Source organism: Ptychodera flava, unplaced genomic scaffold (genome assembly GCF_041260155.1).
Source record: "Ptychodera flava strain L36383 unplaced genomic scaffold, AS_Pfla_20210202 Scaffold_29__1_contigs__length_4469600_pilon, whole genome shotgun sequence".
NCBI lineage: Eukaryota > Metazoa > Hemichordata > Enteropneusta > Ptychoderidae > Ptychodera > Ptychodera flava.
In genome coordinates this window covers 3,649,473-3,793,651 of record NW_027248351.1, presented here as the reverse complement: position 1 = coordinate 3,793,651, position 144,179 = coordinate 3,649,473, and the positions used below count along the sequence as shown (strand labels likewise).

The 144,179-nt window shown below is 38.3% G+C and overlaps 3 protein-coding genes across 4 annotated transcripts; all 3 read left to right on the top strand.

Moving 5' to 3' along the window:
- The first annotated feature begins 15,972 nt into the window (after positions 1-15,972).
- On the top strand, positions 15,973-22,178 carry LOC139127147 (uncharacterized). The gene is made up of 3 exons (XM_070693066.1): positions 15,973-16,116; positions 17,505-17,664; positions 18,819-22,178. The coding sequence occupies exon 3, from the start codon at positions 20,700-20,702 to the stop codon at positions 22,176-22,178; it is 1,479 nt and encodes a 492-aa protein (XP_070549167.1). The 5' UTR covers positions 15,973-16,116; positions 17,505-17,664; positions 18,819-20,699.
- An 8,910-nt stretch (positions 22,179-31,088) lies between these two features.
- On the top strand, positions 31,089-117,071 carry LOC139127157 (streptococcal hemagglutinin-like). Of its 2 annotated transcripts, none has more exons than XM_070693077.1 (15): positions 31,089-31,262; positions 35,884-35,932; positions 47,231-47,354; positions 49,457-49,622; positions 49,885-50,077; positions 53,992-54,504; positions 57,682-57,769; positions 59,051-59,128; positions 60,815-60,994; positions 65,071-65,214; positions 66,736-66,864; positions 67,656-70,705; positions 74,138-74,263; positions 79,502-79,564; positions 112,756-117,071. In XM_070693077.1, exons 2-12 carry the CDS (start codon positions 35,909-35,911, stop codon positions 69,101-69,103), a joined length of 3,087 nt encoding a protein of 1,028 aa, XP_070549178.1. In that variant the 5' UTR covers positions 31,089-31,262; positions 35,884-35,908; the 3' UTR covers positions 69,104-70,705; positions 74,138-74,263; positions 79,502-79,564; positions 112,756-117,071. The 2 variants fall into 2 exon arrangements, with proteins under 2 accessions (XP_070549178.1, XP_070549177.1); XM_070693076.1 differs by lacking the exon at positions 31,089-31,262 and adding an exon at positions 33,314-33,643.
- LOC139127145 (uncharacterized) lies at positions 69,148-71,766 on the top strand. Its single transcript, XM_070693065.1, has 2 exons — positions 69,148-70,705; positions 71,750-71,766. The coding sequence occupies exons 1-2, from the start codon at positions 69,148-69,150 to the stop codon at positions 71,764-71,766; spliced, it is 1,575 nt and encodes a 524-aa protein (XP_070549166.1).
- Positions 117,072-144,179: the final 27,108 nt, after the last annotated feature.

Below are 144,179 nucleotides of genomic sequence, written 5' to 3'. Positions count from 1 at the left end.
GGGGCGTGGCCCAATATCTTTTCATACTATGGCGGAAATAACTGTATCGAATTGGAATTAAGGTGTAACATTTATCTCAGTGTGACCAAATGTACGTGGGGCGGGGCTTCGTTACGATAATTGGCACAATATAGTTTTAAAAATTAACGGGAATGAGGGACTGGTCAGTTTCTTCGGCTTTGAGGCCCTAGTATTCATCGGGGTCACCCTGTTCTTCACTTTTGTGATGGGGTCTACTATTTTGAAATTCCCAATAAGGGGGTCAGTGTGTTTAAAATTCGACACGGGCTCATACTTGCCTAAAATGCATCAAATGCATCGTGCTAGGCATGAATTTCATCATTCAGTGTCATTTCTCGGCGCGTAACTTTACTAATATGAGGTTATTACAAAAATACCGCAAAGGATACACGACGACATTGGCGCAGCGTACCGCTCGATGCGGAGCGGAGGGTGATGCACTGCACCAATGTACTAGTGATCATTGCGGTATTTTCGTGATAACCTCATTATTATACATCTTGCATTCTTGACAGGGACATCAAATTGTCTAGCTGTAGAAACGCAGCTATCTGTTGGCGAGTTGGGTGCGTGGCTATGCAGGTCATCAAAAGGTCAACCCCGCCTTTTGATGACCCGCATAGCGGCGCACGATACCCCGCCAACAATAGCTGCGTTTCCACAGCTACAAATTGTCTGAGTAGTGACCGTTTCAGTGCAATGTCGACATTTTTTTTCCGATTTATAGTGCAAATGTAGAACGCAATCTCAGATGGCTTCTGCAAGCTTTAAAGTGTGTGTACTGCACACTACGAACAGAACGCGCGAGGCTGAACAAACTATGACAAGTCCATAACATCGTCTCACGTACTGGAAGACAAAAAAATCTGTTTTACGCGCTATCCATCATTTTTAAGTTATCAGTTCTTAGTTCGTTGCATAATGAGTTTATCTCAATAGGTGTGAGTGCCTTTGATAGCTCGCATGGTGTTCTCACAGGTAGACCCTATGGGGGCGTTGGTATTCTTTGGCGAAAAAATCTCAACGGTATCTCACCTATCCTTTTTGACGGTGAAAGTCGTGTTATCGGTATTCGCATTAAGATGTTAGATAAGCCTGATGTCGTAATTTTTAATGTGTATGTACCAACTGCGAATTCTGATTGTGATGAATATCAGCGAATGTTAGGCTTGTTACAAGTTACAATTAATGAATACGGTACTTGCCACTGTCTTATTTCCGGTGATTTTAATGCAGATCCGAAAAAAAATCAGCATGAATTTGTACTTTTAGATAATTTTGTGCAAGATAACAACTTCATCTTTTCAGACATTGAACGCCTGCATCCTGATACTTTTATATATTTAAGTGATTCATGTTTTGCTCGAAGTTGGCTTGATCATATCATTTGCTCATCTTCATCTGATAACATCGCTGATTCTGTAAAGGTAAACTATGATATCATTTCTTCCGATCAGTTTCCTGTAATGTTCTCTTTGAAGACCGATTTGCTACCTAGGCTCAGTAGTTCGTCACAAACTGAAGCACATACGCCTTGTTGGAACAAAGCGTCATCTTGTCAACTTGGGAACTTTGGAGTGTTTTGTGATCGACTTTTATCTGAAGTTCATATTCCTATTGAGGCTTTGGCTTGTACTGACACAGATAGTCTGTTGTATTCATTCTCATTTGATTGATACATTTTATAGTGACATTATTTCAGCGTTGTTGACTGCCGCAAATAGGACTCTTCCCAAAGCCACAAAGTCAAATAGGCATACAATACCAGGTTGGAATACAGTTGTGAAAGAACACTATGACAAAGCACGTACTGATTTTTTGATCTGGAAGGACAACGGTTCTCCTAAATTTGGCCCTTTCTTTGATCTTATGCGAAGGTCTAGGGCACAGTTTAAAAGGCAGTTTGCACAGTGTAAGAGGGCAGAAAAAGAAATGCGTGCGAATGCCATGGCTGAAAAATTAAAGAGTAACTCTAAGGAGTATTGGAAAGAGGTCAATAAACGTAAAGGTAGAACAATAGCTCCGTCATCTGTTGATGGTCATGCTGGTGACGCTGAAGTAGTAAATATGTGGAAATGCCATTATGAAACTATTTTGACCAAAACTGGTACCGAATCGACACCTGTCTTTTCGAACATTAATTACTGTAATGACATGACTGTGCACCAAGAAGAAATTTGTGAATTAATTAAAAACCTCAAGACAGGTGCATCATCGGGTATTGACGATACATCACCTGAGCATTTGAAGTATGCTCCATATAGAGTCAATGTTCTTTTGTCCCTTTGTTTCTCGGCCATTTTGATTCATGGAACTGTTCCTAGACAACTGATGACCACTTTTTTAGTTCCTATTCCAAAAATCCAGGTGGCAACATTTGTGACAAATCTAACTATCATCCTGTGCTGTTGCAACAACAATTTCCAAACTGTTCGAAAGGGTCTGGTTAAATCGCTGTATGGAATGTTTAACAACCACTGATCACCAATTTGGGTTTAAACCAGACCATGGTACTGACATGTCAATTTTTGTTTTGAAATAAATTTTGAATTACTATAAGCGTTACAATACTCCTGTTTTCATCACCTTTATGGATGCATCCCAAGCATTTGACTATGTTCGTCATGATATTCTGTATGTTAAACTATTGCAAAGGGGTGTTAAGCCTTATCTCATTAAGATTTTGTCATATATGTATAAGTATCAAGACTTTGTTGTGAGATGGAATGGGTTACTATCTGAATCTTTTCATTCAAAGAATGGGGTAAAACAGGGCGGCATTACGTCACCTTTGTTTTTTCACCGTCTATTTGGATGATATCAGTAAGAATCTCTCCACACTTTCCTATGGATGCCTTATTGGTGACTATAAGGTGAATCATTTGATTTATGCTGACGGTTTAGTTATTATTTCTACTGGAGCGTATGGCCAGCAGATGCTTGTTGATATATGTGGTCATTATGGTGGCAATCATTCAATATTTTTCAATGAGCAAAAGACAGTTTGTATGATAATTCAACCAAATATCGTAAGCTTAGAGAAGTTCCGATTTATCTTAATGGTAAAAGCTTAATTATGTTAGTGTTTATAAATACCTCGGTCACTTAATCACTTGTGACCTTAGGGATAATGAGGACATTCAGGCTCAGACTCGGCAATTTTATGTTCGTGGCAATGCTATAATTCGTGATTTTAAATTCGCGTCTCTTTTGTTAAATGTCACTTATTTTCTGTCTTTTGTGATAACCCTTATTGTTCTTACTTGTGGAGTACGTTTTCTTTATGTACGTTTAATGCAGTTAGACGAGCTTACTCCCATGTTTTTCGTAAGTTATCTGGTTTTAAACATTCTTTTATTCAGAGTAACAGTGCAATGTTTGTCAGTCTTTCGATTTTAACTTTTGATGAAATCCTTCGGAAACAATCATTTAGTTTTCTGAGCAGACTCCACCTATCAAGTAACCCGCTTGTGGTGAGTGTTTTATCTTTATCAGTGTTATCACAGAGTGGACAGTGGAGGAATTGGAGTAAGCGTATATTTTAAAACGTATTGTTGTTTTGCTATGGATTTTTATAATCTGAAATAAAGATATAATAATAATAATAATAATAATAATAATAATAATATAATAATAATAACAATAATAATAATAATAATAATAATAATAATAATAATAATAATAATAATAAAGTCGCAAACTTGTACGGTGTAAAAATTGTGACAGCCATCAGCTAATTCAGAATGCAGCATCCACATCTAATTTTTTCTGATTAATTTATCCATGATCATCTGTCAATCTTTGTACGCAATGATGTTCTTCGTACAATGATCTTGGTACCCAGTCATAGTTTTTAAACCGTATGCCGGCCAACTTTATGAATTGCATACACAACCCTATCCAAATCTTGACCTTGAAGGCGATGATATCATGTTTGAGACAGTATCGTCTTACACTTTGTTCCCCAATTAACATAGACAGTAGAGTGGGACTCCCCCTCCACTGTCTAAGATTAAAGTGGTGCAATTTGTGGCGTAATAAGCAACATCGCGCTAACGGAAACAATAATTTTGCAACCTGCAATAGCGCCAAACGGAGTTAGGTGATGCTATGAATGATAGGGTTGGCAGCTTGGCAGTCCATCGCGATTTCTTTCAATTTAGCACAGAATAGCAACCAAATTACTTGTCAGCTTAGAAGAAAAAAGTGTGATTTTGGCTTAGTGTGAAATACATTCAAATTATGAATAGAAATTAAGTTTTGTCGGTCTGCTTGGTGGTCTCTGTTTTTAAAGTGCACCATTCTTAGTCTGCCTTGCGTTCAGTGATACCGAGAGGCGGCATCGGACCTGTGCCCCTACAATTTTCAGTGACCTTTCAAGAGTAAACCCCTCACAAAACAAAGTCTATCGCTCTACATACATGGTTATCATTGTACATTGTACCATATAACGAGAAGAATAATTCGGGCATGACATTTGTGATTTAATTTCAAACTCCAAACTTATACGCATGGAAAGAACGGTAAAATTTCGCACTTGGTTGCAAACGTCCTCATGTCATGAACTGCACGCAAGGCACTGGCAAGGTTTGCACTGGTTGCGACCATTTAAACGTTTTGAATTAGAGTAGCTGGATCTCCTCGGCCATCGAAATACATTGGGTGCAGTCAATTTTGAATAAATGGTCATGACTGGCCACAATATGTAATTTCTGGACACATTTCAGGAGAACTTCTTACTTTCCCGTTTTACTAAGCTTTCCTATCTTTCACGATGTTGACCAGCCATTAAAATCCCTGATAAATCCATGGGTTAGCTTAATTAGTTGTGTTGACTAATTAATTACAAGATGTGTGTATATGAGATAAACGTCCTTGTAATGGGGTGTAAAATAAATAAAGAGTCAAGAGGCGAGGTTAGGCTATATAGTCATTTATTTTATTTTTTTTACTACGATCAGTCAGAGCATGAAGAAAAGGAGAGGAACTGATAGAGAAAACTGGGAAAAAACTCTATAATAAGATTATTAATTGTGATTGGGCCGCCAGTGTATGTACGAAATTACAATTGAAAAAACTCTTTGCATTGTTCAGTACACAAACAAAGCAAAGATTAAACATGCTTCATTTTACAGGGTCGATTTCTTTTATGTAACTAGGCAACACAAGCTAACTTTCTATAATAATGAAAACAGTATTCACCCAAAATTGAATAAGTCAACAGTCTCTGAATACAATGCCAGGAAGTATTTCAATGATATTTACAGTCATGTAGGCCAAACTTTTGTTTAACTCATGCGATTGTAGAGCTCTCTGATTTGCTTCCATATGGGAACTTGGTAGTTGACAGTATGCATAAATGGTATAACCCTACTTTCAAAATGACAAAAGTGCAGTGCATCAAAGGTAATGCTTGTAGAATCCAAGCATGCATCAGCTAGATGAAACAACACATGCAAACATGAATTTTACATTGTATTTATGTTGGAATAAGGCTTGTCTAACTAGAGAGGCTTGGTACAATTACTACTATGCATGTTGATAGAATGTTTTGCTTCAAGAGACTTGGTATTCAACACCTGGGATGCTTTTGTACCTGTCCCTCCCTTTGCTTGATATATGCTGTGTGATGACCTGATGTTAATTATAAGCACCAATCTGAATGTGTGCTCTAATTTTGCCAGATATACATGTTATTATGTAACTGGGTTTCACTTTGTGATAACAACAGGATTGTGAGTAAGCTCCCTCACTTTGCCAGGTAAACACATCCTGGTGTATGACCTGATTTCACTTTGTATCATCAATCAGAGTGTGTATGGTCCCTCACTTTGCCAGGTAAACACATCATGGTTGTGACTTGATGTCACTTTGTATCGTCAATCAGAATGTGTATGGTCCCTCACTTTGCCAGGTAAACACATTATTGTGTGTGACTTGATGTCACTTTGTATCATCACTCAAAGTGTGTACGGTCCCTCACTTTGCTAGGTAAACATATCATGGTGTGTGACCTGATGTCACTTTGTATCATAAATCAGAGTGTAATAGAATCCCATATCACAACGGGTTGGGATGGATGTCTCACGCGAGTTGGGGAATTCTGAGACAGAATTCCCCAACGGGTGTGAGACATTCCCTACCAACCCATTGGGGTGTGGATTATTTTTCTCACGTCCCTCCAATATCTTTAGAAAATTGCATTTTATTGTGGTAGGTTTATACTATCAAAAACCAGCACGTTTTTGCTCTTGTTTCATTTGTATCATTCCACACAGAAAAATGAAGTTCCTTTCATTGATGTGCAAATCAAACACGTTCACATGTATATTACAGATATGGCAATTTTGTTTTGTTGGTAGGCCACAAAATTCTCCAGGTCACCTTAGGAAAATGTTGCAAAACAGCTCTGGTGGCCATCTGTTGAAGACATTGCATGGACGCTGTCGTCTGCTACAGCCTCGTGTGCAGATGTCTCGCTCATCGAAGTCTTTCGCTAACTGTATCGCTGTCAAGTCAGTTCTTCTCCAGAAAGTATGACGACGAGCGTAAACAGCCGATAGGTTTGTACTGGCCTGAATTCTGCCATTACAACAAAAAAGCGGTCATCCTCCGTGTATTTGTTGCCGACACCGACCCTACTCAAATCTAGAACAACCTGTTCACTCTGCAGTTCAGTCGTCTGTCTGCTATAGGCAGTATTCTCGGACCCCTTTTATTTATTTTATTTATGAACGATTTACCATTATCCATCGAATCAAATATAGACATGTTCGCCGATGATGCCATTATTAGTGAATCAGATAATAATATGTCGGAATTAGAAACCAAATTAAGAGTTGCTATGAACGGGATCAAGTTATGGTGTGAACAAAACAAAATGGTTGTAAACGTAGGAAAAACCAAAGCAATGCTCATCACAACGAAGCAAAAACTTTCTAGGCTCTCAAAATCCAATCTTGACATCTATTTTGACAATAGTTTACTGACATCAGTTACATCTGATCAACTTCTTGGTATCATTATCGACCAACACTTGACCTGGAAAGACCACATTCGAAAAATTGCTGGCACTGTTGGTAGAAATCTAGCACTGTTGCGTAGATTACGTTGTTTTCTGCCAACCGAAACACGTGTTCTTTTTTATAAAGCTTTTATACAACCCCACTTTGATTACTGTAGTACAATTTGGGGTGGCACGAGTCATATTAAACGCCTTCAGATTCTTCAAAATATGGCTCTCAGATTAATTACGAATGCCCCTAGAGCAACTCCATCTGCACCACTTTATGAAATATGTAAAATAATGCCGATAAAAAATCGTGTCGAATACAGAACAAGTTGTTCGTGTATAAAGCCGTCAATAATATGTTGCCCCAATATATTACAAATTTGTTCACTAAAATAACCAGTGTATCATCTCGCAGTACGAGATTCAGCAATCAAACCGATATTCTGTATGTCCCTAGGGCGAGACTTGTCGTAACGTCACAATCTCTTAGACACCATGGTGCCGTCACTTTCAATTCACTGTCAGAGAGTGTTCGATCATCACCTTCGTTGAACACCTTCAAAACAAATTACATCAGGACATATTTGACGTCAAGTAATGTTTAAATGTTTTCGTCTTTAAGCTTTTAAGAACATTGCATTGTTTGTACTGATCATTTTACTGCCCTTTGTTTGATGTTTTTAGTGTATGTTTTTGTGCTTTGTAATTTTATTTCTTTATGTACTTTGTATGTCATAGAGGGCCCTGGGGAAGATTAGCATTTACGCTAACCAGGTTTCCTGTTAAGGATGTTTACCCTCTTTAAATAAAGTTTAAATAAAAAAAATAAATAAAAATAGTGCCAGTTGTACATTACGCGCTGTTCTATTCGTCAAATAATTCGTACAGAGAACTAGGCGCTGAGCAGAATTCACCAATCAACATATGATTTATCCCCCAGAATTGGAGATTAAAGAAACTACTGAAACGGCCTCTTCTGCTTCATATCTGGACATTTTACTTAAATTTGACTCTAATGGTCACCTTTATACTAGGCTATATGACAATAGAGATGATTTCAACTTTAGTATAATCAATTTTCCACACGTTATCAGTAATATTTCACTCTCACCTGCTTATTTGTGATTTCTGTGACAAGTTCAAATGGACAATATGGCATAAACTGGTCCAATAATCATTTCAATTCAAGGTTATACATTACCAGACATTTGTGATCTACAAATATAAGTAGGACCATCCTAAACAAGCGTATTCAAGGTACTTTTGTATTTCATAGAATTGTAACGTTTTGATGAGTAGAATCTTGTGTTTCATTTGATGGTGAAAGTATGCATGGCTAGAAATTCAAACAGGTTGGGACTAAGAATGATGCCTACATCCTTCACATTCTGTATTGGAGTAAGGTTAATTCAGACAATATTTCTCAAGGTTTACATCTTTGTAGATATTTTTCATCGAGTTATTTTCCCTTCATAAATGTTACGATTTCAATTCATGGTGTGGATGGCATCAATAAAATGTAGGCACTTACCCTGGCTCTTTATTTGCATATTACTTAAACTTTCATGATAAGTGACATTTGTCCAAATTTACAGTGCTTAACAAGTCATCGTTAATGACACAGTCCCCGCTTGTCCATTTTGTTATAATCTTTGGTGTCTAGGTAGCTGTGGTCTAGGTAGCTGTGGAATGACGTTGATGCGGGTGCATCAGGCCATGTGACTTGCATAATAAAGTAATCTGAGGAACGTTCAATAAATGACTCATCTCCCGGTAATGACCACTGAAGGAACTTTTGATTACATCACACATAACGATGCCCTCACTGCCTCTAGTGTCATGATGGCACATACTATACACATGGTTTGGTGGAATTTTCGAAATGGTATGGGATCGGGTATGTTGTTGTAATCAGCCATTTCGGACCATATAGTGAATGAAACAAATTAATGTGCACAGGAGTGCAGCCATAGTATTTTATCTTCGTATTGTAATCAGTCCATCGAGGGACAGTGACCTATGTTTATGTTTCAAAGACATAAAAAATCACACCGAAATTGAAATCAAATGGCTGTCTATTGACCATATGGATCATAGCACAAAATTAGTAGACATGCATATGTATGCCATAGTACTTTATCTTTGTACCAAGTCTCAACAACATTGGTTAAGGAATATTTGCATATGATTAAGCCTCAAAGACATGAAAAAATCCCAAAATGACCATCTGGCAGCGATATTGGAAAAAAATGACAATCTGGCAGCAATATTGGAACATGTCACGAAGTAAATTGACATGTATATGTATGCCATAGTGCTTGATCTTTGTGCCAAGTTTGGACAAAATGGGTGTATAATGACCTTTGAATTACGCTTCAAAGACATGCAAAATTCCAACAAAATGGCAGTTCTGCAGCCATATTGGATCCTATAACAAGGTTAATTGATACATGCATATGTATGCCATAGTGCTTTGCCTTTGTGCCAAGTTTGAACAAAATCAGTTCAAGGATGTTTGAGTTATGGTTCAAAGACATGAAAAAATCGCAAAAAAATGGCCGCCTCATGCCCATATTGGATCGTATCGCAATATAATTTGACATGCATATGTAGGCCATAGTGTTATGCCTTTGTGCCAAGTTTGAACAGAATCGGTTCAAGGATGTTTGAGTTATGGTTCAAAGACATGAAAAAATCGCAAACAAAATGGCTGCCTCGCGGCCATTTTGGATCGTATCGCAAAATAATTTGACATGCATATGTAGGCCATAGTGTTATGCCTTTGTGCCAAGTTTGAACAGAATCTGTTCAAGGATGTCTGAGTTATGGTCCAAAGACATGAAAAATCGCAACAAAATGGCCGCCTCGCGCCCGTATTGGATCGTATCGCCAAATAATTTGACAGGGATATGAAAGCTATAGTGCTTTGCCTTTGTGCCAAGTTTGAACAGAATCTGTTCAAGGAGTCTGAGTTATGGTCCAAAGACATGAAAAATCGCAACAAAATGGTCGCCTCGCGCCCATATTGGATCGTATCACAAAATAAATCGACGTGCATCTGTAGGTCATAGTGCTATGCCTTTGTGCCAAGTTTGAACGAAATTGGTTTAGCAGTGTCTGAGAAACTGTTGATGACGGACGGACGGACGGATGGACGGACGGACGGACGGACGCACAGACGGGACCCAATCTTTAAGTCCCCGCCGGACTTCGTCCGCGGGGACTAATTAGAAGAAACCTACTGCAGATACTGATCTAACAATGATATGATTATAGCATGACACTCTTAACATTATCGGTTTTAAATGCTTGCTAAATTAAAAACTAGCAAAGTGGTGTTATCATTCGCGTTTTAAATCCATTGACTGCATCACATAAACTGCCTAGATATACTAATTTTGCCAATGCAACTGTCTTTATAGATATTTTAGAATGTCTTGTCGAAATATATCAATTTAAGTACAATGAATATTTTTGTCGAAATATATCAATTTAAGTACAATGAATATTTATATTTAGCAATACTGATGCACAAGTACACGTAACATTGCAATCACAGTGGCGTATTCAGCTCGCATCGTGGGTGGTCCCTCCTCATTTTGACAGGTAAACCTGTGCGTGTGTAAAATGATATTACTATGTAGTGTATACGTGAATGTGTGTAAGATGTTTCACTTTGATGCGTAAACCTGCCTCTACATCACTTTGTACGTACCAAGTGGGAACCTTGAAAAAGCCGTTTTCAAGGGAAAAAAGTAGCCCACGTTGTTCAGCAACCTCTTTTATGTCAGATTCTGCAATTTTTATTTAGAAATAACCATTCCTTACACCATGGTTTCACTTGTACTTTTGTATTTTCACTTTGTACAATATGAACAAGCGTGTCGGACTTTGACACATAGACTTGCTGTGGTGTCTATGTGTGTGTGTTCTCAGAGTGTTAAATGTAAACTATTTAAAGCTATATAAAGCTATATTGCTATCACTCTTGTGGTGGTAACTTATGGATCAGCTATAATAAAAGCGCCCTGCAACAATTGAAAGTTGCTTACAATAACGCTGGTCGCATACTTCTATGATATGATAGACGCAGCAGTGCTAGTACTATGTTTGTATATAATAGAATTGACACTTTTGATGCTTTGCTTATAAAGCAAATCAACAGTTTGATGAAAAGGATTTTATGAGTGAGAACTTAATTATACTTAAGGTGTATGATGTTGTGTACTTCACTTCTGACTTGAGGAGAAGATGGATAAATTCAGTCTTCTTATTTTTGTACAGAAATATGTCTTCATGGTCTAACCAATTAATGAATATTTCTCGATGTCATCTTTTTGTATCAATCTTTTCTCCTGATCCTGTAACCATTTATATGTATGGACATGCTCATTGTCCGAAATAAAGAATTAATAATATATATATATATATATATATATATATAGTTACGCGAGAGAAAATAAAAAAAGGCTGAGCTCAGCGATTTGCTTTTGTAACGAAATGTATTACGAAAATATTAAACAAATCACTAGGTCAAGGGATAGAATACAATCTGTAAAAGAATTACAGGCTATTTATATATGTAGGGACGCCATAGAACTCGTCTCTCAGAGTTGTGTCAGTCAGTCGGATGAATGAACAGTCCTTTGATCTGCAGGCTTGAAGTTGCATAATATCCACACCATAAATTCAGCGTTGCAGTAAAGATGTTGCAAAGTCTTGAAATTAATACTACTGGAGTTTAAAAAGTATTGAAGTAACACGCAAGAGACACGATCCCAAAAATGCCTGGTGTCTCAGCATTTATACTTTCATGGTTATATGAGAGAATGTATGAACAATCTAGAAGTTCTATTGAAATACTAATAACTGTTCCAAAGATATTTCCACTTGTGACATATTGAATTCCAAAAGGTTCAAAGTGAGACTATTTGAATTCAAGATCATGTGGTAGTGAAGGGCCGTGGCCTTGGGATTGCTATAGATAAAATCATCTCAGATAGTATATATATATATATATATATATATATATATATATATATATATATATATATATAATATATATATATATATATATATATATATATATATATATCAGAAATCAGAATATCAAAACGTTCTCACACAGTAGACAGAACTCATAGATCTGGTCGGAATCAACGACGTCGATTTAACAAATATGTAAGAAAACACAAGAGAAACGTGAGATTTCATATCGCCAGAAAATCTGCGGACTTATCATACACTAATACTATAAGATATATCAGTGGAAACAAACTCACACTAGCTGCTACAACATTGCTTAACAGAGGCTTGGGATTTATACCCACACCAAAATCCTGGGACAAATGGAAATTCCTCGAGGACACTCACTCATACCATCGACGATTACGATTAAACGAGTTCTTTCACGACACTGTAAATGACTGTGAAAACAACGCTGGTGATCTCCCAAAAGAACTGAGAATGCCAAGTAAATGGACTCAACGAACAGGTAGGGATCAAATGCTTGATAAATACTGTGAAACACAAATAAAACAGAATTGCAATGCGAGTCAGGTACGTCGTCCCGTCGACACAATGTCACTAAAGAACAGAGACAAGACATCGGAAATTTTGAGGGACGAAAAGTCGATTTATATCAGCTCAGTCGATAAAGGTTGCTCTGTTATCATTTTTAATAGACAAAGACATATAGAAGTAGTGAAAGAACGTTTTCTGACACTAAATACTATCAACAGATTTTTGAAGATTTGACACCTACAGTACATGCAAAAATCGTGGAGTAAGCAAATAAAATGGAAAATAACTCAATAATCTCAGCCACAGGAGCAGCAACTATTTGCTACAAACACAACATAACTACTCCTTATATGCATGGTTTGGCAAATGGCATAGGTCCAGAATCCTGATACCAGCCTCCATAGTAAACCCCCAATCAGGGCTATTATCTCTCAAATCAATAGCCCTACGCAGAGAGCATCCATATGGCTTCATCACAACCTGATGGAAATCGTACCACAGTATTAAAGTGAATTAGTTAGAGATTCTACAGACTTCTTATATCAACTTCATCAAGCAAATTCATCACAAATTTCAACGTTACCGCCGGACTCTCTTCTGTTCAGTTTGGATGTAATTAGTTTATATCCCAATATCCCGATTGATGAAGGCCTGGAAGCACTTTCATTCGAAACATGCACCAATCTCATCGCTACCAATATTGATGACATCATTGAGTTAGCCAATATTGTCTTACGTAACAATTGTTTCGAATTTGTGAAGAAGATTATATTCTTACCCATGGGACATCTATGTACGCCAACATTTTTATGAGCTGGTTCTCGAGAAAAATCGACATTAACGACCAACCCGATCTGCTCAAAGGAATTATTGATGATCTTCACGGTTTATGGACACTCGGCGAAGACAGATTGCTCCGATATCAAAAGATATTTTAACAGTAAACACCCATCCATCAAGTTCTCTTTGGAGTATAGTAAAACAAGCAACATTTCCTCGATATATCTACAAGTATAGTAAACGGGAAAGTGGAGACGGATTTGTACACCAAACCTACTGACAGTGGAAGATATTTGTCTCCCTCGTCACACCATCTAAAATACATATTCAACAGCATTATATATAGTGGAGTAGCATTATATATAGTGGAGTTATCCGATTACGTAGAATGTGCTCGCTCGATATGTGGTTTGATCAATGGGCCAGTGAATTCAAGGACAGACTGATTAATTCTGGTTATCAGGCCAACAAAATACAAACCATTATGAATAAAGTTCGTAAGAAACCAAAATTATCCTTTCTCCATTACATAAAAGCAATCCATTGGTAGAGTGGTTCGGTCAACGACTTCAATCCTATGCGACCAGACGTCAGACAACTAACAAAAAGACACCATAAAATCCTGCAGCTACCTGAAAGAATGTCTATGGTTTCCCCTACACCTCCCCTCATTTCGGACAGAGTTTTTGCTAATCTTGGCCAGTTGATTGTAAGACACAGGCTACAACAACAACATCAACAACTACAACAACAAAAAAGTTAATGGAGCTCACGGCTACGTAACTATACAAGATGCAGAGTAATGTGTTAACAGATGGTCACAACGGACAGCATAACAAAGTCATAGCAGCGGTAAAACCTTCAAAATAGAGGGACAGTACAAATGTAATACTGAAAATGCAATTTATTGTGTATTTAAGCAATAACCCCCGCCGCAGGAGGTATACACGAGATTTTGGTACAATGCACGACATATAGCACGAGCCTATATATAATATATATATATATATATATATATATATATATAATCTCCAAGTATTTCGAACGAGTGTTACGTCATCGAAGACGAGGGTTTGCCCCAACATAGCGGCAGTACCACTCCTAGCCGGTCGGCGTGGAGGGATACAGCTTTGTTGGGAAAACACGAGTCTTCGATGACGTCACACGAGTGAGGAATACTGGGAGATTATATAATGATCACATACATAGACCCACTCATTATTGTTCATGATAAAATTACTTTTCCGCACGATGTAATTTGGACTTTGTTGTGTCAGGATAGGTGAAAGGGAGATGATTATTATCGTAAGGTGCGGCATTTATGTGAAGGTAAAGCCATACTGTCAAAAACGGCTTCGAAATGTATAGTGGCCGTGTCGTACACAGCGGCGTTTTGCTTTCCCCAGTTATACTGCATCGTACCTAGGGACTGAGGACAATTGACATCAGGGGGGGCAGAAGAGACAATGGGGGGGCCACGAAAAAAATGATTGTTCTTGGGCTGGGCCATGAAATTCCAGGGAAGGTAAGGGTTGGGCCACCAAAATTTTTTACACCATGACAGACAGAGAATATTTTTCAGCATTTTTGTTCCTTGTTGAAGCTGGAGTTCCTTGTTAAACTTCTTGTAGCATGATGAAATACCAAGTCTTAAACCTCACAATGCAGTTATGTGTAAAATTAGCAATATTATTATTGAAAATTGACTTCATTTGTCAACAGTAATAATGGTTAGTAATGATACAGAGGCTAGGTGGAAACTGGTTATTATTGAAACTGATTATAACAGCACTGAATGAACTTGTAAATTGTTTATAAGGTATTTGGTAATTTCATCATTCTTTGAGATTAAAATAGCACAACACAATACTGAAAAGTAGCTGTAGGTGTTACAAGTAGTAAAGCTTGAACATGTTATTTTGTTTGTTTATTATTTATATATTTATGTTTATTATTTATTTCAAGAAGGCAAGAATGTTGTTTTCACTAAAGCATATATCAAAAATTATAAGGATTACATATATATATATATATATATATATATATAGTGTGTGTGTGTGTGTGTGTGTGTGTGTGTGAGTTTGTAAATTGTGTGAACTGTGGACATTCATTTGAATACACATCCTCTGACTGTGGACACACCTCCAATAGAGGACGTCCACGGTTGTCAAATTTTTTAAGTCACTTAAAAATATATTTCTGTGTATTTGTGCATAACTTATGGGTTGGAAAATTGATTAATATTGTATAACAATGGTATGCTATGAATCTGTTGTCAACAGTTACAATATTATAGAAGAAATAGTGACTTGTTCTGGACCATGTAAACTCTATGTAAAAAGTTTTTTTATCTTCGTATTAAAAATCCATCAACATTTTCCTTATTGTTTTGTTCTTAAAGTTATTGCTTAATTAATATATTGCGATACATAGTATTAGAAATTATAATGATAAAGCAACTCTCGAGAAAATGGCACAAATGTTCGCACGTTCTCGCCCCCTGCTCAAATTAGCCTGTTGACTAAATGTTGAATAGCGCCACCAAACTTGCTATTATACACACGGAATCCATATGTCCACTATCGTGAGGTGAGAAACCAAGTCACATGATTTCAGCATGGATAGTAAGGAAGGCATGCGCATGCGCAAGATTTAGAGTGAATGACCTTTCAAAATGGCCGTGTCCACGGAGTTGTCCAGAGCGGGAAAACGGCGATTTTTGCCGCATTTCGAGGGTCCCTTGAGTTATTTTTAGTAAAATAAGGGCATCTATCGATTTCGTAAGTATGCTCCTTGCTGAGTGTGAAGTTTGAAACTCTGAAAATGCCAACGACCCCTTTATTTCATCGATTTTCGAAAATTCTTGACCGCGGACATCCGGGAACTTGCGGATTTTTACGTCATTTTTGCGTCACACTGCCGTGAGAACAAAATATGAAGTGTGGATTTTTCAACATTTACAACAGTATTCAAGTTTCAACATTATGTCAATGATAAACACTAACTTCTGTACTTAGTCACACAATTTCTGCATTGTTCACTGTCCTGTATAGTCAAATCCCATTTCACCTCACTCGCGTGCGTGAGGTGAAAGTGACGTCAATCCGCGGTCAAGAATTGAGCCGTGAAGAGTTTCCAACTTTCCCTTTTTTGTTGTGACCGGGGTGCGATATTGCAAGGCCCGGACATCGTTACGGCTGCCTGTGGTACACAGTACTACACAACTACAATTTCACGAGCTTTTTCGTTTTGTGTAATTTCAACACAAAATATGATGAAAAAATGTGGTGGAGAGCTTTATAGTCATTTTTTTCATGGGACTCTTTTCATAGCCATCCGCCATACACGATACAGTCTCCTGCATGCTAACGTCTTGCTGCAGTTTCGTAGCCCGCAACTCCCCTAGACGATTTTTGTGTTGTACGGGGAGGTGCTCCCCGTACAACACAAAAATCGTCTAGGGGAGTTGTGGGGCTACGAAACTGCAGCAAGCTAACGTCATGACAGTCGACTATGCCCCTCCAAATTTTTGGCTTGAATTTTGCCATTTCTGTATCCATGGACCTAAAAAAAATGTATTGTTTTTGGTCCATGCTCGATCTTAATTTTTTTTGCTGAATAATTGTCATATATGTTTCTCATCTGTTTCAAGGGGCAAAGTCTCTCTGTTTTTACTTTTTCTTCATGAATTTTGTGTGATATCAAGAGCTGCTATACATGTAGTTGTTTGACTACTTGAAACATGTCGATCTACCGGCGAACTGTACACAATCTCTGCTCATTGACAGACATCTGAACATGCATAGAAAAATAAAAGGTCTCTACCAGATATTCAGTGTTGACTGAACGTTAGCAGACCATATAACCAATGTTGCATAACGTTTAGACCACAGAGGGTTTGTAATGGGGTCTCAGAGTGTGGATTCCTTTGTTATGTAGATATTGTTTTATTACAATGATTGTCAATAGAGAACTTGGTGCAGTCAACAGCAGGTTGTATGGTTTCTTCATGGTACAGGACAAAATTCCGAGTGAGAGAACAAATTTCAGTGATAATGCTATTAATTGATGTTTGTTTTTTATACTGATTACACATTTTGTAACATTATGTACACATTTCTTAATTCCTGTACAAACTAAGACAAATAGTGTATATGTTTTCTTACAGAAGAGAGAGTACTTACTGAAGTGGACAGATTGTCCCATTTGGAGGTCAACTTGGGAGCCAGAGGAAAATCTGAACACTCCTCTAATACAAAGTTATGAAAATCCTGAAATTTCATCTTATGTACTTGAAGAAAACTTGGCAAACTTTTATTTGAATATTGGTAAGAAATCACCTTAATGGAGTTTTAGTGCATAACTATTTACAGTAAATGTTTTCCTCGTTCATGTATTAAATTGTTAAAAAAAATGAAGCAAATATAGAAAGAATGAACTTACTGCAATCAATTGAATGTGATACTATTTGACTGTGTTTGAATTAGCAAAAAAGTTTAACATGTAAGATTATATGAAACTTCTTCAACTACAAAATGTGTTTGTGTGCAATCTCACATAAATGAAAACCAGTCATTTGTTAAACATTTAGGGCAATGTCACTCAAACTTACATATGAGAAATGTAATGATCTGATTAATCATTGCTTAGAATAGAGCTTGTTAATTTTCTGATTTATTGTCATTGCATATCATGATTATTTGGCTTCGCTGTCAGCGATGTAGAGCTTTTCAGATAGGCTGATTGTCTGTCATCATCAGTTGTCTGTCCGTCGTTCAGCAATTGTCTTCGTCACAGAAACTGCTGGATCGATTGCTTTCAAATTTGATATGCAAGTCCCAGGGGGTGACCTTACTTGTATTTTTATATCATTTTGGTTGGTTTTTGTCAAATATGGTCTTCTCTAGGATAGCCTATTTGACTGCTGTAAAAATTACTATGGAGGTCTCCATGAGTGAAGTGAGTCAAATCAAGTCAAAGTATGGTAAAATTTACATATTTATATTTCAGGACATTTGTTTCCTATGTCAATGAAATTCACTGCCACAGCCCCTACCCCATTTTGTCCAAAATTGCCTATGCAGCTCCTCTGCAGTTGCTATGTATGCTTCTGAGGTTGACTCTGGTATGATTTGTTAGAATGGCATGTTTCTGATTTGAGGGCAATGTAAAATAATAATCTCATGAAAAAAATGGTCAAACAAGTCATTTGGTATTTTTGTACAAATGTATCCTTAATAGCTACCTTGTATCAGTATGCCAATATCACAACGGAGCTCTGCAAGTCACTAGGTTGCTTGTTTTTTAATAGCAAGCGCAGTATTGGAAAGGTATGGAATGAATCTATATGGACACCTCTATACCCTACTGTTGCTGGTATATTATATCATGAATCAGTGCTGCTTGTTCGACTATTAGTATAGATTCTTCATTTGGTTTAGGTATGCTAATTAGAATTTTTTTCTTTCTTATTTCTTTATAGTACGAAAACTGAAGGGAGCCAGTAGGAATCCTGTCACATTCCCTTTTCGCCATGATGTGTACAGACTTCTCTTTCCTTTTAAAGATGTTGAAACAGGTTCAGATGGTACACAGTTTCTTCACTTAGAAGATTTCTGTCATTGTCAACCACTCCCCCCTCATTGGTATCAATGGTTAGATAAGCATGGTGAAGGCTACAAGATATCCTTTCCTATGAAATTAAAACCTATCCTTGGATGGTCACCATCGTCTTACACTGTAGTCGATGGACAATTCCAACAATTAAGATCCCCAGTTGAAAGCTTAAAAATTGATTTCATCAAGGTTGTAGTTAAGATGTAAAGACACATATCAGAGTTATACTTAAATCTCATGTAGACTCTTGATGAGGTAAAATTCCAGTCTTGACATTTGGTGAGTAACATTCAGATAAAATTCCAATCTTGACATTTGGTGAGTTAACATTCTGGTAAAATTCTAGTCTTGACATTTGGTGAGTTAACATATTTAATTGTCTTATTAAAAATTAAGATTTGAACCAAAAATACCCTGTCACCTTGTGTTAGGCGAAATTATAATTTTGACATTTGGTGAGTTAACATTCTGGTAAAATTCTAGTCTTGACATTTGGTGAGTTAACAATATGGTAAAATTCTAGTCTTGACATTTGGTGAGTTACCATTCTGGTAAAATTCTAGTCTTGACATTTGGTGAGTTACCATTCTGGTAAAGTTCCAGTCTTGACATTTGGTGAGTTAACATTCTGGTAAAATTCTAGTCTTGACATTTAGTGAGTTAACATTCAGGTAAATTCTAGTCTTGACATTTGTGAGTTAACATTCTGGTAAAATTCTAGTCTTGACATTTTGTGAGTTAACATTCAGGTAAAATTCTAGTCTTGACATTTTGTGAGTTAACATTCAGGTAAAATTCTAGTCTTGACATTTGGTGAGTTACCATTCTGGTAAAGTTCCAGTCTTGACATTTGGTGAGTTACCATTCTGGTAAAATTCTAGTCTTGACATTTGTGAGTTAACATTCTGGTAAAATTCTAGTCTTGACATTTGGTGAGTTAACAATATGGTAAAATTCTAGTCTTGACATTTGGTGAGTTACCATTCTGGTAAAGTTCCAGTCTTGACATTTGGTGAGTTAACATTCTGGTAAAATTCTAGTCTTGACATTTAGTGAGTTAACATTCAGTAAAATTCTAGTCTTGACATTTGGTGAGTTAACATTCTGGTAAAATTCTAGTCTTGACATTTTGTGAGTTAACATTCAGGTAAAATTCTAGTCTTGACATTTTGTGAGTTAACATTCAGGTAAAATTCTAGTCTTGACATTTGGTGAGTTACCATTCTGGTAAAGTTCCAGTCTTGACATTTGGTGAGTTACCATTCTGGTAAAATTCTAGTCTTGACATTTTGTGAGTTAACATTCTGGTAAAATTCTAGTCTTGACATTTGGTGAGTTAACAATATGGTAAAATTCTAGTCTTGACATTTGGTGAGTTACCATTCTGGTAAAGTTCCAGTCTTGACATTTGGTGAGTTAACATTCTGGTAAAATTCTAGTCTTGACATTTAGTGAGTTAACATTCAGGCAAAATTCTAGTCTTGACATTTTGAGTTAACATTCAGGTAAAATTCTAGTCTTGACATTTGTGAGTTACCAATTCTGGTAAAGTTCCAGTCTTGACATTTGGTGAGTTAACATTCTGGTAAAATTCTAGTCTTGACATTTAGTGAGTTAACATTAAGGTAAAATTCTAGTTTTTGACATTTGGTGAGTTAACATAGTAACTGAATGATAAAAAAGTAAGACTTCTTAAACCAAAAAATTTTTGACATTTGATGAGTTGACATTCTGGTTCTCATAATTTATGGCCCTAATGGAAGAAATTCTGAAAGAGAAAGTTTTAGTAAATACAGCAGTTGATAAGAGATTGACAAACAAATACTCTGATATCTGTCTCTCATTAGAGATACCTTTCACTCTAGTAAAAGTGTATGTTGAGCTGAAAACCAAGAACAAAGAGCTGTCATATCTTAGTCTGTTAAATTCTTCGTTACCAAGTTTTGTTCAAGTCAAAGCTGACTGCAAAAGAATAGAAAAGAAACTGAAAAAATTATGTTATGACATTCCGGCTTTGTTCAGGAGGAGTAGAGGTGGTACTGAAACTAAAAAACTCAATGAAAGAGTTTTTAGACTTGCAGTCTACAGATATGAGGTTGTTGATGTCGCTCATGTTTTGAAAGAAATCACAGAACTGAGGGCAGAAAATGAACATTTGGAAAAAAGATGTTCAGATCTTTATTCAGACTTGTTGAAAGCAAAAACAGAACGAGAAAAGGTAGAGTTCCAGTTTGAAAGTTTAAAATCTCAAAACCAGAATTTGTTTAACACTATTAAATTTATTGAGGAAAAAGATCTTCACAACGCTAACAAATGTTCACTTATTTGCAATCCCAGAAAAAAAGATGTTGGTCAGCGTCAGAGGAACAGACAAATTAAACAATTGAAATCCAATGTGGACAAGGCCTTGTGGTTTGCAAAGTCTTTTGGCCTTCAGCTTGATTCTGTGAAACTTCATGAACAATATGGACAGACAGTTAAACTTGATTACACAGAAACAAATGGTAATGGTGGCACTTATGATAAATTATCTGAGCAAGAAAAAGAGAAAATTAGAAGTATTCTGTACATTATGGATAGGTTTTGCATAGGTGATGCATCTTATCATGAGTTCACCTACATATCTGATGACCTACCTAAAAGTTACCTCATCAAACAGTGTCGACAAAAAATGAACGAGTGTTATTTTATTGAAAGAACACCTGGCTGGGAAGAGGGTGTCCAATTGAGTTTCAAAGCAGAACTTGAATCGCAAATTGCTTTCCATAATCTTGCTACAAAATCTAAGCAACCCATTAGAGTCAAAATTTCTGGTGATGGTGCTAAAATGTCGAGGATCACTAATTTTCTCATTATTTCATTTTCATTTCTTGACTCTGAAAACAATGTTGATGGTGAAATTTTTCCAATTGCCATTATAAAGGCTTCTGAGTCGTATGAAGTTTTCAGACGATGTTTGCGTGACTTAATTTGTGAAATTAATGAAGTAATTGAAAATGGGAGTATTTTAGTAGGTGGCAATTCTGTGGCTGTTTACCTGTTCTTAGGTGCTGATTATAAATTTATTCTCTTAATTATGGGTTTTGCTGGAGCCACATCAAATCATTCATGCATTTGGTGCAAGATAGAAAAAGATCAGCGTTGGGATACAACAAAACCCCTTGACTTCTATTCTTCATCTAATATGATAAGATCATTAGATGATATTGTGAGAATGCTAGAGTAAACAATATGGCTGTTTGCATCCTCCTCTGTTAAAAATACCACTGAACAAAATTGTTGTTGATGAGCTTCATTTGATGCTAAGAATTACTGATGTACTTACCAAATATAATTCAATACATGATAGATCTTGATAAAAAGAAAACATTTATGGGATGTGGCAAAAAGGAACATCTTTCCAAGTTATGTGATGTGATAAGGTCTTTTGGAATTTCATTTAATGTTTGGGAGAAAAAAATGCTGATGGAACTGGTTCTGGAACTTATGACAGTACAAGTTTGATGGGTAATGATAAAAAGAAACTACTTAATCTACTTCCTGACAAATTTATTGAAATTATACCAGATGAAGGCTTGGCAAGACATTTGTCTTCACTTTGGAGAGAATTCAAATACCTGTATGACATTCTGTCAGAAATGTCACCAAAAGAAAATGATATACACAACTTTTTCATGAAAAGTAAACAGTGGCTTGAACACTTCCTGTTTTTTACAGATAAGTTGCCAGGGTTTGCAAAGAGAAATGTTACACCTTATATGCATATACTTATGTATCACGTGCCAAACCAGTTGAAAATGTATAAAAGTATTAAAAGTTTGTTTACTGGTCAACATGTAGAAAAAGAGAATGATCTTGTGCGCAGTGTCCACATATTAAAGTCAAACAAACATGATTCATGCTATGAGGCTTTGGCTGCAACAAAGAGAATGCATGATTTAAGGAGGTGTAATCGAGTCAAACGTCAGTATATTCTTACACAAGAAAGAAGGGTGAGACCTAGAAAGACAGTAGGTAAAGATATTAGAGATGACAGTAAAAAAGAATTGGAAACTTTGAAAGAATTGGAAATGCTCTCAGTGTCAGAATTGAAAAGGAAACTAAAACAAAATGGTGTCTCTACTAGACTAAGGAAACCAGAGAAACTTATTCAAATGTTACTTGATCTTTCCTGTTGATTTTCCTGTTGGATTTCTTGTTGGTTGATTGAAGGGACAGTCCTGCTTCCATGCAGAGTCTAGGGTTATGCTAAGTATTTTCACCCTCTGTATCAACAAAAGTGTTTTATTCTACAGAAGCATTTTTAATGTAATATGCAAAATAACAAACTGTGGCTTGTATAGAATGCCACAACAAAATTTTATTGTTGACAAATGTATTTTTAAGGATTCAAATCCACTTTTCAACAATAAAAATGCATTCAACAAATTTGGCTGTGTTGATAAGCTAAGCTAGAGAAGTACCCATAGCCAAGCAGGGTTATTTTATTCCAGGTGCCATTATTTTATTTGTTCTGAACTGTTTTCATTCTGGCCTTGCCACCTCTTCCTGTTTCAGATAGATAATTGCAGAAATTTCAGCAAGTCATACGAGAAGGACAAAGTGATTCAAACAGTCAAGCAGAAACAGACTCAGTCAAACCCAGTTCAAAATTAAATAATAAAACCTGAAGTAGAATAACCTTGCTTGGCTATGGGTAGTTCTCTAGTTTAGCTCACCAACACAGTCATTGCCTGCATTTCAAATACAGGTATAGGTAGGAGAAAAACTGATTTAATTATTACAAATGTATATTTATGTATGTATTTATTTATTTATTTATAATATTCATATTCCACTCAATTATATAATGTAAACGGCAAAATGTGTAAATTCTAGTGCCTTAAATAGAGAATTTTAAAATTTGTAACCCAAAAAAATTTTAGAATTGAAAAGCCATACAATCCAGAGTGTGGAATATCACTTTTATATACTAGTAGTTTCTTATGGAAGATATGCAATGATGAAAATTTTTAATATAGTATTATTAATGGCACAGATCCTTTGTGTATAAATTGTCTGAATTCCAAATGGTGCTATAATTCTACAAGTAATTTTGCAAATGTATATTTTTATTCTGTATGGCTGATGTTAACTGTAGCCAGGTTAAATAAATCATTTGAATATCATTTTAATGTCATACAGATGTTTGTGTAATCTTTTGCATGGGAGTTGTTGATAATAGACTCAAATATTTTCAAATGACTGAAAAGACACTCCTGACAATTTCGCTTACACATCATAGCTTTCATGACACACTAACACATGCACACACACAGGGAAAGAGTGAAAATAAAATAATGACATGGACTGTTCAATGCAGCTGTCATTTTGGGCTACAAATCAGTTCATCCATTTCAATTGTGCTCTAGTGTAACATTTATTTTCATAATTTCTCGACAATGTATGTGAAGAGAATGGCAATCAGAATATTCAGGCTGGTAATATGGGAGATGACTAAATCTAGTAAAATAATGACATCATGAGAAAAAACCTTCTGCACAAGCTCTGTGGTATTCTTGATTAACATGACAAAATGGGATGGTACCTCATATTTGCTTTCAAATAACAACCTGCATATTTGTATACAGTGCGCATTCAGTTTGTGACTAAGTCATCCTCATCCCTGGTTGTAATCCGGTAAAACAGCATTTTTTTTTTCAGCGGGGATTATAAACCTACAATGTTTGTTTCGGCCTAGATTTGCATGATGAATTGTTTGTAAAAACATTTCAAAGAATGTAACAAAGAAATAAATATTTCTGTTAGGTGTATTTTAGATAAAACTCCATTCTTTGATCTACTGCTTTGGTCCATGACAACAACACCAATTAGAGTTATTGTCATTTCTATGAATGAGAGTTATAACAGAAAACAATAGGTTATGACAGCTTTGTGACCTTTGACCTCGCCAAACCGGATCGGAAATCTATGTTGCGATCGAAGCAAATTAATAAAATGGCCTGATATGAACACTTTTTCTGTAAAGCAGTTCCCAAATGAGAACGTCACTACTGATTATGTTCACACGTGCAAGGCAAACCGTACAGCCCGACGAACAATTCTAGCGCAACCGGCATGTCCGTCAACATCCTTCACAACAGGACTTCGCTGGTAAGAAAAAAACCGTTGAACTTTGACCTATATGCACATGACTGGAGTCACCTGACGCCCTGCGTCCCACGAATGCCGTTCTTATCTTTTGACATGGTGCGTTGAATTTTGGGGCGTTTCTTTCAAGTAACGAAATGTCGGGAAATTTTCCTATCTTCTATCGATCTTTATCATTAAAAATGACATCTTACATGTAACTTAACTGAAAGACAGTTCATATTACTAACGTACGAGGCGAAAAATGATTCAATCGTATCAAAGTCAAATCGACGTCTTGCTACGCACATGACTTTGTTACTTACTTTAAAATGTCGCCCAAACCCGATATCTTTGAGGTGTATTTGCAATAAAAGAAAGAGACACACCAAGGACAAGTATCAAGCCTGTACATGCATAGGGTTTGAGTAAATATGGGACGGCTTTACTCCAAAACATGAAAATACCACGGTCTTCACGCTAAAACACGTACACACTCAAACTGAGTCCAGCTACGTTTCCAGCGCATGCGCAGTTATGTAAGTCGAATATTTATCGCGATGCTCTACGGTCAAATTCTGCAGCTACCCAGGTATTTAAGAGTGCCGAAAATGGAAGAGTGAGGGGCCAAAGTGCGGGACACGCAGAGTGTAATAAATTGGACTCTGCGGGAATTCCCGCACACTGTAAGATATGGGAATGTGCGGGACTTTATTGTACGGGTGAAGTACATAGTAGCGGGGGTTGGCAATGTTTGTGACCACGGACGGGTGTTGAAAATAAATGATCGGGCGATAGCAGCACTCGTTAATTTGAATGACTGATCCCGAGTCTGAGCATAGACCCTCGTTTCTCGATGGTCTATGGTCTGACCGAGACTCGGGAAGTTATAACTTTATTGTACGATGAAACGGAATATTAAAATTATTAATCGTAAACACGGAGATAATTTATGTAAACAACGTGTACCAGGTGAATGCCAAGATACTCAGCGTGAATCTTGTCAGAATTTACCCCAAAATATGCTATTGCGTTTGTTTATTCTTGCCTTTATTATAACTTCTCGTGCGGGGTACCGTCAATTGTAGGGTTAGCGATAGTGCACGGGATTTTACGAGAGATTTTCAAAAATCGTAATTTTTATCAAAAGTATGGATTTTTATGAGCATACTTCTATACCACCGTGTTCCTGAATGAAAAGAGAACGTGTGGCCAGAAAACAGCGTCTCTTTGCGATCTGTGTTCGAGAACGGGGCGATACAAAATTTGAGCGTAAATGGCAACCTGAATTGTTTTTACTATATAGTAGTAACTAGAAAGTAAGTTCGCGTTGACCTTGACGCGTCCCCAAACTGAAATTTTGACCCTAAAATTTACATTTGAAAATAAAGGTCGTGATTTTCATAACAATGGGCGGGAAAATGCGCAAATCAGAACGTCATTGGCTGGAAGGCGTTCCACATATTAATGAGATGCAAATTTTTATGCTAATGAACACCTCCTCAAAATGTCTTCTGATTGATCCTCATTGGCACACCCTTTCTGGATAATAAAGAAATGCTGTGTTTTTATCAAGACTTACTTGCTCTGGTATGACTACCAGATATCATCTAGAAAATAAAAGTGAAATAAATCATCTGCACCTCTTTGATTCATCAAAACCACTGTAAAAAGTAGCCAAAGTTGTGACTATCTTCATGGGAAATTAACTGTACCTTCATCCCACTCCATGTAGTTGATACACAGAATAGAATACTGAAATATTTGTCAATCCCAGCTGATCAAGCTTTAACTCTTATCTCAATTTTTGATCGTTTATTTACTTTTCAGTGTCCATACTGCCATAGAGATAAGATGCATCTGCAGGATTGTGTGGGTGAAAGAGGATTTTGCCTCATACGTGGAGAGAATGATGAGATGAAGCTTGACAGAGGACATGGTTACTATTTTCAGGTTCAGGCACAGATTCACATAATGGAAGCTGAATATTGTGATTTCATTGTGTGGAATGAAAATGATATCTTCATAGAGAGAATAATTCCAGATAATGATTTTTGGTCTCACTCAGTACCAAAGGCTGAATATTTTTATCGAGGCTGCATACTGCCCGAGGTTTTGGGACGTTATTTTACAAAATCAATAATTTAAATCAGTATAATAAGCCCAACAATTGCAATAAGAGAGTTTTCCACATTATTTATATTTACTGTTCACTAAAGGAAATTAAAATATAGTTCCTATTGCTATCATTTTTGTGACCTGATATTTTTCAAAGTTCTTTATATCCATGTTCATGAACAATATTGAAATAAATAACATTTGATACCACTCATACTTAGCATTCATTGAATGGTTTATTAGAATTGAAACTGTCCTGGTAAGGATAATAAAATAACATGAAATTTACAGTACAATCTGCTCATTTTTCTCATTACTTATGAGCACAGTGACAATTATATCACATATGAATATATATATATATTATATATATATATATATATATATATATATATATATATATATATATATATATATAAATTTTATCACAAATATACTTATGCTATAATAAATAATGTATAAATAATTTGATTAAAATTTAGCAATAAAAATCTCACATATATTTATGAAACCATCCATCATTTGTACATGTTTCACTTTTTAAAATGAGTGTATAAGTCTTGAAACCTAAATCTACACGCAAAATATTGTTCTCCTAGGCATTTTTTTTTAATCATAAACTTTCCTTACTTCCACAAACAGTCCATGAAACTATGGCAATGCTACTCTGAGGGAACTATTGACTCTGATAAGTTTGTTAAAGCACAACATATAACCCCAATTTTATCAATAATACTCAGTGACTGCCCTGGTTTTCTTAACATGTATTGTATTGGAAGTGCTTTACTCTGCATCACTTGATATTTTCTTCGAACTAACCCAATTACTCTTTCAACATGAATACGTACATTTGCAATTTTTCTAGTTTTTTCAACTTCATATGGAGACAACTGCTGTTTCCCCCTTGTGAAGGCAGGGATTTGTAATGAAGCACAATAAAATCCAACACTTTCTTCAATACTGAACCCACGGTCAGCCAGGATAATGTCACCAGGCAAAAGATTTCTCAATATTCCACATTGCTCAGTAATTTCCTTATCAGTAGCCCTACCACCCCATGCCTTAGAAATAAATGTAACCAATCCATTTGGTGCTATGCCAATGAGAAATTTTACAGTATTGTGGTGTTTGTAATTTGACCATGTTTGAGCTCGAGCTAATAAGTTTGATGGTCTTTCAATAAATACTTCAAAACAATCAATTATAACAGACACCTTGTGTCCAAAGGCCTTCCTGAAGTCCATAGGCATTGTATTCCTAAGGATTTCCCTGTCTGGCCACTCAATTAGTAATCTCAACCTGATATAAAACACATCAATCCATTTATGCCATATTCTTGATGCAGTCATCAATGAGATGCCAAATCTATATGCTAAATCCTGCAAGGAAAGATTTAACCGAAGTCTCATAAACACCAATATCATTTGTTCAAATTTTCCCAATACAGAACGATGTGTATGATTTATATAAGATTCACATAAATTAAATATTTGCATTAGAACTAAAAAATTAGGAAGGCCAGTATAGAATTTAGTTTTTTCATTATTTGCCTGGACGCTTTTTGATCTAGTTTAGTGTCCGATACTTTGTCTCTCAAATTATATAATTCAGCATTTACTTTCATAAAATCTTCTCTCATCATATCAAGTTGACAGCCGGTAAGTTCAGTCTGACAGCCGACACTGACACATTTGGGAGTACCATTTCCTGTAATAAAACAAAACAGAAAATACAAAGTTCATATAAAATAGGCTTTCAGCAAAACTTTGATTCTATATTTACTTTCAAAATTCAGCCATTATCATGGTAGTTAATAAGGTACCAAGATATTCTACCAAGATATTCATATATTTATGACACCACCTGTCAGAGGCTATCTTCATCCCATGCCATGCGAGCAATCATATCTACTGTGTAATGATATATTTTTCATTGATCCTAGTTTTTGAAAAATACCAGCCCTCAGGTCCCCCCCCCCATTCATTCATGATTCTGTCAATACCACAATGTACCCACATAGACAAAGAATATATATGACCGTTGTAAAACATTCATTTATCAGACATTTTTACAACAAACATGTTTAATGCTTTTATAATCATACTGGATTTGTATTTTACAAAAAAAACTACAATTTTAAACGAGATCAATGAAGGTACCTTTTTGAGATATTGATGTACCACCAGTTATGTTGTTTGTTATGTTCTGAAGACTATTCTCCAATCTCAACCTCTTATGAAATTCGAGTAGTGTCTTGGCTCCTTCTACATGTCGTCTCTTCATATCACGATGTTTCAGTCTACATTCTCTCTCTCTACCATTTCTCTGTGGAGTACTCTCCGTTTCTCGACCAAGTGTGAGATTGACAGTTGGTGCCAATCGACGTCATTTTCCTCAAATAGTTTACTAGGAAAACCTACAATAAAGTAATCATTTACTTGTCAGACACTGCTGAAGGACTGAAATACAAATGTAGAAATTACTACTAAGATGGGTTCGAACGTGCTACAACTAGTAGCATGCATTTATCAAGTAAATAAATCAGAGTGACCTTGACATTTGTAAAGCTCGCGCTACATTGTTTCAAATGTAAACATAACAAACTTCAGGTGCAGCCAACGGAGCTATTCATCGAAAAAGCTATTCCGGAAGCAATTTTTGAGGGCAGGGGAAATTTTAATTTTGCTAGGGCAGGGGACATATTTTTAGGTGGCAGGGGAGCAAATTTTAGTTTTTTTGTCGGGCAGGGCAGATATTGGTTGATTGTCTTGGGGACAGGGCTTGGCGAAAAACGAGGAGAGGGGAAGCTACTTTTAAAACGGGGACAGGGGAATTTCAGCCATGGTGTTTCCGGGAATGGGGACACAGTGCAAGTACTTATACCTTTTAAAGGTAACTTAGCCTATCGATTGACCCCACATCTCACTCTATGTACTGCGAGATAAACCAAATACAAGGCCACTGCAGTATGTGTTTGCATGGGAATGTTAATTTTCAGGGGATTTTTTCTCAGGGCAGGGGAAAATCGACAGTTTTTTTTCATCACAGGGTAGGGTAGCTTCATGTCTGCAGGGGAAATGGAATGACAAAATTTTGAGGGGAATTTTTTCCACGGCAGGGGAAATCGGCAAGTTTTTTTCGCCACGGGGCAGGGGAGCTTCAAACATTCACAGTGGGGAGGGGAAACAGGCAAAAATATGTGGGGAGCGGGTAAAAATGAAGTTTGAGTGCGGCAGGGTAAGTCTAAAAATGTTCAGTGGGAGGGCAAATTATGAACAGCTAATCAATTACCCTCATGACTTAAAATTAGTCAGTTCACATTACTTGTCATGCACAATATATCTTATCATAGTAAGGACCCCTTTAAAAGTGCATTGTTCGTTGGCTGCACCTGAAACTTGTGCGAAGTGCACGCGTACTGGTTAAAATCAACAATCTGGTCTAAAATATGTATTATGTGAAATTTACCGAAAAGATAAAAAACATGACTGTGAGTAAAATCAAAGAACATGGTGTCATTCACATACCTTTTACGAAGTGGTCACTACAAACACGAGCGTGAGGAGAAACAACTTCTTTACTGTGCAAATGTAACGGTAATGACAGATTTCCTAACCATCTCTCACGGCGTCGTTTACTTATCTCCTTGACTTTCGAGCCCTTGTGCACAACTTCCTTTGGTATCCTAAAGAATCTCTTACTAACATCCCTATTTGATCGATTTTTGCACCCGTGAACATAACAAGTGTCAGGCATTTTGCGTGGTTACTGAGTACGTACATGGCGTACCGCAGAGGCCTGCGTACGTACGTCGTCTGCATTTGCCCGTCAGCTGGGTAGCCGTTATACCATGTGACCGGATGTGACGTCATTTGATATCAAAGTATATGGGCTGTCGAGACTGACTATGTACTATTTAATGATATTTCCTGAGCCTCTCAGAAGATCGCCAAATAAACTAACTGGGGTATTCATGGTTTGTTTGCCCGTCCGAAGAGTGGAACAAAGAAAAATCGCTGGTTTCCAGACCGGTGTGTGTAGCGACCGTGTTGACATCTAGGAGGTAAGTACCCTCTTTAATATTTCGTGTTTTTTTGTATGAATTGTGTAATATAGTGATAGCTTCCGACCCCTGGCCCCAAGACCTAAACCACAGTGCCTAAACCCAGTACAGTAGTCAGCAAGGATTAAACTCGTTGCAGTTTTTACTCACATTTTCGTCATGCAGCTGACCTGCATGTACAATTTCTGGCTCTCTCCAATCTCAATTCGAACGTGAAATTCATTTAGGTGACACAACCTTCATTGAAATCTTAGGTCTTTGACATTCGGATCCGATAGTGATGCGAGTATCTGGAGTTCCCTTCGTGTGGCCACCTCTCCGCCCACACACAAAAATCGTCGAGGAGAGTTGCGGGCTACAGAACTGCAGCAACTGTCTATCAATATATGTACGAAATTAAAAGTCTAACTTGTCGGGTTTTTTTGCGGATTTCACAACATAAACTGTATATTTGGGGATCATCTGAAGTGTGTGTTTTTTCCATAGTTGATGTTGAAACATCAAGGATCAGGTTAGCCCTGCGTACGATGCTGTGTGTTCCGCTACAGCTAATAGCCCCGCTCACCGTGAGCGGGGCTATTAGCTGTAGCGGAACACACAGCATCGTACGCAGGGCTAGGATCAGGTATGATGCGATGATGTCCACGGTTATTACATGATGTGTATGCGATAGTATACACACAACACGCCGGTCATTTTGAAGCGGCAAATTTACGATCGCTACCAATTTGAATCGTTTGTGTTACGAAATTTAATTATAGAGTTCTTTCTTGGATATTTTGCAATCAATGTGATTTCATAATTTGGTGCTCCGGACTCGCAGCGCTGGGTTTGGCATGGCGGGAAAGTCAGCGCGCTGTGAACAATATGCCCCGGTACACGATGTCAAAGTCATGGTGCGAAATGTACGTGTGTCATATCTGGTAATAAGAGAAAACGGCCCCACGATCGATCGTCGGACATCGAGCATGTCGAGCGCACCGACACGTAAATAGTCTCGATGGGAAGCCAGCTTGTACCCGGAAGAGAAAAGGAACGTAATCAATCCAACGCTCGCGAAGGCAGGATGTGTTCGGTGATAAGAAATTAATTCGTCGAGGGGAAATGTGCGCCAAAAATGCGGTCCTACTAAATATACTGCCCAGCGCTGCCCGGCACGAAATACGAGAGTCGGTTATCATAGGAAGACCAAATCTACATACCACAGACCACTTACTCTTATCAAAAACCTAAAAAGCGAAAACTGAAGCCCCAAAATGTCGATTTACTGGTCAATAGTTTCGTCGTTCGTAAGCTCAGGCTGCCCGGCACTGTCAGTCGCTAACCGGCAACACTAGAGCACTGCCCGGCACGAAATAAGCGCGTCGGTTATCATACGAAGTCTATATCACAGCCCTATATGTACCACAGACTACTTAAAAATGTGAGCGTCTTCATCTCATTGACGGTATTTTTGCTAAATGGGTTGAAGGGGCCTTGAAATTTTTTTATCCTCCACGGGAGGGGGGGGTCTGATATTTTTGCTGGTTAGTGAGGGGGGATTTGAAAAAAAAAATGACTAAAATCCAAATTCCTCTAGTCCCCCCCCCCCCCCAATCACTTTTTTTTTGTGAATGCAGCCTTAATAACCCTTGTTTAGTAAAAAACCCATAGTACCCAAATCATGAAAAGTTATTTTGGGTGTCGCTTTCTATCAAAGTATATTTCATATTCTTGACCGCGGACATCCGGGAACTTGCGGATTTTTACGTCATTTTTGCGTCACACTGCCGTGAGAACAAATATTGAAGTGTGGATTTTCAACATTTACAACAGTATTCAAAGTTTCAACATTATGTCAATGATAAACACTAAGTTCTGTACTTTGTCACATAATTTCTGCATTGTTCACTGTCCTGTACAGTCAAATCCCATTTCACCTCACTCGCGTGTGTGAGGTGAAAGTGACGTCACTCCGCGGTCAAGAATACACATTACTCCAAATCCTCCCCGTCCGCAAAAATCAGAGTTCATATTTGCCGCATTTTGGTCATGTGACATGAAGTCACGTGAGGCCTTCACATCCAGTCAATGTTGAGTCTCCCAACTCCTCCACATGTGCAGTGACCCGAAAGTGTCTCCAGCTATGGTTTAACATTGCGTTGCCGGTAGCTGCAAAATCACAAGTCCGAGTGGATTAACCCAAACAAAGTCGGGACGGATTGTACTTACGGGAAAATGTCTTGCATGGTACAGCCCAGTTACGTTTGTCATGCCGAATACGATTACGAGTGTGAGGAGAAACTGTGTACGAGACAAGTCGGGCCCCCGGCCTGCAACGAACCTGCCCCCACTTTCCCGGCCCAACAACTCGACTCGGCTCTCGCGGTTGATGACTTAAGGTAAATAATTAGTTAAACATACTTCTGTCCTACACGTATGTTTTACTTCGACGGTTTACAGGTTCTGTGTGCCATGCAAAGACGCTCGATTGATTTTGCAAGCGTACACACGTACGCTTTCTGCAGCCAAACTCTGACGTCTGCATGTAAACAAAAGATGGCAGCAGCAGCACAACAGTGCTCGGTGGCAGGTGACGTGCAGCTAGTAAATTCCGATCCGATTCTGCTAACTGGAACGACTTCTGGTGAAGATAAACCGAAAAAGAATGATATCTACGACAGTTAGATTTTCACTTGGTGAAATTTTGAGACTGCGGCCATGGTCACCGGGGTTCAGCTGGGGGCGGAAGGTAAACAGGGTCATGTCAACGGGCAAACTACAGAAACTACCGTCACATATTTTTCATCTTGCATGTAGAAAGTTACAGAAATAGAAAAGACAAGGTTTGCAATCTTGATTGTCAAAAAAAATAAAATAAAAGCGATCATTATGACGTTTTGACTATTGAAAGCGGGGCCGTTTTGACCATTACAGGTGGTGCCGTTTTGACTGAGGAACCGTTTTACTGGTGTAACCTGACCGGGAAATGCGGGGTCGCGTTCGTGTTGGGATTTGTTTTGTTCGTAGCTTCTGTCGTTTGCTGTGAACTTCTCCCGTCCGTGTTTGTCACAGCTGGGTTTGTTCGTTCACGCCGCGCCATGCCAACACTCTCACACAGGTTTACGTGTTTCTGTACACACACTATTTCAACACGGGACGATATTTGTTGCTGTGTATTCGATTTAAAGGGGAACGATACCCAAAAATTTGGTGTTCATCAATGAAAATGGAAAACTGGTGCGAAATCCGTATTTGTTATTCACTTTCACCCAATATTAGAGAGTTCAAGCAGGGCTTACGAGAACGAGACGAGAACGACAACGCTCATGTGACGTCATCATTCCATGCTGCGCGTCATCAAAACTTGTGGAACGCTACACCCTGTTTCTCGTCACTGAGTCGTTTTTTACGTGAAATAGGCAAGTTTCTCGTTATCAATTACGAGAGCATTTTTAGGCATGATTTTGACAACGTTATTCATTAATACTTTTCTGAATTATTCTGTGATATAAAATCATTCAATTCCTGTAAAAAGAAGCCAATTCGATGTAAAGAAAAGGCGTACGAAGTGTTTCAAGGGGAGTGATGAACGGCAGGAAGTCGATCGATGACGATAGCAGACGACTCACTCGTATGTGAACACATCGCTAACGTTAAAACTGTGTTTTTGTCCGATTTTCTTGAACTACGCTTATCAAAGATTGTAATTTTATTGCTGGATAAACTATTCGAAATTTTCAGTGTCAGGTTGTACTGAAATGTTTAACCCTTTATTTGCCGTGTTCTGCTTAATCGCTTATTGCACACCCGTGAACGAGTCGCTGACGAGAGGACGCGTTCGAACGCCACTCGTTCTCGTCTCGTTCTCGTAAGCCCTGCTTAAACTCTCTATTAGCGCGATGGCGACGCTTTAAAAACCTTTGTTTTTAGGCTATAGTGACGTCAGCGACTAGGGAAGCCCTACAAGTGCCAGTGCAGTGCACAAGCATGTTGCTGAAAAGATCAGCCTAAATTTTCTGTTTCTCTAAACTGTCAAGGCTGACTCTGCATTGAATTCAATGGGTGCTTCCACCCACTGAATTTTACACCATTACAAACGAAATGCGCACTTTCTTTCTGCGCTTTGAGTAAATTTTTGAGGACACCACCCAGCTTAAAATGCGCAATTTGCGTAATCTCGCAGTCGAGAGAAAACACTGAACATATCACAGACTGTACCGCTGCTGGAGTTGAAACTGCACTGATTGACTTTTGATTAGAAAGAGAATAAACTATACGGACACATAAAAATACTCCATGTTGCTGTCATGAATACCAGTAATAAAAAATGACCACTTTATCATTACCTTGGTGTTATGTTTTGCAGTTACAAAATGAGGTAGTGTTCCTTAAAAAATCAACAAAAGGGTAGAACGACAAATTTTTACAATTCTTTTCTCAAAACAAGGAATGAGAAAATACTAGTATTCTTGTGATATAAATTGGACCCCCATATTTTGATACAGGACCCCCATTTTCTAAAACCAGGAGTCCCAGGGACTCCCAAAAGTGAAAGTGATGTAAAACCCTGTGAATGAGTCATTTAAAGTTACAAACTTCCTAAGGCAATTGATACCATTGATTTTATTGTTTTTAATAGGTTTGGAAATCAGCTTAAGATTGAAATGTCTTGCAAGCCACGTGTAATGGTAAGTATATTAACTTTCTATAATGGAAATTTTGTTCATAAAATATGGCAAACATATTTGCAGTTTTTAGCTCACATTTGGCACGCCATTGTGAGTCTGTCTGTCAGGATATAAAACTTGAGAACCACAACACCTACACCTACATTTGGTTTTCAGTCTGTAACTGATGCATGACAAACAATTTCTTTCGGGGGAGAGGGGGCAAGAGAGGGGAAAGAGGAATGATACTTTGTGGTCTACACAGATAAAACATCATTGCAGACATTAGTGGTTATTTTAGACAAAGCAATGTCGAGTCCAACACTGCAGTTTACAGTATCTTCACAGGTCTTTTGAAGTAAGGTATTAAAATAAAATACTTTTCAAACAAACCAAGGTTTAACTTATTATAAATGCACGTTTTCTTTTTTTAAATAAATGTCCCAATCAAGTTATTTCTCCTGAGTGCTACATTTGTATACTTGATTTCTCGATGAAACATAACCCGGGATGACTACATTTTTTACCTCCACTAGCACAGATAATGATCAACAGCATAAATCCCACAATGACATGTACACTGTAAAATATAGCCTGAATTTGACAGGGTTATGATTGAAAAACTGTTTGTAACCACTGTTTCTCGACTTACATTAAGAATGCAGGACAAGAAACAGACCTATTCAAACTAAGAATTCTCTGACAAATACTGAAATGTGTACCCCTATAAACTATATACTGTTGGAAAGCCTTAAGGTATGTGGCAACTCGGCTATGCTCACATAACCGTCATTGTTTACATAAGAATCAGGTGACAGGGAATTTAAATACCCTTTCAAAACTCAGTTTTCCCCACTTTTTAGCTCCGCTGTCAGCGACGCGGAGCTTATGAGATAGGTGGACTGTCCGGCGTCTGTCCGTCCGTCCGTCGTCTGTCAACATTTTTTTCAAAAATCTTCAAATTGTGCTGATATATGCAGGATAGGATTTTTGGGGCAAATTTTGCCATTTTTGGTAAAAAATATTTCAAAAATCTTCTTTTCTGAAACCACTGGTCTAATTGCTTTAAAATTTTGTACGCAGGTTCCTGGGGGTGACCTCTGTCAAGTTTGTCCATTTTGTGGTGAAATATGCATATTTGTATTTTTGGTGCAATTTTTTCGCATTTTTGGTCAAAAATCATTTTCACTGAAACCACTTGTCAGATTTCTTTCAAATTTGGTGTGCAGGTTCCTAGGAATGACATAAGTAACATATAGTCAAATTGTGCTGGTATACAAATGTATGGAGGATTTGATTTTTCGGGCAAATTTTGCCATTTTTTGTCAAAATTATTTCAAAAATCTTCTTCTTTGAAACCACAGGTCCAATGACTGAAATTTTATGTACATGTTCCTAGGGATGACCTTAGCCAAGTTTTGTTTAAATATTGGTGAAATTTGCATTACTGTAGTTTTGGGGCAATTTTTCTGTTTTTTTTTTTGTCAAAAATCTTTTTTTCTGATTTCTTTCAAATTTGGTGTGCAGGTTCCTAAGGATGATATAAATAACATGTAGTCATATTGTTCTGATATATGGAGGATTGGATATTTTTGGGAAAATTTTGCCATTTTGGTCAGTTTTTTACCAAAAAACATCTCTGGAACACTGGTCCAATTGCTTTAAATTTTGTATGCAGGTTCCTACAGATAACCTTAGCCAAGTTTGTTCAAATTGCAGTGAAATTTGCATATTTCTTTTGGGGGCAATTTTTCCTGTTTTGGTCAAAAATCATTTTTTCGGAAACTGCTTGTCAGATTTCTTTCAAATCTGGTGTGCAGGTTTCTACTGATTTAATTAGTAATATGTAATCAAATTGTTCCAATATAAAACATGTCAAGATCTCCAAACATCTAAAAGTTGCTTGAAATACATCTCAGTCAGGTGGCAAACATTCAGATTGTCATCTCAACCTGCATATAGTTCCTGCTAGCCAGTTCATTTCTGCAACTGATTACAGCGGTATGATTGGGTATGATTCAATTTTCCTGATTGAAAATTGATCAGAGGCTTGCATCAGAGATCCGAGATACACTTTTTGAAGCATATGTCAACATTTATCACATAAATTTCTGTCAGAAATCTTACAGCATTACCACAGGAAGAGGGGAAAACTGCTTGTTGGTAGAGGTTTTGAATTTTTTGTCACGTGATCCTTATGCAAATAATGATGACGAAATGTGCGCAGCTAAGGTGCCATGTATCTAAGCTTTCCAACAGTATACAGTTTATATGGGTTCCTATCTCAGTATTTGTCAGAGAATTTATAGTTGGAAAGGGTCTGTTTCTTGTCGTGGAACCTTAAATATTTCCAAGATTTTTGCGAGAAACAACAATCGCTTGTTTACATATTACTACGTGTGCAATGCGGAAACACAGAATTGCCAAGGATTCAGATTCAGAGCATGTATTGAGCAGTTTTTGTCATGAATGGGCAATTTTTGGCTCACATTTGGTATGCCAATGTGAGCTTATCATATAAGGTGAATGATGGCGTCTGTATCATATGTATGTGTGTAAATTGTGTGTGCGTGCGTGCGTATGTATGTCCGTCAACATCAAAAACTCCAGAACCGCAGCATGTCTCAGCTTGATATTTGGTGTGTACATGCATCCTGGGCTGTAGATGGGATTTTGTACAAATGAAGGTGATTTTGCCCAAATTATGCAAATGAGCTTCAAAAATGTGAAAATGGTAAAAAATTAATAACTCAAGAACCACTGTTCAGATTGCTTTGAAAATTAATATGCAAGTACCTTACATGTAGGTGGCCCTCAAACAGACTAATGTATTTTGTGAAGACATCTTGAATTTTCTATTTTTGCTGAATTTTGTGGTTATTTTCATTATTTTTGGTAAAAATTCATCTTCTCTGAAATGGCTGGCCCAATTTCTCTCAAATTTTGGTTTGATGTTTGTAAGGGTGTTACCCTTCACATGTGTAAATATCACAACAAAATTGGCAAAATTAATCTTTTGGGGAAATTTTTATCATTTACAGTGTTTTTTCTTCAAAGCGCTTAACCGACAGCTTTGCTATTTGATATGAAAGTACCCTGGGATGTTATTAGATAAATTTTATGCTTGAAATGTTGGGAAACCCCAAAATTTGTATTTTTTGGCAATTTTCCAGTTTGTGACTTTAAATGATCTATTCTAACCTAGGGTATGATGCGAGACAATAATGAAGACTGAGAACACAATTTTGTCATATTTGGTGTCAATTTGTAGTGAAATTTGATCAAGAAAACAAATCTGAGGGTAATTTTTTGGTTGCAGACCAATTTTTACAATTTTCCCATGTAAGGCACAAAAGATCTGATGAATGTTTACATTCAGCATAGTTTCAGATGTCACAGTGACTTCCTGCTGTGCATGGGGGAATTTCTTGTCTCTGGCACTCCATGAACAATGACTTTGAAATTGGTTTGTTGTACACAGTGTTGGGACAACATCAAAAGTTCAATTTTTCATATGAAAACTTAATCCTTTTGCACCCAGAAAAGCTTTCATTGTAAAATTGCCAGTATTTATATTTTGAAGCAAGTGGATGTGTTGTGTGTGACTTCCTTTGTTCTCTAAATTGGCCCATACATTGTTTGTTTACTTTGAATTCACTGGACTAAGAAAGATCATGGAGCATAGCTCAGTTTAAGTTGGTTAATTTTATAGAGGGAATGATGGGTCAGGAGGAAAACTAAGGGGATAAAGTTTTTCATCTTGTATTGAACTTTTGATGTTGTCCCTAAGTTATTGAACTCATGACAAAAGGAACATTATATTTTGGGGGTAACTTTTTCTTTTTGTCTCTTTTCTTTGGAATCACCCATTATAAATCTCAAAAACAAAACTGTAAATATAAATCTGGTATTTTGGGAGGTCATTGGTTGTTTTGAGTCAAATATTACTCCCAGAATAAATTGCCTAGGTTAATTTAAACTTGACTTGTAAACAGCTTGTATTTTTGTAATTAAAACCAAATATTATGTCTTGTTCAATATCTTGCTGAAAATATGACAAAATTTACATTCAGTATATTTTCTATAAATATTTTTTCACTTTTGATAAAAATTTTGAAACATGTCTATTCTAAAATTCAGAATTAAGAGTTACAAATGTCACTGCAATGGATTTTTGGCACTGCTGTAGGTATTTACATGTATATTACAGGTACTGATCAAATTTGTCACATACAAGTATCTGGATTTTGTATCTACAAGTTGTTTTCTGATATATATAAGTATTAAAACCCATTCTGCAAAAATGTGAGCGTCACCTTCTCATTGACTGTATTTTTATAAACTGTATTTGATCACTTTTTGAAGCTGCTCTTGTCCTCCTTAAAGAAGACCCCTCTAGGTTTATATGAGATGAATGACCATGTAATCAGTTAGGCAGTGTGTCGCTATAGATCACCATGTGCTTATCACAGAGGAGATATTTATTCAGAATTTTGTAACCGACTGAACACTGTCTTTGAAAACATATCTACAACAAGAACAAAAGCACATTTTTTCATTTTTTCACAAATTATGGGTTGTTTTGATTGTAGCCAATACTTTGCGGTCACAACCATTTTGACGCCACTTTAATAAATTTGCAATGTTTGGTATATTGTGTGACTGCCAATGTTTGGTTGTCAAATACTATAAGATTGCATGTAACTTGTAAGGACACTAGAAACCACTGAGCAATTATTCTGATTATCTTGGAATATTCAGGAATTATTGTTAAGAAACCAAGTGAAATAATGTAAAATAAATAGAATGTCATAATGTTTGAGTTTTGCAAAATATTAATGCCATAAACGTCCACGACTAGAGAAAGGGTTTTCATCCACAATCTACTCTCTTGTATGTCATTATATTGGACCTCCCTCAAAAACAAGGATGTCATAGGAAGTCAAACAGCATCGGTCACCTGATTTAAAGGAAAGGGTGGGCAAGCATGATTTTAACACCCAAGTCTCCAAAGCATGGTTATAAAATACATGTCATTTTTGCCAACCACAAGTTATGCCTTTTAACAAAAATCCAGGGGGAAAAAGCTACTTCCTTAGGGCTTCATAGTCAGTGGGGGAAAGCTACATGAACAAACCATTTTTGCTGCGGTTACATCCTGCTCTATTGACCCTATAACACATATACTGTTGACTGTATATCTGCATATCTATTGATTACATACATATCTGCAACAACAACGGTTTACTCTACAAGGGCTCCGGAGCTCTCGCCCATACACTATGAAGCCCTATGGAAGTAGCTTTTTAGTCCCCACAGACAAAGTCCTGGGGGACTTACCGTTTGGGTCATGTCTGTGTGTGCGTGCGTCCCTCAATCCGTGTGTCTGTCCGTCCGTCCGTTCACGCAGATATCTCAGACATGCCTTGGTCAATTTCTTTCAAACTTTGCACAAGGATAGTACTTACCCTATGGCATACAGATGCACGTCGTTGGTTTCATGTTACAATCAAAGATAGCCGCCTGGCAGCCATTTTTTTTTACGATTTTTTCACGTTTAGCGCTATAACACAGACATGTCTTAACCAATTCTTTCAAATTTGGTACAGGGCATTGATCTATGTCATACATATTCATGTTAGGTTTGTTGTGATATGATCCAAAATAGGTGCCTGGCGGCCATTTTGTTACAATTTTTTTGTGTTTTAAGCCATACATGTTCATTGTAACACAGATGCGTCTCAACCAATTTTTTTCAAATTTAATACAGGGGCATTGATCTTATGTCATACATATGTGTGCTGATTTTTGTGATGTGATCCAATATATGGCGGCATTGCGCCCATTTTGTTATGATTCTTCATGTTATAAGCCATAAGTCAGTCTGGTCTCAAAAGATTTCTTTCAAATTTGATAAGGGGCATTGATTTATGCCATACATGGCCATAGCCATTTTGATGCAATTTTTTTTCACGTTTTGAGCCATAACTCAACTGATTTCTTTTAAAATTGTTACAAAAACAGAGACCTTTGTCATACATATGCTTGTGGATTTGATAATTCAAATGGACATTGTCTTCTGCATACGTACAAAGATCTGTGTTATACATATGCACATGATTAATTTTATGCAATTCGATCACACTGTCCTGTTCAAAAGCAGCTCACCAAGCCTTTGTCATGTTGCAGCCTATCAAGTTGTGTGTCCACAGTTGACTGAGACTATAGCAATGTGTGCCCCCCCCCCATAGCAACCCAACAAGATGTGTGTTCACATTTGTATAGCAGCCCACCAAGTTGTGCACATGTCCACAGTTGTATAGCAGCCTATCAAGTTGTGTGTCCACAGTTGTATAGCAGCCTACCAAGTTGTGTGTCCACAGTTGTATAGCGCAGCCCACCAAGTTGTGTGTCCACAGTTGTATAGCAGCCCACCAAGTTGTGTGCCCCAGTTGTATAGCAGACCACCAACATTGTGTGTGTCCACAGTTGTATAGCAGTCCACCAAGTTGTGTCTACAGTTGTATAGTAGCCCACCAAGTTGTGTGTCCACAGTTGTATAGCAGCCTACCAAGTTGTGTGTCCACAGTTGTATAGCGCAGCCCACCAAGTTGTGTGTCCACAGTTGTATAGCAGCCCACCAAGTTGTGTGCCCCAGTTGTATAGCAGACCACCAACATTGTGTGTGTCCACAGTTGTATAGTAGCCCACCAAGTTGTGTGTCCACAGTTGTATAGCAGCTTATCAAGTTGTGTGTCCACAGTTGTATAGCAGCTAGCCTATCAAGTTGTGTGTCCAAAGTTGACTGAGACTATATAGCGATGTGTGTCCCCGAAATAGCAATTCCAACAAGATGTGTGTTGACCGTTGTATAGCAGCCTATCAAGTTGTATGTCAACAGTTGAAAAGCAGCTCACCAAGCTTTTGTTATGTTGCAGCCTATCAAGTTGTGTGTCCACAGTTGACTGAGACTATAGCAATGTGTGCCCCCCATAGCAACCTAACATTGTGTGTCCACAGTTAATATAGCAACCCAACAAGATGTGTGTTCACAGTTGTATAGCAACCTATCAAGTTGTGTGTCCACAGTTGACTGAGACTATAGCAATGTGTGCCCCAGTCAGCAATCTTTGTAATCTGTTGAATTTATGACAAAATTAGTTCAGATACCTTTTTTGGGCAATTTCTGTCAGTTTTGGTCAAAAATAGGTTTCTCCGAAAGTACAAGTACAAACGCTTGGAATTCAATTTTTAGGATGTCAGAGTTATCCTTATTGTAACTAACCAATATCATGTCGAAAATACTAATGATGTATCTTTGAGGCAATTTTTCTCATTTTTTTTGGTTTTAAATATTTGATTACAAAATACACCAATCCAATTACTTTTAATTTTGGTTTTACTTTTGAATTAGTTTGTGGGTTTCTGAGAGTATTCTCATAATATATGAAAAGTAAATATTAAAAGTGTAGTTTTTGGACGATATTATCCTTGATTATTTTTAATTTAAATTTTATGCAGCTTAAAACAATATTTGCCATTTAATTAGGTGGCAGCTGTGAGTAATGTTTACACAGAAATTCCTGGCTATAAATAGACTGGTGTTCTGGTCATGTAAACATAGGTATAGATAGTCCAGAAAAAGTTTCAAATGAAGAAAATCTTGGGGAAAATTTCTTGATTGCTCTACTTTAAAAGTAATTTATGTTGTAAGTTTAGTGAAATATGCAATCATAGCTGAACCAACTCAACTCACACAGAGCAAAATTTAGCATATCTTAGGAATACCTTACAGTAGATATTTTAATCCAAACTTTAAATTTACAAGGAGTTTTCAAATTACAGATTATAAGTACATGTATTTACTCTTTAGTGATTCAAATGTGAACTAACGCCGTATCATTGGCGGTATTTTTTTGTGTTTAGCGCTGTTACACCAGGGCTCGAAATTCCTGGTAGCCCCGCGTCCACAGACTACCAGTTCTTGCCTGGAGGCTACCAAGTGTCACAGCTGGTAGCCCATTTGGGCTACTGGAAGTCTTTGGCTTTTTACATTGACTGAACACCAAGGTGGCCCGCTTGTATATATATTGATACATTTTGAGAAAAAAGAACAATAACACCATCAGCAATAGTTATTTACTACATACAATGTATCAAAATGATGAAAGGATAGTTTTGAAAAGCCAGTGATCTTGATAGTGTGTACCGCAGTGCGCGCGTACTCATGTCTGTATTTTGACTACACATGGACGTCTCTGGGCCTCACCATTATTTTAGGAGGGCCCGTAGCATACAGCTGAGCTGAGTGGCATGGCACGATCAAGTCGCCCTTTGAATATTGACCCTAACCTCTCTAAAAAATATGGATTTAGCTTTCATTTTAGCAAAAATCATATTCAATCACAAATACTTTAAACTTTTGGGATTTTCAAACCTGTAAGCTGGTGATCAGTGATGGACTTTGCAGCAGGAAGGACTTGACCCCTCATTTGCATGTTATAATCAGACATGACCTCAAAGTAGTTATCTACATGTATTGATCCCTTGGTTTTATCTTATTTGAAATTTAATAAATTAATTGGAAGATGATTACAGTATTCTTATTGAAATCATGAGGCAAAATAAAATTCCAAAATAATGAGAAACAATGAACTGAAGTGGTCCCAGCTTTGATGTTAGTACTTATCATGTAATTTTGTAATCCTAGACAATCAACAGTGGATAGATCGAATGGGAAATTTGTATATGACTTTGTGATAGCCAAACACTGAAATAATTGTAACTAATTGTGAATTACCAGTTCATGCATGGAATTGAATTATTTATCCAAAGAATAACTGGCCTGGGTTAGGTTTTTGTTTAAAAAAACATGTATAGTAATATTGTATTTACCTTAAAATATTAAAGCAAGGTCTTTGGACAGGCCTCACCTAAGAAGTTTTGATTCATAGAATAGAGCTTCTCTAAATACCTGTCTTTGTACTTCTGTAGTTTTGTCTGTCAACTCATTCAAACCAAATGATAAGAGGGAAACATTTTTGTGATTAACTTAGGTTTGATACATTCTTGATAAATATACTGCAGCTACAATATGAATACATTTATCTACAGGAATTGTTTTCCAATGTTATTATTTAATAGTAATTGTTTGCTTTTAATTGATTTTGTTTATTTGTAAGTGTTGCAAATGCAAAAAAACAGTGTCTATGTTATCGATGCAAAAAGATTCAAAACAAAAATATGATTGCAAAAAAAAAATGAAAAAGAAAAATATGGGCTACCAGTTATTTTTGCTGGGCTACCAGTGTCAAAATTTGGTAGCCCACCTGGACTACCAAGTAAAAAAACGAATTTCGAGCCCTGAACACAGACATGTGTCAACCAATTTCTTTCAAATTGGGTACAAGGGCATTGAATAATGTCATTCATATGCATGTTGATTTTTGTTGTGATACCATCCAATATGGCCGCCTGGCAGCCATTTTGTTATGATTGTTTGTGTTTTAAGCAAGAACTCAGTCATGTCTCAACCGATATCTTTCAAATTTTATAAAGGGGCATTGATTTATGCCATACATATGCATGTTGGCCATAGCCATTTCGATACAATTTTTTCATGTCTTGAGCCATAACTGATTTCTTTCAAAATTGGTACAATGAATAGACCTTTATCATACATATGCATGTCTATTTGATAATTCGAATGGACATTTTCTTCTGCATACGTACAAAGACATTGACCTATGTTATACATATGCACATGATTTATTTTTATGATTCAATTCATTGAATCACACTGTCCTATTCATTGATACATCAACATGTTTACAGTCACAGTAGACTACTACCACACACGTTCATTTCCCTGTCCCATTATAACTGATATCCCAAGTACAAGTGGGGACTACGTCATTGACAACGACTTGTAAAAAAACACCTTACCCCGAAAAAATTGCAACAAAAGGTGTCTCAATGTTTTTTTCTAGAGTTAAATCTGCTTAATAACATTAAAGGTCTACCAAAATCTGACCACTGGAAAGGTTTTATTTTCGAGCTGGTGTCCAAGATGGCCGCCATAACTGGAGAATACTTTGTTTTCACTGGAATTAATTTTTCCTCACAACAAAAACTGTGGACATAACTTTGATTTAATGTTCACTCTTTCTTGATGCTGTATGTGTACAGAATAGAAAATAAAAATTTTCACTTGGATTTTATTTTAGCGGAAGAATGAGTCTACATGTAGTGAAAATAGTGAAATAAGTTCTTAGTGAAATAGTCATGTACAAGTTACGACAATGGCTAATAATTTTAGTTCTAAATTAAAACTTGTACATCTACCTGTACCTTAATTTTGTGGAATTATCTTACCATCTTCTATTTTAATTAATATTTGGCTTTAGATGACCTTAAGTGACCTACCAGTATACCAAATTGAAACATGCAATAATAATCTTTACGGCCCTGATACAGGTTTTGCGGACCGAGGTCGTGCGGCGGAAGGGCCCGAGCGTGCGAGGGCCCGTAAGCCGTACGACCGAGGTCCGCAAAACCCGTTTCAGGGCCGTAAAGGTTTTATCATATACTTTATAGAATATTTTTAAAATGTTGAAAGAATATTTTAGGGATAGTTTACGCAGGTGGGACTTAAAAATTAAATATTTATTCCCAATTTTTTAAAATGATCGGAAGCCTTAGCACTCTCGTCTTCTGCGGATCGATATGTCATTTGTTTATGTATCAATGTTCTAGACGCGTGCGTGCTTACAGGGATTGGCTGCATGAACGTCACTCTACTTCAACTCTGAATTTTTTGAATGACGTTGATTGGGATAATTTGTGGATAATCACCGCTCTACTTACGATAACCCTCAAAGAAACATTAACTGGATAAAGTCGGCATTATAATTCCGAAAACAGCTCTAAAACATTTCTTAAAATAGGGTTTCCGACAAAATTCTGCGATGCGGTTCCCCACATGCACGCGCTGTCGCGTTTTGAAATAGATTCGGCTGCACGCGCTTTGGCGTTCTTAAATAGATTCGAAGTACGACGCGCACATCCAAATATGGGGACGCCGGGCCGGGGCGTGATAAGTAAAAAAACTGCACGGTTGTGAGGGCGCTTTTTCCCATAGGTTAACACGGGCGCGCAAAATCAGGTATATGATAAGACTGAACAGAAACACAGACAATATACTCCTCATTTTCAGTACCATGCTAATGATTAAAAATTCCTGTTAAATGTGAGGGACACTGCATTTTTGGCTGTATTTTTTTATTTTTCTTTGTTTTTTTTTGACAAAAATATTTGCAGACAAGGCGTCAGAGGGCATCTCCAGAAATCACTCCATATGACCAAGCGCAGAGTTGTGTCACGAGAGGTGCTGACCTGCCAAAGGAGGGGCGGTTCGAAGTACGTTTTATAAACACTGTTAAAGGTGAGACACCAATACGACATCGTTAACAAACTTGTTTTAAAAGATTTGATGAACCTGAAAGTATATGAATTCAAATAAGCAAAATTTCCAGAAACCAATAGTTTGACTGCTTTTAAAGTTTGTTTGCAAGGTCCTTTGGGAATTCTTATTGTGAAAATATAGAATATTTTCTGCAGTTGTCATCATTTTCTAACATATTTCTATCACATACTATTTATGCAGTGGAAAACAAGTTGGTATTTAACCAGTTTAACTGCTGTGGATATGAATGTTTACACACAGTTCTACATTTGCCTGACAGTTGTGTAAACATTGATAAATGTTTTTGTGTGATTGGTTTAGTTTTTATTGAAAAATGTCATTAGCTGCCACAGCTTACACCAACCCAATTCCCAGTTTCTTGTTCAACTCCTTAAAACGTGTTTAAGGTAGTGACTCAGGTTCCTGGACACATATATTTTCAATAAAAAAATTCACATGAAAAGCGGGACCTCACACCCAACATGTGGTACATTTTCTGTTTGGTCTATATTTGAAGTAGGTAAAAATTGTGTTTAATTGTCAAAACATGCATTTGTATGTTTGTTTAAGGCAAAAACGTGTGAATTTGAGTTTTTCACTTAAAAAAGTATAAGTAAGAATTGGCAGCACCCCTGAGTGGTCTGTTTACGGCACTAGACATCTGGGTATACTGGGGAAAAAAACGTGTTTTGGATTTTTGAAATTCGCTTTTGTTTCTGCACAGTGAGCCTTTGAAGTGTGAACTGTCAGATTTTCACATAAATTATCGGCTTTTGTTCACGTTTGTCAATTTATCATCACTTTTGGGGTGTTTATCAAAATCTAAAACACGTTTTTCAGGTCTATTCATGAAATGTTTACATGCAAAGAATTTGGGGAATCCGCCCACGCGTCGCTGACTTATACCCATTTGAAGGGGTGCATACATAGCAAAAAACGGAACTGATGAGATGACCAACCCTCGATGCTCTAAAAATTTTGTAGGCCTAGTCGGCCTATAACTAACTTTCTGTTGTGACGGGACAAAGTCTCTAGCATCGGCTGCGTCCCTACCCAACACTGCGTCCTCGTCTTCCGATAAAATCTGACTCATCAGAATTTTCTTGGCAGTTTCGCTTACGTCCATCAGCTCTGTATTTTGCTTCTTTGGCCCCCCGTTTACGTTTTGTACACTGCTTATACTCAACCATGTTAACGTTGGAATAGCGTAACACACATGCGCAACAAAGTGCGCAGAAATTTACATAAACTCCTTGAAGGTATTACAATAACGCTGGAAGTAATCCGGACTGTTAAAACAAAAAGAAAATAATGACTCCCGCAGTGGTTAGAAGGCCGTGTTTTCACTAAAATTACAGACATTTCATAGTAAACTGTTACCTCACAGTTTTCTCTTATATGAAGATCATATTTCAGGAGTTCAGAATGTAAAATAATCACAAATGAACTCCTGAAATATGATCTTTATATTAGAGAAAACTGTGAGGTAACAGTTTACTATGAAATGTCTGTAATTTTAGTGAAAACATGGCCTTCTGTTGACATTTGAATTTTAGTCCAGACTAAAAGACATTTGTCAACAATTACAATGTTCATTGTACATGGCTGTGTTGATAAGCTGGAAACTTGACATTTCCACATGTTTTGAGGAGTTGAACAAGAAATTGAACAAGAACTGAAATATATACCTAGACAGTGTTCTGCCGAGGCCGCGCCCTTGAGGGATTCCCCCCCCCCCAACTGAAATGTTACAAAAACAACATCGACAGGTCGCAAGACACAGTCTTCATATGCCCCAGCCAATCTGCAATAGAAGCATTTGTCCATGCCTTATCTTTCTCTTCCCAGTATCAGCTTATGGAGCTGACCTGAGATGTGATGTAACCATAGCAACGTCTTATTTGCATGCTTTGAAAGACCTGTTTTCATTGGCTTGATAAGTTTGGCCCAATCACTATCTTTGTTTCATTTCGCACTCATCTCAACATGTGAGAAACAAGTGAAGGGAAAATGGCTTCGTGCATGTGATGATCTGAAGTGCAGTGTCTGAGCAACACAAAATTTTTCTTTTTTCCCTACAGGCAAGGGTGTGTTTGCAGTCCGAAATTTCAAAAAGGGGGATTATTTGATGTGGTATGATGGAGAGAGGTTGACTGGAAAAGAGGCTGCTGAAAGAGAGGATGTTTATGACCGAACAGGCGATGGATCATACATGTATTTTTTCAAGGAAAAGGGCAAACAGGTGGTGTAAGTAGAATTTTTTAATTCTTACCTGTGTTTTGTTTCTAAATTACTTGCATTTAGCTTCTCAACGTACATTTGCCTTTTGGTAAAGTATCTCAAACTTACACATGTGAAGTAAGTGAATTTAGGTCATTTACTTCGTTTCTCATATTGCTAGGAATCACTAGTTTTACTACAAATTCTCAAGCAGCCAATATTTCTTCATAGGTAAAAGATGGAGTTTAACACTACAACTGTATTTTTGTATGTATCATTTCAATTTAAGTATTGATGCCACAAGAACAGATACTATTGCCAGATACATCAATGATGAACACAAAAAGCCAAATTGTACAGTGAAGAAGATTGCTGATATGACAGGAACTGAACACCTTTGCCTGTTTGCCATCAGAGACATACATGTAAATGACGAGATTCACTATAATTACGGAGAAGGTTTAGACCTGCCATGGAGAAAGGTATTTTGCTTTATTATAGGAATCACACAATATTGCTTTCTGGTACACAGGAGAAAAAAATCCCCCTCCCTGTAACAGACCCTGAACAGGCCCTAGCACTTTGTGTCGGCAAGGACAGCATGTCATGGTTGTAACAGAGTCTGCTATACAGGTCTGTATAAAGTGCTGTGAGAACATGGCTGTGTAGCTGTGATGTGGACTCTGTGCTGTGACAGGGTCTGCAATTTCTGCCTGTTCCAGCACCTGCATTACAGGACTGTACCAGGGCTCGAAATTAACGGTAGTCTCGAGGCAATTGACTACCAACTTTTCCGTCCTGACTACCAAATTTGAAAAATGGTAGTCAGGTTGACTACTGGTGGAACTCTGGATGCACTTACACAGAACATAGTATTACCTGCATATTGCGTATCATTAACCATATCTATATGGGCCCTAGTTGTATTGATATTGCTAAATTCACGATTCCAGAGTGGTAATCCAATTTCTTTAGCATGGTCTTTTTTTTTTCCAAAATTTACGCGAAAATCTACGTCTTCAAACTGCATCAACACTGGGAGTCATATGGGTATAATCGCTGACTCGGTGTCAACCGGTACCCTTGCCTGCGATTTAGACTTTAGGCGGGCAGTGAACAAAACCGTCCTAAATTTCGCAACATTCTAGAGGTTGATTTTGTTTCAGTGCAAAACATCCTGACTACCAAGTTTCTCCTGTTGACTACCAACTTCTGAAAATGGTAGTCAGCTTGACTACTATCACGAAAAGTTAATTTCGGGCCCTGTGTACACATGCAATTATAAGAACCATTAGCAAATAAAATGGCCAATTTTACTGAAAATGTACACCCTGAAATCTTGATAAAAATTGTCAGAAGCTGTATCTCAGGCCCTGTAAAATCAATACTGACACACCACAATCCATACACCTGTGTTTTCAGTCCTGTGGCCACAGCACTGGATCATACAGTCAGAAAGTACACCACACACTGACCAATCAGACTAACTGTAATCTGCCTGTGGTTTTCTTGTTGTGTATGTTTGTAATGCAAGTTTAATCTACAATTACTTCAGTGTCAATAGTCATGGAGAAAAATAATTACCTACTTTCCAGTTCTACCCACCATTTTGAATTGTTTTTCTATTATTGTTAGGGACCACATCAAAGATTGATGTCTGATAAAAAATTTAATACTCTAAGTTTGGGGGTGGGGGGTTTTTGACCCCTAGAAGTTTTCCATCAGACAAAATCAAAATTCTTTAAATTACATATTTTTATACCATTTGTGGAAAAATCCAGAAAACTCAGAAATGAACAGAAATAAATGTTTTTTTTTTTATAATATTTGGGTATATATCATATATCAATACCATATATGTGTGATAGTGTAGTTTTCTATCCTGGTTATGGTTTAATTATGAATGGAGTTGTCACAATAAGGAAATAATGGGAATATATTCTCAATTAAGTTAGGGGGGGGAGGGTTTGGAGCAAAACTTAAAGAATTAAGTTTTTTATCAGACATCAATCTTTTGACGTGGTCCCTTAGGTAGGGTCAACAGGTAAACTTGGTTAAATTTAGCTATAGACCTCTTGACCTCAATTCAAGACATATGAACGCTGACATATGACGCTGCTTGTCCTAATCAGATAACTGACTATTTCTCATCACCCCAGAATCATAAGCTAATAAAATGGCTTTCTTTATAATAACTGATGTATACATCACTCAACTGACACATTTATGCGGCATTTAATCTTACCTGTAATGAAACAGTATGTGCTAACAGGGATTACCCTGGCTCAAGAACTGCATGAGATAAAATCCTTTATGAAAAAAACGGTGAGAGAATTTTAAACTCGTAGGGATCTCGTGACGGTAAGTGACCGGGAGTTAAATATGGCAGTGTTCTGTACTTCACAAGCACAAGATGAGCGACATAAAAATATTCACAAAACAAAAATATGACTAGTACAAAAAATTATTACAACATAAACACACCAAAATATCAAAGAATTTCATGATGAAACAACATAAACACCAAATAGATTCCTGGGGTATAACATTATGAAACACAGTTGAGCAATACACTGGACATTCTAGACATTGTAAAAATAAAAAGATATAAAAATATACAAATAGAATCTATAATCACATATTAAAAACATTTCACTAAATAATTCAGAGTGGATACAACTTTGATATTTGATCATATATTTCATTGACAAAAAAACTCACAGATTAACACAAAACCAAGAGAGACACCTAGAAAATACCCTGGTTACTTTATAGAAAATCACCAACTGAAAAAACTAGCATTCAAAGGTCAATTGAGAATTGAATTTAAAAGTTCAAAACACACAAACAAGCACTCGTTTTTAGAAATTTGATGGTTGATGCTGTATCTCAAATCATGTCACTATGGATCAATACTGCCTTTGTCTACTATTACTAATTACTGCCCCCGTCCGTCACAGTATATGCACTGCCCATAGAGAAATAACTAAGCTCCAAAAAGGCGATCAAAACATGGTCCACCTTCCAATCTCTCATTAGCGGCCACCAAAATTGATTCTGATCACAACAGTTGAAAAAACTGGTAATGGTCGCGGTCAAAATGTCAAAATTAAAGAATCAGAGTTTGTTTTTCACGCTATTTTTCAAAAATTGCCAAAACTTGAGTCCACTGAAGGCATACACACTGCATATAAAATTGTGAAGCACACGAATCTCGTATTATAACGTAGCCTACACTCGGAATGTATGCAATGGTGTGGCGAGCAAGGCACTTCGATGTATCAAATACCTGTTTCTACAGATTAAAACTGCAATTTATCATGGGCAGCCAAATGCCATGACATTATTTGATACTAAGACATCGACTGACTATGAAACCGATCAGTTAATTTAATGACGGTGCTTATGATGGCGTTATCGGAAGGTAGGACCATCTCAGGGAATCCGTCTAATCTCACCAAGGCTAAAGAGTACAAAACAACACAACCCCGTGCAACACCAATATAATGTAAAATAGGAAAAGTTAGCCTGTGGAATGCTTTCCATGTATACCTATAAAATGCACCATCGTCGAGGAACGTTTTGGGCTAGTAGTAGTAGTGTAGTATGGGTATCGCAAGCCCACAAGTTTGAGTCCAGTACACAGCAGCCGACTTTACTGAACAGAAATTTGAAGTTGGTCTGAACATCACCAATACTCGTCAATTTTCTGTCCTTACTAGCGGAGGTGGTTCTAGTGAAGGAGTAACTGAAGTACGATAATCTAGATAGTGCATTTCGTTCGCACTACAACTCGTATGGGAAATGAGTTCCTCAAAAGCGCCATTTTGCAGCAGTGACAACACACTGTACATCAGCAACAACCCTTGCTGTCTTGACTCCATTGATTTGTCAATGAGCGTATAACTTCCCCATTGACAACCAATCACATACGCTGTTTGAAATAGGTAACTCTTGGCATGTTTTAGGTACAGAACCACACCGAATCTTGCGTTAAACTTATGGTTCAAGCCTGTACCGGTATAGCGCTCTTTACGGCGACAGAATATACATGGTTCTGTACTGAATACTGGTAAAATATTACTGATAAATTTAGATCGCGTATATGTATCCCTGGCTAATATGTCTTTAAGTCAATTTTATGGTTACCATCCAATAATAGATTTTATCACAAATTTACTAATAATGTAGTATTTGAAATATGTTTTTGAAGCCCCCCCCCCTCCCCCAACTAAAATATTTGAAGGGATAACAGCGTGTAGAAAACAATGAATCATTGGATATCTCTCCAGCTACTGCGTTACATCTGGATCCAAGCTTTACATGACTTAACATTACAACAAACAAAATCAAATTACAGTTGAATGAAACTAATGAAATTGTTGTCTTTCCACAGGAGAAAACTGTGCTGGACCCGTTATCTGCTGTTTCTCAAGGTTCAGACGCTGTATCTGGAGCCAAAGATGCTGCTGTTTATCAAGGGTCAGACGCTGTATCTGGTGTCAAAGGTGCTGCTGTTTCTCAAGTGTCAGACGCTGTATCTGGAGCCAAAGATGCTGCTGTTTCTCAAGGGTCAGACGCTGTATCTGGAGCCAAAGATGCTGCTGTTTCTCAAGGGTCAGACGCTGTATCTGGAGCCAAAGATGCTGCTGTTTCTCAAGGGTCAGACGCTGTATCTGGAGCCAAAGATGCTGCTGTTTCTCAAGGGTCAGACGCTGTATCTGGAGCCAAAGATGCTGCTGTTTCTCAAGGGTCAGACGCTGTATCTGGAGCCAAAGATGCTGCTGTTTCTCAAGTGTCAGACGCTGTATCTGGTGTAAAAGGTGCTGCTGTTTCTCAAGGGTCAGGCGCTGTATCTGGAGCCAAAGATGCTATGCTTGTTGGTACAAATTTGACCAGTCAGGAAATGGTGAGTAAATGATAGTTTCTGATGCAAGACACACATGTTTCTTGTCATTTAAATAGAATGCTGGTATGTATGGCATTTGCTATGTTTCTCTGTCAGAACTGATTTATTTGTCAAATAAGGTGCCAAAACATGCAAACTAGACTAGGTTTTATTTTTGTTGATAAAATGTAACAATTATTCATAAGAGGTCGTATTATACATGAATCCTGCATATTTGACACAAAAAGGAACACTCAGGTGTAACTGGCGAGTTAGGGAGTCCTGTGACGTAATCACAGGAGGATTAAAGGGGAAGTAAAGCTCTATATCTTGCAGTTAAGGAGCCTGTGGAAAGGATATCCCGATAGTCACTGGATAAGTATTCTGATAACAGAAATTAATTTACATATAATTTAATTTTATTTTCATTTAAATTTATGTTGATCATTGGCGATTTAATTTGACCTGAGTATGAACTGGTCAAAAGCTTGTGGTGTACCATCTCTGGAGGTGCTTTATTAGTCCCTGCGGACAACGTCTGGCAGGAACTTATAGATTGGGCCTTACTGTCCGTCCGTCAGTGGCCATTTCTCAGACACCCCTGAACCGATTTATTTCAAACCTAGCACAAGGATAGAGCCCTTCACCATACAGATGCAAGTCGATTAGTTTCGTGCTACGATCCAATATGGCCGCCGGGCGGCCATTTTGTTGCCATTTTTTCATGTTTTTGAACAATATCTCAACTGTCCTTGAACTGATTTCGTTCAGTGTTGGTACATAGATAAAGTACAATGGTATATATATATACATGTCAATTTTTTTTCACGATATGATCCAATCTGGCAGCCATTTTGTTGCGATTTTTTCAAGTTTTTGGACCATAACTCAACTGTCCCTAGAATGATTTTGTTCAGTGTTAGTACATAAATGAAGTACTATGGAATTTTTGTCACCCTATGATTCAATATGGTCTCTGGGTGGCCATTTTGTTGAGATATTTTCATGTTTTTGAACTATATTTCAGCTGTCCCTGACCAGAGTTCATTCAGACTTGGTACACAGGCATTGTATTTTAGTGTCCATGTGCATATCAATTTGTTTTGTAATAATATCCAAGATTGCAAAATTTTGTCTTTTAGCCATAAATGAATTATCCCTGAACTCAATTCAAAGTTGGTACATGGAGATGTATTATAGTGTGCATGTGTAAAAGTTTATAGTCCAATGAGATCCAATATAGTTAGTGTGATGTGATTCAGTATGTGCTCCAGATGGCCATTTAGTTGTTTTTGCTATGTAATACATATATATCACTATAGGGAAAAAGTGCGTGACTAGAGCGAGAAACTGACGCTTTCTCGCAATCGGTGAGAATCTCTTCTTATTATGCTGTCGGTGAGAAAATTTTAATCTCCACTGGAAATTGGTGAGAAATGCACTCCTTGGCGAGAATCAAGTGTGACATCAAATTCTCACCGGTGAGAATGGAAATTCTCACTAAGTACAGCGAGAATTGAAATTCACTGGCGAGAATCATCAAGACTCGCCGGTCGGAGTCTTTATGATTCTTGCCAATGAACTGCGAGTCTTGATGATTCTCGCCAGTGAATTTCAATTCTCGCTGTACTTAGTGAGAATTTCCATTCTCACCGGTGAGAATTTATTCTCTCACTTGATTCTCGCCAAGGTGTGCATTTCTCACCAATCTCCAGTGGAGATTAAAATTTCTCACCGACAGCGGTGAGAATAAGAAGAGATTCTCACCGATTGCGAGAAAGTGTCAGTTTCTCGCTCTAGTCACGCACTTTTTCCCTATAGTGTATATATGTCTCTTATGCTACCTGTAGAACTATGAAAGAAAATGCATAAGTCCAGAGAGCACACTGGAACCAAATGACTGTTGTTTGCACAGGATAAACAACCAGTGATAGTGCAGGCACAATTGACTGCTCTAGTGTTTATCCTGTACAAACAATTCAGTCACTGGGTTCCTTCCTGTTAATGATATGAAGACAATTAAAGGCGGAGCCTCCCTTTAAAAGGGCGCCAACCTATGGCGGCGTTCATTGTGTAAGTGGACACCAAACAGGCAACATGAGGGCAGACGCTCCAGAAAATGCCACTTTTTAGTTTTTTCCGACCGCAAAAACGCTGACAGACTGCCAAGCGGTCAGCACGAAGCTGCTGCCAATCGAACTCTGTGGTTATATTCAAATTCTAACGTGACTGGAAGACGTTTTTTAAGGAAATTCGAGTGTGGTGCTGGGGAATAAATGACCATTGGCAATTTGAACCGACCGTCAATCAAACGGTTATATAAGCTCAATTTGCAGGATTAGCAAAAGGTGACAAAAGATTGAAATCAGTTTGTGTAATTAATGTAATAGAAATCAAACATCGTACTGGCCATGTGTTTGACTGGGAGGAGAACTCCACTAATGCGAGAACCAGGGATTGAAAAGTGCGGCTTTAAGTGTGTGTAAGAAAAAACACTTCGAAATATCTCCTGCAGTTGCTTTTGATCAATACATGTGACTGTTTTGCTACCTATAGAAATATGAAAGAAAATGCGTGATCTACCAGGTCAGAGAGTATCTGTAATGTGCAAATGTGGCATGCATATATCACATATACTATAAGTGCATCCAGCCAAATGAATAAGAATATTCAAGAAATAATATCCAGTGACTAATGAATCATGACATATATGCATGCGTGAATTTTTTTAGTCACGGTACAGTTTTAAGAAAAGGGCCACCTTTTCCTTCATTTTGAGCACTAACCCAACATGTCACAGCCACTTTGGTTCAAACTTACTATAGGGCTGTATAATGTGCAAATGAATTCTCATTGAAGTATGGTTCAAAATGCTGCCTGGTAGCCATTTTATTCAGAAGTATGGAGCCCCAATTCAGACGTGCCTCAGCCAATTTGGTTCAAACTTGGCACAGCGTTAATGACCATGACATGCATGTTCTAGGAAGTTTTGTCGTGATATAATAGAAAATGACTGCCAGGTTGAAGGCCCTCAGTATATGTCGAAAATCATATCAAAGTTCCAAAGATTTAAGCAACATATATTGAACCAGCGGGGACTGTGTCATCGACTGATGACTTGTTGCGTAAATAATGCATTCTCCTATGACAGATGCATGCCATTTTGAAATGAAATCTGTATGTATGCTTTGTTGACAGGAACTGCTAGAGTATTTTGCAAATGAAATTGGATCAAAGCTGCAATCATCGTTCACAAATGAGACAACACATGTGATTGTCAAAACAGGTAAAGTGCTCAAAAGAAGAAAATATCACCTTTTTAGTTAACAAGAGGAGTCTTTGAATGATAGAATGCTGTTTAGCCTGGTGATTGGATGGTATCTGTAGCCCTAATCTGTGCTTTCGCTGGTGCTCATAACGCTCGTAAATTATGAAAAATGAAAATTTAACAAGATGTGATTGGTCATTTACCGACAATTTTGCCATTTTAAGCCCAGATTTTCAGTAGAGAATATTGATCTTTGCATGAAAACCACCCTCACTGGCGCCCAAAAACACACGCATGGGTCAATGATCAACATCACATGACTACATAACCATTGCTACAATAAGCATGCATGAAAAAGTTTCAAGCTCTTCCTATCATTTTATTGTAGTATCAATGCATGGTCTATCAGGTATAGTTTCGAGACACCCAAATATTGTCACATGCTAGCTGTCAACTTACTTATCAGCATACAAATGTCAGATAGGAGAGAAAAGGAAACGGGTCGGGGAGATCGAAGAGGAATGTTATGAATACTTTCAGTGTTAAAATAATCGGTGGCAATGGTGGCAAGTTTTTTACCCATTTACCACCAAAAATTCTTGATGGTGGTATTTTTTTTGCCACTTGTTTCTGCCACTGAGAAATTTGACGAGACTACATCCAGGCTGTTTTGTCGTATTGTCACGAAATACGAACATGCGATCCAACCATATTATCACTTTAGACTTGCAAAACATTTTATATGGGAGCGCCAGTACCCGTTCTGGTTTCTGTACAAAAAAATAAGGTTGCAACATTTTGCACCCCATAAGAAAACATTGCATGAATCAACACATCTTATTGGTTCATTGTGAATTCGTTGCTAGCATGACATCTGGCTTTTTTGCATAGTCTGTAGATCACATCAGACAGTTTATTGAAGAATTGCAATGTAGGATTATTTGACATTTTTTTCTTTTCAGTTTTTGGTCAAATCAGCCAAGGTTTCTCAGCACAATATGTCTTGACAAGATTCCTCCTCACGCGAATAATAGGGAGCCCATTGATATTTTTTCAATTGTATTCACTATGTAATTACCCTAGCATTATGAGCACTGAGAAATGTACATTTATTACATTATTGATGAGGTCTGTTAATCAAAGTTCAATAGATCCTGGAGGAAAGATTTGGCAAAAATAGAAACTGAAATGTATACTGTAGTACTAAGGACATTTTCAAATGTGGGGGAAAAAAACTTTCGCTAAATTATGTTACAGATAACAATACAGTGTGTTTATTCCGTATACTTCTTTTCACAGATTCTAATCTTGTTTGTGAAAGGACGCTTAAATACTTCTTTGGAATTGCAGCACGCAAATGGGTCGTCAGCTTCAATTGTAAGTCTCTTATTAAACATTAACATACCAGTTATTTATCCTTACCATGAGGCGACATATGCAGTTATCTGAATGCACATGCTAAATTCTTCTGTGTATATATATGCCCTGCCTGGTAATCTACTGGAATACCTCCACAGGGAAGGAAAATGTACATGCAAACTTCAAGGAAGCGTGTATGAAGTTACTTAATTATTATCAGTGATGTGTTTTAAGCTTATAGTCACTATAACAAATGACCCCAAACTTGTTATCTGTAAAATGATACATCTTTTGGGATACAGGCATGCTTACTAGATACATTTATAACACACCATGCTGTTCTGTGATTAACTACATGTCACATGACCATGAAATAGATCATCAAAGTACCTTTGAAGCCACTAGCTCAAAAATGGTGTCATTAAGTGAATACCATCAATAACAAAGTTAAACTAATGAAGGCATTTCATATGCTAAAGGGGTAGGCCGGCTTGCATAGTCTCGCTTGCCAGACCTCGTCACTTCGCCACTATAAAGTGCACCACTGCGGTAGGACATGTGTGGGCTGATGCAATTCGATGGGGTCTGTGCTACAATTGATTTCCTTATTCCAAGATTTTTATACCACAATGTAATAGTGTTTTCTCTAGGACAGGCGATTGCGTGAATCCCCCTATCTAATCAAAATCCCCCATAAAATAATCACTAATGGGCGACTTGTTGCCCTTCTTCAATGAGGTTTTATCTCATGATATACAAAGAGTGTTTGTAGTAAGCATTCCCCTGCATGTTTACTGTCTATGATGTAATATCATACAGTTGATGTAATCTACTATCTGTAGCTATAGTGAAGGGATACAAGCTTGCTTTATTGGATAATTGGTAAGTGCTATAACCTTAAATTTGGTAATACCTTGTACAAAAGCTTAATTTGCATAATTTATTATAGTCCCCCTTCATTTACAACCAAATCCCCATATATTTGAAGCCAATGGGGGACATTCCCCCTTTTCTCAAAATCCTGAGAAAACACTCCAATTACATAACTCAATCGGCATTTAAGAAAACAGGTGAACTTATCATATATATTCAATAGGAGGGGCTTGTAAAAATAACTGCCAAAAACTAAATGCGACTTGTGTAACTCACCATGCCAATCAGCTCATCACAAGTGATACACACATGACATGATGTATCACTAATACTAAGAGGGATTCCTCCTAGTTCAAGGGTCATTTGTAATATGTATTTGGTGCTTCATATGCCCAGCCCACATCATTACAGTGGGATGAAGTGATTATCGCCACACCCTCACCTCTTGTGACCCAACTCAGGGCTTCGCAACTCGCCCTGTCCTACCACCAGCAATGCACTTTTTACTGGCAAAGCGACAAGGTCTGTAGTGAGACTAGTGCTTGCACGCTTTGTCAAGAAATTTGCACAATTACTGTAGTGGAGAATTACTGATGTGCAAGTCAAAATAATATCAGTATGAGCATGTGGTTTGTTATAATGCTTGTTTATTACCCAACATGAGGGTTAACAAAATAGTATGACTCTATTTCCTTTATCGTACAGCCTCAGAGCAATGCTATATTTCTTGTCACCTGACAGACCTTCAGAGTAATTAACAGGCAATTATAGCCCAAACGACAAGTCAAAAAGTGGTAATTACTCTGGTATGACACTCACTATCATTTACAGGGATTCTAGCATGTGTAGAGGAAGGTCGTGTTATCCCCGAAGAACAGTATGAGGTTTGTGGTGATGTTGTTAATGGACATAACCATAAAGGGCCTCTGAAAGCCAGACTGACTACAAACAAATTACTGTTTCAAGACTATGAAATATGCTGTGTGGGCTCAGTGCTGGGAATAAGTAAAGGTATGTTTCTCCTATCACCTTTGAAACCTCTGCTGGTATATATGCTGGTATTTGTGGGTAATATTCAGTGTTTATCAACAAAATGCTGCACATCCTTTCACCACCATGGTTTGGCCCAAGTCCATTGTTATCAATGGTGATTATGGACCTGTTTACAGGGAATTGGGGGTGAACAGGTTAAGATAGTCATGTTGCATACAGGTCAAATACGTTTTTGAAGGACATTTTGCATTAGAGATGAACTGTGCATTGAAGGGAGAATCTTTGAATTTTATGAAATATTATTCTATTCCTGCGTGTAATAAAATAATTCATGTTTTTCAGCAAAACCTGGGCATGGGCATATGATAAATTGGTTATTACCCGATATCACCTGTTCCTTGTCTCATATCAGCATGTGGGTTTTACCAGACACTAGACGAAGTCTAGTGTCTGGTACAACCCAAATGACAATCTCAGATATGACACAGGAACAGGTGATATTGGGTAATAACCTCATAGTATCAGCTGTGCATGAAGTTTACAGGCAGTGCCAAACAAAGCATTTGAAAAATATTGAGTTTGAACAGCTAATAGCTATGCATTCTTGCTAACTTAAAATAAAGGATTTTCAGTGGGATCACTTTCACTCCAGCTTTTGGCCATACAAATTTTGACGTGGCCACAAATCGGTATAGGCCCTGAGAACGGAATACTGGCCATGTCTATGAATATTTGGCGTGAACCAGAGGGATAAAAATTCAAAGAGAAAGCTGGTCAGACTGCGAGTAACGCAGGGCTCGAAATTAACGGTAGTCCCACATCCCGGACTACCAATTCCTGTTTCGGGGCTACCATTTACCTAATTTGGTAGTCCACTTGGGCTACCGTGAGTACACGCGTCGTGCAAAACATGCAAAACATCACGGTCACTCAACCATGAAAATACACTGGATAATTGCCCCACACGTATAGTTAACTACACGTGCTGTGTAGAATACATTTTGAACAATCCAATTTGATACACAAATGTAACAATATTTTTATCAGTAACTGTCAAACTAAATCACTCACGTCCAATCAAGATGTCGGGAAAAAAAGGAACATGCGCAAACATGACGGGATGCTCGCATCTAAAACACAGTACACTTTTTTGGGCTCTTTCTGCACTGATAATATGCAATCTAACGTAGTTATATCAGATATAATCAGACATTACATAACGCTTAGTCAACAACTTCAGATACCAATAGCTTGGCCGGTACTACTTTATGCCAAGGTATTGTACAGTGAAGCGGCACAAACTCAATCTCGTGTAAACCTTGACAACAGTATTATCATTTCAGGACATCGGAATTTGTTCCTACTTTTATTAATTTGAACTAACATATGGCTTGTAGTATATTTATAGGTCCTAATCTGTGAAAATTAGGGTACAATGTTCAAAGAAGTTCAAGGCGAACGATTATCTGTATGAGTGAAGTGTGTAAGGCAAAATCTCTTCCCGCACACTGGCTTTAATCGCTATCTCTAATCACTTTTGCAAACAGCTTACGAGATGGCAAATAACTTTAATTAGAAGCTCCATACCCGTTGAAAAGCCCATTTGCCGGGGTGAATATGCCTTGAAAGTGCACTGTTATTTAGATGGGAACGTCCCGTCATGTTTTGTTTTAGGGCTTGCCGCGGCAGCATGTTGCTCTGTGTGAAGTGTGGAGAATTCAATCATTTTTGAAACATCGCAATTTGTACACATATAAACGTGATCGTGCTAAAATGTTGCTCATTCCAGACATTCGCAGATTTTTGGAGTGAACATATCGTCATTCTGCACTGCTGTCGAACTTTTACCATCAAAATGAGTCTGTTGAATTATTTTTGTGTATCAGAACAACCTCGCAGTTTGAGTTCGAATATAGTCGCGTCGTCTAACAGCGAACAGGGAGAAACTGCCCCCAAAAGAGCTAAAGTCGGAAGAGTTAGGAAATTTCAGCAGTCAATGAGTCGTTGAATAGAACTGAAAGCTCCAGCTAGACGGGTCCATGCCATGCCGACGTCGACGTAAATGCCAGCAAGACTGCTTTGATAACCTTGTGTGTGAGGGAAATAAACAATCGCTTCAGGTCTTTCGACGAAGACCCCGTGCTCAGAGCCGCGAATGTTTTCAATCCGACTAATTGGCCCCAAGATAATAATGAGCTACGTAATTATGGCCGTGATGATATCATGACCCTGACGCGACATTTTCGCGACTTGTTAGATAGACGTACCGACTTTCGCGAAGATGAGGCATTAGCTGAATGGACTGGTCTAAAAGCTACCGTCAACATGATGTTGCGGCAAATGCAGGTTTGCGGTTTTTAGACGTCTGGCAGCGCATACTTCGCCAAGATCGGGTTGAGTTTTATAGAAATATCGTGTGGCTTGTGAAAATAGTTCTGCTGATACCTATACATACCAGCGAGTGTGAGAGAGGATTTTCCTTAATTGGTCGAATCAAATCAGACTGGCGTGCGGCACTGAACACGGGAACTATGTGTGCGTTGATTAGAATCGCGCTTCATGGGCCAGCTGTCAATGAATTTAATCCGAGCCACGCGATTGACCTTTGGTATCGAGCGGGTCAGCGACTATGTCGTCCTGACTAGCCGACTGCGCACCATACAAATTTGACAATTTAAACTCCATATCTTGCCTGATTCACTGACATGTTTAATTAAAGTGTTTCCCAAATAACAATAAAAATACACTGCACTGCTTCATGATTATGTAGTACAAAGCATGGTGTATTTTATTAAAAATAATGGCTGACAGATGGCGGGCTACCAGTCCTTGGCTTTGGACTACCAAATTCTGAAAATGGTAGCCCAAGTGGACTACCCAAAAAAAAGTTAATTTCGAGCCCTGTAACGCAAACAAATTATCTCCAATGTAATCCCAAATTCTACACTCGGCTATCCCTCTGGTCAGTCCACAACCACTGCACTGGATAGTTTGATGACCATTGCCCACTGAGGGGCAATCGGCACTGAACAATAGCTGTGTCCGCGGGACTTATAGATTGGGTCCTGTCCGTCCGCAGCCGTTTCTCAGACACTGGTGAACCGATTTCGGTCAAACTTGGCACAAAGACAATACACTCCGGCATACAGATGCATATTATTTTTATTTCACGATACGATTCAATATGGCCATGTGGCAGCCCTTTTTGTTGCGATTTTTTTTATGTCTTTGAAGCACAACTCCTGTAAACTCAAACATCCCTGAACTGATTTTGTTCAAACTTGTACAAACGGCAAAATGTGCATTTTTCTTCGAAGTAAACCTGTTTACGGCACAAAAAATCTCCCCAAGTTGGTTTATAACAAGCGAGGGACGCCGTAGTGATGCTAATTTATATGCTTTCAATCACGGAATGATGCGTTAAAGATGTGAACGGAAGTTTTGCTGTGTATTCAGTCACGCAAGGAGTACCCATGATAATGACTTGTTGACCAGGTACATAATCATATGCATAGCCACACCAGTAGCATCCCGTTTATGGTGGGCTTATTTCTCTCCGGGCTGCAAGATTCCAGCCTTTAACTACCCCCACCCCAACCCCCACTGTAAATAACAGCAGGCCAACTGGATGTTGACTACAGTGTTAACATTATCAATGAGTTTGATCTGATAACTCGTTCCCAACTTCCTGTAATTGTAATTAGCCACTTTATGGGCTTGGACTGGCAAACATAATTTAAACCTATCATGGTAAAGGCCACATTCATGTATTCAAAATGCAGTGAGTTCAAGAAACCCTAAATATAAAATATTGCTCTGATTGCTTTGCATTTTGATAGTAGCCTTCTTTTGGTATTATTCCTTGTGTGAAGTACTACTTGTCATACAAAAAATTTTGCCCGTTATGTACTGAACCATAGACCCTAAAGGGTCTATGACTGAACAGACAGACAATTTTTTTTCAGTACCATGCTAGCAATGTTTCCTATCAAATGTGGGCGACACAACATTATTGGCAGTATTTATTTTTGTTTATTCTAATTATTTGCAAAGTTCAACCCATATCTGATTCAAAGTGACTCTGTTGGTTTCAGATCAATTAAATTGGATACTACAATTGAGTGGTGCTGATATAATCACCAACCCATCTTTGTTTAGCAATGATCAAAGCAAAAAACATGTCATTATCATGGACCCTGATGCTGATGATGATATGCCCGATACCATCGATTGCAATAGTAAGTAGTTTTTACAAATGTTTACGTAATTTGTACTGGAGAATGTAAATGAAAGTATGTATAGATTGTTTTTAGTTCTTTGGACCAATGATCCAAAGGACATACATGATCACTGTGTATGCGCCATATGCAATGTGGTGCATGCTGTATTACCAAGAGCCGTTGACACCCACTGTTTGAAAATGCTTCTGTAACTTTTGCTTAAATTTGGCAAGATGGACACTTTGGTCAGTGCCTCCAGCATGCTATTTCGATTTTTTGACCGAATCATTGCAAGTGCTATTTTTTGTCATATTTTGAGGTAACTGTTGCTGTTTCAAATGAACGTGTCATGCATATCAACTGGACTACTTTCAGAAGGTACACGAAATACTTTGATCTCGTAATTATTTGTAAATGCAGACAGCAATAATATGACCAATGTCTATGATTTTTGAGGTGATTGTTAAAATATATTAATAATGTTTAATATTATATTCATAGACCAAGTAATTACAAGGGTGTGACGTCACACTATAGTAATATGAAATCGATACATTTCATAATACTATAGTGTGACGTCACTACTACCGGAACTACTTTCAGTATGTAAACAAACAAAAACGAAGCAAAAATATGATGTCGACAGAGTTTGGGAAACATTGGGTAAGAAATAATAGAACACAATCTTGTGAAAATATGGTTCTGAAGTGTTTTCTCATTTTTTGTGGGCATCTTGCTATGGCGATTGTCGTCTGCTCTGCGCAATCATTCAAAGATTTAGACACTGATAAGCTACTTGGACGGCATCTACACCCGTCCGACAGATTCAGTCAAATGTAAACAACCCCCCTTTCACCAAGCCACATCTGTCTCAGTGTCTCCCTTCCAGTCATCAGACTAGCGGCTGCACCTGTGGGAATGTTTTCCGGACCCACCGGTGTCGCCGGTGCAGTGGGTTGCGCAGCGATAGCGAGCATTGAAGCGTTGTGCCGACGTTATTTATGATACAAGTGACAGTTCACAGGATTGAAATGTTGAATTTTACTTCAGGGACTTTTGTGACTATTGAATTTTTTGTAAAATGTTGAATCTTTGAACTGTTCGACTAGCGTTTTCTCAGAATTCGACGTTGTACATGTCCACTTCACTTCGAATGACCATGTTTGATCGTTTTATGAATGAACGCTATTCGCCTGAGAACTTTTCTCTGTATCAAATTAATGCGCAAAAAAAAATGAAGTCTAAACGGTTTTAAAATGGATTTTTTTTGCAAAAGTAAACATTGTAATGGGTCTATGAATATAATAAATACATAATTTCCCAATATTTGTCACTTGTATAACGTCATCAAGGACTCGTGATTCCACCCATAGCTGTATCCCTCCTCGCCTGTCGGCTCGGAGGGATACAGCCGAATCACTCGTCCTCGATGACGTAATACTCGTGTGAAATACTGTGAGATTATATGTAATAGATTTCTCCCAGGATTTTTATTTCTGTAAGTTGCATGTTGACACAATTTTACACATGTTTTGGTAGGTAAATCTGTGTTGGTGGCCAGTATACCATGGATATTTGATAGTGTATCTCAGTACAGTCTTCAGCTCATCTCGCCGTATCTATTGTTTGATATCAAAGATACCCATGTAGATGACAGCAATAAATCAGGTATCTTGCTTTCTTTTCTTTTTATTGCTCTGGGGTGAACACTGGTTTATTAGTCCCCGCGGACGAAGTCAGGCAGGGACATATAGATTGGTGTCTGTCCGTCTGTCCGTCCACAGCCATTGCTCAGACTGCTGAACCATTTTTGTTCAAACTTGGAACAAAGACATTTAACTCAGGCATACAGTTATTTTTATTTTGCGATAGGATCTAATATGGCCATTTTGTTGCAATTATGCAGTTCTTTGAAGCATGACTCAGGGTTTTACACCATTGTTGCCAGCGAAATAAAACTGGTATTTTCACCACCTATATGCAAATGATATGAAATAGTCCTGCCTTTCTGTAAGAATATTGTGATGAGGAGTATTCTGTACTTTTACTCGCTGCACTTGTGAAAGTACTGCCGCAGAATACACTGCATCACTCGTGAAAATAACTTCTATACGACACGACACGACGACACGACACAGGTGGCGTGTAGAGGTCATGAGGTTCTGTCATAATACACGTAATACACGTATGTGCATGATATTTTTGACTGCAACGTAATGCACATCAAGCTAGCTCAATGTACTACCTATACATGTATGCCTGCATGTCTCGATTCAGAAAATCATGTAAGTAAAATGAGCCCCACCAATCTGATCGAGTAACCGAACTATTTGCATATTCAAACAAAATCTGTCAATGTTTTGCTGTACATGTGAAATAAGGAGTTGTCCTTGGATTGGATGTTATTATTTGTGAGTTTAACAGAAGTGGTTAAATGATGAATTTGTTCATTATTATAGGTTCCCCCTCACTCGAATCTGAATCATTCGAAGAGTGGTCTGATGATGATAGTGATTGGCTACCAGCAAAAGATGGTTATGTTTCCACTTCTGATGACAATGACAACAGTGAATCTTCATCTGGCAAAGTTCCGAAACGGAAGTTCTTGTTCCCAGCACTTTCTTGTATTAATGAAAATAATAAAGATATGACTGCTCCCCCTCAGAAGAAAATTATTTTGGATTCTAAATCTGCTACAGAAACTGCTGATCGTCAAACTTTAGATTCTGTATCTCATGCCAAAGTTGCTTCTGTTCCTCAAGATTCAGACTCTGTATCTATGTCTGAGGTTGCTGCTGTCCCTCAAGATTCAGACTCTGTATCTATGTCTGAGGTTGCTGCTGTCCCTCAAGATTCAGACTCTGTATCTATGTCTGAAGTTGCTGCTGTCCCTCAAGGTTCAGACTCTGTATCTATGTCTGAAGTTGCTGCTGTCCCTCAAGGCCTTCAAGTGTCAGACACTGTATCCAGTAAAAACTTTGCCGATCCGCAAATTTTAAATTCTGTATCTCATGCCAAAGTTGCTGCTGTTTCTCAAGATTCAGGCTCTGCATCTGTTTCCGAAGTTAATGCTGTTTCTCAAGATTCAGGCTCTGCATCTGTTTCCAAAGTTGCTGCTGTTTCTCAAGATTCAGGCTCTGCATCTGTTTCCAAAGTTGGTGCTGTTTCTCAAGATTCAGGCTCTGCATCTGTTTCCAAAGTTGGTGCTGTTTCTCAAGATTCAGGCTCTGCATCTGTTTCCAAAGTTGGTGCTGTTTCTCAAGATTCAGGCTCTGCATCTGTTTCCAAAGTTGCTGCTGTTTCTCAAGATTCAGGCTCTGCATCTGTTTCCAAAGTTGCTGCTGTTTCTCAAGATTCAGGCTCTGCATCTGTTTCCAAAGTTGGTGCTGTTTCTCAAGATTCAGGCTCTGCATCTGTTTCCAAAGTTGCTGCTGTTTCTCAAGATTCAGGCTCTGCATCTGTTTCCAAAGTTGCTGCTGTTTCTCAAGATTCAGGCTCTGCATCTGTTTCCAAAGTTGCTGCTGTTTCTCAAGATTCAGGCTCTGCATCTGTTTCCAAAGTTGCTGCTGTTTCTCAAGATTCAGGCTCTGCATCTGTTTCCAAAGTTGCTGCTGTTTCTCAAGATTCAGGCTCTGCATCTGTTTCCAAAGTTGCTGGTGTTTCTCAAGGCTTCAAGTGTCAGACTCTGTATCTGGTATTGAAGTATCTGGTGTTTCACAAGAGAAAACGGCCCTCAATTCCACATTTGCTGATAACAGTTTGCCTCAACCTTGTGACCCAACAACTGTTCCACAAGATAAAATTTTTGTTTCTACAACAAATAATACTGATGGAAAACGTGTGTGGGATAAAAGGTATTACTGTTTATATTGTGAGAAGGTGCAAGCGAAACTCCCAAGACACTTGAAGACAATGCATGGGAACGAAGTGGAGGTTGCTAAGTTGGCGAACATGGATGTCAGAAGTCTCGATTACAAATTGGCCTTAACAAAATTGAGGAATTTAGGTAATCACAAACACAATTGCCGTGTTTTTAGACAGGGTTACGGAACATTATTAGTGAACTACAGGCCCAGTAGGAGTGACAGACCAGCTAAAGCAGAGGATTATGGGCCCTGTGAATTCTGCTATGCCACAATGGTAAGGGCTGATTTATACAAGCATAAGTGTCTACTAAAACCAAAATCAGACGGAAAGATGAAGCGACCAAATATTGCAGCAAACAGTAAACTACTTCTGCCCCCTCCTAAAGGTGCAAGTGCACAGTTGAATACTGTGTTGTGTGGTCTTGTAGAAGATCAGATATCAAGAGTTGTAAAAAGTGATCATCTTATCTTATGTCTTGGAGAGAAATTGTACAACAAAATGGGACACAACAAAGAACGACACCAAGAGATCAGAACAAAACTGCGAGAGATGGGAAGATTGTTGATCCAGTTGCGTATTTCCAGTGGCAACCCCTCTGCAGGACTTGATGTGTTCATTAATAATGTACACTTCCAGCTTGTTGTTGCTGCAGCAAAGATTGTTGCTGGTTTCAATGAAGACACCCACCAATATGCAATCCCTTCTCTCGCGCTGAAATTGGGACACAGTCTTGGTAAATGCGCTGTAATACTCAAGGGCAAAGCTTTGGAAAAGGGTGACGAGGTGAAAACTAAACAGGCAGACCGCTTTTCCCAACTATGTGAAATGAACTGGTCTGACGAGGTGTCAGTGCATGCCAGAAGAACACTGCATGACAAGAAGTTGAATTCTGTCAAGGTAATTCCTCTCACTGAAGATGCAATGAGACTTGACAAATATCTAAAGATTGTTGAAGCAAGAGAAGTGGCCAGGCTGACCAAGGATAATAGAGCAGTTAATTCATGGGTGATGTTAAATGAAGCTGTCCTTGCGCAGATCATTCTATTCAATCGTAGACGTCAAGGAGAAGCGTCACGTTTAAGTACTGTTGACTTCGACAAAAGGAGCAACAATCAACCAGACAAAGTTGTGTTGAACAGCCTCAGCCCATTGGAACAGAGATTGTGCAGAGCCTTTTATCGTGTTGAGGTTATTGGTAAACGGGGGCGTATTGTGCCCATTCTGTTAACAGAAAAGTTGACTCAGTCGGTACTGCTGCTCAACAAAACTCGTGAGTCTGTTGGAGTAAACCCACAAAATATGTATGTGTTTGCTCGTGCTTACTATGCTTCTCTTGGTCATATCAGAGGATCAGATTGCATCCGCAAGTTTGCCAATGAATGCGGTGCCTTGTGTCCAGAACTCTTAACATCTACTGGTTTGCGGAAGAATATGGCCACCATATCGCAGATTGTGAATTTGAAGGAAAATGAAATGGACATCTTGGCCTCTTTCCTAGGACACGATATCCGAGTCCACCGAGAGTATTACAGATTGCCCCAGGATACCATGCAGGTGGCAAAGGTCTCCAAGCTGCTGCTTGCTGTGGAAAATGGTTTATTGAAAGCAGGGACTAGCCTGGATGATATTGACCTGGAGGAAGGTAAGTTTGTTAGTCCCCGTGGGGACTTACAGATTGGGTCCCGTCCGTCCGTCCGTCCATGTGCACTGGGGTATATGCTTGCATAAATTTTTTAGTCATGATACAATTAAAAAAGGCCACCCATATTTGTGTATTTTCTATATTTTGAGCACTAACCCCAACAGAGGTCAGAAACTTTATACTGTAGTCATGCATTCCACACAAGGGTGGGAAATGCTTTTGTTTTTATGTGTAAAACACTTGGATGGACCCTAATGCAGACCTCACCGCCAGAGATTATGTATGATATGTCACATATAATGTAATGACCTATGACATTGTACAGTGTACCCTGTGACATTGTACGGTGTACCCTGTGACATTGTACAGTAGTGGAACTACTTCCAGGCTCAACATGTGAATATGGGACTGTTTATAATGTCAATAAGCTACACATTGTATTGACAAAAGGTTTAAATTCTCGAAACTGACCTCTTATTAAGTTCCAACGCTTTCCAGAGGAAAGCGTTGGAACTAAAGATTTCGCTGCATTTCTTTCGATGTCATAATGATATACCTCTTTTTCCTCAACACAGGCCAGACATCTATACCTCCTTTTATCACTGAATATTCAAATTTTGTCCAGGTGTTAAACCGCCAACAATACTGCATATCTGCCGTTAACACGTCAGTACAACTTCAGCACTCACGAAGTTCACACGTATCTGTCCTGCTGTCCAGAACTGTGGTTTAGTCTTGCGTTTAATCAGCCTCCTCTTCTCCTGTACACTTGAGAGTATTTGCCCGTTCGAGGTTTTATCTACGGACCGTAGCTAAGTAGTTATTTTGTTGCTCCTTTCGAATTTTCGTCCTGTCTGAAAAATTTTCAGCACAAGTTTTCCACTATGCGGTGTGGGTGGTTGGTGTAAGTCGCCATCTTTGTTTTTGAGTTCAGTCTATTTCTCGGCAAATTTTTCTCTGTGCTTTTGTGGTTGTAGTTATTGGTGTATTTTCTACCGAAATATGAGTCAGAAGAGTGATTTTCAATCTGTTTCTTCTTCACAGAGTGTTGTGAATGGTAATGTGTGGCAATGTTCGGTTTCGCGTACGCGGGCTGCTTCGGATGCAGCGTACGAGACTGGTATTCTTTCCGAGATGGCTAGGGAGTTCGGCCAAGATGGCGGCGATGCGTCGTTTTCAGCTGTTAATGCTAAGCGTCGTCGTGTTTCTCAGGATTTAGGGGATTTTCCTGGTCCTTCATCATCTGTGTTATCGTCTTCGACAGCCGTTTTTGATGTTTTGTATCACCTGGCCATGGATAGGGCTGCAGATGAGCCAGGATTACCTTTGACTTATGGGTGGGCAGGTATGTCATATGTAATGGCCACAGCTGCGTCTCGCGACACGGTGGCGGTTTCAGTTTTGTGTGATTTTGGTCATCCTTCGGGATTTCCTACACACATGTCCCCCACGCCGGCTTTTCCCTCGTACACTGCCATGGTTTCTTTAGGTTTTGAGTCACCTTGGCATCGAAATTGGGGTCTTCCTAGCAGCTAAGCTGATTCTATTGCCGATTTTCAGCCGGTTTCTAGGCCGGTATCGCCGACAAGGGAGCCTGTTTTAGGGGTACGTACGACCCCATTACAGGCAGGCAGTGTGGTTTCCGCTCCTTTAGTTATTCCCGAACTCGAATTCGTCGGACTCTGAGGGACAGGGAATCGAGGACGGTATTACCCATTCTCAGATCTGGGTGGAGGCTAAGCAACTAGTGTTCAACACTGTGCCTCCTGAGGAATGTCCGGTTCCTGCACAATTGGCTGATGACAGGCAAGAGCCGTCATTTGTGTGCAGTGTAGAGAAAGCCAGACTGTCTCAGCGCATGTCATTTACCATTCATTCTGGCAGTCCATGCCATGTTCAGATCTATCAGGGAGGAAATCTCTGGTACTAGGGTTTTTCGTTATACCACAAATTCGCGGCCCAAATGTTACCCTCAGGGTATGCGTAAGCATACTTATCCCCTGGTTTCTAGACCCCCAGGGGCTAAATAGTTTGATATGGCTGATGATGTTCTTTGCTCTCAGTCAGGTCTAGATATTGACGATGAGGCCAAAGTACTGGTCAAAGACAAGCAAGGGTTGAAACATTGCACTTTTCGTTATGGGGATTTTTGCCGATTGGATTCTACCAATCGGCTTGCCAATAGAAAGGCTAATTCCTCTTTTTTAATGCTTTCTGCCCTTGACAGAGAGATTAAGCCATTCCAACAGTTTACTGAGGGCTCTGGGGAGTTGTCTCAGCATTGGGAAAATGTTGCGCTTTTGATCAGCCAGGCTGGCAGAGCTCTTATTTCCCAAATGGAATTGCTTTCACGCATTGCGGCTACACATACCCTTATGCTAAGAGATCATGTCATTGATCAATTGTCTTTAGTGGAGCAGGCTGCTTCTGCTGCTCGGCTTTTGCCTGTTTTTGGGCCATTGTTGTTTGATGGCCGTTTCAATAAAATTATCCTCATGAACGATAATTTGCTGTGTCATATGGTCAATAAGAAGCAGTTGGCAGCAGCTTGAGCTCAAACCTTGGCCTTTAACAATGGGCTTTCTCGCATGTCTCAAGACTTTCGACCATCTGGCAAAGGTAAACAGGGTCACAGATTTCGCAGCAAGTCCACTAGGGGCTCCGGCAGGGGCCGTGGCAAAGCGAAGTGACTGACTGTCAAAAAAGGGAATGGTGGGAGCAATAGTTCCACCACTTCCCTATCCTCAGATATCGGTCGGGGGTCGTCTGAGGTTTTTTGTCAGCTGCTGGCAAGAATTCACACACAACCGCATATCGCTGGTATTGCATTCCTTATCGCCAGCCCCTTACGAACCTTTGCAATCAGCTGAGTTGAAGTATGTTACCTTCAAAGCTGTATTTTGTTGGCTCTAGCGACCACGGGTCCACGGAGCAAGTTACATGCTTTGTCTATGGCACCATCGCATTGTCGGTGGTCAGCAGATAATGTTACTTTGCTGACGGATCCCTCCTTTCTGGCTAGGGTGGCCAGTCACCCACCGTTATCCTTGGTTGTTCCTAAGTTGACTAAGCTGGTGTCAATGGCGGGTATGCGGTATTGTTGGCAGTTAACACCTGGACAAAATTTAAATATTCAGCGATCAGAGGAGGAGTAGAGGTCTGGCACATGTTGATGAAAAAGAGGTAAGAATTATTAATAGAAACTAAAATACCTGGGGGGGTTATTGTTTCAACAATAATAATGCTAATTTCTTCAAAAAGGCAACATTAAGAACCAAATATTGAGAATTTCATAATGATTAATTGAGCATGAGTGGAACAAAAAAAGAGACTTGATAACAAAAACAAATGACAATTATGAGGCTTTAGTGTGGAATTTCTTCAGTAGAACATAGAACTCTTCTAAATGCAAAATGTAACCATGTTTTGCAGAGATACTTCAGGAGATCAATTGTGGAGAATCAGATGATGATGATGTTGAATCAGATGCCAATAATTCTCAAACTTACGATGATGTTGAATCAGATGCCAAGAATTCTCAAACTGAGGGAAATGAAGGTAAATGATATGACAGAACATCTTAACCTCTGCGTGCGACCCATGTCGCACTGCATGCCTGATATTTGTGACTACTGTAAACCAGGGCTGTTTACTTTCAGACATGGTAAAGGATATTTGCCAATGTTAGTATATTCATAGCAAATCGTAATGGATGGGTCGCAGACCTGGGGCCACCAAAAGTAGAGAAAATGTGATCAGTATGATGTGGAACTTGATTTTATGCCCTGTGGCTGCCGTTTCGTTGCCGGATTTTGCTCCAGTGCTAAGATCAAGGTTGGACACTTTCTGTGGCCAGACAAACATGACCTTGAGGTGATTGCATGGATAGATATTTTCTCAAATGTTCTTTAATGTACTCATTTACTTCACCAGAAGAAATAGAGCAATATCAGCAGAGTGATTCTGTGTAATATACAGTCATATTTTTGTTGTCACATATTGCTAGGCTGATGTCATTTTCCCAGTGAAACCATGAAATGTGTAACAATTGTGCATGAAACATTCAAGAATATCTCTCTACTATTTATCAGATGCATGACAACGGTGTACAGATGACTGTATCAAACTTGTGACATACTTTGTCCACATTTTACAGCTACCCTACTAAAATCAAACTTGTGTGTGACAAGTTTGCACTAACTTAGTGCATATATTCCAGATTCATTTCAAATTTGAATTGTATACCCGGTATGTTCCAGTATAAACCAAGTTAGTCTCTCATACGTGCTATCATTTGGATATTAGTGCAGTGAATTGCTCTCTACTATGCCTTTGGCAATGCAATATGCTAGCGTTATACACATGCTTTCCATATTTTTTGTCCCCGCGGACAACTTCCAGCGGGGACTTGTAGATAGGGTCCTGAATGTCTGTCCGTCTGCGTCCATCCGTCTGTCTGTAAGTGGCCGTTTCTCAGACAACCCTGAACCAAATTTTTTCTAACCTTGCACAATGATAGAGCCCTGCACCATACAGATGCACGTTGATTAGTTTCGCAATAAGATCCAATATGGCCGCCAGGTGGCCATTTTGTTGTGATTTTTTACAAAATGTATGTTTTTGAACCATAAAGCAACTGACCCTGAACTAATTTTGTTCATTGTTAGTACACAGATAAAGAACTATGGAATATATATGCTTGTCAATTTTTGCCATGATGCGATCAAATATGGCAGCTGGGCGGCCATTTTGTTGCGACTTTTTGGAAGTTTTTGGACCATAACTCAACTGTCCCTGGACTGATTATATTCATTGTTAGTAAACAGATATAGTACTATGGTATATATATATATAGTTTCTACTTGAAACGATTTATATTATGCTATATATATATATATATATATACATATATATATATATATATATATATATATATATATATATATATATATATATATATATATATATATATATATATTTATATATAATCCCATGATATTTTTCTTTGTTTGACGTCATCGTATACGAGTGGTTTTCGCGGAGCCGTGCAACTTCGAGCCGTAGGCGAGAAGTTGTACGGCTCCGCGAAAACCACGAGTATACGATGACGTCAAACAAAGAAAAATATCATGGGATTATATATTTATCACATGAACAGTCTTCTTATTTTGTGGAGAATGTAGTTAGACGAAAAAAGTTCTCTTTATTGCCGAAATATTCCAGTGTTAGCATTTGATACCGCGGGATTCTTTCTTTCCAGTCGGCGCATTAGCTGGCAAAGCGTCGGTAGTCAGACAGGCTGATATGCAAATTACTTTCATTGATAAATCGGAACCAGAAAAGGTCGATCCCATTAACTGTGACAGCAACCAATCAGACAATTGCACTCAGTGACGTGACGAAACTTTTTGCTACATCGTACCCATGGTACCTGTCAATCATTATTGTTTTGTCGTCGGTCAGGTCAAATTTCAAGAACGCATCAGCGTCTCGGTTGAGCGAACTCCTGCTTGTCGGTCACTGAGAACTCGATGTAGCGACGTTTGAACTTAATGATTTTGTAAAACGTTGGAAGAAGAAAGTGGCCACGATTTTTCATGGGTATATTTTAGGAAATAGACGGAATAACTTGCGAATGCTTTCATCGAGTCGTTTTCGTGTTTTCCGTCAGCACGTCAGCACGGCCATCTTACCGTCACTAGTTTTATTTTGCGGCGATCGTACTTACCGTCACTGTGTTTTATTTTGCGGCGATCGTACCGTAGCCAAGTGAATTGATCCCTATATTTTACTAAATTTATTTAATAATATTTCGTGAACTGCAGTCACTTTGTATGCTTTGTGAACGGAAGTTGACTTGTGTTTACGGCAAAGATACGACAGAGCGTATACAGTGAAATAGTTCAAAAGTTGAACTATATATATATATATATATATATATATATATATATATATATATATATATATATATATATATATATATATATATATATATATATATATATATATATATATATGTCCATGTACATGTCAGTTTATTTTGTGTTAGATCAAGATGGCTGCCAGGTGGCCATTACAAAATTTTATCTTTGAGCCATAACTCAACTATCCCTGAACATGTTTTGTTCAAAGTTGGTACATGGTCATGAGCATGATAGTGTGAATTTGAGTGACAGTTTATAGTCCCATGTGATTCAATATGCACTCCAGGCAGCCATATGCAGGAGACTTTTGGAAGTTTTGACACTTTGATGCCCGCTATGCATGTTTTCTTGCACACTGGAATCTATTGACTAGATTGTTTGTACAGGATAAACAACAGAGACACCCAGGGGATAGTGTCTCTCTGGTTACATGCCAGGCACACTTGTACTACGTTCACATCTGGGGCCCATGGCCGGCCACAACTAATCCCTTGATAGTGAGAAGATTAAAGATAATCCTTAGTCTGCGTTCACATTGTGTTTTGCGCAGTCCTGGCCTACGTCGATATGCAGTGTCTCGCCAACTTTTGACCTTATACAGGTCAAGATGGCTGCGTTGGAAAACAGAACCATGTTCATCCTCTTCTAATTGGTTGTACGATGTTTTGCAAATTTAACCCATCTATTCCTTTTAAATGAAAAGGTGGTATAAGAGACGTAACTGGTGAGCCCCAAGGCGAAACCGATGGCGTGGTTGTCAGCAGAATGAGTACAAAAACGGACAGAAATATAAATATTTTGGCCTCCCAACTGGATGAAGAAAACACTGACAACATTACATCACGAACAGTGAAACAGAAAACCAAGTTAGGAAAACGATAAATAACGACCGAGATAATAACCACAAACTAGTTAGAAACGCGGTGTCAAAGTATGTCGACAAAGGAAAGGGAACAGCATTCATGAACATTTAGATAACATAAAAAGTGTGAATATCTCAACGACCAAATTACTACACAAAATTAACAGCCGACGACACAAAACAAACGATTGAAAAAGTACCACACAAGCAACAAATTGTATAATCAGTACAATGAGCAAACACTAATCAACAAGAAACTACGCATATCGAACAAAAATGAAAATACAACAAAAACATAAACAAATATGAATATTCTAGCCGCCGCAGAAATTCAAGTTTGGAAAAAAAATGAAAAGCGCCTGAGTAAGAGACCAAAAACCGGTTTGAAAACGCGGTTCCAAGTAAATAAGTGAAATTCAATTCCGACACACACACAAAACACGATTGAGGCCGAATGCATAGCAATCAGAACGTTATCCAAAATCACTATTGCACCATTCGACAAGGAAAGGAACGACATTCTTGAACATAATATGTTAGACAGAAAGTGTGAATGACATCTCAACAACCTAAATTACGACACAAAATTAACAGCAGACGAAACAAAAGAATACAATCACAGTACAGTGAGCAAACACAAATCATTGTGAATCCCCAGAAACTACGCATACCGAACAAAAATGAAATACAACAAAAAACATAAACAAATATAAATATTCTAACCTCAGCAGAAATCCAAGTTAGGGAAAAAATTAAAAGCGACTGAGTAAGAGACCATGAACTGGTGTCTAAACGCGGTGCCGAGTAAATAAGTCAAATTCCATTTTGCGACACACACACAAAAGACATGACTAAGGCCGAACGCATAGCAATCAAAATGCTATCCAAAATATCAACTATTTAACCATTCGGTAAAGGAAAGGAAAGGAAGGGAACAACATTCAGAAACATAATTGATTACATAAAAAGTGTGAACAACATTTCAACGACCACTACACAAGCTTGAAATTAACAGCAGACGGCACAAAAGAAACCATATTGAAAAAAGTACACCAGCTAACAACAAATTTACAGTGAAAAAGGGACACAAATATAAATATTCTAGCCTCCTGACTGGATGAACAAAACACTAACAATATTTGAATACGGACAAAGCGTCTCTTTCTATTGTCTATGGTCAAAGACTACACTGTATAATGTCAACTGTAGAGGGCGACAACTGGGACCTGGCTTGGACAAAACGTGTCCACACATACCCAGACTGAGACCAGGGTCGGCCACAGACCCCCCTTCTTGACTGGGACACAAATTGTCTGGACAGTGGTCGGCCACGCCCCTTCACACCTGTTTTGTGGCTGGCCACAATACCTGGCTAGGACAATGGCCTAGTCTCTTGTGATAGATGTGAACGGGGTATTGGTGTCAGTTGTTTATCCTGTACAAACAATCCAGTAATTGGATTCCTTCCTGTTAATGATATAAAGCCGTTAAGTGTGTGTAGGAAAACAGCTTCCCCAAATCTCCTGCAGTTGCTTTTGATCAATACACGTCTGTTTTGCTACTTATACAACTATGAATGAAAATTCATGATCTACCACGCCAGAGGGTTTCTGTAATTGTCAAATGTGACATGCATATTTTGGAAGTTGTATCCAGTGGCTAATGTATCATGACATATATGTGAGCATGAATTTTTTGAACATGATACAATAAAAAAGGCCATCCAGCAGTCATTTTTATGTGTATTTTTCATAATTTGAGCACTAACCCTAACATGCCTCAGCCAATTTGGTTCAAACTTGGTACAGCATCATGATATAGTCGAGGATGATCATCAGGATGAAAGCCCTGAATATATGTCAAAATAATATCAAAGTTCCAAGGATTTAAACAACATTGAACCAGGGTTGACTGGTCATCGACTGATGACTTGTTTTTCAATAACTTTATAATGTATTTGAACTGCTAGTTAATCACGAAGCTTATGAAGTGTTCTTGCTTAATCTTCAGGTACAAAGGATAGCACTGATGCTGTGATGCATGGTACAGATGGCTCTGATGTCATGATGCATGGTAAGTCCATGGTTACAAGTTTGGCTCACTACTAGTGACAGAAGTGGGATTGTTGGGGATGTTCTGGCATTTTGCTTTTCCATTTAAAGCCTTCATATGTTTCAAGGTAGTGTTGGTGGTTTGTGGATAGTTCCTATCTGTGTGTGTTTCCTTAGCTATCGATCTCTGCTGGTGCCATTTTCTTCACTGCAAGAGTAAAACTAAAGAATTGTGGATGGATGCATGCACATCTTGGGTCACAGGTGCAAAGTCAGGGGTTCAAATCTCCTTAAGCATGCAATTAAGGGAGAGTTTATGAAATATTCCTAAAAGTAAACAAGGTTAGTGTTTGAACCTAATAGAAATTCATTTAGATTAACATTTCAATTTTTATTCAGTCAATACCTACCTGCTGACTTCTAGGAACTTTCTACTAACTGCCTCCAATTTTCAAGTTAAATCGAGAATTGACCCATTCACCAACTCTATGTCCCTCATAGCACACCCCCAGTGGTATAACCAAGTTTCCTCACTTGCATGGAATCAGCGAGATGTGTTTTCACACTCCTCTAAAATCTGCTGCTAGACTCCTCGAGAGCCCATTTAGCTGAAGTTTTTGACACGTGACAGCTTGAGTGGTTACATTTTGGCTCACATTTGGTATACATACCAATGTGAGTTTATAGCATAAGTCGGCGTCAGTCATCTGTATGTATGTATGTACATGTATGTATGTATGTACATGTATATCTGTATGTACGGTATGTATGTCCGTCCACTGAACTACTTGAGAACCGCTGCATGTGATAAATACTTAACTACGACGTGTGAAGAGCCTAAAATTATGAACAATCCAGCGTTATACGCACTGGGTCTAATCATGGAGCAACCATGGTCTAATTTTGCAAGTCAGACCAAAAAATCTGTCATTTTGGTAAGGGCTGTTAAACTAATGGCTTGGGCATGTGTTTGCTGGAGTTACTTACTATCAATGATATCAAGTCATGCGGATGACAGTGGAGAGGTTTTTTCAGTGTTTTAATACAAACCAGATATCACTGCATCAAGGGTCAGCTTATTCTAGGTCAAACCTTTATGATGAAAATCTCAGTTTTCATCTGGGTCCTCTCCCTTTTTTCTACCGCGTAGTAATCACCATTTTGAAATTTGCATATGGCATCTCATTATGGGGGCATTTCCCGTACAGCTGTTTTGTGAATTTGAAAACAAGGCATTTGGACTACTTCTTTATTATTACCAAAAAGAGAAGTGAAAAAAATATATATAAAAAAGGTGCATTTGCTTTTTGACACAATCAAGCTGATATAAAAATGGAACAATCTACTGCTGAATGGGGTCACAGGTCAAATCACATTGATAGAGGGCATTACCGTGGCAGTTGCATGGCTATAGTACAGCTACAGGTACCATACCGGAGGATAGATCATTTTTAACTCCCATTTGTCATGTAAATGAATGACAAATGAGAGTTATACTTATAGAGTGGAAAGGGTGTCTGTATGTATGTATGTATGTATGTATGTATGTATGTATGTATGTCTGTCCGTCCACTCAAAATCTTCAGAACCCTGCATGTATCACATTGGTATTTGGTGTGCAGATGTATTATGGCTTAAGGATGGGGAATTTGTTTAGTTTAGTGTGCCTGCTTCAAAAATATGCAAATGAGCTTAAAAACAGTGAATTTGGTAAAAAATTAATAACTCAGAAACTACTGATCAGATTTCTTTGATATTTTACATACAGGTACTTTGTAGTGGTTTAAGTCAAAGGTTGCGATATTGTGATGAAATCTGCAATTTTGAATTTTTATGAATTTTTTTGTTATTTTTTGTGATATTTTTAGACTGAAGTCTTTCTCTCCAAAACTGCTCATCCAAATATAGGTCTGTTAGGATCATACAAATCAATTATTTTTTTCAAATGATGAAATTGACAAAATTGTAATTTTAGGCCAATTTTGAGCATTTTCGATAACAACATCCTTTACTTGTGAATTCCGTATCTGCTGTCTATTTCAGTCAACAGGTCCCCAAATATGATCTGAGTAAGATTTTACCAATATTATCTTCTAAAAGGCACATTTTATTTTTCAGAAAATACTCAAAACTGAATATTTCATATTTTCTGGACTCACATCGAAATGTTTGAATTTGGCATGTTTTGGACTTGATGCTGAATGTCTGTTTACTTTGGCCAAAGTTTGATTGAGTAATTAGGTAACAGGAGGAAGTCCTGGAGTGTGTACATAAGCAAGATTATGGCATCCTGGAGAGAGAGGTCAACAAATGATAGTAATTACTAGTGGTCAGATACCATCTCTTCCATTGTTAAATATTTTGGTAGAAATTTTGTGCATCTGATCAATTCTTTGTCAGGTAGCTTTTAAATTCTGTGGACAGACTGGCAAAAGGAAAAATATTGATCCTGAGATTTCTTTGTAATGGGGTAGTCAGTTTCCTAGAATGATTGGATAAATTTTGAAACATTCATAGTTTGATAAAACCTGTTCCTTTTTGTGGTGCGCCTTTATCAATCATATTCTTCTTGAAAAGTGTGACAAAAATGTGGTAGTACTAGGAGTATTTAAGTCGGACAGCTGTTTCAGAATTATCTTTCATAGGTGACCTCACATGACCTCTATGACAGTGACCATACCAACATTAAGTTTGAGGATGATAGACACTGTTTTTCTGTTTAAAATATAGTAATAATAATGAACACCAAATTTGTATGAAATTAACTCTTCAGGAGTATCTGTGTGTTAGATCCCCATCAAATCGTCCAATCTGTAAAAAGGGAGTACAATAATAGAACAAGTACGGCATTTATAGCACTTTGCTATTGACATGGTGACTGTTACAATCGTCAGTGCTATGGCAAGCACCAAGTACTAAAATGTGTATATCTACACACAATTTACCTCAAATGGGAGTGTGTCTGTGTCAAATTGACACTATTTTTATTTTTCCTCCATGAATTTGACCTTTTGCAAATCGTTATTATTTTTTCCTGGTCAAATTTTAGAGCGATTACGGTAATCTAGATAATTTGAAATTTACAGACAACAGTTTCTCAAACATACTTTGATGTGTGTGTTGCATCATTGTAAAGACAAAAAAAATTTATAATCATGAAAACTTTTGAAAAATACACATTCAAAAGTGAATGTTGTTAACTTGCATATATGATAATACTCTCACTGAAATTTGGAGGCAAATAATGATTTAGTGAAATCTGAAGGTAATGCTGATGTTGTATTTTGAGGCATTTATTCGCAATGTCAAAAACCTTGATTACAGAATGCATTCATCTGATTACTTTGAAATTTTGTCTGAATTTCTTAGAGTATTCTCATAATGCATCAAGGGCTGTAGATTAGGTTTAGTTAGAATGAAATGACACTGCCGAATTTATGTAAATAAGTTTAAAAATGTGAACATGGTCAAAATTAATCACTCAAGATCTACTGTTCTGATTGCTTTGAAAATTAGTATGCAAATACCTTCAGTGGACCTCATGATACAGTGTTATGTATTTTGTGGAGATATCTTGAATTTTCTACTGTTGCTGAATTTTTCAATGATTTCCTCATTTTTGGTTAAAGGGTAATTCTTATGCATTAGAGTCACCTTATTCTAACCATTATGTCAAAATACTAATATTGTATTTTGAGGCATTTTTTTTTCATTTTTGGTTTAAAAAATTGATTACACAATACATGACTGATCCAATTACTTTTCAATTTAGTTTGGGACTTCTTAGAGTATTCACGTAATGTGTGAAAGCTATTTGAAAATATCAAAAGTGTAGTTTTTGAGTGATTTTTATCCTTGATTATTTTAAACTTATTAACTTTCTTGATTGCTGTACTGGAACAGTACTTCATGTTTATGTTAGTGAAATATGCAGTCATTACCTGAAATTTAGCATCATTAGGAATACCGTACAGTTCATATTGTAAGGTTATCCAGACTTTGAATTTACAAGAAAATTTCAAATTATAGAATAAGTATTTACTCTTTGTTATTCAAATGTGAGTCACGCCGTATCATTGGCGGTATTTTAAGTCCCCGCCCAGACAAAGTCTGGGGGACTTATGGTTTGGGCTCCGTCCATCCGTCTGTCCGTCCGTCCATCTGTCCGGAGTCATTTCTCAGAAGTGCCTGGACCGAATTCGTTCAAACTTGGCACAAGGATAATGTACCCCAACGTACATATGCACGTCATGTTATTTCGCGATACGATCCAAGATGGCCGGCAGGGGCATATTATATAATTTTCATATATCAGGCCACAACTCAGACATGCCTTGGTCAATTTGGTGCAAAGTTGGCACAAGGCTAGTATATCACAAGGCTAGTATATCATGACATACATGAATTTTTGTCATGATGCAAGTGAAAGTGGCTGTCTGGCACCCATTTTGTTATGTAATTGACATGTTTGAGCCCCAACTTGGACATGCCTCAGCTGATTTGATTCAAACTTGGCAAAGGGCTGATATATCACAGTGTTTTCTCTGGGATATTCTTGAAAAGGGCAATTTGTGCCCCACTCATCAAAATTAGGGGGCAGTTTTAGATTTCAGGGGGCGTTTTTTTTTAATTTTGACAATCAATGACATTAGGGACGGTTTGGGGATTTCAGGGAGCAGTATTAATAGTTTACAACCAATGACATTAAAAAATCTGCAACTCAGTCTTTTTTATTTCTTTCCAACAGGAAGTATATTCAGTTACAGGGTATAAATTAGATATTACTGTGTCAATTCGTGTTGCTGAAAAGATCAGCCTAGATTTTCATTTTCTCCAAACTGTCCAGGCTGACTCTGCATTGAATTCAATGAGTGCTTCCATCCGCTGTATTTTACTCCATTACGTACGCAAAGCGCACTTATTGCGCTTTGAGTAAATTGAGGGCATCACACAGCTTAAAATGCGCAATTTGCGCAATCGCGCAGTCGAGAGAAAAACACTGTATATCATGACATGTATGTACACCAAAATTTTAATTGCAATACAATTCAAAATGGCCGCTCGGCAGTTTTTATTATGTAATTATCATATTTGGAGCCCCAACTCACACATGCTTCAGCCTATTTGGTTCAAACTTGGTACATGCCTAATATATTATGACATGTATGTACACAAAAATTTCCATCACAATACAATTCAAAATGGCCACCCAGCAGCCATTTTATTATGTAATTATCATATTTGGAGCCCCAACTCCCACATGCTTCAGCCTATTTGGTTCAAACTTGGTACAGGGCTAATATATTATGACATGTATGTATACAAAAATTTTCATGCTTCAGTCAATTTAATTCAAACTTGGTACAAGGCTTATCTGTTATATGATATATATGTACACTATTGCTAAGTAATTTTGTATATTTTGAGCCCTAATTCAGCCACAACAACCAGTTTGATTCAAATTTGGCACAGGGCATGACATTTATCTACACATGAATTTACGTTCCAATATGACAAAAAATTGCTGTCTGTTAGCCATATTAGTATGTACATTTCATATTTTGAGCATTAACTCAGACATGCTTCAGCGCATCTGGTTCAAACTCGGCACAGAGCTATGTTTACATGAAATTTTGTTGTAATACAGTAGATAATGACCACCAGGTTAAAAATTGTCAAATTTATATCAAAAATAATAATGTCAAAGTTCCAAAGATTTCAACAACATTGAACTGGCAGGGACTGTGTTTGTCATCATCTATATGTTCCTTGGACCTGGTAAATTTCATAGTTTACCTTGAATGATAACGATTATTGGACCTGATTTGATGTCTATTGCCACGCCCAGGTGGATATGTCTGCTGGTGGACTTTAGTCCCCGAGCATATCAGTAGCCTGGTTATCAATAATCTATTCATGAATTTAAGTACTATAAGGAAGACCGGTTTGGGTCGAGACCGGAAAAACAAAACTACCTCTGATGGATTGTATAGGGCAAACAATTCATCAGTTGGACTGAGCCCTAGGCTAAATCTACATGACATTCTTAAGGAAAATATGGAATGTGATTGTTCTGTGTCACAGTGTCTGACTAGAAATTGCAAGACATGTGATATTCTGATCACTGACACTGTGACACGGAGTAATCTGTCCAAAAAGTCGTACCACACAAAGGCATTTGAACCCCTTTCATGCCAATCTAAGAACATCATTTATGGCATAGAGTGCACTTTGTGTGGTCTTATATATGTTGGAGAGACCGGGGAAAAACTTTCTAAGAGGATGTGTGGGCATAGGTCAGGCATTAACAACAATCTGCCAACCTGCCTTTACACTCACTTCAATGGTCCTCTTCACTCAGTATTGAACATGAAAGTAAGAATATTAGAAAAAATTTACCACCCTTCTAATAGTTCAATACTGAGTAGGAGTTATCGCAAACAACGTGAACACCACTGGATCACTGAACTTGGCACAGCTATGCCTTATGGCTGTAATGATAACATACTAGGTGTGGGTAACCTATCTAGCCCCAGAGGAAAGACTGTCAATGTCATGGGTTTGTTTAATTCTCATCAGAGAAGACGACGAAGCCATGGCCATCGACACAGCAATAACACCTGCAGTAATCCTCAGTTCAGTGATCTACTACCCATGTTAAATCAACCTTTGGGTGTTCACAAGGTAAGAACTGCATTGTTTGCATGCTCCTTGCAGAAGTTAAGATCACTTCTCCTGACTGTTGAAGCTATGAATGTATACGACCCTCTGCTGCCCGAATACCGGTTAATCGCCATTATTATGGATATAGGCAATATCGCCTATTCAAACCTGTTCGGACAGAAAGCATCAACAGTCAGCAGAGATTGTTTTTCCCCTTGAGGTTTGTTAACAAAGGGATTGACATGATTAACATCAGCAATATCTTACACAACAAGGACGTTATGGACAAAGTACCACCTTATTTTACATTTCAAGACCCTCCTATAGTGTCCTATACCTATTCTAAGACCATAGGTAGGAAATTGTTCAATTACAATAGGGTCTTGAAAGAAATTGATATTAGGAACAATGTTTATGATGGTACTTGTGATTGTATGTCATCTCCCTTTTGTTACAAACTCACGGTCATATAATAACAGGTGACATGAAAATAGTTCCACATCCTAAGCTTCGGCAACTGTTCCAGTTTGGCCCAAAATATCGCGAGCCACCCAAAGTAAACTGGAACTTTAACTTTAAGTTAATCATGGATGCTGCTGAGGCTTATGCTAAGAAGTGGGCTGCCCTTGAAGACGAAGACGTTGGATGTCTTTCGGACTGGCTTCGCACAGTCCGTGACAAGGTAAAATCTCGCATTTCACGTCTCCGTTCTTTACACACTGTCATCAACACTACATCTGCCTTCGATGACCCTTCTGTACGGGAATGTCTAGATGCTTTACACGATAAATATGTTGTTGTGCCTGCAGACAAAGCATCAAACAACATCATTTTTGTCTGCAAGCAATATTACATTCAATGTTTAAAGAACGAACTTCAGATTAACTCAGATGATGAGAGTAGCACAACATACTCTCTTTCAACCTTATCTGAAGAGGAAATATTGCAGAACCATTCAACAGTTTTGAGTGAGTTTGGCATCGAGTTAGCACAAGATGACAAGGTATTACCTAATCTATATTGGATTCCTAAGATCCATAAGAATCCCTATAAACAACGTTTCATAGCTGGTTCCAGTAAGTGTACAACAAAACGCTTGTCACAACTTTTAACCATCATTTTATCAACCATTAAATCTGGTTTGGTACGGTATTGTGACAAAATTTATGAAACTAGTGGGGTCAATCAAATGTGGATATTAAGAACTCCAAAGAATTGTTACATATTTTACAAAATAACAAAAACATGTACAATTCAATCCACACATTTGATTTTCAACGTTGTACACAACCATCCCACATAACAAACTTAAAGACAGGCTATCATCTCTCGTGAAGAAAGCCTTCTTTACAAGAATGGTAGTCGTAGGTATGAATACATTGCCATCAAGCGCAACTTAGGCTATTTCACCAACAACAGTGATGCCAAACTCAAATACAATGATGTTGAGGTGATTCAAATGCTTTATTTCCTTATTGACAACATATTTATCAAGTTTGCTGGCATGACATTCAGGCAAACCATAGGCATTCCCATGGGCACAAACTGCGCCCCACTTCTTGCAGACTTATTTTCGTATGAAGCAGAGTTCATGCAATCACTTCAGAAATCTGGGTGTAAAAGGATTGCCAAGCGATTTAACAACACCCACAGATATATTGATGATCTCATCAGTTTAAACAATCCTGGTATATCCAATTATCTACACCACATCTACCCAGATGATTTAGAAATAAAAGAAACAACTGAAAGTGTGGACTCGGCATCATACCTAGATGTATTGTTTGAAATTAGACATAATACTCTATATACTAAGCTGTATGACAAAAGAGACGATTTCAATTTTGAAATCATAAACTTTCCCTTTTTGTCGAGCAATATACCATCATCTCCAGCTTATGGTGTGTATATTTCACAACTCCTCAGATACAGTAGAGCATGCCATTCATATGAAGACTTTCGAGTTAGACACAGCCTATTAGCTCAAAAGTTAGTAAGGCAAGGATTCTCAGAAAGTAGATTAGTGAAATCATTTAAGAAGTTCTACGGTAGATACGGAGATGTTGTATCCAAATATGACCTGTCTGTTTCTCAAATGATGAGTGACAGCATACCAATTTTGACTCACAAAAGTAATTTGGTGAATTCACCAAATAACAATGAATTTGTCGCTTTTGGTCAATCTTGACGGGTGCGGCTAGCTGGCAGGGTACGCTTACCCATTCCGGACACCTGGTACCACCACTATTTCGTGGTTAAAGATGGCCCCATTGCCTTTGTCATCATCTATATGTTCCTTGGACCTGGTAAATTTCATAGTTTACCTTGAATGATAACGATTATTGGACCTGATTTGATGTCTATTACTTGATTGTTGATTTTTCGCGTTTTCGACCTCTCCCTTTCTTTTATCGTCAATCTGTGTTAGCTTGGAACGCTGAGTATTGTGTTTTTTGACCTGAGCATTGGCCAACTCATGTTTCATCCATTACCTTTCCCCACAACTATATGCCTAAAGTCCAAAGCCCGATCTTATTGGCTGGGATAAAATTTACATACGGTGTGTGCAAGATTTATAAGGCCCCAATCTGCCGATAATAGGCAGTTAAGTCTCAGCCCTCGTCAGTAATAGTTGTCTGGTAAACTGTTAGCTCTTGCAACACAGTTTGTGAAAATTTGCTTACCGACTGTAGCATTCAGCCCACTTATTCATTTCTCATGCCGAGTGTGAGAGTATCCTTTACTAGCCTTTTTCCAACTTTGTCATTGATTAGTGCTTTCTCTTGTTTTTCGGTTTGTTCGGATTGCGGATTTACCATGCTTTCCACACATGCATATTGTTGATGGGGCAGCCATCTTGCTTGCTGTCCTATGCCCCTAGTTACATTGTTTTGTACTTCAGGGTATGTTGCTGGGCGTTTTTCATAGTTTGCATTTCCGCACTGGCACAAATAGTTTCTATGTCATAATAACATACCTCTTTTTCCTCAACATAATATTGTCCAGGTGTTAACCGCCAACAATACCGTATACCCGCCGTTGACACGTCAGTATGACTTCAGCGCTCACAAAGTTCACATGTATCTGTCCTGCTGTCCAGATCTGTGGTTTCGTCTGCATTTTTAGTTCACATTTGGTATATACTACCAATGTGAACTTATAGCATAACATCGGTGTCCGTCGTCTGTATGCATGTATGTCTGTATGTCTGTATGTCTGTATGTATGTATGTATGTATGTATGTATGTACCGGTATGTATGTTGTATGTATGTATGTATGTCCGTCCACTGCGAAAACTTGAGAACCGCTGCACATTTTGACTCGGTATTTGGTGTGTAGATGGATCCAAGGCTGTAGATGGGATTTTTTCAAATGAAGTTGACTTTGCCAAAATTATGCAAATGAGCCTAAAAATTGTGAAAATAGTCAAAAATTAATAAATCAAGAACCGCTGTTCGGATTGCTTTGAAAATTAATATGCAAGTACCTTAGGTGAACCTCATACAGTACTATGAATTTTGTGAAGATATCTTGAATTTTCTATTTTTGCTGAATTTTTGGGTGATTTTCCTCATTTTTGGTAAAAATTCTTTTTCTCTGAAACCGCATGCCTAATTGCTTGCAAATTTGGGTTGGATATTTGCAAGGATGTTACCTTTGTAATCTGTTGAATTTATGACAAAATTAGTTCAGATACCTTTTTGGAGCAATTTTTGTCAGTTTTGGTCAAAAATGTTTTTTTTTCCAAAAGTACAAGTACAAATGCTTTGGAATTTAATTTTAAGGTTGTCAGAGTTATTCTTATTGTAACTAACCAATGTCATGTCATGTCAAATACGAATGTTGTCTCTTTAAGGATATTTTTCTAATTTTAGTTTTAAAAATTGATTACAAAATACACCAATCCAATTACTTTCAATTCTGGTTTTACTTTGAAATTAGTTTTTGGATTTCTTAGTGTGTGAAAACTAAATATCAAAAGTGTAGCTTTTGAGTGTTTTTATCCTTGATTATTTTAATTTCAATTTATGCAGCTTAAAACAATATGTTGTATTTATTTAGGTTGCAGCTGTAAGTAATGTTTACACAGAAATTCCCTGGCTAAAATAGACTGCTGTTCGGTTTATGTTAACATAGGTTTAGATAGTCCAGAAAAAGTTTCAAATGAAGAAAATCTTGGGAAAATTTCTTGATTATTATACTTTAAAAGTAATTTATGTTGTAAGTTTAGTGAAATATGCAATCATAGCTGAACCAACTCAACTCACACAGAGCAAAATTTAGCATATCTTAGGAATACCTTAAGTACATGTAGATATTTTAATCCAAGCTTGAAATTTACAAGAAGTTTTCAAATTGCAGATTAAGTATTTACTCTTGAATGATTCAAATGTGAACTAACTCTGTATCATTGGCAGTATTTTTCAGCCTCCTTTTTTCCTGTTACACTGTGAGAGCATTGCCCGTTCGAGATTTTATCTATGGACCGTAGCTAAGTAGCTACAGTCTCTCTTTTGTCTACGGTCTCTCTCTTGTCTCTCTTTTCGATTTTTGTCCTGTCTGAAAACTTTTCAGCGCCGGTTCTTCAACATGCTACTATACACGTAGTGTCGGTAGTGTAGGCCTCCATCTTTGGTTTTGATGTCAGTCTTTTTCTCAGCTCTCGCCCATACACTATGAAGCCCTATGGAAGTAGCTTTTAGTCCCCACAGACGAAGTCCTGGGGGACTTACCGTTTGGGTCATGTCGGTGTGTGCGTGCGTCCCTCAATCCGTGTGTCTGTCCGTCTGTCCGTTCACGCAGATATCTCAGACATGCCTTGGTCAATTTCTTTCAAACTTTGCACAAGGATAGTACTTACCCTATGGCATACAGATGCACGTCGTTGGTTTCATGTTACAATCAAAGATAGCTGCCTGGCGGCCATTTTGTTACGATTTTTTCACGTTTAGCGCTATAACACAGACATGTCTTAACCAATTCTTTCAAATTTGTACAAGGGCATTGATCTATGTCATACATATTCATGTTAGGTTTTATTGTGATATGATCCAAATAGGTGCCTGGCGGCCATTTTGTTACAATTTTTTGTGTTTTAAGCCATTCATGTACATTGTAACACAGATGCATCTCAACCAATTTTTTTCAAATTTAATACAGGGGCATTGATCTATGTCATACATATGTGTGCTGATTTTTGTGATGTGATCCAATATATGGCGGCATTGCGCCCATTTTGTTATGATTCTTCATGTTATAAGCCATAAGTCAGTCTGGTCTCAAAAGATTTCTTTCAAATTTGATAAAGGGGCATTGATTTATGCCATACATGGCCATAGCCATTTTGATGCAATTTTTTCACGTTTTGAGCCATAACTCAACTGATTTCTTTCAAAATTGTTACAAAAACAGAGACCTTTGTCATACATATGCTTGTGGATTTGATAATTCAAATGGACATTGTCTTCTGCATACGTACAAAGATCTGTGTTATACATATGCACATGATTGATTTTATGCAATTCAATCACACTGTCCTGTTCATTGATACATTGACATGTAAGCAATAACAATAGACTACTACCACATACGTTCATTTCCCTGTCCCATTACAACTGATATCCCAAGTTCAATGGGGACTATGTCATTGACAATGACTTGTTTCTCCTGAATTTTTGTGAAAACGCGTAATTTGTGGTTGGTCAAACAGGGCTCACGCTACCCGATCGCCAGTTCGCCAAAAACTACAAATAATTTCAAATGGCGACAAAAATTTTAGTTTGGCGATTTCATTGGCGAAGGGAAGTCTTTAGTTGGCCGTCAGTGTTCTGCCGAGGCAGACATGCCGGATTCCCGAAAACATTTGAAAGGTCCGGGTCGTAAGACGCATTCTCTAATGTCTCCGCGCAGTATCAGCTTACAGAGCAGAGCTGAGACGTGATGCAACCATAGCAACGCCTGATTTGCATGCTTTAAAAGACCTCTTTTCATTGGCCTAAAACGTTTGGCTCAATCACGATCTTTGTTTCATTTCGTCACTCATCCCACATGTCCCAACATCTGAACATCATCATGTGCCTACAAGTAATGGGAAAAATGGCTTCCTGCGAGGTTCTGAAGCGCCGTGGTCGAACAACATTAAATTTTTTCTTGTCATCAGCCCCACAAACTTACAAGTAAACTAGCACGAGTGCCGACTACACGAGTTCTGTTTTCCAGTCATCTATGACAGCATCGGAAACTCTTCAGCTGAGCTGTACTTGGCGATCAGTCTAAAACCCAAACTACAGACGTCAAAATTCTGAGCGTAACGTCTTTTACCACTACTCCCGAAACATTGCCTGTTTGCTAAAAATTCTTAGAATAGTTTCAGCTGCCGTCTTCGGCAAAAGATTTCGCAATTAAACGACGAGCACTTTCTTTGAAATTTCTTGATCAGAGATAAGGTAGGTACTAAATGATCGTGTTTAGGCGTCACTACAAAATTAATCGTATTTTCTGTCTCTCTGTTCGTCATAACTGGAAATTTTTACGAGGTTTTAACGTCTACAAACTTATAAGGTTACAGGAATTGTTTTGTATCACGATGTACCGTTTTTTGATACTCACGGATCACGTAATTTTCAATACTCGGACAGCGATTTCATGAGTTCGTTTAGATTGTATACAATCTTGACGGCCGATCGAGACTCTAGTCTTGGTGATACGCGGAATAATTTCACTAGTTTGGTTTTCAAACAATATCAGATGAAGGTTAAAAGGTACGTACTGATATACAAGGGTAATTGACTAAGGAATATTTTACTGGAAACTACGTTTCGAAAGCAGAAAAATAACTACATGCAGTATGGCTGATCATTTGCAGAGAACTGAGAGAAATTGCCTACATTTTCCTCATGAATTTTCGTGTCTTGCTCTTTGACGCTTTAGAAATAACCCTATATTTGTAGCATATAGGGGCCTTCAAACCCAAACAGCTAAGGACCTCGGCAGAACACTGTGGCAGATAATCTTTTAGTGACAAGGTCACAGAAAAAAAAGACCCTTCTGCTTATGACAGACAGATAAACAACTGTAAAGACAAATGACTTGAGTTTATAATCACTCCATCCTGCTATTTGATATACTGGTTCCGTCAAAATCTCCCAGTGATGAGAGAGAGCTTGTAGATTATGGCACAAAGGAGATTGAAAGTATTTCTTTGGTACAGAGAAAACGAAAAGGGAAGGTTATATAGTATAAAGTACACTATTATCCAAAGAAAAACATGTCAATGAATGGTCAGTTTTTAAGTTATGTATGTCAAAATACAGACATTCAGACCAACTCATGAAGAAAGAGTTAAAAAAATGTGTAACAAATAAACAAGAGGATGTTGATTTTGTTGTAAAATATGTGAAAAACCTGAAAAAGAATACTTACAGTGCGATGTTTATTTCATCACGTTTCATGACCAATAAACTTAAATTATCACATATTGAAAGTTTACCTCATATTTCCGTATGTGTTGGTTCCTGTTTTGCGACGGTGGTAAATTGACTAATGGTTCCTTCGTTGGCTAACAAAAAATATATTTGGCTAATCAGTTGGCTAACAATTTTAATAGCCTAGAGTAAGCCCTGTCAAAATGACATGTATTTTAAAACCACTCTAAGGAGACATTAGTGTTAAAATCACGCTTGCCCATCCTTTCCTTTAAGATATTGCTTCAAAGGGTCATAGCCATAATAATTACACCCAGCAGTGATTTATTTTACTACAACTGAATAAGTCGTTCATTCACAGTCATATTGCAACATAAGTGGATTTGTGTGTCCACAATTAACTTTATTAAGAAGCCTTTAACCCTTTCATCCCCCGTTCCCTGTGTACAGGTCACCCCTTGATAAAGTGCTGGTCACCCCTTGATAAAGTGCTGGGGGTGCCAACATACCTACAGAGGAGGAATCCCCCCACCTGGGCCCTGTCTAGATGAAAAACTGATCCTATGATTTGTGTGTATGCAATTAAGTTACAATTAAGCGTAAATGCTGTGTGTCCACAGTTGATTAGCAGCCGATAAAGTTGTATGTCCACAGTTGAAAACCAGCTCACCAAGCCTTTGTCATGTTGCAGCCTATCAAGTTGTGTGTCCACAGTTGACTGAGACTATAGCAATGTGTGCCCCCCCATAGCAACCCAACAAGATGTGTGTTCACATTTGTATAGCAGCCCACCAAGTTGTGCACATGTCCACAGTTGTATAGCAGCCTATCAAGTTGTGTGTCCACAGTTGTATAGCAGCCTATCAAGTTGTGTGTCCACAGTTGTATAGCAGCCTACCAAGTTGTGTGTCCACAGTTGTATAGCGCAGCCCACCAAGTTGTGTGTCCACAGTTGTATAGCAGCCTATCAAGTTGTGTGTCCACAGTTGTATAGCAGCCTACCAAGTTGTGTGTCCACAGTTGTATAGCGCAGCCTACCAAGTTGTGTGTCCACAGTTGTATAGCAGCTAGCCTATCAAGTTGTGTGTCCAAAGTTGACTGAGACTATATAGCGATGTGTGTCCCCGAAATAGCAATTCCAACAAGATGTTTGTTGACCGTTGTATAGCAGCCTATCAAGTTGTATGTCAACAGTTGAAAAGCAGCTCACCAAGCTTTTGTTATGTTGCAGCCTATCAAGTTGTGTGTCCACAGTTGACTGAGACTATAGCAATGTGTGCCCCCCATAGCAACCTAACATTGTGTGTCCACAGTTAATATAGCAACCCAACAAGATGTGTGTTCACAGTTGTATAGCACCTATCAAGTTGTGTGTCCACAGTCAGCGTTGCAAACTACCGTCCGTCCTCCCGTCCGAGACGGGTAACTTTTCAGTCGGACGGGAGGAAAATTTGACTTTCACGTCCGTGTGTCGGGCTCATGATAGTGGCCCCATCCCCCGATCGATCAGTCTCTTCTAGACTTAATGTGTATAGTAAAATAAACTAAATTTATATCCACACTTGCCTGTGTTAGGTGAGTGTGAGGCCGGGGCGCCACCCACGTGAGACACGTAAACAGGAAGATGCGCTTACTGGTAAATCTCTAGTGAGCAGTAGAAGTAAAACACGCGCATGGTAAACGCAACATCTGCGTTGAAAGGGTCTGGCTGTATTTAAATTACCGTGCGCAAAAATAGCACTACACGGTTTTTAGCTTCCATTTGGTATATGTATATATACCATGGAAGCTATAGGGGTTGATCGGTGATGGCGTCTGTATGTTGTCTGTATGTGGGTATGTATGTATGTATGTATGGATGGATGTATGTATGTATGTATGTATGTATGTACGTCCGTTCAATGCCAAATCTTGAGAACCGCTGCAAGTATCACCTTGCCATTTGGTGTGTAGATGCGTGCTGACATGTAAATGGGATTTTGTTCAAATGAAGTTCTCATCACCAAAATATGCAAATGAGCTAGAAAAATGTGAAAATCATCAAAAGCCAAAAACTCGACAACAACTGATCAGAATGCTTTGAAAATTGGTATGTATGTTCCTTGTGTTGACTTATCGTGATATCTGTCATTTTGAGCTGATATTTGCAATTTTCTATTTTTGCAGATTTTTTTAATTTTTCAGGATTTTTTGGGGGTACTTTTTTAAGATCATAATTTTCCCTTGAACTATGTGTCCAATTGTATTGGAATATTTTATTTAAGTTCCTAGGGATACCCTGGCTATGATTTGACTGCAAAGTGTGGTTGAAATTTCCATCCATAGTTGTATTTTTTAGCAATTTTGACCTTTTTTTGTAAAAAATCTGATTCTCTGAAAGCACTTGTTGGATTGCTTAGAAATTTGGTGAGCAGGCTCCTTAGGGTGACCCTATTAAGTTGTTTTCACTTTTTTATTTGCACTTTTTTATTTTTTGGATAATTTCTAAGATTTTAGACTTATAGTATCCTCATATGAAAACACAATGTCCGATTTAAATAAAATTTGGCCTACAGGGCCCTATGGATGACTTTACTGAGGTATCCTAAATCGTGATGAATGTTTTCTGGTTTTTGGCAGTTTTCCTCAGGAACTATTACTTGTTTTGATCAAATTCCTGGTATCTTTTAAAATCTGCAAAACTGTACTGTTATATTAAGTTTTTTCTTGACACCCTTATGAGAGAGGCTACCATCTGTTCTTTGTTTATAGTGGCTACTGAGATGTTTGTTGACACTGTTAAAGCAGTAAGTTACATAAGACATTCAAGTGAAGATATCATCAACATTCAGTCTGATTTCTTAAATTTGTAGTTAAACATTCATGTTGTCAGTAACTTTGTCTGAATGATGGTTCTGAGAATATCAGTTGAGTCTCCAAGGATGTTCTCCAATATGGTTGAATAGAATTCACTTATTTTTTATATGCATGCATGTTACTGCTTATGAAGTTATGAGTGATTGGTAATTTTTAAAGAAACCATACCCTCTGTGTATTTGCACAGCTGATATTTGCAATTTTCTATTTTATAGGAATTTTTATTTTCCAGACTTTTTTGGGAACATGTCTCTAATTGCATTGAAATTTTAAATTTAAGTTCCTTTGGGTAACTTTACTTTGAATCGTTCAAAGTGAGGTTGAAATTTCCATTTGCATTTTTAATTTTTGGCAATTTTAAACATTTTTCAAAAATTCTGTGAAACCTCTTGTCTGATTGCTCTGAAGTTTGGTTTGTGGGATGCTATATGTCTTTCAAATGGAAGCACAGAGTCGTTTTTGACTCTATTTTTTATATACTGATGAAATCACCTAATTTTCCAACGACTAAAAAGATACACCCTGTCGCAGAGGCATCTGACCGCAACTTTGTAAACTATTGTCACAACTGTAAAGATCAACGCGCCAACAATGTGGCGAGAAACTGAACAAGTGCAAAACTCGTATCACTCTACCAAGCGTACAAATTGTTATCGATATAAAACATTAAGTTCAGCACCGGTCCTCGACATTCCCAGCCATGCTGCGTTCGTAATCAATGATGAAGGATCGACGGAAACAGAATACTGACACGAGAAACATTGAATTGATCGCTGGAAATATCGATACGGAACTCCCTTAATATCATGATAGGAAACTGGAAATACACCATGTTGATGTCTTGGAATCATGCCGTTGTAACCCATCCTTGAAAATAATTCATCTGCGAACGAGCAATGTCAAAATTGTACCAAATCTTGGCGCTGCCCATGAAATCTATAGTATGCCTATACCGCCTATGACTAAATTCGCTAAATACTCTTCACAGATAAAGCTTGTTCATTGGGAAATGTCGGATGAAACCTCGCTTCAATATTGACCACTTTGGTTATATTTTGGTCTTGGAGTAGGCCTAAGCAATATTTTGATCAGTTTAACTTTCCAAAGGCATCTTGATTCTGTGTTTTGAAAGTCAGCGCCGATGCCCGATCACTGTTTTTCACTTGCACTTCTGTGATCTTAGCAGAAACATTCCCCCATACAGCATTGAGCATCTTTTTTCTTGGCACTATTTATCTTCTGAACCAAACGACTGGTAGAATCCGAAAATAGTCGGCTACCTCTCTGTACATGACTGAAGATTGGCCACGAACAGGATCTTCAGCACAGAAAATTTTCATAATAAAATTCTTTTGCTCTTGTGAATTGTTTCACCCAATCCTTTGAACTAGTGAAGTTCGTTCGGCCATGTTACCAAATGTTAGATCGATGGGGATGTGTAATAGTGTGCAACCATAATCTTAATAAAATAATTGTCGTGACTTTGCCTGTTTTGTTGCGTTTTGGATAGTTGAAACTAATTTGTTGCGCGCCACAATGTTTTTTTTAGTTTGGCGCGTTGATCTTTTCATTTCATGGACAAATTTTGTCATGAGTCAGACGCCTCGGCTATGTAATTTCAGAGAAATCTGTCCTTTTCAAAGACATGTACACCACATTACTTCTTGGACCATACATCACAGAGTTACCATGTTAGAGCAATCCCTTATTCCCCTTTATCAGTTTCGATAAAAAAACATTTTAACACCTATTTGGTGGGAACTAAGATTAGTTTATTTGTAAGTTAATGTTCATCTTAAGTTGTTTACAAGTTTCAGTTGTTTACAGTTTGAGTACATAATGATTTTGGGTGTTTTGAACGGAGTCGTCAAAATTTCCGGACAGGCAACTTTCTAGCAGGACAGGCAAGTTTTGAAAGTTACCGGTCCTGATGTCTGGCAAAAATTTTGGCCAGTTTGCAACACTGCCACAGTTGACTGAGACTATAGCAATGTGTGCCCCAGTCAGCAATCTTTGTAATCTGTTGAATTTATGACAAAATTAGTTCAGATACCTTTTTGGGGCAATTTCTGTCAGTTTTGGTCAAAAATAGGTTTCTCCGAAAGTACAAGTACAAATGCTTTGGAATTCAATTTTTAGGATGTCAGAGTTATCCTTATTGTAACTAACCAATATCATGTCGAAAATACTAATGATGTATCTTTGATGCAATTTTTCTTATTTTTGGTTTTAAATATTTCATTACAAAATACACCAATCCAATTACTTTCAATTCTAGTTTTACTTTGAAATAAGTTTTTGGGTGTTGTAGAGATTTCTCATAATGTGTGAAAACTAAATTTCAAAAGTGTAGCTTTCGAGTGATTTTTATGCTTGATTATTTTTAATTTGACTTTATGCAGTTTAAAACAATATTTGGTATTTAATTAGATGGCAGCTGTAAGTAATGTTTACACAGAAATTCCTGGCTATAAATAGACTGGTGTTCCGGTTAAGTAAACATAGGTATAGATAGTCCAGAAAAAGTTTCAAATGAAGAAGATTTTTGGGAAAATTTCTTGATTGCTATACTTTAAGAGTAATTTATGTTGTAAGTTTAGTGAAATATGCAATCATAGCTGAACCAACTCAACTCACACAGAGCAAAATTTAGCATATCTTAGGAATACCTTAAGTACATGTAGATATTTTAATCCAAGCTTGAAATTTACAAGAAGTTTTCAAATTGCAGATTAAGTATTTACTCTTGAATGATTCAAATGTGAACTAACTCTGTATCATTGGCAGTATTTTTCAGCCTCCTTTTTTCCTGTTACACTGTGAGAGCATTGCCCGTTCGAGATTTTATCTATGGACCGTAGCTAAGTAGCTACGGTCTCTCTTTTGTCTACGGTCTCTCTCTTGTCTCTCTTTTCGATTTTTGTCCTGTCTGAAAACTTTTCAGCGCCGGTTCTTCAACATGCTACTATACACGCAGTGTCGGTAGTGTAGGCCTCCATCTTTGGTTTTGATGTCAGTCTTTTTCTCAGCATATTTTTCTGTGACTTGTGTTGTGTTTGGTGGTTTTGGTGTGTTTTTCTGCCGAAACTTGAGTTAGAAGAGTGATTTTCTGCCCTTTCTATTTTTGCAGAGTGTTGTTGAGGGAAGCATTTTTCTCAACGTTTGTTTTCGTGTACGCAGGCAGCTTCGAGGCCTGTGTACAAGACTGGTATTCTTTCCGAGGTAGCTAGGGAGTTCGTTCAAGATGGCAGCGATGCGTGGTTTGCAGCTGTCCTTCTCCACTCCATGTCGGAATTTTTCAAGTCCTTCGTCTGAGGAGTCGTCGTTTTTGACGGCCATTCGGATGATTTGCTTCACCAGGCCACGCAGGTATGTAAGTGGTCCGAAATCAGCAGTCTGCGCCACCAAACTGCGCCGGCGCATTTTCAATGTGCGCCGTCAATCTGCGCCCCTATTCTGCGCCGTCAACCTGCGCCCCTATTCTGCGCCCATTAATCACATCTGTCATTGATAAATCTAGAACCAATCGATTTATTAAGATGTTGGGCAAATTGCTTCAACGATCTTCACAGTTGTAAACGGCGTAAGATTACTAAGCAAAAGTGAGACTCGGCCATCTGCAACGATCTTCACAGGAGTTGTCAACGGCGTAAGAATACTTCAAAGTATATACTCTGAGTTCAAAGACCTAGTCGGACTTGAAAGTCCGAGTACCCAGATTTGCGTATGCAGAGTACAATTGCTAACTTAATTTGACCTCCGATCCTTGCGACAAGTGTAAAGAACGTGATATGGTTTCTCCCATATGGCTTCCGCATACGTTTAAAGTAATCGTACGCGGCCTAGCCAGTACGTACGTACCATTATTTACAAGAGAGATATAGCCGTAAATAGAATGCAAATCGTTAGATTTGAGCATAGACCTCAAGGGCAGGGCTCACGCTACCCGATCGCCAGTTCGCCAAAAACTACAAATAATTTCAAATGGCGACAAAAACTTTAGTTTGGCAATTTCATTGGCGAAGGGATGTCTTTAGTTGGCCGTCAGTGTTCTGCCGAGTGCTGCGGGATTCCCGCAAAAAAAAAATGAAAGGTCCGGGTCGAACGACGCAGTCTGCACAACTCTAATCTTAGTTTCCGCGCAGTATCAGCTTACAGAGCTGAGACGTGATGCAACCATAGCAACGCCTGATTTTCATTCTTTAATAAGACCTCTTTTCATTGGCTTGATAAGTTTGGCTCAATCGCGATCTTAGTTTCATTTCGTCACTCATCCCACATGTCCCAACAGCATGTGCTTGCAAGTAAAGGGTAAATGGTTTCCTACCAGGTTCTGAAACGCCGTGGTCGAACAACATTAACTTTTTTCTTGTCTTATCAATCCGGCCCCACAAACTTGCAAGTAAACTAGCACGAGTGCTGACTACATGAGTTCTGTTTTCCAGTCATCTATTACTGCATCGGAAACTGTTCAGCTACGCTGTACTTGGCGATTAGTCTAAAACCCATACTACAGACGTTGGATGTTTCGCAAAAATTCTGAGCGTAATGTCTTTTACCACTACTCCCAAAACATTGCCTGTTTGCTAAAAATTCTTAGAATAGTTTTAGCTGCCATCTTCGGCGTGTACATACGATCGCGAAGCCCTAAGTGCTGCCTTTTCCCGCCATATTTCGATAAGTTTTTGTGAAAGTTTAGCTGGAATATCGTCATGTGAACATTTTTTGTCGCTGACTGAACTTGGTTCGATACCATTCTCGTTTCTGGTTGCATACACATGCCTCGCGTATTGTGATGTGTTGCGACTGGATGCATGGACGTCGATGTAGTAATACTAAGTCATGTCAAGTCGCAGTCGCGTCGTGATCTTGACCCGGTCGAGTACGAAATTAGCCTTAATTTAAAATGAAGTTCCAGGGATTTAACACTAACTGGCGGTTTTAAATCATTGGAATATTCAAAAGCTAAGGATATTAGGACCTATAAATATTGAATGGTATTCAAAATTCGTTTGGAAGTGTCGCACTCGAAGCCACTATATCCGACGAAACGCGAGTTATTTTTGTCATGGTTCTGAAAATTCCCCATCCTCGATATTTAGCCACATTCCATCAATGAGAAACACAGCTATTTCTATGATATTTATCATAGAAGGCACAGTTAAAGAGTTCGGCTCGATATCCGCAGATTTAAGGCACAGGTCGAGGGCGCAGTTACTGTATGGGCGCAGAATAGGGGCGCAGATTGACGGCGCACATTGAAATGCGCCGGCGCAGTTTGGTGGCGCAGACTGTTGATTTCGGACCGCTTACATAGCTCGGCCACGGATAGGGTTACTGGTGAGCCAGGATTGCCATCAACTTTCGAGGTCGGCAGTTATGTTTTATGTTATGGCTGCTGCTGGGTCTCAACACACAGCGACGGCTTTATTGAGTTACAATTTTGGATATTTTGCGGGATTTCCAGTCGCATGCCTCCCTTGTCAATAGTTTTTCCCCATACATTCCTGGGGTTATTTGGGATTTTAGTCGGTTTGACGACAGAATTGGGGTCTTCCCAGCAGTAATTATTTTTCATGTGGGCTGTTTCAAATCGACCGGTTACTCGCCGACAAGGGATCCTGTTTTGGGGGTACGTACGTCTCCACTACAGGCAGCAGGCAGTGCGGTTTCCGCTCCTTCAGTTTTCGTGGACTCAAATCCGAGAGCTAGGCTGTCTCCTTGCAGTCACCTACCATTCATTCGTGCTATTTATGCTATGTTCAGATCCATCACAGACATAATCTTTGGTATAAGGTTTCCTCTTGCATTGTGTTGACACAATTATTCCTTGGTGTCTTTAGACTCAAGGGCATACACGGACTTGCTGTTGGTCATTATGCAGTGCCAAGTCCGTTCGATTCGTTCTTCCAACCTACATGTATTCCCTTATTTCCCTCCCGCCCTTGGGGCTATTGGACTTTGCGTTGCTTGTTCAACAAAAATTGTGGGTTGCCTTCTTTTTGGGAAATGGCAGCAGGTGTTCAGTTTTTATAAGCTGAAGTAACCTGTCTGCGCCGTACATGAGGTTCTGTTCGGTAGGGGATTTTCCTCTCCGATGCAATATTTATTCCTGCCCCTTCTCCCCAGTCTTTGGTGTTGTACCACCTTAGTCAGAGGGGCAAGTTGGCGAATCAATTTTTGAGGGTTTGAATCACTTCTACAGTATAAGTGTATAGTCCTTCCACTGTTATTTCCAACCTCTTGGGCAAGACAATAAGCTTTGCAGAGTTTTTTGTTTTCTTTGCCCTTACTCTAGCTTCTACAAGTTTCCTGGTGCCTTGGCACTGGCTGATGGAAGGGATTTTTAATTGCTATGCATCTTATACAGGTCATAGTCTTCCAGCTATTTACAGTGGTCGCCTCAGAGTATTATAGAGTAGTGATTTCCATCCTTTTATTTTTGGCAAACAGCCAAAATTCATTATCATAACAATAATGTACATTGTTATGGAAATTAGTCATGACTCTATAATTGTTCTATGGGAGAACCCTGTATTATAGACTTACCTTAGTTTAACTTTCACAAATTTGCTCGTCTGTGGGACTGGGAATTTGTGAAATTACTGTAAATCTATCCAGGTCAAATTTGTCACTGGTTAGTACAATCTATTTATTACTCTTCATGTGTAATTTTGATCACAAGAGGGAAAACTATAAAACTTTTATTAGTTTTATTGATATATCACTCCATTTTTTAATATCCTCAGGTTTGCTGCTTCGCAAACTGGATATTATGTTAGTGGATGTTATTCATTTTGCTATACATTTAAATATATATGGGCCACAAGTTTGACCAGCTTGTTAGGCCACAATACTGGTGCCCTTTGGTCTAGTTTCTAATTATTAGGACTGGACTTGTGGAAAATTCTTTTCAGACTATTGTTATAAGAATTTTCTCTTGGGGTTGTCTAACCAAGTCTACTTTCTGAGTTAGTAAGACTTGTCGTTCTAAGGGTAGAAGAGCTTGTTTTCAGGGCTTGACACTCACGCTGGTCCGCAGGCCTGAGGCCTGTAAATTCTAGCTCGGACCAGTAAAAACTCTTCGGAGGTAGTCCATAGACTTTTTAGTCCCGCGGACGCAGTCCGGCGGGGACTTATAGAATGGGTCCCGTCCGTCCGTCCGTCCGTCCGTCCGTCCGTCCGTCCGGAGCCGTTCTCAGACACTACTGAACCGATTTCGTTCAAACTTGGCACATAGGTAATGCACTATGGCATACAGATGCACATCGATTTATTTCGCGATACGACCGAATATGGTCGCGAGGCGGCCATATTTTTTGCGTATTTTCGTTACTTTGAGCCATAACTCAAACATCCATGCACTGATTCCATTCAAACTTGGCACAAAGGCAAAGCCCTATGACCCACATGTGCACATAAATTTATTTCACGATACGACCGAATATGGTCGCGAGGCGGCCATTTTGTTTGCGAATTTTCGTGACTTTGGACCATAACTCAAACATCCATGCACTGATTCCATTCAAACTTGGCACAAAGGCAAAGCCCTATGACCCACATGTGCACATAAATTTATTTCACGATACGACCGAATATGGTCGTGAGGCGGCCATTTTGTTTGCGAATTTTCGTGACTTTGGACCATAACTCAAACATCCATGTACTGATTTTGTTCAAAGTTGGCACAAAGGCAAAGCCCTATGACCCACATGTGCACATAAATTCATTTCAAGATACGACCGAATATGGTATTGTGGCGGCCATTTTGTTTGCGAATTTTTGTGACTTTGGACCATAACTCAAACATCCATGTACTGATTATGTTCAAAGTTGGCACAAAGGCAAAGCCCTATGACCCACATATGCACATGAATCTATTTCACGATATGACCGAATAAGGTCGTGAGGCGGCCATTTTTTTGCGAATTTTCGTGACTTTGGACCATACTCAAACATCCATGTACTGATTTTGTTCAAAGTTGGCACAAAGGCAAAGCCCTATGACCCACATATGCACATGAATCTATTTCACGATATGACCGAATATGGTAGCGAGGCGGCCATTTTGTTGCAAATTTTCGTGACTTAGAGCCATAGCTCAAACAGCCATGAACTGATTTAACTTGGCACAAAGGCAAAGCACTATGACCTACATGTGCACGCCAATTTATATCGCAATACGATCCAATATAATGGCTGCAAGGCAGTCATGTTTTTGGCAATTTTACATGTCTTTGTACCATAACTGTAACAGCTGTGAACTGATTTTGTTCAAACTTGGCACAAAGGCAAATCACTACGACCTGCATGTGCACAAAAAGTAATTAATTGGTCATTTATTGAATGCTGCTCCTATAACTTTCGTTTGCAAGTCACAAGCCTGACTCAAGTTGCATCAATGTCATTCTACAGCTGCCTAGACGCCAAAGATTATAATAAATTAGACAAGCGGGGACTGTGTCATCAACGATGACTTGTTTACTGTCTATGGTTAGTCCAACGGATAAATAGTATTTTTTCAAAGGTTCACGTTACAGTTCCGAACTATGGCTACTTTGGCACTATACAATAGCGTACAGCGGGGCTATAACCAGATAAGGTGACACATCCATGTAACAAGTAGCATTAATTTGAACAAGATTTTATGATAATGGTCATTATGAATGGCTTTGAATTTAATATTTTCAACAATAACAAATACGACAGTAAAGTTTATAATGTGTATTGATAAGATAAATACTGAGCCTTTCCTCATGTTTTTTGGCTTGCGAAAAATAAATAACAAATAGTTGAAAGTTACAGTTGATGGAGCTTTAACTTCTTTCTCTGTTCTTTTGTGCACTGTACATGGTCAGGACCACCAAATTTTATTGAGGACCAGTGAAAACAAAACACTACAGGTCCTTGGACCAGTGGATTATTGGCTGAGTGTCAAGCCCGGGTTTCCAAACACAACCTCTTGCTTGACCTCCGGTCTGCTGTAGGGTACATCTGCATATGGCAGGGATACCCAGGTGCCGATTTACCTAGGTGCCATTTCAGCAATACTCTTGTTTGTTCTCCGTTGCCATTACAATGGAGCTGAGAACTTGTTTTGAGCAGACAGTACTGCCTTTATCACAGCCAGCATAGAAGTGGCTTCGCTACTTAGCAGACCTGTGCGTTTTTCCCAGGGTTTATCAATTATACTGTTTATTTTTGGGAGACTGCACCAACTATTTATTTATTGCATGGGTGTGCAAATCAATCCTACTCGTCCTTTTAGCAGCAATGTGGAGTGCTATTTGCACTAACCACTCTTGTGAATAGTCGATTATTATTGTTTTAATAATAATAATTCAAGAGCTGCTAAAAAGGTCGGGGGGGGGGGCTATTTGGCCAAGACCATTGATCTTTCATTAGTTGGCCTGGTGCAGATTGCAGTCAAGTTAACGGTCACGCTACAATGGAGTAGTATCACTAGCTACACGTAGTGCATCTACTTTGTTATTGTAGGGTGTTTGTCTGTCCTAGCATCCTGTTTTTCTCATAAATTCGGGTTTGCAGACAGTTTTTTTTGTCATCTGTTGGCTTTTCCCCTTTTTACAGGGAGCTCAAGCTACCACTCTCCAGACCTCAGTCAGTGTTAACTGGGGGTGGAGGGTGGGTACATTGCCTGGCACAGTGTGTGGAGTCTGTCAAGGGAGCTCTCAGGGGGGATTTCTCCCAGGCTGTGGCTAAGCAGTCAGGCCCACTTAGACCCATTTTGCATCGGGGAAACTGGTATTTCTGGTTCATGTGGATCTAGAACAGAACAGCAAGTTCTGAGACACCCTTTTGGTCTTTTGGACAGGGATGTGCGAGTATCCTTTCTGTCCTTCTACCACTTCTTGCACAAGGGTGGAGTTGGATGTTCGGGAGGTGATCCTGATAGCTCTCATGTGACCAAATTGGCTATGTTTTTCCTAGTTACTACAGTTACTAGTGCACAGCCATTAGCTATCCCAGTATTCTGTCTTCCAGGCAAGCTATGTCCTCCTCCATATCCTCATCATATCCTCCTTCATGCTTTGGGATTATCAGACAGAGTCTGCAGCAAGAGATTTTCCTACAGTAGACTCTCACATTTCAGAGCACAGACTGGCGTCTTCCACAGTGTCATTTGACGCCAATTATTGCCACCTTCTGTCATCGGTGTGAGGCAAGGGCGGTTAATTTCTCAAACCAAGGCCTCCTGGATTAGCAGACTTTTTTCTCTTCTTGGTCAGAGAGAAGAAAGCGTCTGTTACCACTTTTAAGGCTTGTAGTCAACTATAGGTAACATCTTTTCATTTGTTAAGAGAATCAGTCTATTTCTATTTTGACAACCTTGCTTTGGCAAGACCAGCTTCTTATCTTTGACACCTCAGTGGAGTCGTTCGCTGGTGTTGCATTTTTAGTGCAAGTCCTTTACGTACCTTTACAGTCAGCTGAGTTGACGTCTGCTACCTTCTAAGCTGTATTTTTGTTGACTCTACGACCGCCTTTGGCAGACTGAATTATATGCTTTGCCTATAAAAACAATTATAGCGCCATCGCGTTGTCAGTGGTCAGCAGATAATGTTATTTGTTGACGAAACCCTCCTTTCGGTCGTTAATTCGGTGGCCAGTCACCACCTTCGCCATTGGTTATTCCTAGTTGACCAAGCTGGTGGGCGAGAGTTCTCCAGATAGATTGTTATGTCCTGTCAGAGCTCTCAAGTATTATTTAGAAATGACCAAGGCGAGGAGGGGGAGTCAGACGCGACTCTTTTTTTCCTCTCAGGAAGTCACCTGGTATGTCTTTGACTCCCGCCACTATATCTAGATGGATTGTTGAGACAATTAAGTTTGCCTACTCAGACCATCACAGGAGTCTTTAGTCTAGGCCAGGGTGAATTCTCATGAGGTGCGGGCTGTAGCATCTTCTTGGTCCTTATTCGCAGATGCCTCTATTTCTTAGGTGCCGGCTGCAGTTCAATGAAAGTCTCAGAATACTTTTACTTATATCTCAGGGATATGACATCTGAGTCAGAGGGTATGTTCTCCTCGGGTTCTGTTTGTGTTGCTCTTAGAGTGGCTCAGAACAAGTAAGAACCTTTTTTCACTTATTTCCTATTTCCAAGTCCCGCCTCCTTGGTTTACCTTGGGACTCTGTTGGCTTATGTTGAGGAAAAAGAGGTATATTATTATGACATAGAAACAGTAAATTCCCCCTGTATTTTAGTTTCTATTAATAATACTTACCTCTTTTTCATCAACACCTCCCTCTCACCTTTCCCTCACTTGTGATTTAGAGGTTGCTGTATTTATGAGAGACTTTTTGTTTTACGGGCTCTCTGGGTGTACAGTTTTCGGTGCAGGAGGCTGAATTTTGGCAGACTACGTTTGCGCTAAAGTTCGGACTGACATGTATGCGGTATTGTTGGCAGTTAACACCTGGACAAAATTTGAATATTCAGCGATAAAAGGAGGTATAGAGGTCTGGCTTATGTTGATGAAAAGAGGTTACTACTATTAATAGAAAGTAAATACAGGGGGAATTTTCTGGTTTTTTTTCCAGTGTGTCAGTTACCCAGTATTCCCCACTGTTCATCCTGTTGGGGAGTGGTGCTGGGTGTTTTCTGTAGTGTTTTCTCGTCACTCCCATCTCGATTCAACTTTTAGCTTCCATTTGGTATATGTATATATACCATGGAAGCTATAGGGGTTGATCGGTCATGGCGTCTGTATGTTGTCTGTATGTATGTATGTATGTATGTATGTATGTATGTATGTATGTATGTATGTATGTATGTATGTATGTATGTATGTATGTATGTATGTACGTCCGTTCAATGCCAAATCTTGGGAACCACTGCTACTATTACCTTGCCACTTGGTGTGTAGATGTGTACTGGCCTGTAGATGGGATTTTGTTCAAATGAAGACGTCATCACCAAAAATATGCAAATGAGGTAGATTTTTTGTGAAAATGGATGCAACTGAAAAACTTTACAATTACTGGTTGAATTCCTTTGATAATTGGCATGTTTAGCCCTTAGTCAGACCTTTTGTGATTTTTGCAATTTTGGGCTCATACGTGAAATTTTCTATTTTGTATGAATTTTTTGTTATTTTTCTTTATTTTTGGTCAAAAATCAATTTCTCTCAAACCGCTTGTCCTATTGTTAAGAAATTTGATATAGAGGTTCCTGGAGATGACCTCTATCAGGTTTGTTCAAATCATGAAGAAATTTGCATGCATGTATTTTTGGGGCAATTTTTCACATTTTTGGTCAAAAAATTAATATCTCTGAACTGCTAGTCCAAGTGCTTTGAATTTTGATATGCATACTCATAAGAGTGACCCAAGTCCAATTTGTTCAAATCATAGTGAAACTTGCGTATTCATATTTTTGGGGTAATTTTTTCCCCATTTTTTGTTATTTTCCTCATTTTTATTAAAAATTTGTCTTTTCTTAAACCACTTTCCCTATTGCTGTCAAGATTTTTCTTTGGATGTTTGCAAGGCTTTTAGCTGTTTTATTTGTTGAAATTATGACAAAAATCGTAAAATTGCCATTTTCGGGAAATTTTTTCTTATTTAGTCAAGATAAATTGTTCTCAAAAATTATTTGTCTGATAGCTTTGTAATTTGGTATAGAAGCCCTGTTGGATACTATTAGATAAATCTTCTTCTGAAAGTGTTGGGGAAACCTCTAATTTGTATATTTTAGGTAATTTTATTAATCTTTGACCTTAAATGACCTATACAAACCTAGGATTTGTTGTAGGGCAGTGTTGAAGGCTGTAACATAATTTTGTCATATTGGTGTCAATCTGAAGTAAAATTTGACCAGAAAACAAAGCTGGGTTAATTTTTTCATCACGGACCAATCTTTCGAGCTTTTCCATGTAAGACACACAAGAACTGATGGACACTTGGATCTAGCATAATTCCAGATGTCATAATCACCCCCCACAGTGAAAGGCATTTCACTATTTGTTTATATCTGAATGATAGTACTGATAGCATTAATCGAAAATCTCAGTATGGGGCCAAGTGGAAGGATCAATGCAGAATTAAAAGTTCAGAAAATTGGAACTGACTTTGTCAAAATAACAACACTGACCTATCTAGCTTTTCAGTAACAGTCCTAAGGAATTTGCTTTTGTAATATTCTTGTTCATCTTGTCGAATTTCTCTTGAATCAACTGAATTTAAACCGATGTGAGCACACCGGCCTTGAACATATTTTTTTTAGTGAAAGGAAGTGTGAGATAACGCTGATAGCCTGAGTATCAAAGTCTGCACGTGGGCTCATGTTTTAGCAATCTCTGTGTATGTGTCTGTCTCTCTGTCTGTCTGTCTTTATACACGATATCTCAAGAACGACTGAACAGATTTCAACCAAATTTGGTACACAGGTTCAGATCACAAATGGCAAGAACTGAGAAGGTTTGGGTGGGTGTGGCTTGTATATTAATGAAATTATCAAAGATTTAATTTTTTCAAAGAACAGTTTCCCATAGAGACATAAATGACAGTGTTGACATTTATCAAGAACTACTGCACAGAAGTTCATGAAAGTTCATGCTGATGTCAATCTCATATCATTATGATGATGTTATAAGTGTCATGTCAATAATCTGCTAAAGTGCTAATTTGCATATTTAATGAACTTTTGTAATTAGCCATGTAACTTAGAAACTACTCCACCAAATTTGATGAAACCTGCCACTGGTACAGACCTGATAGACATCTGACTGTACTGTGAAGCATTCTGCAGTGTAAGATTAACTAACTGCTCATTTGGATATTTGATTAAGTTTTGTAATTAGTGACATAACTGAAAAACTACTTCACCAAATTTGATGAAACCAGCTACTGGTATAGATCTGATAGACATCTGATTGTACTGTAAAGCATTGAGCAGTGTCAAGTTATAATGCAATAGAAGATGCTGTGCTGCATATTTCCTATGTTAGAAAGCAGGTTACTGTCTTTCAAATGGAAGCACAGTGTCATTGACACTATTTTTTAGTTGTTGTTGGCGTTTTCTGACTAAACTTCCTACCTTGTGAATCCACTCCAAGGTCAGGGAGGGCTTCAGTCTTCTTTCTCACACAGACTTTTCGTCCTACCATGGTAGGTAACGTTTACATCATACATTTGTCACATTTGTTAACCTTCTACACCTTGTGAGACCACGTTAAGTGGCAGGGGGTTTCTGTTTCAACATCTGTTTAGTCACTTACAATGTCTGTCCATCTGTGGTGGATGTTGTTGTTGTTGCCCAAGATAGACAGTGGAGTGAGAGAGACATGTAACTGGCGGTAATTTGGCCATTTTCTTTGTGTTAAACGGGTATAATCTGGATTTAGTATGTTTATCCTGTTCGGATAACATGTCTCTAATACACTAACAAGCTTAAATTCAGTGGCGGATGACTCGCGCCTTCAATTCACGTGCTATCTCACACTTTCTATATGAGGAGCCTCGAGATAATGCAAATATATGCTCACGTTTTGCCATCTCTGTTACGATAACGTGCGAGATTGTGTGCAGGATTGTTTACAATTTGTTTTCTCACATAGCATTAGCAGATAGTGATATTGAAGCTGTCGATGAGTGGAGCAAAGGAGAAGAAATCCATGTGCAAAGGGGAAAATCATACAAAGTTTGTCTTTCAGTCAACCTACTGGAGAAACATGTAGTCAAAGCTTGAAGGCATTGAAAGATCGTAACACATGGTCCCTGTGTGGAGGGACTGCGTAAAACAATAAAAAAACAATCAGTTTTTTTCTGCCGGCATTCAAAATCACTCACAGCTGGTTGTGGCTGCAGCTCACTTAATATTTTTTCAACTCATGGAGGGCATTCTGTACAAACTTATCTTGCTTTTACTTACTTGGTCTGGTAACAATAAATGACAATATGGCGTCGTTGATTGAAAAGATTGTAAACACAACAAAATTTTCAAACAAAAAATCATTTCAGATATATCAATGGCAGGAAAATCATCTCAATTGTCCCATTCCAAAATAATAAAATGACTATTTGCTTGTGGTTATAGCTTGATTGATATTCAACTTCAGGGAGACAATCAGTACAAAGCTGCTCAGGTACATTTTCAGGTATCAATAAATGACGATATGGTGCTGACGATGACTAAAAATATCGTACAAGAAACTTACCTTTCCCTTGAAAAAATATCCTATATTCTCCTCTCCTATTTCAAATCACACACGCTAGGCAATTCCTAATCAATAAAAGATGATTTGGTTGTATCCAGTGCTACATTGGTGTTTTACCATAGGAGAAGATTGGTACAAATTTGACACATCTGGTCATCGTGATCACATACATTCATTCTGTCAAAGGTGCACAGCTAAACAATGATGTACACAAAGAAGCGACAATTCCAAAGAAACAATACAATTGTAAGCATAAAATAATTTACCAATTTACCCTTGAATATTGAAGCTATAACTAACCAAATATCTTTATTGAAAAAAATGACACCTGTTCTTGGAAGCAAATTTGCGCATTCCCGAGAGAACTGTAGCACACAACTACCGCGAACAGGTCTCAAATATGGCGGCGATGTGACGTCATCATGTAGTACTATTCTAATCGTTTATGTTGATATTTGTTTATAACCCAGATTGCACAAGATAAATGAAGCGGTCCTTTGATGTTTGCCGCAGTTACATGTGCCTCTTACTCCACTGTCTGTGGTTATACAGTTGAGGGCGTGCCATAAGGGTCATAGGGCAATCTGATTAAAATCAGTTGTTGTGATGTGCTAGGTATTTTCGCCCTCATCCGTTGTGGTCGTTTACTTACCAGCGCTCGTCCTCGCCACACTACTTCTGAACCTGCGCCGTAGCAGATATCATTTACATCTCTCGCTACGACTATCCAATCAGAGTGTCTGTTATGTTAGTCTCAATAGAGGAAAGCCTAAAGCGGTGATCAAGTCACATTGTGATTGGTTGAGTAGTTTACTTTAAAAAAAAACGCAGGTTCAGATGTAGTGAGGCGAGGACACATGTACGTTAAAGACCACAACAGATAAGGACAAAATACCAAGCACATCACTACAGCTGATTTTAATCAGATTGGTCATAGGGCTGAAAGGTGAATGGGTATGATTCTCAATTTAACTTGCAAAGTGGAGGCATTTAGTAGGAAGTTCCTAAAAGTCACCAGGTAGGTATTGTATCTTAAGGCATAAATGACAATTCAAAAAATGACATGTAACACATATTTGTTTATTGCAGAGAAACGCAGTGGTCGATCCAAAATAAAGAGGAAGCCATGGTCAAGCATTGAGAAAGCAGCTGTTGCAACTTCAGAATACTTAGAAGAATTCATTCTATTGAAGAAATTACCTGGAAAGCATACATAGAGAAGTGCATTCAAAGTGAACCCTGTTTGGCTCACAGGACATGGAGAAACGTTAGGGATTATGTCAGGAATACATATTTAACAAAGTGAAACTGCTGTTCCTGTTATGCTCATAAGTAAACACCGACTTTCTGTGATATATTACTGTACCCTCCATAACCATGAAAAGCCAGCTATATAACATCTCATTTTCTCCGCTGAATATGCAAATGAATTAGTCTATGTTTAACCCCATGTGTTAGTCCACCCGTCAGTTCTATATTCAGCACTTGACGAGTTAACATGTAGCTGTCATGTTTCCAGAGCTATGGTTTTCATCCTGTGTTGTTCAGCCTCTTTTCTACTGCCACGTTTTTCTGTTCAATCAGAATACTCACCCAGTGACTATATGGATTATTCTCTTCACGAGCTCCTTCCTGCAGAAAATTAGAGCTTACTCCCCTTAATCCTACTGTGATTACGTCACAGTACTCCCTAACTCGCCAGTTACTTTTTCTGCACGCTGAAAATCACACGGTGATTTTTGCTGCTCCGTACTGCGACCGTCGCCACAGCTGTTTGCTCCGTTCAGGAAAGTCAGCTAAGTCATATTTTCCCTTTTGGGTTCCTTTATTACCATTCTAGTGCGTTTTTATACGCTTTTCTGGTGTTTTGGCGATTTTTTATAGAGTTTGATTTTGTAGCAAGTGGTCCCGGTTCTATTCAGTCGCCGGCCATGTGCATGGCTCTTCGATCGAGACTCTTGTAAGTTGGACAACTCTGGCACTCGGCACCCTAAACAGGTTTCCAACAAGTCCAAATACAAGGGCAAAGTGTCTAATAAATCCTTTAAATCACGCTCCCAGCCCTATAATAAAGACGACCGAAAAAAAAAAAACAAGAAACAGTCTCCTCCTTCGGGGTCTTCGGGTTCCGGCTCAAAAGGGCAGCGCTCTGACTCCCCAGTAGCCCTCCCCCGCCTGGGGGGCGTCTTTGTCACTTCACCACCGAATGGCAGACAGTGACAAACAATCAATGGGTTCTGTCAGTGGTCAAACATGCGTTGTCGTCTCTAAAACCGCAGGTCACATTTCCTTGAAATTTGATGTACAAGTACATAGGATGACCCAAGTCGGGGTTTGTTCACACTGCGGTGAAATTTTCACATTTGTATTTTTGTGACAATTTTTGCTTTGTTTGGTCAAAAGTTTCTTTTGAAGAAACTGCTGGTCCGATTAGTTTGAATTTTGGTATGCAGGTCCCTAGGGAAGATGTGAGTCAGTTTTAGTGAAATTATGGTAAAATTTGCATATTTGTATTTTTGAGGATTTCAATTCCAATGAACTTTAATGTCTATACCTCAGCTCTAAGATTGATTTCAATTGCCAGAAGTCTCTTTTGAAGAAACTGCTGGTTTGATTAGTTTGAAATTTGGTATGCAGGTCCCTAGGGAAGATGTGAGTCAGTTTTAGTGAAATTATGGTAAAATTTGCATATTTGTATTTTTTGAGGATTTCAATTCCAATGAACTTTAATGTATATACCTCGGCTCTAAGATTGATTTCAATTGCCAGGTTTCTACTATAAATTCAATTTTAAGATTTCAATGACATCTAGCAGCCAGTGCGCTAAGGTTCTTAATGTTCATATTTTAACAGCTGTTTTTATCTCAAGTTTAAAAATTATTCAGTTCCAATCAAATGCATACAGATGATCTTTTAAAAGGAGTTTTATTGAACATTTCACTTGAATTTATTGGCATAATTTGCAGATTTTATGGAATTGTTCTGCTGATATTAAGGTGTTTTCATGAAAGTGTTTTTGTTAAAATGAAGTTTTAAGCAACTTATTTGAGATTATAGACCAGTATTTGTAAAATTTTAGTGTTGGCATGGTGATTTGTATCATGGAACAGGTGTGTGGATGCCATATCTGATGTAAACGAAAACCAGTATGCAGGTGATGTAAGGTCATGTACTTCTTTTGCATATTAAGTGCCATTGTTAAACATTTGAACACAGTCAGTACTATGAGATAGAAATCAATTGTCAATATGTCACACGACCAGACCTCATTCATTATGGTACAGTATGGATACTGATTATTCAAGATTACTATGCAACATGACCGCCTCATTATTCATCTGCATATGTAATTCTGGGCTAACCAATAGGGCTTGGGCACCGACAATGCTGCTTGCAGCTTTAATTTGTGGGCTGTTTTTCTCTGGTGTCATCATTGGTTTCTTGCCCTATACTGTTACAGCTGATGAAATGATCAGTAGTTAGTTATAAATACAACCTTGTCATAGTTTGTTTAGAACGGAAAGACTGAACATTTCATTCTGCTATTTGGGAGGCAATTGATAAACCGTAGCTGATACATGGGAGAAAACACTAAAAATATATAGATAAATACAGTGACTGGGTCGTTCATGTGTCAATGTGCTAAGGTGATCTACATGCGTTTTGATTTGATTTGTACTCATTGCTGAAGATTTTGTGATATATTGTCAATCGATTTCAGTACACAAGTGCTGCAAGGAAGTCTCTTGATATTATCAAATGATATTTTTTAGTCCCCGCGGACGCAGTCCGGCGGGGACTTATAGAATGGGTCCCGTTCGTCCGTCCGTGCGTCCGTCCGTCCGTCCGGAGCCGTTTCTCAAACACTACTGAACCGATTTCGTTCAAACTTGGCACATAGGTAATGCACTATGGCATACAGATGCACGTCGATTTATTTCGCGATACGACCGAATATGGTCGCGAGGCGGCCATTTTTTTGCGAATTTTCGTGACTTTGAGCCATAACTCAAACATCCATTAACTGATTCTGTTCAAACTTGGCACAAAGGCAAAGCCTGATGACCTTCATGTGCACACCAATTTATATCGCGATACGACCGAATATGGTCGCGAGGCGGCCATTTTTTTTGCGAATTTTCGTGACTTTGGACCATAACTCAAACATCCATGTACTGATTTTGTTCAAACTTTGCACAAAGGCAAAGCCCTATGACCCACATAGGCACATAAATTTATTTCACGATACAACCGAATATGGTCGCGAGGCGGCCATTTTGTTTGCGAATTTTCGTTACTTTGAGCCATAACTCAAAGATCCATCAACTGATTCCGTTCAAACTTGGCACAAAGGCACAGCCCGATGACCCACATGTGCACGCCAATTTATATTGTGATACGACCGAATATGGTCGTGAGGCGGCCATTTTTATTGCCAATTTTCGTGACTTTGGACATAACTCAAACATCCATTAACTGATTCTGTTCAAACTTGGCACAAAGGCAAAGCCTGATGACCTTCATGTGCACACCAATTTATATCGCGATACGACCGAATATGGTCGCGAGGCGGCCATTTTTTTTGCGAATTTTCGTGACTTTGGACCATAACTCAAACATCCATGTACTGATTTTGTTCAAACTTGGCGCAAAGGCAAAGCCCTATGACCCACATAGGCACATAAATTTATTTCACGATACGACCGAATATGGTCGCGAGGCGGCCATTTTGTTTGCGAATTTCGTTACTTTGAGCCATAACTCAAAGATCCATTAACTGATTCCGTTCAAACTTGGCACAAAGGCACAGCCCGATGACCCACATGTGCACGCCAATTTATATCGTGATACGACGAATATGGTCGTGAGGCGGCCATTTTTTTTGCGAATTTTCGTGACTTTGGACCATAACTCAAACATCCATGTACTGATTTTGTTCAAACTTGGCACAAAGACAAATCACTACGACCTACATGTGCACAAAAGTAATTGGTCATTTATTGAATGTTGCTCCTATAACTTTAGTTTTGCAAGTCACAAGCCTGACTCAAGTTGCATCAATGTCATTCTACAGCTGCCTAGACGCCAAAGATTTTAAGAAAATAGACAAGCGGGGACTGTGTCATCAACGATGACTTGTTATTTTTAGTTTATAGACATGTTCAGTAAAACATCATGGCCATATTATTGGCCACACACGAGCAACTGATATCCTGTGAAGCTATTACAAGATATCTGATATCTGATGTCAGGTTGATTAACTCTTTGTCATTAATTTTGGTGATCATACAGATGCTTACTGTTCCACATGGTAAAATGTTGTTCAAGAAGGTATAATGAGATATTTACTTAGTTTGGTCATTGTATCAAGTTTAAATTTGGAATAAAATACACAGAAATACCAATTCTGAGCTTTAGTTTGTAGTATTTATCATGCAGTATACACATATTGACTGGCCATGAGGGCAACAGCATACGTCTGTAACGCGAGGGACTGTGAGTCACCCCCAACACAGACTGTTTCCCGAGGCCGAAGGCCAAGGGAAACAGTCCGTTTTTTTGGTGACTCACAGTCCTGAGGTGTAACAGATGTATGCTGTTGCCCGAAAGGCCAGTCAAAATGTTTTTTGTAACACACCTCATTCGCAGTCATGCATAAGAAAGCAGGACCGAGAAATATCTCCACTTTCATTTCACTCGTCCGGGGACGGCATGTTTGTTACTTTCCAGTTCGGGCATGCCCAATATGTCATTTTTGAAGCGCTCCGGCATCATTTTTTGGAACTGATGCCCTGTGGGCAACAGTTCCGACAACTGATGCCTGATGACGACGTTTACATGGATCAGCGCAAAAGAATGCATACCACGTGACTATCAATTGATGAATGAGAACACAGACTGCGGATGAGGTGTGTTACAATATCATATGCATTTCTTAACTCAACATTTTATGTGCAAATAACTGTATCTCATCACATCATCACATTTATTGATCCTTCTGGGATGTACTGGTCAACAGACAATTTGGAAATTCTAATTTTCTCATTTCATCAAAAAAGTAGAGCTTTAGATAATTATCAGTTATCCTCAACTTTAATTTCTGACTTCATAAATCACTGGACTTATAATTCAGGCAGTACTGCCATTATGACAGACTAAGCTGTTGCCTGTCCTCAGTTGGAGGCAGCCTTTAACTGGGGGTAGGGGTGGACATGTGACAATGACTGCTGACTTCTTAAAATATCAAAGATTGCCCTCTGTAACCATATATTTTTGGAATCGCCATAAAATAATTGACCTAACAATGTGCAACTCTTTTGTCATCACTACAATAACTATACAAAATTGTGACCAAAACATATGTGTTTTTGCTAAGGATGGGGTACATTGGTGAATGATTTGGGAACCCTGGTAAAACTTTGGCTGTCCCCTAGTATGACTGCATCAATATGCCATTTACCTAGGTACAACCCTAAAAAAAACACTTTATCGAAATCTTTATTTTTTTTTTACACATTTGTTAATTTCCATAGAATATCACCAAAAGCCATCATTTGCCATCCAAGTAGAGTGATATAAAATTGTCAAAATGTGGAGAGTTTTTTTTGCATTTTAATTCATCAAGTATAAGGTTAGGTAGGTCGGGGAAATGTTTTATAACATCTGGCATCTTAAATTATCAGTAACTACTTTTAGAATTGCAATTAAATAATTGCCCCAAACATGCAAATTTTGATCATGTTACCCTGGAATTTTCAAAATGGTAGGTTACACAACATCTGGCATCTGAAATTAAAGTTTTCCCATAATGTTTATATATTTGTGTAAAACATAGAAGAATGTCCCAAAATTACGCAAATACAGCATACATGCGTTTACAGAGCTACTTTTGGGTTGCAGTTCTGGTCTACCTCTCACATCAAAGTTTTTTTTTTACATTGCCAGCCAAAAGCACACTATTTGCACCATATTGGCCATATGTTACTGACAGATCAATGAGTAATTTCTGTCCACCCCCCTGTCTGTTCACATTGTCAATTAAAAACAGGAGCTTGTCTAATATCTAGCCATTCAGAGGATCAAAATAAATTCTCTTCTCTCTATTCCATTTGGCTGGTATGGCAATAAAGGCAGTAGGCCTTGGCATCAGCATTTTGAAATATCAGGGGTCAAATTGTCATCATGCAGCAGTATATTAACCAGTGCTGAACAGGTTCAAAGAAATATAAATTGTGTCCACTGTTAACTAGCGAAGCATCAAGTTGTGTGTCCACAGTTGTACAGCAGACCCCCAACACTGTGTCCACAGTTAATATAGCAAGCCACCAAGTTGCGTGTCCACAGTTGTATAGCAACCCACCACAGTGTGTCCACAGTTGTTAGGCAGCCCACCAACATCGTGTGTGTCCACAGTTGTATAGAAACCCACCACAGTGTGTGTCCACAGTTGTATAGTAGGCCACCAATATTGTGTGTGTCCACAGTTGTATGGCAACCCACCACATTGTATGTCCAATGTTAATATAGCAACCCACCACAGGGTGCGTCCACAGTTGTATAGCAGGCCACCAACATTGTTTGTCCACAGTTGTATAGCAACTAACCAAGTTGCGTGTCCACAGTTGTATAGCAACCCACCACAGTGTGTCCACAGTTGTTAGGCAGCCCACCAACATCGTGTGTGTCCACAGTTGTATAGCAACCCACCACAGTGTGTGTCCAATGTTAATATAGCAACCCACCACAGGGTGTGTCCACAGTTTTATAGCAGGCCACCATCATTGTGTGTCCACAGTTAATATAGCAACCCACCAAGTTGTGTGTCCACAGTTGTATAGCAACCCACCACAGTGTGTGTCCACAGTTGTATAGCAACCCACCAACATTGTGTGTCCACACTTAATATAGCAACCCACCAAGTTGTGTGTCCACAGTTGTATAGCAACCAACCACAGTGTGTGTCCACAGTTGTATAGCAACCCACCAACATTATAAGTCCACAGTTAATATAGCAACCCACCAAGCTGTGTGTCCACAGTTGTATAGCAGGCTTCCAACAATGTGTGTCCACACTTATATAGCAATCCACCATGCTGAGTGTCCACAGTTGTATAGCAACCCACCACATTATGTATCCACATGTACAAAGCAAATAATCAATCATATTTCCTGTACAAAACGGCAATATTTTATTTGGTTTTCATAATGAATAAGTAAATGCATATCCATTGCTCTATCCAAAACAACCCCTTCCTGAAAAACAACACCAACATTAACCCCCATAAAACTTTAAATATTTTAAAAATTGAGGTTAAGATTCATAAACCAAATCCTATGCCAGAAGTTTAAAACCACCGACTGGGGCCTCATAGACATCACATGTAAATTGATTCAAAATGACCATGGTGCACATAGTTTACTATTAAACAAGACAACTCTTAACTCAACGTGATGTCGAAGAAGCATGTGAGTCCTAGTTCATTTTAAATGTTAAAAACACACCCAATGGTGATTAAATAATTGCTTTGGCGATCTAAAAGACAACACTTGCGAAAACTAACAGAGTATGCATGCCTGGTAACGTTATATTTACTGCTAGGTACAGCTTCTGAAAGATTGCAAAATATTTACAGGAAAATAAACTTTACACATGTGATTACAAAGTCCTGCCAAAAAGAATTTGATACATTTCAGATATTACCTTTTAGGCTTATTATACACAGCATTTGAAATGTAGAGCAGGTGGAAAAAATACGTACTTATTATGGGCATTTTTCAGGTCATATCTAATGTAAACAAAGTGCCATATTATGATGGGATTTATTCAAATCGTGAACGAGTAAGTTATATATCCATAACAGTATCAAAAACGGGCAAATAAAACAAAAATAATTGTGTTAATTTGAGAATAACAATCCAAAACCGATGCTAGTGGGATGCTTTCGTACATTATACCCCTCAAAGTCAAAGGTACAATTGCCGGTATGTGGAGTCACATTTCACATAGTTTAATGACAACCTACTAATAGTATTGGGCAAATGTACAAAACAAGACCCTAAAGACCTGCCTTCCAGCATTATACATAGCAAACTAAAAAGTACAAAACGAAGACCTGCGATATTTCCAGTATTTAAGGGTATTATTTCACCATTAATGGCTTATTTTGTCAAGAACGGTGGGCGGAAGTCAATTCCTTACCGAAAATAAAGTTTGGACTACATGTAACTTTCGACGTAGTTTCAAAATAACCTAATCTTTTGGACATTTTTCAGGTCCAAATGTACAACACGAAGACCCTGCCATATCTCTCGTAATAATCGTCCATATTTCGTTGGGATTGATTCAATTAGTGAAGAAGTAAATTATACATCGAGAAAGTCATTGAAAATGGCCTTGTGAAACATTAAAACTTAAAATAATTGCGTCTTTTGGAGAATCGAATCCAAAACCGATGATTGTGGCTTGCTTCCCTACATTATACGTGGCAAACTAAAAAGTACAAAACTAAGACCTGTGATAGCTCCAGTATATATAAGGGCCATATTTAGTCGGTATTGGCTGAATTTCATTTTGATTGCGAGTACTGTGTTTTATAAAATGTTAATGGCCACTGTTATGTTATGTCGCATAGCCGAGTATCCAGTCTGACTCGGATTGCTATAGTAATTTGGGGGTATTATGTCTGAAACAGGATATTAACGGTGTACTAAATAGTAAACAGTTTGATTCGTCTTTTCGGGTAAGATTGCCACATTGCATTGTCCCTATAATGAAAATTCAGGGGTCTTCGATCTTCATTTTGTACACCCCTAATTGTATACTAAAGATAAGATAAGATAAGATAAGATAAGATAAGATAAGATAAGATAAGATAAAAACTTTATTAAATCCCTAAAATAGGGAAATTTAAACGCCTGCTTGACAACACTAAAACAATTTAAATCACAAATTAAAAAGCTAAAATACGTGTAAAACAGTACAACATCACAAACCATAAAACAAAGTAAAATTGACATGGGATACTTCATTCCTCTGTTAAAATTTGCATTAAAATATTTACAGCTTGTGGAATAAATAGTTTGCATAGCGCTTGGTACGATCAAGCATCACCAGAGACTCTGGTTTGACACATGCCTATGTGACGACACTGTTGCTTTAACCTCTAAAGTATCTGAATTTCTAATGCCATACTACCGGTATTGTCAGATGTAAACCATATTTGAGTTGTCCATCAAAATGGCTGTAGGATTTTTGCACTCACAGTTGCATTCAAATGTTGTTGGGCAGTGTCCACAGTTGAATAGCAGCTTATCAAGTTTGTGTCCACAGTTGAAGCCAACTGTGTGTCCACAGTTGAAGCCAACTGTGTGTCCACAGTTGAAGCCAACTGTGTGTCCACAGTTGTATAGTTGTTTGTACAAAATGTGTATATTGGGTGTGTCCACACTGTCTATGTAAAGATTCACATTAGTAAAACAAGGTATTTTCAAAAACTGCTAATTCAGCAAGATTGTCTTCATTCGTTGGTTATGTCATTGCAATATTAATAGCCTAGGCCTTTAAATAAAATGTCCACAGTTGGAGGTTGCATACCAAAGTCCACGGTTCGCACCTTCACATGTATGTGTGCGTGTGTGTGTGTGTACAACTTTGTGCCTATGTATCTCTCTTTTTTGGGAAGGGGGAGGGGGCACAGAAATGTTGTTGCCGGTGATGGGGGGGGCACTAAAATTTTGCTGGTGTTAGGGGCTGTAAAAATATATGCACCACATATTTTCTCTTCCAGCCGCCCCCCCCCCCCACACCGCCGTTAATTGTGCTCGTACCCTTATGATCGAATCAGGGAATCGAAACTATCTAGTGCAGTCGACAATTGTCAACGCCGTTTCAAACTTATGTCAAATTTTGACTTTTTGTACAACATGTTGATAAACCGCAATTAAACTGTACATAACGTTGTTGTTGTCGAATATTTATGCAAAGTCAGCGCACCTGTGAAAATGGATAAATGACGTGACGTTTAGTGCGATGTAGTATGCGATACGAAGATCGATGGATCATGGATCGATCACGTTCTTAGCTCATACAGTTTGAAAGTATTTGCATTAGCCTCATGCCGTTATTATGAATGGAACCAAAACATAAACTTTACATTAAACGAAGCAGAACAGAAAAAACGTTTGACATTTTTCATTTTATGTTCATTCTAGCCAGCTAGTTATCGCTTGTGTCATGCATATATCTGTGTCACTTTGACCGCCCTTCACAGTAAGTGACGCTACCCGCAATTCTCCATGAACCGCACACACGGAGATCACTCACTGAACTGAAGCACATTTCTTCTGTACACAGAACAGCTCAGTCCACATTTCAAAATTCTGGGACCATAGTTTTGATAATCATATTTCTCTAATTTTCCACTGCGAATAATGAGAAGATAAACCCCTTTTACGCGGAGATAGCAATTTTGTCGACATAGATTTTTGACAGCCAACTGCAATATATTAAAGGGAAATAGGGAATAATATGAATCTGTGTTGGCAAAAGAAAGGGTATTGATTTTTTAAACGTTAACGTTTGTAACAAAGAAATTTTGCATGTCTGACAGATGGTATGACCATCTTAGTTGCTGATAACTTTACTTTGACAAGTGGTACAATTTTTAGCACCTTTAAACATCGACTTCTTATTCAATTTACTCCTGAATTTTAAACATAATGAATAATTTTGAAACATATTTTTAACCAATAATCCTACATGAAATTCTAAGTTTCAAATTGTTCAGAAAGTGATAAAATTAAAGAAGTTTTTAGCAATAATGTCTGAGCACACAAATCGAGGGGAATTGGGGGTAGTCTCACTTACTGTGCCGTTCGTCTCGTACCGCGGCTAGGATCGAGGAGTGCACGACCAGACTTGCATACGTTACGGTAGCCACATTAAATTCCCCTTACCTGATTGATAACCGAACCCCCCTACCGAAATTCAACGTCAATAAAATCCTTAGCCGATGCTAAAAGTTTCATCACTTGCGTTACAGCATTACTTCTGGATTTTTGTATATTCAATTCCTCCCGTTTGGTGATAAATTCGTCAATTTCGGCAGGTGAATCAGCGATTTACATCTAGGCTACTTCTAGAAGCTAAAGAGTTTTTAATTTTACGGGATTGAGAAACAAAGAAACTGTCACAATCATCGTAATCAATATGTGTAGATTTTTGTCACATGTTTATGAATACCAAAGTCCGCCAAAATTCTTCTGAACCTAAGCTTACTCTATTTTCATCTAGAAGCTAGGCGATAACGCTGCCGACAAAAAGTCGTTAACCTACCAGTACCACGGCAGTAGAAAAACTCCGACCGTATTACCTTACTTCTGATGTCAGAGGTAGGGGTGTACGGAAATCTTGTAAACCACATAGTTATTGTGTGATGTCACACTGGCATATATATATATATATATATATATAATATATATAATATATATATATATATATATATATATATATATATATATATATATATATATATATATGGGAGGGCACATAGTATACATTTTGTGTATTTCGGTCACTGCTTTAATAGTGGTTAGAGCACTCTGAGATTGTTGGGCAGCCTCTAGCGTAATATAAGGGGCGATCACTGTTGGCACTATGCTTCGCTCATGGTACGTATTGCCGTTAGAGCTAGCACTCTGGTGAGTCTATATTTTCAATCCTCAACAATGTGTAACCGTTCTCTCTGTGCCAAGTGCAGAGGTTGCCATAAATATATATAATAACGCTTTCAGAACCATGATCTGGTTTCTGGAACCAGACCAACGAGCTCAAAATATTTTTCTCGGCGATATTTTGTAACATTTTTATTTGATAAAAATCATGTGTTGTCTCTACGTTATTGAGGTTTGTTTTCCACCATGGGCTGTTGCCACGAGTTCTAAATACTCTCCTACTACTCCCTCTGCCGTTTTCTGTACTGGAAATTGATATTACAATCAAATATTCTTTGAAATTAAGCAGTAAGCATAAGGATTTCTTCCGAAGATGGTTACTCGCTGGGCATTGTTATTTTCCATATCCACAGCTTTGTAACCACTTTACCTATGCACTCTGTGCATTTATTTCTTCGTTTTAGAAATGTACGAGTACCGAGCATTAATACGCAATTTCAAATAGCAATGAAAATTTATCTTTAGCAAAATTTTAAGTTTTGGTTCTAATGTTAGACTCGAAATCAACTTACAAACATCCTTTAACAAAGATAAAACATTTACGTTTCCGATTTGAATAACCGAGAGTCAGGTTTTTTCAACGTTCAATATTTTCAAGACTTCTGACAGAATTTTTTGTACATTTGGATTTTAATTGAATGCGATTCAATAAAAGCTGACACATCTACAATCTCAGTTTTGTGTGATAATTTAGAAGCACAAATTACGACGCAGTATCAATGACGATATAACTAATCGACTTGAGCAATTAGATATTTGTAATGCCATTATCAGAAATAAAGTTACAATAATCTTTTCGTCATTGATGTGGTTTTGCGCTACTTGGTACGGTGTTGCCTGAGATGTAAGAAAATTGTATCTCAATGATTGTTTATGATATTTTATTGTATTAAAAAAGAAATTAAATGTTGTATGATTACGATAGCAATCTTACCTTCTGACTGTAAAACCTGGCGTTGGTCATCAAGTTTCTGAATAAATTGTTTGTTCTCTCGTACTCCCTCTGCCGTTTTCTTTACTGAAAATTAATATTACAATCAATGATTTGTTGAAAACAAATCTTGGATAATTCATTTCAAATTTACAAATTAGCGTGTAAGATTGCTTTTCGTTTATTACTCCCTGAGCGTTGCTCCATTCAAAATCTTTAGCTATGTATCATCCTTTATGTACGCAATCTGTGTATCTACTAAATCTTTTTATCATATACTCTCTGCCATAGGCTTAAGCCTCAGCATGTAATTTACATGCGTTTACAATTCTATTTGTCAAAATTGAAAGTTTTAGTTGTGGTTTTGAACTTCATATCAACTTATATAGGTCAATTATTTAAGGAAACCAACAACAAAGAAGTAAACGCATTTACCCTAGATTTATGGCAACATTTCAGAAGAGTTTTCAATTTTTAAATTAGTAAGATCTACTTAGGCTAGTGATTATAGGGAGAAAATGAATAAATTCATGTGTTCGTCGTCTAACAAAGATAATAATTCGGTTAGTATTATATTCCACAATGGAAGAGTTTTCGGAATCTAATAATAATTTGTTATCGTTAGGATGCAAGGACGAAAGGGAGTTGAAAAACGACGGTGAAATAATTAAAAACATCGCTTTCAGTCATGATACAAGCAAATACAATTATAGGAAACAAGTATTTTCAGAATCATTTCAGTACATACATTTCACTTGCGCGTTCGGATTGTTTCGGTTGTGTTTCAGTAACAATCAACACAGCATTAATATCTTTCACGGCTTATAAAAGTTTTACACACAAAATGCATTGCAGTACTAATACAACATAACTGCTCGATTTGAGTATTATGCTATTTTAAGTGTAAGTAATAGAAGGGAAATCTTGTTCTATCTTCTTTCTTGAGGTTTGTTTTCCACTATGGGCTGTTGCCAACAAGTTTCAAATATTGTGACTCAATAATAGTTTGTGACATTTTCATTCGACAAAACCTGATTTGAATAGTATATTAATATTGTATTGGTTAATTGTCAATCTTACCTTCTGACTGTAAAACCTGGTGTTGGTCACCAAATTTGTTTATCAACTGCTTGTTCTCTCCTACTCCCTCCATCGTTTTCTTTACTGGAAATTGATATTACAATCAAAGATTCGTTAAAATATAGCAGTTAGCATTAGGATTTTTTCAAAAACGGTAACTCGCTGAGCAATTATATTTCCCATATCCACAGCTTTGTAACGCCTTTACCTATGCGGTCTGTGCATATACTTCATTGTTTTATCAATGTACTTCCTATGCGAGTACAGAGCCTAAATACACAATTTCACATTGCAATGAAAATATATTTTTACCAAAATTTCAAGTTTTGGTTCTGTTGTTAGACTCGAGATCAACTTTCAAACGTACATTAACAAAGATAAAACATCTACGTTCTCAATAACCACTTTTTCACTGTATTTTAATTGGCCGGGAGAGAGGTTATACCTTCACTGTTACCCTTGAACGAGGCTACCTCGTTTTCCTCATCACCTTGTGCTATACGTGGAAGAGCAGACAGTTTATATCCTTAGCTATTTTTTCTATAAATAGAACCATTACAACACTTCCTTCACTGGTTCGAAGAACATGGTTTAGTGACAGATACCATCGAGAGACAGCTGTTCGAGTGAAACATCTCGACCGAAGCCATTCAAGCAATGAAAGTCTCTGGTATAAATGGCTTGAAACTCCCCATCGGCCATTGGGCAAGGAGCGGCATCAGTGGAAACCACACCACGAGAGATGTAGGTGAAAAGCAACACACCACAAGGGGTGCGGAGCAGGAAGAAACTCATCCTGTCACAACCAAAAGTCTGACCAAAAACTCTGACCTCTACCGTGCACTTTAAGCTCTGGGAAATGATGCGTTAAAAATATTCTCACAGATCCCCCCCTGGAACCACGCCACGGGTGTAGAACCAGATGGCGCAATGGGTAGGAAAGGTGAGTAGAGACAAAAAACTCCTCATTCCCGAATTCGTTACCTCAAAAAGGCTCGGTTGGTGAAGCAGGTGAAGCAGAAAACTGTCAGTGATAGTACAACTAAATTAGTTGTCCGCAACTAAAAAGCCGACCACAGGCGGAGCAGGTCAGATTCCTTCAGCGGATATCTGCGGACGCGCGCATTTTTCAGAATTAGTAATCGCGAGAAGGATGAGATCATCGAACATCTTGGTATATCTGGATCATACTATTCATATCAGCGACTATGCCCAGTCGTATACAAGAGCATGTGTCATGAACTATAATCAGAATACCATAAGAAGAAGCGGCGGCTGGATCTTCATCTATCCCTGTACCATCTCGAGTGGCGTGGGCGTCTAATAATTCTCCTAGAAGCAAACAAGGCTACGTTGCTATGACAGGTCGCGAAATGAAGTATGTTTCAACTTCCAGAACCCTAGTGTCTGAGCCTCTAACAACTGCAAATAGACTTATATTTGCATCGAGAATCGCTATGGAAAGAACCACCCTCAGCATCTCCAAAATAACAAACAATGGACTTACAGAAGCTAGTGGGTCGTCTCTCTCTTCGGCCCAGTCACAAGCCCGCTGAAGAGCCAACTGTACGTTGGGTCATGGTCAGTGATTTTAATTTAAATGGACTCAGACATGGATTTCATGCGATAGATCCTTAAGGCAATCTCAATCCTGTTCACTGGAATAATTGCAAATCATTCACGTCACTACACAATCAACCAGCAGTTGTGAGTCAGATACTTGAGGAGATATCATATGAAATTATGTAGTGACTGAGCAACAGCAAACCATTATTAGTAGTCTTGGGGATATTCCCAGCCCAAAAACTGACAAAATATGCTCATACACGGTTGCAGTCAGCCTCCCAATTACAGTCTGAACTCAAATGCCACCACAGAACCTTTCACATATGAGACAATTGACAATGTAGTTCGCAAATGCAAGTCAAGTCAATGTAAGTAAACACTCAAAACAGGCAACATGCCTCAAATACAAGTTTTCTGGCGACTCACGTTGGAACTTTATGACAGACACCGGACTGTCTATTGGGGCAGCCAAAAGCCAAGAAATATTTAATTGGATCACACAAAGCGTTGTCCGGATGATGCACCGACGAGTTTACCGCACAGTCTTTAGTTTACCTGGATGACTTTTTTATTATCGCGGACACGATGTTTTAGTGTGAACAAGCCTTTAATCACTGTTAAATCTTTTGCAGCAGCTCTGATTATTAGTAATTAGGACAAAGTGGTAGAACCCTTACAATGCCTCACCTTCCTCGGTATCCAAATTATCACAGTCAGCCAAACACGTTCACTTAACAAAACTAAACTGCAGGACTTGTGCGAATTACTAAACTGTTGGACAAAGTGTAAACGATTTACTTAATGAACTCTGTATCACATCATATGTGATTCAATAAACATGCGAACACGGACATACTATTGTGGACAAACCTGTGTACTAAATAAATGACAAAGCCTTCTTTATCGATGACCATCCATTGCCCCAACAGGAGTTTGTCACTGATGGGAGTATAGTAGCTGGTGCAGGCCAGTTTGCAGGCGATTAGCTGTACACAATTGGGCAGTAGATCAACAGCTCATGGCGGACATGCATGTGAATACTAAACAACTCTACAAAGTGCTTCTGGCATGCACATGCTTGCATAGCAAAAGGAACAGGAAACAGAAGCACATAGTTGTTTACACATACAATATGACATTATTGCACGGGAAAAATGCAGGCACATCCCGCAGCGAACAAGACATTGGCTGACTCTTTGAACTCTTTTGGTTATCAGCCACCTCTAATTTTTATCTGACAGCACGTTATGTGCATCAAAGGACAATGAAGCTAACACACTCTCACGGATGCATGGCAGGAAATATTGCTTTTCTGCGATGAATTTCCTTTGGCCCGACGACTACCCATTGAATGACTGGCTACTTCATATGACTTACAAATGCCTACTCTTATTTTGCTACAGGCTTTGTCAACTGGCGAGTACGACGACTGGGCCTAGACAGGACAAGCTACAAGCGTTTGGAATATGCTGAAACAGCCAAAAAGACTTATAATTCCCAAAGGAAAGCTTACTTAACATTCTGCATATATTTTAAACTCAATCCTGTATCTTTCTCTCAACTGACGGTGGCCCGGAATGCTGTATATCTTTGTAGATCATTGACACCGGCAAGCAAACCTGGTTACTTAAACATTGTGAGACTGATGCATGTTTAATTTGGTGTCCCGAACCCTCTTGACGACGGCTATTAACGATTGTGAAACATGATATTAACCGGACGCAGCGAAAAAACTTCCAATTTAACAAGAGATATTACAGAAGATGTAGAATAAAATTATTGCAATCATACCCATCCGTAATCTATAACACTAGGACGACATTCATCATACACTAGTTAGAAAAATAAACACACAACAGCACAGAACAAAGAGTAAAGCACCGTACACACAACAAAGTCAATTTCATTAAAAAAGTTATATAGACCTAAGGCCAAAGGGTCAAGTGTTTCGAAAATAGTAAGTGCATCCTTCCCATATGTGGTACCCGCCATATATTATTTATTATTGTTGTTGTTATTATTATTATTATATTATTATTATTATTATTATTATTATTACAAGTTTAGGGGCTATAAGTATTATATAGAAATAACAGTTCATTGAAGCTGTGTTGGAATTCTGAAAAGAGGTGTTGTTTTATTTTAATTTTTTCAATGGGGTGACTTCCAATTGTTGTACGTGCAGCACAGAATTATGCGTCATACTGTTCGGAGAGAGGGGATATCATTAACCTAAGGGGTAACGCTTGTCGAAAAGTGACATTAAGCAGTTTAAGCGATACCAGCAGGCCTAGACCTTTTTACTGCGACCACCGAACCTCGAAAGCGTCATATTGGCATTGCAGAATAAACTTTTTTTTGCATCTCCCTTGTTTCGCCCTGCCAGTCTGAGAGTAGTCTAGGCAGAGATCCTGCGATTTGCGTTCTTCACTGTTGGAACGTTCACGCGCAATTCACGCGCACGCCCTTCAGAGAGTATGCGCAATGGAGTCTTTGTGCGCGTGTCAGTAATGCTAGTGCTATCGTCTCGTTGAACAGTTGAATATTGACAGAAACTGGAATTACTGCAGAGAATACTTTTCAGGATATCACATGTGAGTGTTAAGGTACCAAATAGGACGTTTATGAAAACCCTTTCAGAAAGTTCACGCCGCCTGTGGCCATTTTGTGGAGTATAAGCTTATAAGCTTACGTAACTGCAGCGTATTTCTACTTATTGCCGGAACATGGAATTTTGTGTTTCACGTCATTCAATCATTCAGATGGAAATGCCGCCCTTCTCCAAACTTTGAAAAAACAGGGTGACAGACTTTGGAATGCTAACTCCTGTATAACAATGACGTTTTTTAATAAGAAGACATTTGTATTAGAGTACGGCTACAGTTTTTGATTCGAGAACTCTCATCATGGCGGATTAACTGTAACAGTTAGTTGTATTCAACAATCGAGAGGGTTAGTCGAACTTTTTCCCCTGTCCATGTAGCACTTTAGCGAATCCACAGGCCTTTGGCGTATTAATTAATGCGTTTTTCACCAAGCTGAAAAGTGGAAAGATTTATAATTTCTGTCGCATATCAAGAGTTTGATACAATATGACTATCGCCTTTTACAATAATACTGGCTATTCGATTGTGCATTGTGCTACAGGTCAAAATCTTATTCCCCAGGTTGATATACATATGTAGAGATTCTAAGAAACTATTCCATAGCCATTTGCATTTCTTTATCACTTTTTGCGGTTTTGCGGTTTCCTGTTTTTTGTTAGCTGATTTGTCAGCAAACGCCAAATCGACTAATCTTTGCGGTTTTCTATAATTGTGAGTTGGCACACACGCCAAAACGACTAGTCTATTGCGTTCGTATTTCTTGGCACGTTTAGTCTCACTGTTTACCTCCGGTTGGTTAGCAACCGCAGTTTAATTGACAGCCGATTCTTTATATTTAGGGTGAATTGTTGCAATAAGTGTTTCCTACGACGTTCGCACAAGTGAGGGCCCTATACTATGTCAAGTAGGCCATGCAGTATTAAACGTGAAAGATTTATCTTGTAATCTCCCCCTTGTCTTGGCCTGCTGGATTTAAAAAAAAAGTGTTTAAAGGTATACAGGCACCATGTTCAAATTTAGCCGTTGCTACCATGGAAAGGGATCTAGCTAATCATAGAGTTTATAGGGGTCACGCCAGGTCACACTAAAATAATGCACCACTACATGGTCATAATTTTACTATAGTTAAACAATCAGAAATAATTTTTCTTCATTATTCTTCCTGGAATGAGGCAAAGAAATCATTAATTGTAAATCCATAAAATAAATAAGTACCAGTGAATCAAGTGTTAAAAAAACTGCGCTACTGTTACTGCTTGTGATAAATAATGGTACATTGGGTGATAAGGGGAATCGGGTTCATAAAATTAATTTGAGATACTAGTAGAATTAATTTTAGCACAAAAATTAATTTGAGTGCATAAACTTGATTCGATGAATGCATAATAAGTTAGTAATATACTATATAACACTTATTTGAGATGACTGCATGAAACAAAATTAAAAATGCTTGAAAAATTATTTCTGGTCTATATAAAATTAATTCTAACACACTAAAATTAACGGAAAACATAATTTTGACCACAATGGCCCCAATATACATTATCTTTATTTTACACCTGCGTCTGCAATCTCACAGCAGTTCTTCATGGGAAGTTAGGTCTGAGGAAAGAATTAACAAACATACATAATACGACAGCGCCCCCTTGCGGTAGAAGTAAGAAGCAGCCCAGCTCAATGCACTGTCCTATGTGTTTGATTTCACTGATTTATTTCCTTTGAAACAAATTATTTGGTTTTCAACAAGCACTTAGTTACAATTCTGTTCTATTGTATTAAATAAAGGAAGGGTTTGAAATATTACCGACTGTGCACTGGATGACATTCACATCACACCCATGGGGGCCTCTGGCTCAAATGATAATGATGATGATGATGATTAAATATTTAAAAAATAGAGATAAAAATATATTTGGACTCAGTAAATTTGTCATTGTTTTTATAATTATTATTATTATTATTATTATTATTATTATTATTGTTGTTGTGTTGTTGTTGTTGTTGTTGTTGTGTTGATATTATTTGCAGAAAAGAACAAAGTATGCCCTGGAAAATTCACAGCCTAACTATACACTGCGCTGTAAAATTCAATACAGATAGGCTGTATTTAATTTTGCAACGCATACTTTGTTCTTTTCTGCAAATACTATCAACAACAACAACAACAACAACAACAACAACAACAATAACAAGAACAATAACAGCGACAAATTTACTGAGTCCAAATATATTTTGAATTTTCTTTATTTTTTCAATATTTAATCATCATCATCATCATCATCACTGTCATCATCATCATCGGAGCCTGAGGCCCCTTTGATCACACATGCTTTTATATAACACCACTATAGGATTTACTCTTTTAGGGCAGGAAGAAAAAATAAATTGTTCATCGGAATCGCCGCTTCTACCTTGGCATATTTGGAATTTTTTTTTTTGATCCTGGCTAATTCCTACTTCCGCATTACAAATATTTTTAGTACTGCCGCTGGTGGCGCCCTACATTGTGTCGGGTTTTCGCGGGCACGGGATTTTGAATGAGACTTCATGCGTGTTCGGACTTAGTTGACCGCCAACACGTTGTTGTGACGTCTGAATTTGGCGAATCACAACGCAAAGTGGGTCGATTTGGCCAGAAATTTGCTCGTTTTGTAAAGGTTAGTACATGTCACATCATGAGTATCAATTTGATCGCCAACATTCGACATGATGGCCAACAGTTAGTTCCTGAGATGCTATTCAGTGTTTGTCCTGATATTACGTTCGGCGATTTGTTCAACAAGATCGTGACAGCAGATATAGATGGACGGTGCATCCGATTGAATGAAAATTGCATCGAAAGTATAAAAATTTACGGCAATGACAAAACACATGGTTGCGTCGATGTTAAAGTACGATCTGAATGATGACTATATAACTTCACTCCGATCACAGTACAGTGTTGTTAGACCATTGTGTAAAATGTGTATATGAGTATAGACAGTGGTAAAGAGGCCAAAACATGGGGCCAAAGTAAAATGAAAAAAACTCAGATGCTAGGTCCCACCAGGACAATATTAAAGGACAATACTGAATTGTTGAATTTCAGTGATTTGCTGTACATTTCAGTTTTATTCTGAGAGAATTTTGAAATGCTCACAATATGTTGTGCAAACACTAACTGTGAATGTAATGGCCTATGTTATTGTTGGGAAATATAGTATTGAATTCAGTTACCAGTATCAGTGTTTCTTGTCTGAGATATTTCTGGTAAAAAGGGAAAAATTATCTTGCCTTGTCTGCATGTGTGCAAAAATGCAAGAGAACCGCGTTTACCTTCAGCCTAAAAAAAAAAAAAAAAAAATTTCGCTCGCCGCTCCTGGGACTTGGTCCAAAAAATCCGATGAACAAGATTTTTTTTTTCTCTGGCCTTACATAAATATTTTTTATTGCTATACATTATATTTACACAATGTTACATGTACAGGTGGAGCTTTCTCTTTTTAAATCCGCCTTTGTTTTTATTTACACCAATTCTAGTAAGATGGGTGTTTATATGGTGGCCATTCATCACACACTGATACCGGCTCACTTCATCTGGAATTGAACAATAATTTGTATATGCGATGTTAATTTTATGGTGAATGGCTTTCAAACCACTTTAGCCTAAAAAAACCAAACCCACTTTGGTTGACTTAATTTGATCAAGTGCATGACACTCAAAATGTCTCTTCCACTCAATGTTCGCTCTCCACACTTTACACTGTCCATTTGCCCGCAACAGTAGGTGTCTGTCCAGTGTCCGTTTACAGTTTTTACAGAATTTCACTGGGTGAACAGTGTTTACATCGGCAGAAATATCGATACCAAAACATCGTTTGATATCATTTGGAAATAACTGACAGTTATATGACGTACCAAGCAGTTTTGCAGCTCATACTCGACAATGTTTCCCAACAACAGCGATATGGTAGCTCAAGCTACTCGCCATGATTTACCGGCGAACATTCAATTTTGGCGCCACTACTGTAGACAAACCTTGCAAACATAGCAGTTATCATGGCATGGAAGGTTAAAGTTCGAACACTTGCGACACAAATCTACAGGTGCGATGGCATATGAGCATCAAATCCCAGAACACAAGACATTAATGTACCCTCGGAATTATTCTCAAAACAATTTAATTTGCCTTTCCTCAAAAAAATCAACATTCCAAACAGTAAATACGCTAAATAAACTTACAAATCACGTCGACATGTTGTGTAACACGCTCTGGTACGCTTCGACATCGAGATCGCCACTCGTGTGTAGACGCCACTGCATGTACCCCGCCATGACTTTACAGCCTCTTCCGAAGATTTACGAAGCTTTCCGATTGAAACTAAATTAATTCCGGTGCCTTATATGGTATTTTCCGTCAGAAAAAGAGTCGATGATGTCATTCTACAATAACGACGTGTCTGGCATGTTCGTTATTTATTTACTCGTAAAGCGCCCTCAATGACCAGAAAACAGTCGTGTGTACGCTATTTATTTACTCAGACCAAACTTCCCATATACGCTGATATGAACAACTGTGATCTATGGAGTTTTTTTCGTACAGTAAATTTTGGTATCAGAGGACGCAGAGTCCAATAACTTTGACGCAGAGTACAATAACTTTTGTGTTATTGGACGCTATTGACCTTTGACCTAAAAACACCATTACGTCAACGAGGGGAAATACTTCTAAACATTCGCTACTTCACAACGTTAGTGTTGTGGTGAATCAAAAGCCTGTGAATTCGGGTGAAATTATGCTGCCGACCTACAATTTCAAACACGTACACTGCGCTGCGCGGGTTTGAAATTTCGTTCTGTGCGCTTAGCGTTCTCAGTTTGCTCGCGATCGCTCAGTGCATCCCCCAAAAGCTTTAATTTTGATTTTTTCGAGGTGAAATTGGATTAAAAAAGATGTATAATAATGAGATGATTCCCAAAATACCGGGATTTATGTCCGAATACATTTTTAATAGGAATTAGGGAAAAAGTAACATTTTCAATGCCAAAATAGTTACCATGGCAACTTGAAACATTAAAATAAGTCTGGTTTTTGTGTTCTCTGACCCGAACTCCCCCACTAGATAATTTTCATATCAAATAAAGTAACTTTTCATGGAAATTAGAAAAATTGAAATTTTCAACCCCTAAAATGGTTACCATGGAAACATGGGGCAGTGAAATCGATATCATATTTGGTCTATTCGACCAAAATACCGTTATGGTGAAATTTTCAGGGAAATTGAACCTATTATTATTCGCGTTATTATTTCTATATAATACTTATATTAATTATTATTATTATTATTATTATTATTATTATTATTATTATTATTATTATTATTATTAAAAATTGTTTAAAATGCACTACATGTACGTCTCAGTGCATTGTACATAGCTGGATAAAATAATTTAAAAAGTACAACCACACAAGAAAATTAAAACAGAAAATTACCCATAAAACTGAGTAAAAAGATGGGTTTTCAAATTGCGCTGAAAACTATTTACACTTCTGGCAGTCTTAATTTCAAATGGCAAATCATTCCATAGTAAGGGTGCACATACTGAAAACGCTCTCTGTCCATATGTCTTGTTAAGGTTGCCACGGGGCTGGGTTAAACATAATTTGTCACGCGATCGCAGGTCTCCAGTTGGTACATATATATGTAATAAATCTCTCAGATAAATAGGTGCAGTTCCACGGATAATTTTGGATGCTAGCAACATTTTTTTTAATATGATGCGGTCCTCTACCGGTTACCAATGTAAATTTTGAGAACGGGTGTGACATAATCGAATTTGCGCGTACGACAAACTAACCTCGTTGCAGCATTCTGTAGACACTGTAGTCGTGCAAGTGTCCTCCAGGGGTACCAAACAAAAGGCTGTTACAATAGTCTAAGTGGGACGTCACAAATGCATGGACTAGTTTTTTCAGTTGTAGATCTGTCAAGAAGAATACGAATTTTAGCTGTTCTATGCAAAGTGAAGAAAACATTTCTGCACAACGTATTGATATGGTTAGATATGCTACCGTCCCGACTTAAAGTAATGCCAAGATTCTGACTGAAACTGAAGGATTCTGTCGCATTGACCATTCTCAGACTGCCTAGCTTTGTCATGTCAGATTTTAGACGTGATGAGAATGAATAACTTCAGTTTTGTTGTCATTTAGTGCAAGCATGTTAGATTTCATCCAGCTGCGGACATCTTCGACACACTGTTCAATGTTATTCCGGATGCCGTCAGGTCTATTGCAGATGGCATAAATTTGCGTATCGTCCACGTATATCATGCAATCAATCCCATGGTGTACGAAGATGTCTTCCAGAGGTGCATAGTAGAGTGTAAACGAAAGAGGGCCTAGAACAGATCTTTGCGGAACACCCTATTTCATGCGAGAAAATGGGGATGATTCAGATCCAACCTTGACGCATTGCTGGCGATCAACGAGGTAAGAACAAACAAAGATAGACATTTGCCCGTTATACCGAAACGAAATTGTAGTCTCTTAAGCATAATTTCGTGATCAATTGTGTCGAACGCCGCTGATAAATCTAACATGATGAGAATCACATCATGTTTGTTATTTAAAGCAAGCATTATGTCGTTGTGAACACGGGGGACAGCAGTTTCTGTGCTATGGTTAGCCCGGTAAGCGCTTTGAAACTTTGTGAAAAGACTAAATTTAGTAAGGTGATGGTTCAATTGCTGAACAACAGCCCGTTCGAGGACTTTCGATAAGAAAGGGAGGTTTGAAACCGGCCTGTAGTTCTTCAGAATGTTCTGATCAAGATCTACTTTCTTTAACAATGGACGAATTATCGCTGACGTGAAATGACTCTGAACGACGCCAGTAGTGAACGAATTGTTGAATAGATCCGCAAGGAAAGGTGCCAAGATGTGTACACATTTCTTCAACACTCCATTTGATAGAATGTCGAGTTCACAAAATTTCGGTGATGACTGTTACACTAACGCAATTATATCCCCAGGTGACACAGGGTCAAATTCAGCTAAAGTATGGGTCGGCATTACATCATTGTGTACATCAATCTCACAGCTGTGCGGTTGTAGACCAATCCTGTCACGAAGTTGCGACACCTTGGTTTTAAAATAACTCATTAATGCTGAAGGGAACTCTTTCATGTGGATGTTGTTTGGCATGGCGTTGGATGAAGCTGTTCTCGAATACGATAGCTCTGCAACAATGGCGAACAATTTCTTGTTATCTGCGTCTTCAATTCTAGTCCGATGATAGGCTGATTTACTGCATCACAGCGGCGTGCATATTCCGCGCGCTTTAATGCGAACATTTGACGATCGATTTCTAACTATGATTTGCGCCAATTTATTTCCAGTCGACGAACCTCTCTTCTCAAGTCAGTAGATCCTCAGTGAACCATGGTGCACGCACTTTATTTAAGACCGATTTGCTTTTGACAGGGGCGACTGTATCGAGAGCATCGGTAACAACATCATGGAAATAAAGATACAAATCCTCTGGGTTGGTATTGCGTAGATGGCCGATCATTTTGGATGAAATAATATCTATGTTCATCGTACAAAAATGACATTATGAGATTTTAACGTTGATGTTGGGTGATCGTAAACATTCAGCCCTAAATATAATAAGCTATAATCAAAGTTAAGAGAGTCGTCAGATTTGATAGAGTGAAGCAATTGCTCTGATGATCGCATTACAAGTAAATCCAATGTGTGGCCTTTGCTGTCTCTTGATATCTTGACATGCTGTTGTAGGCCGACTGAGTGAAGAAGGTCGATCAGCTTACTTGTGTCGGAGGAATTTGTGTTCTCAAATGGAAAATTAAAATCTCCAGCAACTAAGAGATGGCCTGATGAAGGTAAGGCTGTTTCCAAAAGAGTGGAAAACTCGGAGACAAAGTCACTTGTGGTTGCTTTATTCTTCATTGATTTTGGAGGACGAAAAACAGTGATAATGCGTAAAACTGACTTGCAGATTTAAACGTGTTCAACAACACGGCAGTTTTATTGTAGTTTAAATGGTCGAAGACGAGGTTGAACATTGGAGCTCTGGATCAAGGTGTTTATAGCCGCTTTGTACCTCGCCTTCTCTCCCACCCACCCTCATTATCTGCCTTTGCTACATGGTTCATTGTTGTTAAGCTCTCAACAATGTTGAGTTCTCCTTTTGTTCTTTTTGTGGTTCAAATTGGCGCATTTGACTTGGTAGCCTGTCAACTCGAAATAAAACAATTTGACCTATGACCCCCAACACTTGCCTGGAGTATTCTTGTTTAGTATGATTGTTGTATTAGCTAGCATTTAAGTAAAGTCTAACGATTCGAAGGACTGGAACATCTTCGATCTTTTTTCTACAAGTCGTAGGTTAGAACGAGCCAAAGACAGCTACACCTCCTCTTTGCTGAGAGCGGGACTGATGGTAAAAGTTATACCCGCTAATTTCAGAATTTAGTTCAGCAATGACAGGATCGAATTGACTCTTTAGCCAGGTCTCGGTGATAATCATGATGTCCAATTCCTTTCCAGCAAAGAAGATGCGATAGCACCAATTTTGCCGTTCAGAGAACGGGCGTTTCACAGAGCAGCGTTCAGATTGAGTTTATTGAAGGAGGAAGATGATCTTTGAATTTTGACAAGTGTGGAGGTTCGCTTGTATCCAGGTGTTTGTGTATCTGAGCGAGTGGTAAGTACGGTTTCAATGGCATGCTCGTTGAATGCATTACTTTGTGAAACGACCGTAATTAGACAAAGTACTCTTGCACATAAATGTTTGTGTCTAATCTGTGGAACACGGTGATAAGTTGTAATCGTTTGGATCCCATACCTTGGTTTTGGATGCTTGTATCCCGCCATGCGTCCACGTGGTCGACAAAATAGCTTGGTGGGCATAGCTAAACAAAGGGACATCTTCGTCGCCATATTGAAAGAACTTGTGCTAGCACCCAGGCGCGGCACTGTCAGACATCGATAATTAAACGAATACGGCTTAAGCATGGTAGAGTTTCAAAACTTTCTTTGTGCGCCACCTGCTTTGACACAGCTTAAATTGGTCAGCGGACCTTAGATTACGGGTTGGGACGTACAAATTAACCATGCTAGAAAGATAAATTAGACCAAATGAATGGATACATTTATAGGTGAAGATAAGAATCTTAAAAACAATATGTTGAGAAACAGGCAGCCAATGCACTGAAACAAAATAAGGGTGATATGCTCAGTGACTCTTGAGCGAGTTACAATTCTAGCAGCTATATTCTGGATACGTTGAATGCGATTAATTGAGTATTTCGGAAGACCATAAAGAAGCAAATTACATGAATCAATGCGTGATGTCACAAAGCATGAATCAGTGTTCCGTGTCTGATCTAGAAAGATATTTGCGAATATTTGCAATGCGTCGTAGGTGAGAAATAGCTGAGCAGCAGATATTGTTGACATGAGGGTACATCATAAGACCAGAATCCAGGATAACTCCAAGACTTTTTGCCTGACTTTGAGCAGGAATCAGGGTGTCACCGACCTGTATCCCCTGTATTCTATCATCCGAAGCATTACTGGAAGATGCAGAGAAAGTTACAAATTCAGTTTTATCATCATCATTCAAACAAAGGAAATTTGCAGACATCCAAGACCTAACTTGTGAAATACAAAGTTCAAGATTGCTGGCTGTCACAGAAGCTTCATTGATCTTAAAAGACATATATAATGATGAATCATCTGCATAAAAACTATACAGGCAACCATGACTTGCAACTAATTTCCCCAAAGGAGATGTATATACATTAAATAGTATAGGGCCAAGAACTGACCCTTATGGAACCCCGGTATCAATTTGACGAAAATATGATTTATTGGAATCGATAACAACACACTGGCTACGGTTAGAAAGATATGAGCAGAACCAATTAAGCGCATTTCCTGAAACACCAAGAAGGTCTGACAACCGATATCATGATTAATGGTATCGAACGCTGCAGAAAGATCAAGTAAAACCAAAAATACATCATGTTTTGCATCAAGTGCTAACAATATGTCATTAGTAACCTTTAAGAGAGCAGTCTCTGTGCATGACCAGCTTTGTATGCAGATTGTAACGGATCACCACTACGGCCCAAAAGTATGCCTCAGTGTACGGTATTCCGCGAAGCATAATTTCTATCGAACAGCGCTCTCAGCCGGTCGCTATTGACGACGGCGAACATTGTTGTTTGGGCGCCGCTTGTGCCGGGCGCTCGTGTGTTGAGGTCACGTCATAAACATTTCCACAATAACCCATATATTGACTTATACACTTTAACATCAAGGTATCCGTTGGTTTCCTGTACTGAAATTAAATCGACGACAATTTTTTCAGTTTTGGTGATACTTTTACGTACGTTTCAGCACATTTTGGCGCACCTCGGCGTAGTTTGGCGCCATTGTGAACGGGGGACTACACGCGAGTGAGCGAGACAACAATGTATCAATTTCGGACAAAAGGATATCGATCGATAACGTTCACTGCACGATTACAGTGGAGACTCTACGCCCGTTCGCCTCAGTTCTGTGTTATTTTTTGCAGTTGACTGGAATTTTCATAGTTTATATTCGCCAAAATTTGGTATAATTACAACCTGACTGGTATGTGGTCTGTACAATTTAAGAGACGCTAACCGATTAAAATGGATCAATATTAGACCCTGATTCTGAATATGCAAACGCCGTAAGATCGCCATTTTATTGAAGGCAAGAGCAAAAATTCAGCGATCGGAAAAATAAAATGCAACTAAAACAAGTTTCGTCGAGAAATTCAAAAAACTAAAACGACAGCAATTTTGTATATATATCAAGGAAACACCGTGGCACTTTTAACTATAATTGGTTCAAAATTGAGAAATTTGAACGAGCGAGAGTTGTACGGTCAGTTCAGTACATAAAACGCCATTGTTTTCTATGGGAAATCGAGCAGATTAGTCACATCGTAAAATGAAAAATACATCTGAGAAAACCGTTGGTTTAACTTTTTCATTTCGCTGGTATTTTTTATAATATTTGGTATGACACATATCATGAAGGGTAACTAAAACTCTATGGTTTTATTTTTTTTGAGTTTCCCTCTTATTTTTATGAAATGACGAGTTGAAGATCGTTTTGCTGTTGACCGTGTTTTTACTTGATTTTGCATATGTCTCTTATCGCTTACGTATTTTTGGAATTCCCTTGTGAAATTCTTCCCAAAATATTATAATTGTAAGGGCAGCATATACGGGAAATATGACCTGTTGCTCTTTCATTAATATTTAGATGCGCAGCAAGGTTATACGGCGAAATTTTCAACATGACGCGGGAGGTGAAATTGACTCTCTGAACGCGCACTCCACGTATGTGTGGCGAAAAAACGGGACGCTATACCGTACAAAATGGGGCGCCTTTGGGCCGTAGTGCACTCAGGGAATGCTAGCAATATGATTGGTCACCTAGTAGCACTATGCGTTCTAATACCTTTGATATAAATGGTTAGTTAGAAACAGGCCGATAATTTTTAAGAATCTCATGATCAAGAGATGGTTTCTTGAGAAGAGGTTTAACAACAGCGTGTTTAAAATCAGTGGGTACAATTCCATCACGTAAAGAGTCATTGAAGAGCTCATTTATGTACGGTATTAACACCTGCAGGATTTCTGGCTGCTTCAGGATCTTGGTAGGAATTGGATCTAGGCAACATGTAGACAAAGGAGATGACCATATGGTACGCAAGACTTAATCAGTGATTGTTTGCATTAAAGATTCGAAGCGACACTCAGGTTTCAAATCGCAGATCGGTGACGAGCGCTGATGGTGAAGATCGTCGAATGAGTCGTTCAAGTTCGAAACTAGAGACTTCACACGATGTAAAAAGAAATCTGCAAAGCGATTGGCGATTTCTGACGGGTTATCATGCTTCGGAAGATGAACATATCTCCGGGTTTGGCCGATTAACCGTTCAATGATATTAAACAGCTGTTTCTGGTTGCCTTTGCTATTTTCAATAAAGTCTGAATAATAACCACTTTTGGCATTTTCAACGAGGCGAACAACGTGAGTCTGCAACTCTCTGTAAATCTGTCGATGTACTTCTAGTTTAGATTTTGGGGCAGAATTTAAAGGAACTTCTCTTAATAGAGAACTGATGCACGGACCAGATCTCAGTAACTCATTTATAGTTCTCACACACTTTCGTTAATCGCCAGTAGCGCTTATGGCTGACATAGAATCTATATTTTCCCAGCTGATTGTATCTAAGGCTATTCGAGACTTTTAGTGCTCTCCATGGTGGCCAGAAGGAGATGTACATCAACCTCTGGGGAATATAGGATGAAAGTGCACATATTTTGGGCAACATCCTTCCCAAGTTGTGCCAACTATGCTCTAAAAAGAATAGCTGAAGACTGTAGAGAGAATTATACTGAAAACATCATTAGTACCACTCTAAAAGACTTCTACGTAGACGATATGATAAAGTCAGTACAGACGAATGAGGCTGGAAGGTCTTTGTCAAATGACCTTAGCGCAGTGTATAGCCAAGGACGTTTCCGACTAACCAAATGGGTTTGTAACAAAAATCAGTATTGGAGTCTATTCCAGAAAAGAAAGGGCAAGGAGGCTAAAGGTTAAGACTTGGACCAAGATCGCTTACCCATTGAGAGAGCACTTGGTATGCAGTGGGACATAGAGTCTGACAAATTTGGATTCAATATCAGGATGAAAGACAAACCGGCAACAAGAAGAGGAATGTTGTCAATAGTGAGTTCATTGTTTGATCCCTTTGGGAAGGCAGCTCCAGTAGTACTGCCGGCAATATCATACTTCAGGACCTGTGTAACCAGAAGTTAGGTGGGATGAAGAAATTCCTGGTAAGCTCAAGAAACGTTGGGAAAACTGCAGGAAAGATTTACCGAAGTTGGAAGAAAACTACTTTTTAGAGCGATGTCTGAAGCCAGATGATTTTGTAAAACTAGTAACCACCCAATTCATCATTTCTCAGATGCTAGTGAGTTAGGTTATGGCTCCATTACATACCTACGTATTGTAATAGAACATGGTCAAGTTCATTGTACTTTACTGATGGGTAAAGTGTGGGTAGTGCCAATGAAGCAAATCTCAATCCCTCGTATGGAATTGGCAGCTGCAACGCTGGCAGTTTGGTGAAAACAAGAGCTTGAGGGAGGAGATAAATGTTCAAGTTGATAAAACGTTCTTTTGGACGGATAGCATAACTTTTGTTCGTTACATAAGCAATGAAACAGTAAGATTTCACACCTATGTTGCGAATAAAGTAACCTTGATTAGATAAGGACTACGCAAAGTCAGTGGTATTATGTTGATCGGGACGTTTTTCAAGAGGAAATTTCGACATTGACCGAGAGTAAAGTTCAAGGAAGTAGAGTGAAACGTAACAGCTCCATCCGCAAATTAAACCCAGTAATCGGCTGTGATAGTTTGCTGAGGGAGGTGGAAGACTCAGTCGGGCAGTGTTACCCGAAGAGATGACGTATCCACTAATTGTACCAAAGGGGACACACGTGGCGACGCTTATCCTACGTGAAATCCATGAA

What these genes read in the sequence shown, in the direction of transcription:
- LOC139127147 (XM_070693066.1), top strand. Translation starts at nt 20,700, where the DNA reads ATGGCCCTAATGGAAGAAATTCTGAAAGAGAAAGTTTTAGTAAATACA.
- LOC139127145 (XM_070693065.1), top strand. Translation starts at nt 69,148, where the DNA reads ATGGATGTCAGAAGTCTCGATTACAAATTGGCCTTAACAAAATTGAGG.
- LOC139127157 (XM_070693076.1), top strand. Translation starts at nt 33,480, where the DNA reads ATGTCTTGCATGGTACAGCCCAGTTACGTTTGTCATGCCGAATACGAT. An exon ending in TAGACCTGCCATGGAGAAAG is followed by an intron (nt 50,078 to 53,991) that starts GTATTTTGCTTT and finishes GTCTTTCCACAG; the next exon opens with GAGAAAACTGTGCTGGACCC. An exon ending in CGATACCATCGATTGCAATA is followed by an intron (nt 65,215 to 66,735) that starts GTAAGTAGTTTT and finishes ATGTTTTGGTAG; the next exon opens with GTAAATCTGTGTTGGTGGCC.